This window comes from Arachis hypogaea, chromosome 16 (assembly GCF_003086295.3).
Source record: "Arachis hypogaea cultivar Tifrunner chromosome 16, arahy.Tifrunner.gnm2.J5K5, whole genome shotgun sequence".
NCBI lineage: Eukaryota > Viridiplantae > Streptophyta > Magnoliopsida > Fabales > Fabaceae > Arachis > Arachis hypogaea.
Genome location: NC_092051.1, coordinates 14,863,459 through 15,007,637, shown reverse-complemented (window position 1 = coordinate 15,007,637; position 144,179 = coordinate 14,863,459). Strand labels below are relative to the sequence as shown.

The 144,179-nt window shown below is 33.3% G+C and overlaps 14 protein-coding genes and 1 long non-coding RNA gene across 20 annotated transcripts; 7 read left to right on the top strand and 8 right to left on the bottom strand.

Moving 5' to 3' along the window:
* Window positions 1-32,820: 32,820 nt before the first annotated feature.
* LOC112758545 (pectin acetylesterase 12) lies at window positions 32,821-36,775 on the bottom strand. Of its 3 annotated transcripts, XM_025807250.3 has the most exons (13): window positions 36,540-36,775; window positions 36,131-36,436; window positions 35,982-36,064; window positions 35,784-35,913; window positions 35,631-35,704; window positions 35,460-35,546; window positions 35,078-35,202; window positions 34,945-35,005; window positions 34,738-34,791; window positions 34,031-34,108; window positions 33,743-33,848; window positions 33,512-33,657; window positions 32,821-33,437 (listed from the first exon to the last, which is right to left on the bottom strand). In XM_025807250.3, the coding sequence occupies exons 2-13, from the start codon at window positions 36,333-36,335 to the stop codon at window positions 33,327-33,329; spliced, it is 1,260 nt and encodes a 419-aa protein (XP_025663035.1). In that variant the 5' UTR covers window positions 36,336-36,436; window positions 36,540-36,775; the 3' UTR covers window positions 32,821-33,326. The 3 variants fall into 3 exon arrangements, with proteins under 3 accessions (XP_025663035.1, XP_029149961.1, XP_072075970.1); XM_029294128.2 differs by having other exon boundaries at window positions 36,131-36,775; XM_072219869.1 differs by lacking the exon at window positions 35,982-36,064 and having other exon boundaries at window positions 36,131-36,775.
* A 14,477-nt stretch (window positions 36,776-51,252) lies between these two features.
* Window positions 51,253-54,132, bottom strand: LOC112757963 (protein NRT1/ PTR FAMILY 4.6). The gene is made up of 5 exons (XM_025806508.3): window positions 53,803-54,132; window positions 53,589-53,676; window positions 53,276-53,493; window positions 52,662-53,203; window positions 51,253-52,346 (listed from the first exon to the last, which is right to left on the bottom strand). The coding sequence occupies exons 1-5, from the start codon at window positions 53,803-53,805 to the stop codon at window positions 51,461-51,463; spliced, it is 1,737 nt and encodes a 578-aa protein (XP_025662293.1). The 5' UTR covers window positions 53,806-54,132; the 3' UTR covers window positions 51,253-51,460.
* Window positions 54,133-63,975: 9,843 nt separating this feature from the next.
* On the top strand, window positions 63,976-65,554 carry LOC112757962 (rhicadhesin receptor). Its single transcript, XM_025806507.2, has 2 exons — window positions 63,976-64,481; window positions 64,785-65,554. The coding sequence occupies exons 1-2, from the start codon at window positions 64,370-64,372 to the stop codon at window positions 65,330-65,332; spliced, it is 660 nt and encodes a 219-aa protein (XP_025662292.1). The 5' UTR covers window positions 63,976-64,369; the 3' UTR covers window positions 65,333-65,554.
* A 983-nt stretch (window positions 65,555-66,537) lies between these two features.
* LOC112757961 (phytochrome A) lies at window positions 66,538-70,930 on the bottom strand. Of its 3 annotated transcripts, none has more exons than XM_025806504.3 (5): window positions 70,711-70,930; window positions 68,497-70,556; window positions 67,489-68,305; window positions 67,121-67,411; window positions 66,538-66,984 (listed from the first exon to the last, which is right to left on the bottom strand). In XM_025806504.3, exons 2-5 carry the CDS (start codon window positions 70,553-70,555, stop codon window positions 66,774-66,776), a joined length of 3,378 nt encoding a protein of 1,125 aa, XP_025662289.1. In that variant the 5' UTR covers window position 70,556; window positions 70,711-70,930; the 3' UTR covers window positions 66,538-66,773. The 3 variants fall into 3 exon arrangements, with proteins under 3 accessions (XP_025662289.1, XP_025662290.1, XP_025662291.1); XM_025806505.3 differs by having other exon boundaries at window positions 68,497-70,622; window positions 70,711-70,918; XM_025806506.3 differs by having other exon boundaries at window positions 68,497-70,607; window positions 70,711-70,912.
* A 3,845-nt stretch (window positions 70,931-74,775) lies between these two features.
* On the bottom strand, window positions 74,776-76,216 carry LOC112758301 (uncharacterized). The gene has a single exon (XM_025806927.3). It carries the CDS (start codon window positions 75,924-75,926, stop codon window positions 75,429-75,431), a length of 498 nt encoding a protein of 165 aa, XP_025662712.1. The 5' UTR covers window positions 75,927-76,216; the 3' UTR covers window positions 74,776-75,428.
* A 4,769-nt stretch (window positions 76,217-80,985) lies between these two features.
* On the top strand, window positions 80,986-89,430 carry LOC140180011 (uncharacterized). The gene is made up of 11 exons (XM_072220393.1): window positions 80,986-81,064; window positions 81,155-81,229; window positions 82,162-82,746; window positions 83,245-83,332; window positions 84,086-85,544; window positions 85,972-86,224; window positions 86,654-87,299; window positions 87,432-88,204; window positions 88,358-88,483; window positions 88,547-88,717; window positions 89,150-89,430. Exons 1-11 carry the CDS (start codon window positions 80,986-80,988, stop codon window positions 89,428-89,430), a joined length of 4,536 nt encoding a protein of 1,511 aa, XP_072076494.1.
* Window positions 89,431-90,393: 963 nt separating this feature from the next.
* Window positions 90,394-96,294, bottom strand: LOC112757957 (uncharacterized). Of its 2 annotated transcripts, none has more exons than XM_072219874.1 (8): window positions 95,999-96,294; window positions 95,111-95,154; window positions 94,828-94,948; window positions 94,674-94,737; window positions 93,608-93,932; window positions 91,928-92,968; window positions 91,599-91,748; window positions 90,394-91,507 (listed from the first exon to the last, which is right to left on the bottom strand). In XM_072219874.1, exons 2-8 carry the CDS (start codon window positions 95,135-95,137, stop codon window positions 91,076-91,078), a joined length of 2,160 nt encoding a protein of 719 aa, XP_072075975.1. In that variant the 5' UTR covers window positions 95,138-95,154; window positions 95,999-96,294; the 3' UTR covers window positions 90,394-91,075. The 2 variants fall into 2 exon arrangements, with proteins under 2 accessions (XP_072075975.1, XP_072075976.1); XM_072219875.1 differs by having other exon boundaries at window positions 90,394-91,523; window positions 95,999-96,289.
* Window positions 96,295-103,661: 7,367 nt separating this feature from the next.
* LOC140179705 (uncharacterized) lies at window positions 103,662-104,470 on the bottom strand. The gene is made up of 2 exons (XR_011873510.1): window positions 104,378-104,470; window positions 103,662-104,242 (listed from the first exon to the last, which is right to left on the bottom strand). It is a non-coding gene; the product is annotated as an uncharacterized lncRNA (long non-coding RNA).
* A 2,484-nt stretch (window positions 104,471-106,954) lies between these two features.
* Window positions 106,955-107,335, top strand: LOC140180010 (protein FAR1-RELATED SEQUENCE 5-like). The gene has a single exon (XM_072220392.1). It carries the CDS (start codon window positions 106,955-106,957, stop codon window positions 107,333-107,335), a length of 381 nt encoding a protein of 126 aa, XP_072076493.1.
* Window positions 107,336-107,387: 52 nt separating this feature from the next.
* On the top strand, window positions 107,388-108,509 carry LOC112756730 (protein FAR1-RELATED SEQUENCE 5-like). The gene has a single exon (XM_025805352.2). It carries the CDS (start codon window positions 107,388-107,390, stop codon window positions 108,507-108,509), a length of 1,122 nt encoding a protein of 373 aa, XP_025661137.2.
* A 2,991-nt stretch (window positions 108,510-111,500) lies between these two features.
* On the bottom strand, window positions 111,501-113,447 carry LOC112756729 (uncharacterized). Its single transcript, XM_029293804.1, has one exon. The coding sequence runs from the start codon at window positions 113,445-113,447 to the stop codon at window positions 111,501-111,503; it is 1,947 nt and encodes a 648-aa protein (XP_029149637.1).
* Window positions 113,448-125,263: 11,816 nt separating this feature from the next.
* On the bottom strand, window positions 125,264-129,331 carry LOC112757954 (uncharacterized). Its single transcript, XM_025806496.3, has 6 exons — window positions 128,758-129,331; window positions 128,376-128,449; window positions 127,501-127,650; window positions 126,921-127,206; window positions 126,139-126,372; window positions 125,264-126,005 (listed from the first exon to the last, which is right to left on the bottom strand). The coding sequence occupies exons 1-6, from the start codon at window positions 128,911-128,913 to the stop codon at window positions 125,634-125,636; spliced, it is 1,272 nt and encodes a 423-aa protein (XP_025662281.1). The 5' UTR covers window positions 128,914-129,331; the 3' UTR covers window positions 125,264-125,633.
* A 3,754-nt stretch (window positions 129,332-133,085) lies between these two features.
* Window positions 133,086-133,634, top strand: LOC112756725 (uncharacterized). The gene has a single exon (XM_025805347.1). The coding sequence runs from the start codon at window positions 133,086-133,088 to the stop codon at window positions 133,632-133,634; it is 549 nt and encodes a 182-aa protein (XP_025661132.1).
* A 48-nt stretch (window positions 133,635-133,682) lies between these two features.
* LOC140180009 (uncharacterized) lies at window positions 133,683-134,378 on the top strand. Its single transcript, XM_072220391.1, has one exon. It carries the CDS (start codon window positions 133,683-133,685, stop codon window positions 134,376-134,378), a length of 696 nt encoding a protein of 231 aa, XP_072076492.1.
* A 3,520-nt stretch (window positions 134,379-137,898) lies between these two features.
* Window positions 137,899-142,905, top strand: LOC112757953 (DEAD-box ATP-dependent RNA helicase 3, chloroplastic). The gene is made up of 10 exons (XM_025806495.3): window positions 137,899-138,591; window positions 138,780-138,913; window positions 139,019-139,433; window positions 139,651-139,749; window positions 140,069-140,293; window positions 140,608-140,985; window positions 141,500-141,640; window positions 141,762-141,857; window positions 142,001-142,296; window positions 142,425-142,905. The coding sequence occupies exons 1-10, from the start codon at window positions 138,148-138,150 to the stop codon at window positions 142,507-142,509; spliced, it is 2,313 nt and encodes a 770-aa protein (XP_025662280.1). The 5' UTR covers window positions 137,899-138,147; the 3' UTR covers window positions 142,510-142,905.
* Window positions 142,906-144,179: the final 1,274 nt, after the last annotated feature.

Here is a 144,179-nt window from a genome sequence, read left to right as displayed (position 1 = left end):
AACATCATTCATCACGCCCAGAGCTAACTTTTACTACGTGGTCATGCCATTTGGATTGAAAAATGCAGGGGCCACATATCAGAGGCTGATGAATAAGGTGTTTGCCCCTCACTTAGGGAGCTTAATGGAAGCATACGTCGACGATATGCTGGTAAAGACCAAGAAGGAAGTCGACCTCCTATCTGACCTCTCACAAGTCTTTGACACCATAAGGTTGCACGGGATGAGACTAAATCCTGCAAAGTGCACCTTCGCAGTGGAGGCAGGAAAATTTCTAGGATTCATGCTAACACAAAGAGGGATCGAAGCCAATCCCGACAAGTGTAGAGCTATCCTAGAAATGAAAAGCCCGACTTGTTTGAGAGAGGTCCAACAGCTGAATGGCCGACTAGCAGCTCTCTCCAGATTTTTGGCAGGATCAGCGCTAAGATCCCTTCCACTGTTCTCCCTATTGAGAAAGGGACACCAGTTTGAGTGGACTCCCGAATGCGAGGAGGCGTTCCAGGAGTTCAAAAAGTTTTTGAGCCAACCTCCTATTTTGACCCGACCCATAGCCGGAAAAGACCTCGTCCTATACCTATTCGTGGCAGACAAGGCTGTCTCAGCGGCCTTGATAAGAGAAGACGAGGTTGGTCAACACCCAATCTATTTCATCAGTAAAGTTCTACAGGGCCCTGAGCTAAGGTATCACAAATTAGAAAAGTTTGCCTACTCCTTAGTAATAGCCTCTCGAAGGCTACGGCCTTACTTCCAAGCTCACACAATAAGAGTCCGCACGAACCAACCCATGAAGCAAATCCTCCAAAAGACGGATGTTGCAGGAAGAATGGTTCAATGGGCAATAGAGCTCTCCGAGTTCGACTTGAAGTACGAAACTCGGACGGCGATTAAAGCCCAGTGCCTCGCCGACTTCATTGCAGAATATGCAGGGGATCAAGAGGATAAACCAACTACCTGGGAACTCTACGTGGACGGATCCTCCAATAAAACAGGAAGCGGCGCAAGCATAATATTGGTAGATGAATGGGGAACCCAGATAGAGGTCTCCCTCAAGTTTGAGTTCCCAGCTTCAAATAATCAGGCAGAATATGAAGCCTTGATCGCAGGATTAAAGCTGGCAGAAGAAGTCGGTGCTACCAAGGTAATGGTATACAGTGACTCTCAAGTGGTGACCTCCCAAATAAGTGGAGAATATCAGGCAAAAGACCCAAATATGAAGAAATACTTGGAAAAAACTCTGGAGTACCTCGGGCGTTTTGTAGAAACCGAGGTCACGCACATAACTCGGGACCTAAATAGCAGAGCAGACGCCCTATCCAAGTTAGCAAGTACCAAGCCAGGAGGAAATAACAGAAGCCTGATCCAAGAAACTCTCCAGGAACCTTCAGTGGTAAAAATGGAAGACAAACAAGAAGTCTTTGAAGTGGTCGGATTAAACCTCGGATGGATGAACCCCTTGGTCGAATACCTGAAATTCGACATCCTCCCAAAGGAGGAAAAGGAGGCCAAGAAAATCCGAAGGGAAGCACAACACTATACCTTGGTGAAAAATATTCTCTATAGAAGGGGGATATCAACACCATTGTTAAAATGTGTACCGACCTCAAGAGCCACCGAAGTATTAGAGGAGGTACACAGTGGAATCTGCGGGAACCATCTTGGAGCGAGGTAATTAGCCAGAAAGGTGATTCGAGCTGGATTCTACTGGCCAACCTTGCAGAAAGATGCCACAGACTTTGTGAAAAAATGCCAACCGTGTCAAATGCATGCAAATTTTCACGTGGCCCCCCCAGAGGAGCTCATCAGTGTCACCTCCCCATGGCCCTTTGCAAAATGGGGAATGGATTTGTTAGGTCTTTTTCCCCAGGCGCCAGGACAAGTCAAATACCTAATAGTGGGAATAGATTATTTCACAAAGTGGATAGAAGCAGAACCACTGGCCACCATCACTGCACAAAGAAGTCGGAGGTTCCTCTACAAAAATATAATCACAAGGTATGGGATACCTTATTCCATTACCACAGATAACGGAACCCAGTTCACCGACTCCACCTTTAGAAGCCTAGTAGCCAGTATGAACATCAAACACCAGTTCACCTCGGTGGAACACCCACAAGCCAATGGGCAAGCCGAAGCAGCCAACAAAGTCATACTGGCAGGACTGAAGAAAAGATTACAAGATGCGAAAGGAGCTTGGGCTGAAGAGCTCCAACAAGTACTATGGGCTTACAGAACAACCCCCCAATCCGCCACTGGAGAAACACCCTTCCGACTAGTTTACGGTGTAGAAGCCATGATCCCAATAGAGGTCAATGAGCAAAGCCCAAGAGTGATTTTCCACGACGAGATCAGGAACATACAGGGGCACAAAGAGGAGCTCGACTTACTCCCCGAAATTCGAGAAGAAGCCCAGATAAGAGAAGCAGCGTTGAAGCAAAGGATGACCGCGAGATACAACAAAAAGGTCATTCGAAGGAATTTCACCCCAGATGACTTGGTCCTAATCCGAAACGATATTGGAGTCAACAAATCAGGGGAAGGAAAGCTCGCTGCTAATTGGAAAGGACCATACAAGATCAACGAGGTCTTAGGAAAGGGCTATTATAAGGTAACCGACTTCGACGGCAACGAGTTACCAAGATCATGGCATGCTTGTAATATGAAAAGGTACTACAGCTAAAAGCGAACCCTACTCCCTGATGTACTCTTTTCCCAATTTCATGATTTTTTCCCAAAATCAAAGGGTTTTTTCTGAAAAGGGTTTTTAACAAGGCATCATAGTAGGGGCTAAGGGAAAATAAATAGAAGCCCTTAGTAGCAATAATGTACCTCCTCAATTAATAAAGATCTCTTTCATCTTAAATATCTCTTTTAAATTCCCTTTTTATTCCCTTTCTACGAAACGCGCCGATTTAAAATCGACAAAACGTAAAAATCCCATGAACCGACCTAGATGGTCGTCAGGATAAAACGACGAGGTACAAGTCGGCGTAAAGAGGCTATAGAAGTCGATCATGGTAAACTCGGGAGCCGTCCGACTCATAAGTCGGAATGCGAAACCGAGTAAAATTAAAATGAATCGCAAAAGTAGCCTAAGTCACGAAAAACTCAATAAAACAAAATTGAGTACTAGGAATAACAAAAAGAGATAGGAACAAACTAAGAAAAAGGTTGTAAGGCTACCTTAAGGATCAAAGAGATTCAGAAAAGCAGGCAAGCCCCAAAGAAAAGGTTTTTTCCAGAAAAGATCAAAGAGTCAAAAGAGCCACGAACAGAAAAGCAAGCGCGCATAAGGTAACCCAAAACCCTTATCCAAAAAGGGCATTTATTTAAAACGCTAAATTAAACCCTTATTAAAAAAAGGGGGGCATCTTAAATTGTTTTGTTTACGGCCTTAAAAGGCCAAAAATTGTTCAAACATCAACAAATAAATATAAGAAGTTTAAAAAGGGGGATCCACAGGCCGGACCCCCAATAGCCAAATCACTTCTTTGCAAGAGGAGTAGAAGGATCACCACCACCAGGACCAGGAGTTGGAGAGAAAGTCGGAGGAGCAGCAGAAGAACTCGGAGCGTCCTTAGAGCGAGGAGGGGACTCTATGATCCTCTGCCCCCGAGTCTTCAAATCAGACTCGGACTCCACCACGGGGACAGGAGGATCCACGATGGCACCATCAATAACAACCTTATCAGGGTCCAAAGGAGAAAGGTCCAAGTCAGGAGCAATAACTCCGACTTGCTCCTTGAAAACCCTCCAAGCCTCATCAGCACCATCCGCAATAGAGTCCTCCAACTCGGTATAGGCCTTCCGAGCATTCAGCAAGTCATTCTTTACAGACACAAGATCAGCAAATAAACTGTTGTAGCTGGCTTGCGCTGCTTTCCTCAAATCCACCTCCATGTTGCATTGGGCTTGCAACTTCTGCTCCTTCTCCCGGAGGCTGTCCCTCTCCTCCTTCAGCTTGGCGACTTTCCCCTCCAACTCCCTCTCATGCTCCTGATATATGCGAAGCCTACCCTCCAGCTCCTCGACCCTCGAGGTCGTCCCTAAAGAGCTGATAGGAGTCTTCTCAAATATATCCAAGAGTTTGCCACAAACCCCCGCCGTCTTGAGACTCTCCTCAACCACAGTGGTGAGGTAGTGCCGAACAGAAACATCATCCATACTCATACGAGCATGAGGATAGATGTTCTTTCGGACGAACGCAAGAGCGTCCGCCTCACCAGAAGCGCCAGACTCTAAGGTCTTGCGCTTCTTCGGCTCTGGTTCAGGAGCAGGTCGGACAGAAGGGGGTGGCAGAGAGGAAGCAGAGGAAGAAATTACAATAGGTTGGGAAGGAGTCCCAACGTTCCGAGGAGGAGGAGAAGGAGAGACAATCACCCTAGCACCACCAGGTCTGGCACGAGACTTCGCCTTGGCTTCCTGAACCCTCTGGAAAGACTCTTGAGCGTTTTTCTTTGCCATCTCTGCAAAAACAAATGGATAGCTAAAAGTCAGACAAGTCGGTAAAAGAAATCGCAAGTCGGAAATAAGTGAGAAACGCAAAAAAGCTACCTAGTTGTGACTGGACAAAGGCCGGCGACCCCTGGAGAAATTTTTTAGTATCCAAGTATGGGGCCCTCCCCCACACTTCTCGGAGGAACCCCACAATGGCCGCCTCCACCTCATCCAGGTCGTCAAGACCATATTTTTCACAAGGGGAGGCCTCCAACCAGTATAAAGGAAAGCGGGGGGAAGAATTGTCATCCAGGAAAAAGGGGTGGTGACCCTCTACTGCTTGAACTTTGAAAAAATAGTTTTTGAAATCGTGAAAGGATTCGTCAAAAAGGGTAAAAAGCCTCCGACCTTGAATGGCCCGGAAGGACACCCACTGTTGCTTATTATTTAACCCACTAAAGGGCTTGGTCATATGGAAGAGATAGAAGAAAATCCTCAGAGAAGTCGGGAACTCTAAGGCCTGGCTGATAAATTGGTAAATTTTCAAAAAACCCCAAGAGTTGGGGTGAAGCTGGGTGGGGGCAACCCGGCAATGACGTAATACAGACATTTCAAACTCTGAAAATGGAAGAAAAACGCCCAAACGGGTGACCATGCTCTCATACATAAAAAAGAAATGAGGGGCCGCCTCGTCGGCCCTCCCGAAGCAAACCCGGTCTTCTGGACCCGGGACTACCAACTCGTACTTCGGCTCATCTTCTTCAGAAGTACAAATTCTATAGTGAGTACGAAGGTGGGTGATAAATTCAGTATCGACTGAAGGCTCCTCCCCTAGGACCGTAACATCAACCCACTGGGAGAGAACATCTACGGAAGCCATTTTCTTTTCTTAAAAAGGGTGACAAGAAACCTACAAAAAGAAAAGGAAAATCAACACGCGGTCTCTAAGGGAAGGGGTACGGAACTAAAGCCTACAAACCAATCTACCTACAAGATAAAGGCACGCAAATAGAAAGCATGTTACAGAAGAGGAAAAAGCTAACCTTTAAGTCTGAAATCAAGACTGGAGGAAGTAAAAACCTTCGAAACGCAAGAAATGCAACACGAACGAATGCAGGGAAAATTTGAAAGATCGCAGAAACGAAACAACGAAAGAGAGGGAAAAGTATTTATAAGAACGTTAGGGGCATAATGGTAAAATTGGGGCAATCATTAAAGGTGCACCGTTACCAAGGCCATTAAATCCCTACGCACACCCAACGGACACGACGCTTGATTAGACGTAACCGTCAGAACCGAAAGGTCAAGAAAAATCACGTCGGTTCTTAAACCATCACGTCGGTCCTCTCGCAAATCGGCCAAGACCCCGAGTTGAATACTCGAACCCAACTCTTAAAAAGAAATTGGGCTCGAGTAGGGGCACTGTTCATACCCTGGCCCAATAAATAGGGCCCAGGATCCAAGCAAAGACGCCCAACCCAAAGGGTTGACCCTCCCCCCAGTACCAGCCTTCATCCCAGAAGTCGGTACTGAACACGACCTGTTCCAAAGAAGTCGGATACGAGGGTTAGCTGGCAGATAACACTCATTCGAATGAGTACCTGCCCCTAGAAACCCTCTAACCACTTCATAGAGCCATATCTTAACCTCCCTAAGATATGGGAACGGTTATCCGCCTAAAAAGGTGGCACTACTTCAGCGGTGGTTATTGGTTCACCACTATAAATACACTGACACCATTCAGGTACAAAAAGGTTCCAAGATACTCTCTAACCTGCTCACACTCTTGCTAACTTAGGCATCGGAGTGTCTTTGCAGGTACCACCCCCCCATTCTTTCTCACGTACAAGTCGGACGGAGGAGCACCGAGTACCAGGTCCACTCGAAAGCCACCTCCTTCACCCGTTTGGGCCAACCAACGCCATCCGGCCCATTAATCTCCGGTTACCCACCGTAACAATATCTACATGGTCTAGGTATATAATTAAGAATATATAAGTAATTATTTTAATTTAATTTGGGAGCGGGGGGTTATGAAAGAATATTTCAATTCATTCGTCAGCTAGGATAGTGATACCTCCAATCCTCCTTATACTCTTATTCTTTCTAATTACATGACAAAGGATTCAAATTTTACAACCCATCTAACCAATAGCCACCCAATAATTCCAAGTATAAACTAAGCTTCCTTTCCTTCTTATTACATTATACTTAGTTTATCAGAGAGGTCCCTATCATTCTCATATATTCGAATATTTTAACAAGTTAGAATTTACTTATTATTCATACAAAGTGACAAAATTCTAAAGCCATTGGTACTATCTTATTTCATTATTTCTTCCAAATCAAACACTATTATTTGTTGGTATTCACATTCACGACTTTTTAAATTTTTTGTTTATATGGTTAACTAAAAGTATTCACACCATTTATATAACGTCCATGTGCAGAGAGAGAGAGACATTGAATACAACTTTTCTTAGTCGTTTAAACTTATTTTATTTTTCCTGATCATATAGTCATTGCTTAATTTGTTTAATTAATTTGCGGGCAATATGTTCAGAATCTGCTTGCATGTGAAACTAATTATTGGGGTGGCCCTACAATAATCAGTGTATAGAACAGAACAAAAATCCCCGGTAGGATGTAGAATAGGGTGGTGGCTAAGCAATCCCAAATTTGATCCTCCAAAATTATAAATTAATTAGCATTAGAAAAGTTGCGTGTTTGGAATTCTTTGCTTTCTTATGATTGAGGAATAAAACTACTTATGTTATTGTATATATGTAATATAATATAAGCACAAGCAAGGAGAAGTAAGTGCTAAACAAATGTGGTTGATTGTGATAAAGATGAACATATATAAAATGATTATGATAATGATTGAACTGATAGTAATGAATGACTTTGATAAAGATTTGTCGTGGCTGTAATTTATGCTTAGTTTTAAGAAAGTAAAAGCCAAAGATATATATAATTAATAAGACTATCACTGTATATACTAATATATATAAGGCACATCACAATCATGTTATTTTATTGGAAGCAACTCACAAGTTGCATGCACAGCACAAACGTCAATGTCATACTCGTTATAAAAGTTGACAACTTCTTCCACATACTAAACAGAATACTAACGCTGAATTATATATATGAAGGTTTCGGATTCTAATGGTCTTCCTTCTCCAAGAATAATTGAGAATATGTTAAGATGAATTAATTGGCCTGGTGCTTTCTGATTTTCATATCAAGATCTATAACCCAAGTTAATTTTACTCTCATTTCTTTGATCTCATCAAAAGTTGATAGGACTCAGCCTAGCTATCGCCGAGTTTAATTTTGACCAATTGAATTATGTAATATCATATTTAAAATGGCAAATAAGGTGATAACAACAAGATTGAAATAGATTATCCTTAGACTTATTAATCTAGGCCTAGTGTAACATTTTGTACTTGGTCTTCAAAGTTTAGATAATATTATACACAAGAGGTAGTGCATTCTATATGTCCCCACTAAGAACGGAAATGTTGGGTTCATTGCCATCGATTCGAAAAGGAGTTTGTTTCATTTCATATAAATGCCGGTTAATAAAAATATAAGAAAAAAAATATTAGAGAATGTCATTAAAATTTATTATTTTTGGTCATTAGTTAAGTATTAATGTTTAAAAGTATATGATAAAATATACTATTATATTATCAGACTAAAAAAATTGGACTAAAATTGAGTTAATGACTAAATAATGACTAAAAACAATAAATTTAATAGTATTTGTCAAAAAAAAAAAAATAAACCAGTAAAAAATTGCTATATAAATAATTATATTATTTTAGTCCGTTTTTTATTTTTATTTTTAAATATTATATTATTATTATATAAAAAATTTAAAATAATTTTATAAATAATTATAAAAAGATAAATATATTTTTTGTTTATTTTTGTTAAAAAATAAAATAATATTTTTTATTGTTGTTATAAAAATATTATTTTATAATAAAAAGAGGCAACAGCCAGAAGGGAGAACTGCGTGCGAGCAGCTGCGACTTGTGGCGACTGATGAGCAAAGCCGAGGAGAAGCCCCAGTTGGAGATTATTACGAAGAGATGAACAGTTTGGGATTTATTGTCTCTCTGTGTCTTTTTTTTTTTCATTGCTTTATTTTATTTTATTGTTTTTTATTATTAGATTAAAATGATTTGACTTTAAATTTTTTATCATAAAAATATATTTTTATCAAAACAATAAAAAAGAGTTATTTAATTTTTTAACAAAAATAATCAAAAGAATATATTTTTATAATTATTTATAAGAATATTTTAGTATTTATATGTATAAAGTACGGACATTAGAACAAACACATAACATGCTACACCATATCCGGCAAATAGCAGCGGTTATGCACAAGATTAGCAGCGTTTTTAACCGCTGCTAAACGGATAGCAGCGGTTGATATATCTGCTGAAAGATAGCGTGCGGCTAAACCGTTTGCAGCGGTTAATAGCAACCGCTGGAACAACCGCTGCTAAATGGTATTTTGCAGCGGTATAATTTTGCAGCGGTTCTTTCCGCTACAAAACCGTAAGAATATGATTGCTTGGAGATGTCAGCGGTTAACAACCGCTGCAAAATGCTAGCCGTTGAATTATTCTGTTAAGATATAGCAGCGGATTTAAAACCGCTGCCAAATGTAGAGTTACACTTTTTTTAAAAAAAAAAAACCTAATTTACACTAAAATATGCCAATTCTTTTATTCTTTATACGTTCTTCCACTCAGTTGCTTTAACTTATTAAAATATCTAACAGCCAATCAAACTACAACACACGAAACTTTACAAAAATATATGCAAAAGTGAATCATTATAATAGTTATTTGAATTCAGTGCATCGATGACTGTAAACTACAGATAAAGTCACCAAAATGAAAAACTACAAATAAATATCTCAAAAGTCATTATGACAGTGAAAAATTAAAGAGTATTCAGATTCCAACATTCATAATTCAAATCATTAGCTGCCTGCACATCATCTTGCATGGGATGAGGTTGGTGCACTTCTCAAAGAATCCAAATCTGCAGTTATTTCAGGTGGCAAACTACCTCCTTGTTGCTGGATTATGTATCTTAACAAATTTCTCATAGTCTGCATTTTTGCCTTCTCCTCTGCTGCCTCTGCCTCCATTCTCTGTCTCTTTGCCTTTTCCTCTGCTGCTGCTGACTCCGCCTTAAGTTCTACTGCCTCCGCCTTAAGTTTTACAATCTCCATCTGATACTCCTCAATCTGTACACCGTAGTCAGACTGTTGTGTAATGTTACGAAAATACTGACTGAGACATGGACCAAAACCGAGTCCACGAACTCTTCCTGGGTGCTCCTTTCCAAGCACTTGTGCAAGGGAATCATTATGTGAAAATTCCTTGCTGGAGGGGTCTTGACTCTCAATATGTTCAATTGCTTCCTGCAAACATGTGAGATCCGGATTTACACTAATTTAAATTTAACGGTAGTAATTGCAAAGAGAAATTTTAAAAAGTAAAGAACATGATTTACCCCAACCAGACGCGCATCTTCATTCATATACGAACCATTCTTTTTTTTTTTATGACTCATGGTCCATCCCTCTCCTCTACCAATAGGCCTTCCCTGTCGTAGCTCCTATAACAATCATCAACAGACAATCATTAAACAGACAATACTATATTACTAGAAACACGTCACCATTCTGGAATTGAATTTAAATTAATTACTTCTTCGTGTCTCTTTCTTGCCATCATTTTAGAACCTCCGGTATGTGTGTACAGTTGCTTTGAATGATTAATGGCATTTTTTTTACACTTCTCCTACACACAAAACGACAAACATAAATGTTATCGGGATAAATTACTACACATTTAATGGTTTTATAAATCAGGCATGTACAACTTCAGGAAACACAAAAAAGGATAAGGTGATGAACTTTTTGGTAGTAGTTTTTCCATTATCACAATAAATTCAGCATATTTAGTAGTAATTCATGACGATTTAAAATCGAATACAATGAAATATCAACTAAATATTTGTTACCTGTGTGTCCTCGTTCAACCGATATTCAAGAAATTTTTTTCAATGATTTGCCTCTATTCCTGCTGGCTTACGCTTGAGGTTTTCCTCAAAAGTCAGTTCTTCATCATAAACCTTATGGAACAAATGATTTCTTGCGTTCCTCCAGGAACTTCCTATTCTTTGTACAATTCCCCGCTTTATGATCCATCTTTCATCGTCCTCATAGTGGAAGACTCGCTACAAGTAGTTCAGATCATAAGATAACACAATAAAGATGATAAAGATATTGACATCAGTGCTTTCACACCGTCATTGTAACCATTAACTTTAACTCCAAATCCATTCTACATCACAGAAGAACCTATATACACGATTCATCAACTCAACACACAAACAAATATGATTGAGAACTTTCCACCATGAAAACTTTATCCTAAAGGCTAAGTTCAAAATGCAAGTTTGACAACCAATATAAGCATATAAATAGCAAGAATCACCTCCAATATAAGCATGCCTAATCACCTTCAAAGTATGAACCAAATCCCCCTTGCTGGACCAGCTTAGTAGTGATCAAATATATATCACTTCATTAAATAATGATTCTAGTTACTAATACAATCTGTTAGAACTAAGCAAAGGAACCCTTCAAATCCTATTAAAGGAATTAGGCTGAATCTCTTTTACAATAGCTTTCTACAGGCATGGACTACAATAACAAAGTTGAAATGTGAAGGGGTTTTTGGTCGGGAGGGTTGACAAGGAGCAGACCAATATAGTAAAATAAAGAAAACATATAATAATTAACCACCTCAAACAGACTTACATATTATCAAACGACACATTATTAGACATGATTGATTCTCGGCAACAAAATTCAAAGAAGTGAACAAAAAGAAACCCAACATGCACTATCCTTCTCTAATTTACCAGACTAAAACAAAAAAATAAAAAACCAAAGAAATCCACTTACTAATAGAGAATAGCAGCACATAAAAACAGCAACCCCATAGCTAGGAAATAATTAAATAATCTCTCAACAAATAATTAAAACCACAAAACATTCAAAATTTCAAAGTTAGGAAGGTAACAGAATCAACTACGAGCAAATGAGTTCCATATTTATTTTCCCCTGACATTTTCATTTAACCGAAAATCATAACCTATAGCTACTCACTCTCTAATTGTTTACAATAGGAGCAGATTTAACATTCTCATGAGGTTTATAAGTTTTTTCATTATTATTGTTATTATTATTACTATCACTATTAGTTACATTGCTATACATGAAGGACCGGATTAATTGGGGATTAAGTTATATAATAATGTACTGCAATTTACACTATACAAAAAAGTCATTAGAAATTTATCGATATTCTATAAAAGATCTGTATGGTCGATATCATGTGCGTGCATCTTAATCTTTCCTTGTAGTGTTCATTTAATAGATAAAAAAAAACATTTTACACTAAGCATTGGTAACGCCTTACTTTATAAAAAAAAAACTAAACATTACCTTAAACTGGTCAAAGGCATGCTCCTTGGAAGCCTTGCTCATTGTATTCCAACTTTTTTCACAAATTGGTAACTGTTGAAAATCAGACGCCAATGTCCCTAAGAACCCGCTCAATAGGCCCGCTGCCTGACCAACTTGTTGCAACTCTCTGTTATGATTTAGCACGATCTTCTTTCCAGGAAGAAATGCTAATGCCTCCTTAACAGTCAGCTCTATACAATAAGTCACACCATTTTCTAACAGAGGGAACAAACTTTAAATGTTAGTTTACTAAGCGAATTAGAATGCACGGAGAAGAGTATTCATCTTCTAACACCATTTTCTAAGAAACAAGCATAAAAAAAATACCTATGACATCAACAACCCAATAATCGGTGTCCTTTTTTTTTGCCGTTGGCATTGCCTTGGCGTTCAAGTTCATGTGCAGCAAATAAGTCGTCCACATGGTCATCGAATGACTCGATCTCATCCGCCTCCGGGTCATAGTATTCATCTTCTGAATGGTCATCTGCAACTTCATGTAAATCCAGATGCTTTCTATTTGTCCCAGGAGCTCGAGCATCCCCAATGTCACTTGACGGAGCCAGCCGTGCTTCATTGCGCAGTGGTCTAAATGGTATAGCGTTAACACGGGATTGTCGAGCACCATTGCCGGAATGCGGAGGTGGAGGCGCTCTAGCACGTCGCTGTGCACTAGAAGTATTTGCACTAGTATCATGTGTTCCATCCGTGTGCTAAAAACAAAGTAGTTAGTACATCAACCAATTTTTTTCAGTATTCCCACAAATTATATTGAATAAAAGTTTATCCAAAAAGGCAAATGAACATTTGATCTAAGTTGTGCATTAAATAACTCACCAGAGTAGCGTGTGTTTGACTATCAGGGGCAGCTACAGGTCCGGTTGCAGTACTAACGGTGTACCGAGGTTTCCTTGGCATTTGACTATTCCTTTACACAACACAAGGTCAGTAGACAATTAGTAAGAGAACAACAATGTAAAACACAATAGTGCACAATGATTATATCAATTACATGAATCAAGTTTCAAACAATATAGTACATTATTTAACAATTTTAATGTCTGAATAATAATAAATAAATGAAATTAATTAATCAAGAAAAGTCTGGTATCAACTTTTAAAGGTGCTAATATAGGAGACAAACTTGGTGGTGTTAAAGATGACATGACAAAATTTTTTATCCCCAAAAAATAAGTCTCCAAGCGATGTGAGAAATTAATGAAACTGCGACCTTGATTAAATCAAAGCAAAGTGAGCATTACAATTGTTGGTAATAGAATAATACGACCTTTAAACATCTATCGCATTAAATTTTTCCTAAACAAGTCATGTCCAGTTTTGAGGCCTTAATTCAAAGATTGGGGGTAAGAGTCAGTGAATATTGATAGTTATTCGACCTTTATATAGCGACAATTTTTAGAAGTAAATCTAATTAATTTTGTAAATGTTTGAATGCAAAGTAACTGGGCTATCTTACAAGTAAAGTAGCAGATCATCAAGAATCAAAGGGAGAAAAATTAAGTATCAACACATGTGGGACATTGCAATTTCAGCTTCAGACAACAAAATTACTACAATATTAACTCAAATATATACATGCATGAGATCTCAAATATTTTAGCACTAAAGACACTAAAGCAGGAATGGTGAATGACTCATTATTAATTTCATTACATATTATATATACAGGGATTATTTCTTCCTTCCTGCCCATACTACGTACCTTTATGGCCTGTGAGATAAAGTTCACATTCAGGTTCTAACGAGAGCTCCTAAAATCAACAGCCTTCAAATCAGATAGACACTCAATAATTAATGTGTTTCTATTTTGAATCAATATTTGATAGGTGTTTTAGTAAAATAAAACCCTTTTAGATAAGGATAAATTCGAGAATATATTATTATAAATTAACAAAATAAACTAGTCTTACTTATACTCTGCCTTAGCTTATATATGCATATGCTTGAGTTCCATTCCTCTTGTGATCAAGCTTCTAACGTGTGTATATATATATATATATATATATATATATATATATATTACATTAAACCCAAAACCTTATATCAATATAATATTCTGTTTTATTAAAATAACTCAAGTAAACAAATAATCTCAAGTAAACAAATAAAATTGATTTAGCTGTTCAGGCAGAGCCAAAAAATTTATTGTTTCTTCCGCAATATCAACTGTTATAGAATAGGAAATGTGTACACAGAAAGTGAAACTTGCATTTTTTAATTATAAGAACTTGTAGAATCAAACTGCAGATTCCGCCCCCTCTCCAACTCAAATTTCTGTTTCCATTCAGCGGCCTAGCAGAAACTTTTCCTTTAGCTACTTGCCTTATGGCCTTCGCAACGGCCAGAAGGAGTTTAAGATAAATAAGTGGGGTTGGTTGATGGATACCTGTTGATGGCCGCCGTTGATATAAAGATAGTGAAGATGTAAATGTATGCACAGCCTTAGTAATAAAGTCAGTGAGTATGTAAAAATGTCAAAAACCAAAACCCTATTTGTGGCAGCAGCTTAACTAAAGTGAGTTTAGTTTTGCATAAATTTTATTCGTAAGTTAGAACTTAATAATTTTGAAAGCTGCTTTTTGTTGATATTTTGCATAGTCTACCCCTTTTTAAACCTCAAATAAGATTCAATAAAGAAAAAGAAGTTAATTGTTGAACATAATTTATACATAAATTCAATAATTAAGAAATTTGTGAGAAACTATGTCAAAAAACGGTTGTCATTCACTGCTGAAGATCTTAAATAAAGATTAATTTACACCCTCATAGTCCCTTGCTATTAGGGGTGGGCATGGTTTGGATTTTCAAAAATCCGAACTGCATCCACTTCAGAACCAATTTTATGGTTCATGAAACCAAACTAGAACCGGATTAAAAAGAGAAACCGATTCTAAACCGGTCTGAAAAAATAAAAACTTTTAAATCCAGTTTTTTAATATTCAAATTTAAAATCTGGTTTTAAATCTGGTCTTTTAACCAAAAATCCGGTTTTAAAACAAGTTTTTAGAAATCCATTTCCAAACCAGATTTTTTAACCAAAAATCTAGTTTTAAAACCAGTTTTTAAAAATTTCGATTTTCAAACCATAATTTTTAAAAAGTAAAATTAATACTAAAGCCTTTTTAAACTATTTAAGTCCATTACAACTAGGATTTGGTTCTTTATAAATCTAATGAAAATAGCTAATCTAAATAACATCTAAGCATTCTTACGGCATAGGAACAAGAGGGATAAACCATATACTTTTCTGCACATATGTTGAATTAATTCATGTGTATTTGACTAGGCAAAGGAATCGATTACTACTGTGTATTATATTTTAATATCATATGATAATATATACATTGTGTTAGAGATAAGTTCAAACTAAAAAGAAAAAGCTACTGTATAGAGAAGTACAAATGCAATGATTTGGTTATTGATTTCAAGGGATATATATATATATATATATATTGGCCTTTTTTATTGCATACATCATATTTAATACAGGATCAAAGTCTGATTTTGTTAACCCTCCCTGTCCAAACCAAAGGAACAAGAAAATCCAACAAAAGAAAAACGAAGCTTATAATTAGCTTATAATTTTTATGTCGAGAAAATTTAAAAAATAAAAAAGCAGATCAACATAAACAAAAGGAACAGCAAAATTTCAGAGCTCAAGCTCAACAAAAAGCAGCAAAGGACTTAAACAAAAAAGGAGAAGAAAAGAAACACCAAGAACAATCAAATCATGGAGGCAATGGATGAATGAATAACAATAATAAAATCATATCTTGTTCCTAAATATAAAAACACAATCATAGATTAGTGGTTGGAGACAGAACTAAGTATGAAAATCATTTAATCAAAATGCAACTCAAACTCACAAATCCCAATAGTAATATCTCAATAATATCTCAGATATTCGAACAAATTGCAATTCAAACTCAAGAATAGCATGATAGCATGATGAAAATAATGCAAAACAACAATTCGTACGCACAATCCAATTGCTTCGGTAAGCATATGTCAGCAAAATCAGATACGACATAGTGGATTAATAAGATTAAACAATCTCAATAGTTCCAGCAACAATTTGTAAATTTCCACATAAGAATTTCAGCAATTTTTCAATAAAGTAGTAAATTTTCACACAAGAATTTTAGCAATTTTTCAATAAAGTAGTAAATTTTTCAGCAATTTATTAGTATGACTCAGATTCTCTACCTAATACCTGACTCAACAAAAATAAACAAATAACTAAAATAAAATAAAAAACACTAAGAGATACTTAATAATATGAGTCTAAGTATATGCAATGAAAACTTTGTTATGATTATTCAAAGAACTTGGAAAAGCTAACTGAATTCAATTCATCTTCACATCCAAGTTACATGCTTATTTTTGTTATTTGGAACTATGTTGCAGGAACAACAAAAACAAAATCAAAAAACAAATGTAAAAATAAAAGAAAATCTGTTACATAGGAGAAATCATCATCAACCTAAGCATGAAATGCAGAAAGATAGACACTACAGGAATTAAATACATAAGAATGAACAAAAGGAAAAATGAAGTAAAATACATTGACCTTAGGTGACTGAGCGGAAAATATAGAGCCAAAAACTACTGTTTCAGAATCACTTCAACCCTTTAACTAAATTTAAGAGCCTTCTTCTCAATGATTAAGAAGACATGATTACTGTGCAGAGGAGTAAGCTCAGTATTCGTGAAAAAATTATACGAAATAAGAATTATAAAGTGGCTCGGGGTGAAGGAGGCGCAGAGTATGTTAACAAGACGGGAGAGAGTAACTGCTAAAATATTGGGTGATTTTTTGAAATCCTAACAACTTCATCTCAATCAGATTTTCGCCGTTTACTTAACTACCTTATTTGATTTCAAATTTAAAATTTTAATTTATCGGATTTGAGTAGCCCGTTTCTACTTCTAATAAATTTAACCTTTTATATAATTAATTTATCCTTTTAATTAATTATTTGTATCTGAACAAATGCCTTCTGTTAAAAAAGTGACTGTAAATCTGGTCAATGATGGTAAATTCGATTTTTTTTTTCTTATCTTCAAAACAAATTTGATTATTAGTTATATTTTAAAGGTGTTTGGTCATTTATATAATAACATATTTCATCCCATATAATTATAAACTCAAAAATCTCCACTCTTCTTCTTTTCAAATGTTAGGAGCCAACACTAGTCTTCTGTGAGTTTCATCAATTTTCAACTACACATTCATCCAGGTACCACCATTTTCAGTGTTAGATACTAATCTCTTCTCCAATTTTTAAACTCAAAATTTTGATGTTCTTAATTTTTCAAGTAAGTAAAAATCTCATTAATAGATTTTTTAAACAAATTTTATTCATTCGTATGACTATATTGGTTGTTTTATCCTATTAGCTCCGTTTTCGTTTTTAAAAATATTTGCTATGCTCCAAACTAAATCTTTTAACTTTATCGCGTGAAACTCTTTAGATATTAATTGCTTCACCTAATTTTTTAAAGAGATTTCTGAAAACTCTCCTATACAATAAGAAAACTCTAAATTTTTTAATTTTATCTCATCGTGTCAAAGTTTTTATATTACATCAAACAAAATAAATAAGCATTATATAATGTGCAATTATTTTTGTTATCTCTAACAAATTTAAGTTTTTTATCTCCCACATCAAAATTGGAACAATCAAAGACAATCTCTACAACAAATAAATAAAAAAGATCTTTATGCCTTTTACACACAATCATGTTACCTCTCTAATAGTGTAACTTTTTCCTATAGATTCAAATTTATATTTTAAATATGCAATAATTTACAAAATAAATTGGTTTCAATTTATAAATTAATTACATTCATATTAAATTAGTTGCAAATTTAAATAAGATTTAATAATACTAACAAGTAACAACAACAGTAACAATAAGTCCTCCAAATTTCTTTAATTAAGGCGAGGCATTATTATAAAAGATACTCAAATAAAACACAATAAATTAAATAGGGGACTCAAAATGATTTTCACATATCAAAATAGTTTTACATAATATAAAATTATAACTTTGATTTTAAGCTGATTTTTGAATTATTATCAAAATTTATAGTCATCAATTACAGATACCATAATCATCATCATATGATTTATCTTTGTACATAGCTTCTAGCATTATTAAACTTAAAGCCACCGATTAAGCTTTCATATGTTGTTCATCCAACACATAATAATAATTTTAAGAGACAGTGAACTAATTTATTTATTATGGACTAATTTATCTAATATTATCCATTTAGATATCAGTAAAGAATTCTTGACTGCACAAGCCTAACGGCTTTATTTCTTTTGTTTAATTGAAACCAAATTACAAACATGATATAACAAGAAACCAAACTTAGCATATTACTAAAATAGAGTTACATACACATTAAAACTAAAAATAAAAAAGCATGAATATTGAGTTAAATAAACAAACAAAAATCAGTTAAAAAAAGCATGCATATTCAGTTAAATAAATAGAGAAAAATACCTAGAAGCTCGACCAAATGTCAATGTTGATGGAGGGGAGACAGAGCCACCGAGTGACCAAGGCAAGTAGCAGTATTAGAGCACCTTTAGACCGAAAAACAAACAGAGCTTGCGACAGTTTGGGTGCGCGAGGGAGGCTTCGCGGTGACCACAATGGCTGCTTAATGGAAGGGAAGGAGGGTTGCGACGGAGGGAAAGGGAGCGACCTGAGGACCAACGGCGGCGGCACGCGGATATGGCTGGCCGCAGGTGAAAGGCGACGCGCTGGAGGAGATTCGGCGGAGACCTTCGCGTGAGGGCGGCGCTATGAACTTTAGAAGTTGAATCTCTTCATTTCTGTTGGAGTGGGCTCTAATTAGGGTTAAATGTGAGCTGAAACGGTAACATTGTGATGTTGCTTCAAAAAGCCGACCAGGTCACGATTCGGTTCACCCGAACCGAATCTCGGCCGGTTCATCGGTTTAATTTCAGTTTTTAAAATATCCAATTTTTGCTTAATCAACCGAGTACATTTAAGAAAACAATAAAAAATAAAATAAGTCTGTTTGATTATGCCGAAAGTAATTTTTGGTTAATTAGCTAATGTTTATAAATATGTTATACTAAAAATTTTAATGATGGTTTCAATATATATTTTTTCGATTAATCATGTTCTATATAGGGAAAAACAATAAATTGGTTTTGTGTACCTTTTATATTGTTGATCTCTTTTTTTTTTTCTATTTTTAAGTGTGTTGTACGTGAAATATATTATTTAAGATAAATTATTCCTTAATTATTGGTTTAGAATATAATCATCTTATATTATTTTTTATGATAAAACTTTTTGGAAATGTTTGGATGAAGGGAATAATTTTTTGGACGTAATTTTTTGTTTACTAACTCTTTTACTTCTATTTGATACACATTTCAGGCTATTTTTTTTTTGCATATTTGACCTACAAACATAAGGTGCATAATGAGTTATGTGTATATGTTGTACTATTTGGAGTATCTTGGATTTATTAGTGAATTAAACTATTAAGATAGTAAAATTACATATAAAACTATTAAATTATGTAATATTTTTTTATTCTTAAAATACATATCTCATATATAAGTATAGTTTCTTAAAATTTGAGGGGGGGTCGAGGCCACTACTCACCCCCCTCTAAGAAAGCTAAAAAAAGTAGCTCTAGAAAATACAAAAAAATTAAAACTAATGCTAAATTTTTTTATACACATACCTAAAATAAAACATAAAAATAAACCTTGAATACAAATAAGAGTACAGAAATTTTGAATTCCCTCCTATAAAAAGGTTTATAGGAGGAGTGTTTTACGTACAAAAAATTTTCATAAGGTACTCCATGAATAAACTTATATGAATGACTATTATATGTAAAAATGAATCTTGTTATTTTTTGCCAAAAAGTAATTGGCGTAAATTTTATCGTCGTATTATAACTGTAATTATGTGGCATATTTTTTGTTCTATATTAATTTTATATTCTACCTTTACTGCACATTTTAGTATAAATTTTAATGTTCGTAGTTGCACACGTATTTTACCATACATGTTATGTTTTTAGAACAGTATTTCTTATATCATATGGAATGAATACAGTAAGATACTTAACATTATTTTAGTGATGAAAAAGTTGTATCACATTAATTATTAAACCATATATTTGGTGTATAATAGATATGGACAAAACCTGGATTCTTAAGCCACGAGATAGCATATAATATAGACGAGGACTTAATAAGTTCCTAGACTTTGCATTTGCGAATGCATCATCGGATAACATGATAAAGTGTCCATGCCCTCAATGTGGGTTTCAATTTATGCAAATAAGAGAGGATGCGTACAACCACCTGTTGATAAAGCCCTTTCCCACTGGCTATACTTTGTGGTTGCGTCATGGTAAGAAACCAGCTGAGGAGAGCTCTACTTGCACACCGATAGTTGAGAAACCTACACCCGAGGTGAATCCATATCTTCAAATGGTGCACGAGGCATTTAACTTCACAATACCTCCTGAAAGTGAGGAGACCACAACAGCGGATCCTGTAGAAGATGATGATATAGAGTTGTCGTACTTGTACGATGGTCCAAGTCGTGAGGCACAGGATTTTGCCGATCTTCTTGCGGATGGAGCAGAGGAATTATATCCCGGCTGCTCGAAATACTAAAAATTGTCTTTCCTAGTGAAGCTTTATCACATTAAGTGTATGTGTGGTGTGAGTGACAAGGCTATGTCGATGATTTTGGACTTATTGCGCGATGCATCAAGCCAAATTCCCGTCCACTTTGTATGAAGCTAAGAAAATCATCCAAAAGTTGGGGATTGAGTACAAAAAGGTAAATGCATGCCCGAATGATTGCATGTTGTATCGGGGTGAGGATGAGGACGCGACCAAATGCAAGCAGTGTGGGACTTCACGATGGAAGCAGAAGACGCGAAAGGGTTCCGTTATGAAACTCAAAATACCTGTCAGGAAAAACGGAAAGCCTCTCCCAGCGAATACTCTCCATTACTTTCCTCTTATGCCACGACTGCAACGGTTATTCATGTGTAGCAAAACTTCATCTGACATGTTATGGCATAAAGAGGCAGATAATAACGATGGGTACTTGAGGCATCCAAGGGACGCTGAAGCATGGAAAGACTTTGATGCAAAGTATCCTTTTTTTCTAACGATGCTCGCAGTGTTCGCTTAGCTTTAGCAAGTGACGATTTTAATCCTTTCAGAAATATGAGTACCACATATTCCATTTGGCCTGTGATTCTTATTCCATACAATCTTCCTCCCTGGCTATGCATGAAACAGGCATCTTTTATACTATCTATGATTATTTCCGGTCCTAAAATGCTGGGTAACGACATCGATGTTTATTTGGAGCCCCTGGTGGATGAGTTGAAGCAACTATGGGATGGCGTTGAAATTTATGATGCTAATAAGGGGACCACTTTCAAGATGCGTGCGGCGATAATGTGGACTATTAGCGATTTTTCAGGGTTGAGAAATTTATCTGGGTGGAACACATACAGTGGGTTAGCTTGTCTCATGTGTAACGTGGACGCTAAGGCTCAGCGACTAACATTCAATCGAAAATGGTGTTACACTGGTCATCGCCGTTTCTTGAATTAGGGCCGTAAATATAGAGTAGACCAGATTAGATTTGACGGATAAGTTGAAAGCAGAGATCCACCGAAGAAGTATTATGGAGCAGATGTCTTAAGGCAGCAGTGTAACATGCAAGTATCGTTTGGGAAGAACTCAACTCTAACAGCCAAAAGAAGACGCATTGGTGAAGATGCAGATCAAGATGACTCGTATTGGAAAAAGAGGAGTGTGTTCTTTGAACACCCGTACTGGAAGAATCATATGTTGCGTCATAACCTTGACGTGATGCATATAGAGAAGAACATTTGTGACAATGTGGTCTTCACTATCTTAAACGATAGCGTCAAATCAAAAGATAATCTTAAGGCTCGCAAAGATTTGCAAAGATTTACAAAGCATGGGCATAAGGCCTGAATTGTGGCCGGACGAAGGTGGTAAATATCCTTCAGCAAGCTTCACAATGTCGAATCCACAGAAGGATGTATTCCTGAAGACTCTACAGAACGTGGTCTTTCCAGATGGTTACTTGAGCAATATTGCTCGTTGTGTTGACATCCGACAGCGCAAGTTGTATGGGTTGAAGAGTCACAACTGCCACATTCTAATGGAACAATTACTTCCAATTTTGGTGAAGAATGCATTGCCAAGTCCGGTATCGAATGTGATTGCGAATCTGTCCTCATTTTTCCGAGAACTCTGTGGAAAAGCTATAAATCCTATGCAGCTTGGTGCCCTTCAGAATCATGTTGTGCAAGCTCTGTGTCAGATGAAAATGATTTTTCCTCCATCCTTCTTCACTGTTATGGTTCACCTTACGGTGCACCTCGTTGATGAACTAAAACTTGGTGGCCCGGTACATTATCGGTGGATGTATTCAATAGAAAGGTTAGCTTGCTACTAAACACATTTAAGACATTTTTTTTCAAATTCATTACGTATATACTAAGCGTTATGTCGTATTTATGTAAAAGGTACTTAGGACGATTGAAGCAATACATGCGTAACAGGGCACAAGCAGAAGGCTCAATTGCGGAGGGCTATTTATCGGAGGAGATTTTGACATTCTGCTCCAGATTTTTGACGATTGACCTGTTGATATTACAAAAAATACAGGATGTACTATGTTCCCAGAAATTGGAAAAGCTTCAGGGGCTGTATCACATTTTATACCGACCCCAATGGAAAGAGATCAGGTACATCATCATGTGCTAGTCAATTGCGAGGCCGTCGCTCCATTTATTGAGTAAGTATGCACATGTAATCATTAATCACGATTATAACCAATTTCAAACACTCAGTCGTTGGACTAATTTCTTGTTATGTCGTAAAGTACATTTAGGGCAGAAACAAAGCGAAAATTATGGGATCAAACAAGGTCGCAATCTAAGATAGACTATGTTGTGCATGTAAAATTTTCTCGCCGGTTCAAGCGTGAGGTTTGTAGAAATTTAACCTGACCAACTTATTTGTGCCTTAGAATTATAAATTATAAATTCTAATTTTTTATACGAACAAACTCTAATTTATGGTGCTAGGTTCCAATGGACAGTACTGTACATTCAAACGAAATGAAGTTGCTGGCATGTGGTCCCATGCTAGGCAAGACATTTTGGGGCATACAACGTCAATGGATACAAGTTTAGAACTATCACAAAGAAAGACGGGTTGAAAACACAAAATAGTGGAGAAATTGTGGACATAATTGAACTGAACTACAGCTGCCATTTCACAGTGGTTTTGTTCAAATATATTTGGGCTGATACAACTACGAGCAGAGGAATCAAAAAAGACCATCTGGGCCTTACCAGCGTTAATTTCGCTCGTCCAATTTACACCGGTGATCGAAAAGAGGATGAACCGTACATATTGGTATCAGAAGCTCATCTCGTGTACTATGTACATGATGAAGTAGATCAAGAATGGAGTGTAGTGGTTCATGTAAAACCACGAGACTTGTATGACATGGGAGGAGAGAATGAAGATGTTGAAGCTATTTTTTCTCCTCAGCCCGGGTTGAACATGTCAGCAGCAGGTGACATCAGTGATTTACAGTTGACAAGGGATGATGATATAGAAGACCCAGTAGCAGATGTTTCTCATAACATCGATTATGTGGCATAGTGAAAATATGGCAAAACATGTACATCATTTTTAGAGTATCTGTGTGTGTTTGATAAGTTTAACAGTGTTTATGATGTACGCAGTTTGCTGGTTACATTACTATCTGTGTTTTCGTATTTGAATTAAATTTTCATTTTAAGTTAATTTTCATGAATACCACCAGTTCCTCATTTTTTCCAACGATTTTTGCTTTTAAAAGTTAGTTTTCAAGGCTTTGTTGTTCTCATCATCATTGTTATTGTTCTTAAACTCCAATAAAGAAAATTATGATATCGAGTAAATTATCTTGAATTATGATATTGTTATCATTGACAAATATATTTAATATAAAATGGTGTTGTAATAGGAGTAATGAAAACGGAGGATTTCTCATCATGCTATGCAGGCACAACATTCACTAACGAAATGGCTATGACCTCTCCATTCTCTTCATTGGAACATGCAATTACGGTTGCCAGAGACATATGGTACCGTAAGTTGAATGTTAGATCTTGGTTGGAGGCTATATCAGGACGATTTTGTTCTAATGAATACTTGGAAACAGCGAACGAAGCTACTGTGCAGATCTGTTCATTAGCTGTACCCTTAAACACTTGAGTTAAACATTATTTGATTAATAAGTATTTTACTTTGATATATGTGTACAACATTTAACCAATGATAGTTGTTACGTTCATGCTAAAGTTTGTAGGAACTTCATGAATGGGGATTAAAGTACGAGGAGAAATTTGGCTATGTTTTTGTGACATTTGTAGCTGGTAGGACATTTGAAGACATACTTGCTGAATTAAAGGTTAGAAATAAATTTCTAGCATAGAAAGTGAATTACAGAGACACAATATGATTTACAAAAAAGACCATCAACTATACATTTTATTATGGTGCATATGCGCTTTAATAACTCGCATGGTGTTGAGTTGGAGATTGCTTCAACAGAGGAATTGAAGTATATAGAACGTGCTATTAGAGAGCTTCTTTCTAAGAAATCTGTCCAAACTACCGATGAAAGAGATGATAATAGTTAATTTTGTATTTGTTAATTTTGAAAGTCCTCTTTCCATAATTTCGCAATTTTTTTCCTTAATAACTAGGTAATGACCTGGAAGTTATCAGTATCTTTTAAGTAGATTTATATGTTGTTGGTTGCATGTTCATATATACAGTGTCAACTGAATATTCAAGCGAAATAGTTGCTGACACTCTAGATGGAGCAGACACTAATTCAGAAGACGATTTAGATGCTATCTTCTCCGGTGGATATGACATCTCCAGGGATGTTGAGCTCAATAAGGTTCCAGAAGACAATGAAACTTTAAACACCCAACATAGAGAAGATGTCGTACGTGTTGCAAAAAGGGGTTTCGATCTGAACAAATTGCCATGGTTTGGAGATGACTTATCAGATCCATTATCACGTCACTGCAGCGGATTTCTGACAGAGTATTTCTGGCCAGGTCAATACGATGTTGATGAGAAATTTTGACTCAAAACTTGTTTGTCTACTTTAGTAATTCTGATTTTTATGCTCTATTAAACTTTGTTTTGAGTTTATGAATTCGGACGTTCACTTGATTTTTATGTTAGCATTTATGGTTGAATACAAACTCAAAATGACTAATAGTATAAGAGAAAACCTGATTCGTAAGTTTATTTTTAGTTATTCATTTATAAATATTTTTTTAATTAATGAATTATTTTTTATGTAACAAAAAAATAAAAATTTATTTAATGCATTAAGTTGCAGTATTTGAAACGTTTTTTCAGTAAAATAAATAGCGAGGACTAGAATAGTTTTAAGACGGCAATAATGTTTATACAAAAAAAAATTTCCAAGTTAAAAATAATATTGCAGCGATTAAAAAAAAACCGCTGCAAAACGAGTATCAATGTATTCAACAATTGTACATTTTACGGCGGTTATAGAAAAACCGCTGCAAAATGAGATTATTTGGTAGCGTCCTCTAAAACCGACACAAGAATCGCTACAAAACAGGTACATTTCGCAGCGGTTATCGAAAAACCGCTGTAAAATGAGATCATTTGGTAAACAATAATATAAAGTATCTAAAATAATATTTTTACATTAATAAATAATAATATATTATGTATAAATTTATTTTAAAGATATAAGTTAAAAATGAGATTAAACACAACTAACACATGATAATATTTAAATATATTTAAATATGTAAAAAAATATTTTTTGTTTTTGTTAAGATAAAAAAATACGAGTATTAGCCAAATATTATGTTTAGAATGTATATAATACACAAACACATTAACTTAATAAAGTGTTCGTATTTTATAGGTTATACATAATAATATAATAACTTTGCAAAAAAGATAAAAAATAAATATTGACTAAGATAATATAATTTTTGTGATAATATTTTACTGGTTCATTTTTTTATGGTATCAATACGTATTAATTAGTTAAATAACGAACTAAACACCTCTTAACAAAGTTTTCAATATATTAAAGGGAGCCACTCAGATAAAGACGCCTAAAACATTTTTTTTAAAAGATGTTTTTTAATAATTAAAATTTAATATATATAATCAATTATAAATCATGTTATTTTTGTTAAAATTAGATTAGATAAATTGATTTAATCAAAAAAATGGTGAATAAAATTTGAACTGGTCTATATTAATATTTTTTTTATCTATAACAATATATAATGGGAAAACCCATTTTTGTGTCCAATATTTTTTTTTCATTTTTATCCTTTTTAATAACTTACTTCTAGTTACAGAATTTCACTACTTCATTTTCATTCACCTTCATGTCAATATAACTTCTCCTGTTAATTTCTCTCACATCACGTTACTGCATCAGTTACAGAATTTGCACTACTTAATCTTCATCTTCATCTATAATAACTAATAGGATACCAATTTCTCTTCTTAATCTCTCTCACTTCACTGGTTACTCCATAATAGAAAAAATTTCCTTCATTTCTCCTCCATCTTCTCCTGCATTCTTCTCACTTCGCCTAAATATAAATGTAAAACCTACTGTAATTTATTTTTTGTCATTAAATAAAAGTGTAAAACTATTTTTACATGTTTCTTTGATTAATTACAGTTGACAACATACCAATGGAAGATTCACGTGGAAGTGGTCGACGAACTTGGCAAGACTATGCCAGACAACGAAGACAAAATATGAGTGAAGAACAGAGGCAGCAACACCTTGCCAGAAGGCGTGCCAGTTACCAAGATAGTATTAAACGAGGAAAACAAATCGATACATCAAGTGGACCAACTAACATGGCAACACCATTACAAGATATCACAAATATACCCCCTCAATAATACTCTGTATCAGGTACTCTAAGTTATACTTCCCATTAATAAATTTATGTTGTTAGTTTATCATTTAATATGGATTATTTTTTACGATATATCTATGTTACTGGACTCTTAGTACGTACCAATTATGTATAATTTATTTCTTGAGTGTACCCTTAAATTATCAAATTACATTATTTTCATCTTAATAATGAATTTTTTTACATATACAGATACTCACAATAACACCGGAGCTGGTTCAAGTAATATACCAAATGGTCCAAATATGGGTAGAAATCCTATATATTTATATTTATTTAATTAATAATAATTTATTTTTTCTTAAATTTTGATTCAATAAATCTTTTATTATTAGCCTAAATAATATTATTATAGATATTATTATATTGTCTTAATGTACTTTACATCATTATAATCTCAATTATTAAATAGTTTAATAATCTTTTAATATAATATCATACAAATATAAAATTTTTATAACTGTATTATTCTAAGAAAAATATATATATATATTCAATGTTTAATAATATATTTGTTATTAAACTTTGACTCTGTAACAAAAAAACTTATAATAGATAATTCTGGTATATTTTTTTAAACTTTTTTTTTATAATTTAGTTTTCTATTTAATTTGAATTATTTCTACAATATCTCTATGTTACTGTACTCTTAGTACTATTTATTTGTAATTTATCTACCGAATATACTCTTAAATTCTCAGCATACATTATTTTCATGTTAATTTAATATTTTTTAAATATTTAGATACTTATAATAAAAGCGAAACTGATTCAAGTAATAGATCGAATGGTAATAAATATGGATAGGACTCCTGTATATTTATTTAATTAATAGTAATTTATTTTTTCATAAATTTTGATTCAATAAATCTTCTATTATTGTCCTAAATAATATTATTATAAGAATAAATAAAATGTTCTCGCGCCGTATCATTATAAAAAAAATTGCATTAGATATATGTTTAATAATATAATTAAAACTTAAATTTTTTCACTGTATAACAAAAAAAATTAGTTGATAATTTCGATATTTTTTTATATTTTTCCTTCTAAAAAATAGATATATCAGAAGTGGCAATTTCTTCGCTACATAAATTTAAATTGATAAATTTACTATTTTTATTATAATTATTATACTACCAGTTTAATATAATTTTTATATTCACGAATTACTTATTTCTAAAAAAAATTATCTATAACAATATATAATGCCAATACATGGGTTTGGTATTCAAAATTCTTTTCCAATTTTGCCCTTCCTTCTATCCCACTATATGTATGTCAGTTATTCTACATTAAAAGACTTCCACTACCTCATCTTTTCTCTTATCACATATATTCAATTTCTCTCTTATCTCATTAATTCACAATCACGCAACTTCTATAATTATCTCTTTTCTCTCCTACTATCTATCATCTCATATTACTGTTACTATATAATAGAAAACTTTTTTTCTTTTCTTATTCATCTTTTCTTACACCCTTCTCACTTTATTTAGATATAACATAAAACCTAATATAAGAATAATTGATATCTAAATTTAAGTTCTAATATTGTTTCTAAAAAAAAGTTTATTATTAAAAAATTCTTTCATTAGTTACGTTAAATAAAAAATTTTATATTTATTTTTTTATAGTAATTTAATTAAGATTTTTGTATTGGATGTAAATTATTATTGCAGAATTTTTTTATTTGAATATATTTTTAAAGAATAAAAATAAAATAATTCAATAGGGACAATTTATAAAAAAATAAATTTACACAAAATAATTTTTCTCTTATCATACTCTTCTAATATACTTTAGGTACTTACACAGTATATAAGGTTAATTGGCATCTAAATTAAGTTCTAATATAATCCTAGAGAAATTTATTATTAAAAAAATTTCTCCCATACATCCATCAGTTACGTTGAATAAAAAACACTTTCACACAATTTTTCACACCAACTTTATAAGAGTTTTCTATTGGATGTAAATTATTCATGTGGATTTGTTTTATTATGGATATGCTTTTAAAAGAATAAAAGTAAAATAGTTTATCAGAACAATATTTTTTGAAAAAAATTACACAGAATAATTTTTGTACTAATATATGAGGATTCATTTTACATATAATATTCATTTATCTGAATTTATTAGTGGAGTATTTTATAGAAATTATATTTAAGTAATTTTTTTATCTTATAATCATTTTATATTTTGGAATTCAAAATTTTGTATTTTTATTTTTATTCAAGTTTTGTTTTTATGTTTTATTTTAGTTCTGTTAATAAAAAGGTATTAACATTAGTTTTAATGTTTAACTTTTAGGATAAATAAAAAGATGAGATATTCTTTATAAATTTGATGATTAAAAAATTATTTATTGTAGAATAAGTTAAGTTTATTTCTTGACTATAGGAATATATATAATTCATTCTTGAATATAATAAAAATAAATATATATTTATTTAATTTTTTAAATTTTATATTAATTATTAAAATCATGATATAATGGATGTACTCCTATAAAAAAATGAAAATGACTTCGTAACTATTTTTTTGTTGGAAGAAAACAGCACTTAATGACTATAGAGTATAATTTAAACAATTATAAATAAGTAACATAAGTAATAAAAAATAGACATAAAATTTAATTCTTTTGTTATTTGGTACAAAAATAAATATAATAAAATAAATCACTGTTCTCATACATAACGACATAAAATTTAACATTATCCTTTTCTAGAGTCATCTATTTTTTTATTTTTATCCTTATTTTTGTATTTTATTTTAATTTTATTAAACCCAAAAGTACTAATGTCATTTAACTTTAATTTTTAACTTTTTATCATAAATGAATATGTGACTTTGAATGTATTAGATAATAAAAAAACTCATAATAAAAAAAAGTTAAATTTACTCATTTGTTATATTTATAAGAGTGTAGATGATACAGATAAGAGTTACGCGATTTTTTTTTTAACTTTTATCTTTAAAGTAGTATTCACTTCTTAGTGTAATAATTATGAATTAATATATATTGGTAACTAATTTCGATTGAAGAGAAGATAGAAAGAGAATAAAAACTAAGGAAGGAAGAGAGAACAAACTAATATAAGAGTGGTGGTGAAGTATATGTAGATAGATAAAGATAAGAAAAAAGAGTAATAAAAACAAAAATTAAAAATTCTAAAAGAATAATAAGACTAAAGATAATTTAAAATGTTGAATATAAAATTATAAGAAATAAAAATTTTTTAGTTATTAAAAATATGCGAGAGAAAGAGTTATTTAAATATAAATTTTTATAACTGCTTCAAATTAAATATAATTGAAAAATAAATAAATTTACAAATATTTATAAATTTTTATCTTTATTGTTACACATAGTAACATAATGATTTTAGTATTATACCTAAATTAATTTAAATTCAATTATTTTATATATTAAAAAAATTAAATAATTAATAATTTTTTTTTATTTTTTATTTAATTATTCTATACAAATTTTTAAATGCTTGATATCTTAATTTTTTTTTAAAATGATAAAATATGACTTAACAAGTAAGTATAAAAAATAAGTATCTTTATAATAGTTATACATCTAGATATCTAAATCAAACAAAAAAATAATTCTTTTAACAAATCTTTAACAACTTAAAAGTTAACACAATGGATATGTATGGATCAAAGTGATAAACAAAAATGAGAGATGCGATCATGATAATATGATATGGTGGTAATTGATTGCGATCGGGGTTAATAGAAGAAGAAAACAAAAAAGAAGAATAAAACAAGGCAACATAATAGTGACAGTGAGATAATAATAGTTATACATATAAAAAAATAATAAGAGAAAATAATAGTGTATAATATGATGAGATGATATAATCAAAATAAAAATTAATAATTTTGAAATAATAATAAAATTAAAGATAATTAAAAATGTTCAATATAAGATTAAAGAAATAATTTTTTATCTATTAGAATTATGTATAAAAAAAAGAATGGTTTGAATATGAATATAAATTTTTAAATTTATTTCAAATTAAATAAGAATAAGAAAATAAATAAATTTAATATATAAATAACTAATTTATAACTAATGTTAATAAATTTTTATTTTGACTTTGTTACACATAATAATAACAATTTTTTTATTTTTTAACTTAAATTTATTTATTTTATCTTTTTAATTTATTTTTTAATTATTGATATTAAATTTATAATTTTAAAAATAAAAATATAAAAATATTTTTTTAACTCAATAGAAAAGCGGCTGAACAGGCACGACAATGCCTGTTGAGCCGCTAGTAAAAAAATGACTACAATACCTTTATTATAGAAAATGATTAAAATACTATTATTTTATATATATATATATATATATATATATATATATATTAATTTTAAAAATTCTAAATCCTAACCCTACGATAGAAAAATAAATGACTAAAATTTAGGATTCTAAAAATTAATATATATAATAGAAGTATTTTAGTCATTTTCTATAATAGAATATTGTAATCATTTTCTATAAAAAATAATATTAATTTAGACCAGTTCAAGATTTGATTCATCATTTTTCGGTCAAATCAATTTGTTTAGTCTAATTTTGACAAAAATAACACGATTTAATCGATTATATATGTTAAATTTTAATTATTAAAAAACATCTTTATAAAAAGACGTTTTCAGCGACTTTATCTAAATGTCTCCCTATATTAAAACATAATAAAATTTTTCCCATCTTCTATGGAAGGTTAAGAATACGGAGTATTTCCTCCTCTAGACTCTAGTAATATTTTTTAGTATTACTCTTTTTTAGTATGTCTTTATTTTATACATGGAAAATAATCTCATCTTAAAAAAAAAAAAAAATAAAACTAAACTTGCACTAGCCAGGCTATTTACAGTGATTAAAAACATTCTTCAAATTTTTGCACTATATCAAAACAATCAGAATTTTCCTCAAAAAATGTTCAAGTGAGTTGCTTAGAGAGATATATGGATCCTCTAAAATAAAAAAGTTGCTAAAGTAATAAAATATAGAGTTAATTATCATTAATTTATAATTTTTTAAAAATATATATCTCATTATTTTAATTTTATTTTATCATTTTACTAATTTTTTTTATTTTAGAAGATCCTCATCCATCAATTTATAACTGATTGACTGAAGGGGTGGGAAGACTAGAATTTTAACTCTATCCGGTCATATTATTCTAACTCAATCGGCAACTATTCCTTCTATGTGTTAGGTAATAGAAGAGTAAGTAAGCTAAGGGAGGGTGGAAGTGGATGAACAAAATTGATACAAATTATAAAGGAATTACCATGTTTATCTTAATGTCTACATCTACTAATACAACAAACATAAATACTTCGTTATAAAATATGACAAAGAAAAAAGTGATGATAACTTTACTTAAAACAATCTTGACCAACAATCTTTGTTCAAACTTCTACCACTTGTATATGAAGCCACAATTTGATCATCTTGCTTCTAAATTGATTTGGATTTTCTTCACACTTTTATCATGCATATATATATACTACCAAAATTCTAATTAATGTTTGTGATAAAATTAACAAAATTTGTGGGAATTTTATCTGGAGACATAAACAAGGACAACTCACCTTGTTAGCTGGGACAGAATCTATAAACTCAAAAAAGAAGTTGATCTGATCTTGGCCAATGGAGATACAGAGACATGAATGATATGTGCCTCAAATAATTACTAAATAATATTTAGAATTTTTCATACTACCAACATTTGAAACCCGTACTTACCATTCTTATGAAACAAAATAAAGAAGCCTTATTGACACAAATTCTTTGAAGTACATACAAATGTGAAAATACTCGTTTTTGATCCTGTAGAGTTAGATTCTGAAATTTTCATCAACCTTTGCTTTGAGAAATGAGAACTCACAAGAATTGTATTCCACTGTTCCTCCTACTAATGCCATAAAGAGCTCTTATTGATAATCCCTTACAAGTTTCTCTCGACCATATTTACATGTGGAGATATATATATATATATATATATATATATATATATATATATATATATATATATATATATATAAAGTATTTAGGACTTATTAAAATTGACTTCCAAATAGTGAATGTATCTATCTATATCATGTGGTACATGTTGTTGGCTGATTAATATTTGGGCAAGAATTGAATTGATGTAGATGATGAGAATGAAATTGGGGTCATGATCTGAATACGAGATGGTGACAGGTATTATCACAAGGGTAAGGACAATCAATCACCTTCACACCTGCGCGGTCGAAATACCAATCTCCAACAGCCACAGCAATTACCTGCATCCATGCGTGCTAATTAATTAATTAATTAATGATAAGCTCAATGTATTACTGTTAGATTCGGTTCTCACCTTGTTCTTCACGATTGGAGAATTTTCAGCGAACCATGTGTCCTGCCTCTCAGATTGGCAGTGAGAGAAACATGAATTGATGAACAATCCATTCTTGTATGATCTTGAGAACTCTTTTATAATGTTCAGCATGTGAATCCTGAATCCTGTATACGCACTCAAAACTCTTAATCAAACTCTCAAGTCTCAACCTATCTCTCTCTCTCTCGTAAATATATTTATATCGATCACCTTGAAGAAATTGGATCTGTGATGTAGTACATTTAGCATAGTTTAATCTGCAATCATGCCAATATCCATGTGGATCTGCTGATGGAGGCGCTATACTCGATTGGATCTGATCAAAATATATATACGCATGGATCTTTCTAGAATTAATTTAAGGTAATTACCCATATAAAGATGTTTTTATATTAAGCAGTGGAATCAAATATATCAAACCATCAAACTCAGTTATCATCTTCACATATAAACAAATTCATGAATAGTAACTTTAAAGATAGATATTATATGATTTACCTGCCATGAATCATAAGCAGCATTGAGAATGAATAGCGGGGTTCTAACACTCGCAATCAAGTTCTGGGGGAAGAAGCACTTAAAAAGCAATTGAACACAGACTCAGCATAATCCTTCAAATGAAAAACGAGTTAATATTTAATTTGTTTCTTGAAATTTGAGGTTGGACTCAAATTGAGCCTTAAAATTTCAGTTGCCCCAAATTGGTCCTTCAAAATTTATCATCGTAATTCAAATTAATTGCTGAATTGATCTTTATTAATGGCGTTTGATTTAGTACACTAATTTGCTGTGATTTGAATTTCTCGTCCCGGTTTTATATGATGAGATTTATTAGAGTCCATATAAGCTAGACAGCTACTCCCAAATTTCACAAATTGAACTTGTTATTATTGTTTTCATGAGAATGTTGAGAAGCCAATTAAATTTCTAAGTGCTCTAGTAGGTCTCAATCATATAAAATCTAGGCGAAGAATCTAAATTGTGACAAATTAATGTGTAAAATTAACATGACATTGACAAAGATTAGTTCAAAAACTAACGCGAGTTGCTATTGTAAATTTTAGAATTCAAACGGAATCAATTATAATTTTAGGAGTTATTTTAAATCTAACCTTATATTTGGGAGACTAAATTAAGTATTAACTCAACGAAAACCAATATGTCTAAGTAACTATTGGTAAGAGAAAAAGAAAAACAACAGTTACCGATGTGGGGTCAAGATGATTAGTACATATCTCGGGCAAATTCTTCTGTGCTCCCTGAAAACATTTAACATATCACAATTGTCATTGAAGAAAGGTTTTCCAAGTTGAATTCACAAAAGAACAATGATTAAGATTGTGATTTCTTAACACATTATGCTTTCATGCTATAGTACATATACATTGGTCTCCACATAGCTAATGTGATACCTGCAATCCTACGACACCGGTGTAGAAATTTCTGAGGGTATGGCCACCAGATATATCAATTCTGTAATAAAAAAATAATTAAGCATGGTGGAAACGCCATTAAAAGCAGGAAACTACTACAACAATTACTTACGCATCAAGAAACAATCCGGCATCACTAAGACACTTCACTCTGGTGGTCCTAGGAAAGAGGTTGCGAAATTCGTCGCAGTGTATGATAGTAGCCAAGCCACCAGCAGAGCATCCGGAGAGAAGAGCCTGAACCAAATTAGTTAGTTATAGACTTATAGTGTTACATAACATGGAAAGAAACAATATTTAACTAATAGTGTAAATATTAGCATTTTTGTCCTGGTCAGCAATAATTTGCACTTATATTTACAGAGACACATAAATTAATACAGTTTGCATTTATATTTTTTAGAATTTGTACAAATGAATTATTAAAATTTATTTGTTAAAGACAATTTAGCATTTGTGTTGGTCAATGATTTCTTTCTAATATCAAGTACAACCTGCTCGGCAAAGCGCATTCCCTGGGACATCAAATCTTCTATTGCGGCTGCCCAAATCCTCTGTCCTCTGAATTGTAGGTCTGCTGTCTGAGATAGTACATGAATTTCAAGTGAGCTATTGTTAAATCAAGATAAAGCAAACAAACATGCACTTGGTATATCAAACACTACCTTGTCTTCACTATCACCGGTAAATGATGCTCCATCACAATAACGAATCTTTACTCTGTTCCAATTGAAAAAATCTGCAGCCACGTGCAAGTGCAACAGATTACACTGCTAATACAAAAAAGTTTGAGCGGTTGAGTTGAATTAAATGGTGACCTGGGTTTTCTTCAGCTTTGTTGCTCAGTATTCCCGTAAAAGGAATCTCCTTTTCCATAAATGTGGATGATCCACGCCGTGTTCTCTTGCGATAAACACATGTTCTAATGCTGTTACACCATCCACCTCCCTGCACAAACACAATCGGTAAATTCATGTAACTTAGCAGAAGAATTAGAAAGATGAATGAAGTGAAACCTCTAAATTAATAAGCCAGCTGTTTGCTCCTGATCCATAACCCCGATGCAAATGATAAGCAGGTAAAGATCCATCCAAGCACACTGCCAGACGCAGTTGTTGTATGTGTTAGCATGCATACAAAGAAAGAAAAATTGTGGAAAGTGTACCTGCTCCTTTGGCAGCTGCAGTATGAATAAGGGTGAGTCCCACGAAGAGAGTATTGCTCTGAAACAAAGATGATTCATGAGCCTCCAGCAATGAGGGTTCTGTTTCATTCAAGTGGTGATATTCATATCCTTGAAAGCCATGAACCCAGTTGCTTAAAACAAGTCCTATCGCAATCGCAATGGCAAGCCAGAAAAGTTTCCCCATTGGAGCACCGGACACGTTTGGAATCTAAGAGAGTTTTCTAAGTTAACTCAACGGTTTATATATACCATTCGTGTCACCCAAGCTCTCTACGATCCTTCGCTCTATTATTTAAACAAGTTATGTAACTATATTAGTATTTAATTGAATTCAAACTAAAGAAAGAAACCTATGAGAAAAATAATGTAAATGATGATAGTTACTGACGTGAAGATGTATTCATATATAGATAATACAGTTAAAAACTTGTAGGGTGTGTTTGAGAAGAAATGTGGTGGAATTGGAAAGTGAAATATTAAGGGTTAGGCGGTTGCTACTTTTGGTAAGACACGGGGAAAGCGGTGGCGCTGATCGGTGCTTGAATTGAATAGAATGGCCAAGTCCTCGATCGTACTACCGCATTCAAATCTTGAATTCAACGAGATGGGTCGCTTCTTTTCATTTCACTTGACATCAACCACTAGGTTTAACCTTAATAGGAAGGTGATTATTAATAGTTAAAAGTAATAATCACCTAATAATAATAATGATGATGATATTATTGATTAATATATGAAACAACACGACCCCACCAGCGGCACCGCTGCGAATGTGATGTAGCCAAAAACCCAACGAAGCAGTGAACTACGTTACGTTCAGTATACGCAACAACTATATCTGATATAATTCCCTTGATTATTGATTTGAGTTTCACTTTATTTAGTATGTGTTGTGCCTACACGTAGCTTCTTCACTCATCAACTCAACTGCTTCATTCTCCCAATCATAATTATACTGATTAATTCCATCCCATTTTGCATGGACGCCATTAAACCACATGTTAGTTGCTCTCAACTACCCAAATTGCTCATCGTCACACAGCAAATAAAATGCTTATTGTGGTGCCAAAATGTTGAGGAGGAATTGTAATGACTAGATCAAGACCATGCGATACGCGAAGAGTTAAATTAATTATATTATATAATATAAATTCAAAATATTATATTGTTTAGAGATGAATTAGATAATATATATCTAACATTTTTTAATTGAATTTTATGCTATTTAGAGGTGTTTAATTTTTGTTTAGAAATGTGATTTCTATATTTTTTTTGTGAAATAGATTGTTTTAATATTTTTTTATAGTGTATAGAAAAAAGTTTGAAGATATTATTTTAAAAAGCGATCAAGTGAAAAAAATTAAGAGACTTTGAGTTAAAATTAAAAGACTTGTATTATTTTAATTCAAAAGACAGCAAATCACACAGCTAATGTTATGACTAAAAATGCTATTCTAAATTCAAATATATATATATATATATATATATATATATATATATATATATAATGACTTCAACTTTCGAACGGGCTAAAAAAAAAAAGAGAAAAATACGTGGAGGACACATGTTCCCACTTAAAGGAAAAAAAGAGAACACAATCCTTTTTTTTTCATCTCTTCTTTCATTCTATCTTCCTTATTTCAAGATCTATACCAAATTATAATACACTAGATTTTATTTTATCCTTTTATTTTATTTCTACTTTAATATATAAATCGCTTATATCCAAAAAAAAAAATTATTTTCTCATATAACACTTTCATTATCAAAAAGTCACACTTCTGGCTACACCACTCTAATAACAAAAAATATTACGACGACTTTATATATTTAATAATAAAATAGAATTTTTTTATTCGAAATCATACTGCTGTTTTCTTTGAAAAACCGAAAAAATACTTTATCTCAAAAACAAACAAGCCTATATATATAAACAAAACTTATTACATAAGTAGTTTATAAATATAATATACATACAAAGCATACAACTCTTATCCCTCTTACAAGATTATAATAATAAAGGCGAGAAAAATCTATAACATATGTATACAAATAGAAGTAGCATATCTAAGAATTTAACAAAAACTTCGCAAATTTCTTCGTTCGTTCTGAAAAGAGAAGTCTGTAGTGTAACGACCCAACTTCTAGCATGTCATGACTAATGCTAGCCGTCAAGTGCTACTTCACGATTTTTCTTAGAGACTCTAGACCTTATATTAAATATATATAGCGCTAATCGAGATCGCGTGTCAGATATATAGACATAACAAAATAGGTAATAGTTAAATAGATAATATATATATATATATATATATATATATATATATATATATATATATATATATATATATATATATGAAGCATAGAAAATACATAAAACATAGTAATATTATATATATATGCCCGAAGGCTCATTTAGTACATCATAACTCACACTGGGTTACGTCATTGCTTATTCATGAAAATATTTATAGACTCCATATTTATACTAACATACCTCAACTCACAAGAGTCACCCTAGTCTGGGACCCATTCTAACTTGTTTATATAGGTATTTACAAAAGCACCTAACCCTCTAAAAGTCTATACAAAGTAAGGGCAAAGACAACTACTACTACTGCTACTATTATAACTACTGCTGGTCATCGATCACTGGTAGTTGAAGAAACACAGAAGTGCTGTATGGAAGTAAAAGAAGTCACTCTGACCCTCCGGTAATGCTACTGCTGCTCGCTAGTCACAAGGCTAGAAACTCAAAGAAGATCTCACCGATTTGCATCTGCGCAGTGGGAAAGTAAGGGGTGAGAACCTAAAATTTCCAGTAGGGTACTACACAGAAAAATCTAAGGGGTTCCGCAGCGTAAGTCTAAGACTTCGCGCAGTTAGGTCGGTAAGTCACACAAATAAGTACAAGTACAAGTATATAGCAGAATAGTAACCATGCACAAAATACAAGAAGCAAAGACACAATACAATCACAGGTACAAGTAAGCAATCACAAATATAGATAATGCAGCAACCAAGTATGATGCATGTGGTCCTATGCAGGCCATGAGCTCATGCGTCGGTTGACTACCCGCAACCCGACGTTACCTAGGAGCTAGTCCTAGATATGATTTTCCAATTGCGTCCGTCCGTGTATACGTGTCGATGTGGTTAAACATACCACCAGTCCGTGACAACAGACAATCGTGGCAAAATTTGACGCTATAATATACGCACAAAGGAAAAACATAGTTTTAGCAATTAGTCGGTAAATACCCGCCTCCAAACAACCTCTAGCACCTTGGAGTTTGCAGTTCTTTTTTCGTGACACATCTTAATAAATTTTATCTCTAAGGGACTTCTCTACCCTTCTTTTTAAATAAAATTTGTACCCGGTCCTTTCTTAAAATATCTCATCCTTGTCACATATTTTACCATTTTTGTTCTTGAAATTTTTGTACATTTTTAATTTTACCCTTTTTGTATATAACTTCGTTTTTCTAGTTTTTTTTAGGTTTTTAGTGACGTTTTCACCACTAGTGTTATTACATCACCATTTTACCCCTCATATTTTTTCTAATAGACCTTTTCTCCTTCATTGAATTAATTAATTATTTTTAATTTGACTTTATACCTAAAATTACTAATATGCCCCTAAGTACTCTAATTTTACCGTTTAACCTGATTTACCGTCAAAATGTTATCAGGTTAATCCTAATATTTTCTATGACCAAATTATCCATAATACTTTTAACTAATTTCAATTCTACCCTTAGGGACCTAAAAAATCATTTTACCTTTTATTAATTTATTTACTTATTCTAATTACCACTTTTTGTCGTTTTACTTCTAACTTTTACTAAAACTTTTATTTAGACCAAAAACTTTATCGTAATTATAATCTTGACCAATTAATTTATATAATTACTAATTTATTCTTGATGACACTAAGTTTAGAATTTTACTTATCTTTCTATTAAATTACATTTTTAACCCTCTTTTTACCCAAAAATGACCATAACACCCTTCTTACTTTTACACTTTTATTCCATAGGATTAAAATCAGTTTTCTAACCTCTTTTTAAACCTTATACACATGACTTTCATGATCATTTAGTGGCTAGATTTTCAAGAGTACAGTTTTTTATTTTTATCCACTTTTTATGACTCTTAAGACTTGAAACTTAAACCCCAAGTGTTCCAAATAATTTCAATAGTTTCATACAATTTTCAGAGGCAAATAAGCTTCATATATCACTCAAATAACAGTCCAAAAACAGATAAGCATTACTGAATTTTCAGAATTAAGAATCAAGCACAAAATCACCACAAAGTAGCTCATATGAACACCGAAAACAAGCACAAACATATTCTAACTAATCCTAACCCTTACCTCTTATGTAGTTCAGTTAGTAAACCTTTCTCACACTAGAAAACATGCATACAAGGACAGAAATACAGCTGGTGATGGTGTAGTTTTGTTTTTGACCAAAAGTGTCGCAAAAACGTCAAAATTCAACCACTTTGAACTCGAATCTCTCTAACTTCTTAGGCGTGCCCCATGGATATTTCAAGAGGAGTTCTATAACATGGAAGAGAATAAGAATTCATCATGGCTACTATTTTTTAAAAAAAGAAAAGAAAAGGAGAAAGAATAAGAGTTTACCTAGTCGAAATTTCGATATAAACGCAAGGATTAGCGAAAACGGCAACCGTTTGTGCTTGTATGGTTTGAGTCCTTGAAAAACACATGAAAAATAATAGAAGAAGAGTTAAAATATGGGCTGGGACACAGTGAATAGGTACAAGAATTTTTTCTCTTTCTCTCTCAAGCATTCGGTCAAAAGAGTGTAAACATGTGTAAATATTTTGTAAGTAAATTTTATGGCCACTGCTTCCTTAAATAAAAAATCAAAGTCTTGCTGAATTTATGATGGTAAAAGTGGCTGAAATTTTCGTGGTCAAGGGCTGGGCTTCAATGAATAAGGGACGTGAAAACGAGGAAGTTTGGTCAATGCTTGCGTGTCGAGTTTATCCACAATTAACCACAGTTAGTTAATTGAGGTTAAAAACACAGAAGAGAGGGGTGAAAGGTTGAGATAGTCTCGGCCCAGAGGCTGAGAAGGAGAGACAAATTACTTGGGTAGCAAGTAAGAAGATTTGGGGTCTTTAGAAGTCGTTTACGGAATACTAGTAAGAAATTCAGTTTGGAGTAAATTTTACTGTGTGGTAGATAATTAATGGCTAAGATTTATTCTTAAAGAAATAAATTATGAATGGATGGCTAATATTAATCTTGGAACACAATTACCAAGGTAGAAATTATTTTTACCACTGGTTTTGAAGTTTTTGGTTACAAGAGTTTTTCTTGGCGCACGCAAAACTGTCATTAAAAGTGAATTTTCGGCTCAAAAAGTCTCTAGTGAGAAAAATAAACTAATGGTAAGCTAATATTTATTATTTACTAGTCAAACTTGACTTAGAGGGATTAATTACCCTCATAAAGTCAATTTTAACCTTATTAATGGCCTTTTTTATTTTTTATTTATTTTTATCTTTAATTTTTTTTTTACCATTGAACCAGCCTCACTATTTCTTGTTGGACCGTGGTTCGAAATTTTGCGAAATAAATTTTAAAATAGCCACAAATTTCTATTTACCGAAAATCGGGTTCTTACATGTAGGGGTGAAAACATCATCATCGCTATTTCTCAATAGAAGATTTAAGAATTGTTATAAAAAGATATTTTCAATAAAACTATTTTCAGTCGCAGTGATCGTCAATTCATTATTCAAATTTAAAACTCATTTTTCTTATAAAAATTTCACGTAAAATAACATTCTATATATTTCACCATTTATGTTTGGTTTGCAAATATATTTGACATATGTTGTTGTATGTTGTCTTTAAAAATGGATGTTTATTATTAATATTGAAAGATAATATTTATGCATGTTGGTAAAGTTTTAAAAACAGAAAAAATTCTGTTCATTTTTCAAAAATTTTATCAATTGACTTGCTACGGACTTGTCTCTTAAACTTCAGTCATGACTTGATTCGAATCATAATATTATATGCTTAAATAAGAACCAATCCAATTAATTTGACTTTTTTTTCTCTTTTTTCTTTTATTTTTTTTCATAGGTAAACACACAAAATATTTGGAAGCTAATTTATAAAAAAATATTATAAAATATTCATTTGGTAATATACATGATTTAATATTATTATTCAAAAAAAATATAAAAAATATACTGTTTTAATATAAATAATAATTATGTTTAATTGTTATTTTTTAATCCAATTGAGTAATAATATATATTAAATTTAATTGACTAAGAAGTTTGAAACTTTGTTTAGTGGCTTGTCAAAATTGATTGAAATTTTATACGGTTGATGATAAATAATATTTTAAAATAATAAAAATTAATTCAAAATTTAATAAAAATAAAATGGATAGAATTATACATAAATTGAACTATAAATAAAATTTTAAGGGGTAAGAAATATTTTTTTGTTTTTGAAATTTGACAAAAATTTTAAAAAATATTCTTAATTTTTATTTTATTTTTATTTTGTCCTAAAAATTTTTTATTTGTATTAAATATATTCCTGACCGTTAAATTTTTAAACAATTTAAGATAAATCTAACAATAATACATGATAATTATGTTTGATTTATTTGTGTTAAAAATTGTTCTTATATAATTGTTGTTGGATTGGTTTTAAATTTCTTAAAAAACTAGCTACTAAGGCTATATTTGATGTAAATAAAAAAAATTTTGGACAAAATTAAAACAAAATAAAACTTAAGAGTATTTTAAAATTTTTTGTCAAAATTCGGAGATAAAAAATATAATTTACCCATTTAAAGTTTATTCAACTTATTTCATATAATTATTTTTTTAATTGTTTTAAGTAGTTATTTTTGTTTATCTTTTATTGCTTTTAGGTACTATAATACCATGATAAAATTATTAAATAAAATATAAGTATAAATATAATTAATATTTTAATAATTAAAAATAACATTCAATTTTCTAATTTTAATTTTTATAAATAATAATAACATGTATTTTCAACGATATTAATATCGTTAAATAATATTAAAAAATATAAATTATTGAAAGATAAAAGAAGTAATATACAGGCGACAAAAATATTATATAAATGAATACAATTAGACAATCACGTAATATATATAATTGACTAGTGAAGAACGTAAAAATAAAACTATGATCATCAACCACATTCCTCAAATACTTGTGCAAAAAATAGCAAGAGTAAAGAAGAAAAAAGAAAAAAAGGTATAAAATTATATGATAGAAGATAAAAAAATTGTGTGAAGTAATATTTATTTGTATAGTAAATATAAGAATGAGTGAATATAAAAGGAGATAATGAATTATATTTTAACTTAATTTATACCAATTAAAAAAAATTAATATTAACATTAAAAAATATAAAGTAATTTGTATGGAGATAAAGAATAAAAAAATATATAAAAATTTAAAGTTAAATACTATTTTTTTTAATTGCCTACAGTATCACTCAATCTAAGGTTAAAGACTAATTCATTGTGGATTTAAATTTTATGGAATTCGAATTCTAATACTTATTTAAATGGACAGGTGAGTTGATTATTCGACTAATAGCACACTAATTTTATAATAAAAAATAAAAAACAATAGACTTTATATGAAAAATAAAATAAATTTTATAACTCAATCATAATTATTAAAAAAATAATATTAAAAAATCTTATGATATTATATAAAGATAAAAAATAACAAAAAATAAAAATATAATAAAAATTTTATGGCATAATATAAAGATAAAAGACTAAATCACTTAAAAAGAATTTTCGTGACAAAATAAATATTTAAAAGTAATTGTAGAGTAATCTTAGTTTTTTTTAATAGATTATAAATAAATAGATGTATATTTTTGTCGGTGATATGAGACAGAGAATTGTCATGTTCCGTATCGTATTTAATCAAGAGAAATAATATACACTACATTTTTACAATTTCTTTTCATAATAAAAAATAATTATTTATTTTTTATGTATCACTTTATTATTAAAAATAACAAATGTGCACAACATTCTACTTTAACTAATCACATATCATTGCCATAAAAGAGGAGCCACGTGGTCTAGCTCATGCATCCAGCAATGAAGCAATAGTGCAATACCCCTTGGAGGCTTGGAGCATGTGCAGATGTGCTGCTTCAATATTGGGTCCTTCTCAAAATTAGGTCCATCATAGCCCCATATTCGTATTCCTCTTTTTTTCCCCCTCAACTTTTGGGCTCCATGATCGTTCTTTCCTTCAGTTAGCCACTCTCTGTTTCTTTGTATGACTCCTCAGCCCAACAACAATTGAGTTTTCTGATTAATCACGATATGACAGTGATAGACACCAAATCAGAGATAACTGACTTAGGTTGGTCGAGTAGTCAGCTTATTTATTTGTTTAAGTAAGGGTCAGCCGAAGAGCCTTAGTTCAGGTGGCGTTTCACCCCTCTCCACCACTAAAGTCTAGAGTTCAAACTCTAGAGGATGTATTTAAAGAAGAAAATGTGATAAATACAGGAGGAGTGTGTGGATGTGTTGTGTACCTAGAATTGAGAGTTATCTAATTTATTGAGATACTTAAAATTGGGAGTTGTCCAATTTACTGACCAAAAAAAAAGTAAAGGATCCTGTCGAGTTAGAGAATTAGAGTATATCGTGAATAAGAGTGATGATGGGTGGTACGTAACGTCAATAGGGTTGGGAATTGGGAGGGACCGAAGAAGACGACGAGGAAGATTGTTGACTTGAGAGTCACATTCATAACCATATCCCTTTCGGGTGGAAGAACTTGTCAATGTGAACAGTTAATCAACAAAACTTTGCCCTTCACACCCCACCACCAAACATATATCAAAATTTTAGGGTCACAAAAATCATACATAAAAGTATAAAACCAACATAGTGAACGCAATTAACTGTATATTCTATGAGTTGTTATATTTCCTATGAATCTAACTGATATTCACAGCAATGCCTACCTTAAAAGTAGAATTTAGCTTCGATATAAGGATTTTACGTAATTATTCAACTAAGTTAATACATTAAAATAATTTTTTAATTATTGAATTTAAAAATTAATTTTTTTTGTTATTATAATGTATAATTGGATAAATGTATAGAACTTGACAACTTGTATACATTGTCAATGCATGAACCTAACTTTGAATTTATCAACATTCATTAATTATTAATTGTAAATTTATTTTTCTAATTGTTGATTTCTAAAAAGATTGAAATTAAGATTTATAATTTAAAAATTTAAATTTTAAAAGTTGGTATTTAGAATTTAACATTTAAAATTTAGAGTAATAAATATAACTAATCTAAAGATGATCAGGTAATTTTAAGATATTAACGGATATAAAAAAAGTTTAAGGAACTAATAATTTTAATTTATATTGGTGAACATTTTTAGTTAATAATCCAATATTTGTAGTGTAATAAGTTAACACCATTTGAGCTATAACCCATTGGCTTGTAGTGTAATAAGTTAACACCATATTTTTAGTCAATATTTTAAATATTATTGGCTAACTATTGACAAAAAATAAGAGTTATTCTCTGCATACAAGTTATTTTTTATACAAGTCCTTACAAGTTATTTATATTTACGTGTGTACGTTCTTTTTCGTGTCACTGCTGCACGTTCTTCTTCTTCTTTTTCGTTATCGTTGTCACCAACACCACCTCCTCCTCCTCTTCCACTTTCTTTTTTCATTGGAATTTCTTCTCCTCATTCCTTTCTCTCCTTCTCCTCCATCATCAGTTATCTCGTTGTTAAAGATAATAAATAATTCAAGTTCAGATTGTCAATTGAATTAAAACGAAATTAATTATTGTTTTGAATCCAATCAAATGACTGAGGTGTTGTTCAATTCTAGTTAATTTTTTCGTTAGTAGTTTATGATTCTGTAGGTGAATAATATTTCATCGTTGATGGTTTGAATGGAATGTAATGTAAAAGCTCTGCATTAGAAGAAACATTTTTCTGCATTTGCAGCAAATTTGGGTGTAACACGAAGATATTTGAGTGTATTGTTTAAGAATTTTAGGTGTATGTGTGCTGATAAGTTCTGCATAATTCAAAACTCTTCTTCTCCCTCCTCCTCATCTTCTATTGCTTCTTATTCTTCTTTTTCATCATCATTATCATCTTTTTTTTTTCTTTTTTTATTTTCTCAAGTTTCTTCTTGTTTTACTCTTTTAATAAGAATAAAAACAAAAAAAATTAAACAAGTAAGAAGAAGAAACACACAATGGTACAAAATTACTTGGAAGAGGATGAACTTACATTTATTCAACTAAAAGAAAGAAAGAAATAAGGAAAAGAAGAAGAAGAAAAAAATACAGCATTAGAGAAAATATTTTTCTGTATTTGCAGCAAATTTAGGTGTAACACAAAGATATTCGAGTGTATTATTTAAGAATTTTCAGTGTATGTATGCTGATAAGTTCTGCATAATTCAAAACTCTTCCTCTTTCTCATCTTCTGCTGTTTCTTCTTCTTCTTCTTTTTCATTATCATCACCATCTTCTTCTTTTTTTTTTCTTATTCATCTTTTTCTTTTTGTTTTAACTTTTTAAGTTTCTTCTTATTTTACTCTCTTAACAAGAATAAAAAAAATCAAAAAAAAAAAAAGAAGAAACACATAATGTTACAAAATTACTTGAAAGATGATGAACTTACATTCATTCAACTAAAAGAAAGAAAGAAATAAGAAAAAAAAAGAAGAAAAAAATACAGCATTAGAAGAAATATTTTTCTGTATTTGCAGCAAATTTGGGTGTAACGCAAAGATATTTAGGTGTAACACAAAGATATTCGAGTGTATTATTTAAGAAATTTTGGTGTACATGTGCTGATAAGTTCTGCATAATTTAAAACTATTCCTCTTCCTCCTCCTCATCTTCTGCTACTTCTTCTTCTTCTTCTTTATCTTCTTATTTCATATTCTCATAATTCTTTTTGGGAGAAAAAAATTAAACAAAGAAAAAAATATATAATGTTGCAAAATCAATAGAAAGAGGAGGAGGAAAAAAATGCAGCAACAACAACAGTAATAAAAAAAACGACGATAAAGATGAAACACACGAAGAAAAATGAGAAGAAACGCAAAGAAGGAGGAGGAAGAGGAGAAAGAACGCAAGATACAAAGAGGAACAACATGATTTCACGCACTCATTATGTAAGTGACTTATATGACTTGTATGCCAAAAAGACTTATATGTGTAGTAGTATTCAAAAAATAAATAAATTGTGTTGGCCTTGTAATATTACTAAAAAAATTAAATTTAATTATTTTATTAATTTTTATAATTTTACTAAATTTATAATTAAATTTTTATAATTTTTTTAATTGAGTTTCTAAATCATTTTTTTTAATTAGGTCTCTATTACTACAAAAATATTTGAGTTAATAAATATTCTGTTCCCAAATTAAAATTACCAATATTCGGTTATTAGACATATTCAAATATGTATATATAATTATGATTGATTTTTCTTTTTTATTAGATAAATTTTTTCTTTTGTCAAATAGATTACTTAATATTAAATAATTAAATCGGAGACCTTTAAAATGGAAAGAAAACAAGATGTCGTGTGAACTAAGGTTGATAGACAAAAAAGACACTACTTAAATTGAGTTAAGTGAAGACTGACTAAAATGACCACTACAACTTTACTCGAGTTGGACACTATCCATTATCCAATGATCAAGTATGGTTTACAACTTTGTGCCGCTTAATCGAAGTAGGATATAGAGTCTTATTTCGCTCTGTTTATACCAAATTTAAAGATTGAAATGTTTTAAGCTTGTTTGAAAACCATTTAACATGAGAAAAGAATTCTATTTCCTTTAAAAAAAGAATTCATTTCTATTTGAAACTCAATTCCATAATTTGGAATGACTACAATATATTAATGGAACAGAATTTAAGTTTGAAGAGTGTGAGAGTTGATTTGGAAATCAGACCCTTTTTTGTCTTATTTACAAATGAAGAAAAAATAAAAATTAAAATTCTTAAAGAAATTCAAATCATTCATTTTTAGTTGTTTTAAAGCAGAAAAAAGAATTCAATTCTTGAGTGAAATCTAATTCTTAGTATTTCAAACAAACTCTTTTAGTTATTTTTTATGATGACAATGATATCATACTTGTGCACGGCATAATGTCAAAAATATTGACTGTGGTCACATTAGAATTCATGAGAAAAAGAGTCATACAATAACCCTTTAAGAGAAAGTTAAATTAGACAAAACAATTATCGGAATATAGTTATAAACACCATCTGTCTTTGTTACCACGATAAGAAAAAAAGTATTATATGGTAAAAAAAAAATTGATAATGAATATATTAAATTTACACTATTTAAAAAATTTAAAAATTGATTTAAGGGCTCAATAAAGATAAAGTTTAGGAGCCAATAGATTTTGTAATTTTTAGCCATCAATTAGCTATTAATGATATTTTTAATGGTGTGAGATTGCATCTAATGGTATAGAATCATTCAATTTTTTTTCGATGGTTAAGTGCTGGCCAGAATTTAACAAAAGTGCTGGCCCCTAGTACTCCTCCTCAATAAAAGAATATAAAAGATTAATTATAAATTTAATAAAATTATAAAAAATAAAAAATATATTTTTTAATCAAATAATATTATATATTTTTTTAAAATAAAAAAGATCAACACAATATGATAAAGCAAAAAGATTAACAAAATAACAAAATAAATAAATAAATAATTCAATCCGTAATCATTTTTGATATTATCATTAACAACTATAGGAGTCAACACTATATTATTCTTAATAGCTCTTTATTGTTCTATTTTAATTGTGTTCTTGAAGATCCTACAATTTTTTCAATCCAAACATTTCAAATAACAACAAAAAAATTAATCAACCACTAATTTTGCTTTTTTTTTATCAGATGCTTCTCTTCAACTCTTAAAGTGCTACTTAAGAGTAACTCAAACCGTTTACAGTTTATTTAAGACAAATAGCCAAGTACACCACATTTGTTAAGTATACTCACGACTAAAAAATAAATTCAATCTCTTTTTTACATAGTATACAAACAATGTCATTCTGGACAATAATACTTAGTCTATACAATCTTTTCTTAGTATTAATCCGTTCAACCAAGACAAACCAAACAAATAATTTAACTCTTGGTGGGACAATGTCTTTTTAGATAGTATTAGCGAAACTATAACTTGTTATATTTTTTGGAAGTAGTTCTAACTGCATAACCTGTACAAAAGAGTTAGTAGAATAAACGTTTTTTTTAATCAAATTTCTATATAACTCGATCCTTTCTCTCATATGTTAACCTGACTAACTGTGAGATTCTATAAAGTTGGTTCAGTAGCCCCATCTCCCATTGGAACAACTTTCTTTTTTGTTGAAAATTCCATATCCATTCTACCTCATCTCAAAATCCACAATCTCCTATAACTGATCCTCTTTGGTTTGAGATCGAAAAAATTTTTGAAAAAATATCTTTTAGAGCACCACTTTGTAGCTAGTTGTCTTTTCAGAACCGAATCCTTCTTTCATCTCCTAATTTCATAGACAAACCTCCAATCAACTTCTCCCTTACATGTGGTTATTTGATTTGTAACTGACAAATATCCTTCCAAGAACCTGTATAGGTGTAGGCTGACTAGCAAGCAACTCTGAAGGATTCAAATTATTGCATGAACACAAAATCTTCTTTTATAGCGAACAATCTTCTTTCAAAAACTTCTACCACCACTTAAACAAAAGAGATGTATTCTGAATCACAGCATCCTCAACCCTCAGTCCACCTAATTTTTTCGGAACCTGCACCACTTCCGATTTCACTAAAGGTATCTCTTTTTTTCATCCTCTTTACTCCACAAGGACCTTCTCTACAACGAAATTAATTTTTCTGCCACATATTTTGGTATCATATACAAGCTAAGATAATACACATGAAGGTTATTATGAACATACTTAATAAGAACCAGCTTATTAGCTTTATTAAGGATTTTCACTTTTCACATACTGAACTTCGCTTTCACTTTGTCTATTACTAATTTTCATGTCTTGACAAGTCTTGAATTTATTCCGAAAGATATACCAAGATATTTTACTAATAGTGATGCTTCCTTACAACCCAAGCACATCTTTTGTTTCCAATCTTACTTGCAATTAACTAGAATTAAATTAGACTTGTCAAAATTTTGACATTATTTCAAAACACCGCATAGTCTTTTGTAATTTTTGATAATTTCCTCCTCAAAATGACAAAACAGAATATTATCATTTGCAAACTGAAAAATCAGATAATTCTTTTATCTCTTCTAATAAAATAAAAAATAAAAACACCCATTTTTTACTATGTCTCCAACCATCGATATAGAACATCCACCTCAAATACCAACAAATATTATACACTTATCTTTAATTCTTTTTAGGTCTAATTTTTACACTATATGATACAAATATAAAGAGTGAAGTTCATATTTTCTTCTTCCATCTTTTAAATAAAGAGAAAGTATAGGGAGCCAATGGAGTATTTATACAATGTGTACAATAAGAGTATAGGGATGTTCGATTCACTAGCATATTAGATGTTTATTATCCCTGATACTCGAATGGTTATTTTGGATAGTATGAGTGTATTGTATTTAAGAAATTAGTAGTATTTTATTTTGGATATTCATTTTTTAATTTATATTGGACCCAATAAATAATTTATTGTACACATCGTACAAATACTCCATTGACTCTCTAGCGAGATTCTTAAACAAATTAGACATCAATTCTTGAGCACCATAGAATTTGTTTTTTTTTTTTTTTTCTATGCAATTGTTGCATAGTCATTCTATTCTCTTTTCATTTGAATAAAGTTGTATATGCACGTGGCTCACTAAACAAGCTCTTTAAACGTACATGATAGATACTAGATAGCTACGAACACGAACTTCCCTTCATTTTAGGACCCTTTATTATCCGACTAACTCTCTCAACTCTTGTTAACTAATTAACATCGCTCCAAACCCAATTACAACTCATCTGAACAAGCTTCAATATTAAGAATCTGGAAACTCGAAGACACATAGATAGTGCCGGATCCAACAACATCAAATCAATCATACAAAGCACACATGTTACCATACGAGACATTTCAACCACTAATAGCAACAACCTCTATCATGCACAGCATAATATATATAATAATCACATGAGTCTTAATTAATTAAGCATGCATCCTAATTAATCTCCATTTTTCTGAGGGGAACTTGATCTAAAGGCTTGTTGTGATTTGTGGCAGCAGCAGCAGGAGGAGGAGGAGGGTGTAGTTGATCAGATTTGTACTTGTACCTTGAGGCCCAGAAGATGTAGTTGAAGAAGTTAATGCAGCTAAGAATGGCCAAGAACCAATAAAACAAGTTGAGATTATTGTGATTCAAGTCAAAACCATGCAACCACCCTTGTTTACTAGGACTCACTCTTTTCGTAACACCATTTATGAGATTCACAAACACCGTGCTCAGAAAGTATCCAAGAGACATGGATAGCCACGTCAACGATGTTGACAACGATTTCATCCCCGAAGGAGCTTCTCTGTAGAAGAATTCCAACAGTCCCACAAGCGTGAACATGTCCGCAACACCAAATATAGCGTACTGGAACGAAAGCCAGAACAGGCTTATGGGGTTAGAAGGGTCTTTTCTCCCTCTCTCCCTTCTTTTCACCTCAACAATTGCAGCCACTGCCATTGAGATTGCAGAGAGAACAAGGCCTACGCCAACTCTCTGTAGTTGTGTAATTCCTGAGGGGTGGTTTGTGATCTTGCGTGCGAATGGGACGAAGAATAGTTCGTAAATGGGGACCAAGATGGTTATGAAGACAAGGGGTATAACGGGAATGGAAGGTGCTGGAACTGTTAGAGAACCCAGTTTGAGGTTCATTACATTGCCTTGCTGAACTGAGAATGTTTGAAGCTGTGCCAAGCATGTGTTCATTATGATGGTGCTTCCCACTATTGGTAGCATTCTTATTAGGATCTTCACTTCTTCTACCTGTGTTACTGTGCACACTTTCCATCTATCTGCCTTTGACTTTTCTGAAACAATCGCCGCTTTATCTAGGAACCTGATCATCATCATTAAAAGAAAATAATAAACTAATACTTTAATCAATATCATGGTTTAAAAGATTATTTCCAAAACGAAATATAAGCACGGTCGCTATCATGATTTAAAAGGCATGGAATGAGTGTTCAAAGATTATATAAAAGTTTAGTGGGCCCAACGTGTTGAATGAATCCTAACATGCGCAATTGCTGGACCAAGTTGTGTGTTTGTGTTTGGCTTTATCATTTCCAGAAAATTATTAAGTAAGCTTTTAATTTGTGCATGCAAGTTTGTTAACAAGTTATTAAGCAGCATAAGTGTAAAGCAGAGTCACCTAATCTGGTTGGTGTGTGCAATCTTCTCTACAGCAGCATCTTTGTCACTGATCTCATACAATTCTTGGTGTGATTCTGGCAGTGACAGCTTTCGGTTCTTAAAAGCCACAACAAGAACCTGAAGAATCCTCAAAATGGGGCTATCCCCAGGAGTTTTGATTCTATAGAATGGTTTTCCAATAGCAAGAGTGATGAATCCAATGGAGGAAGCTATGGTTATGATGAAGAATCCCCAGTGCCATGCTTTCTGAGTGCTGACCCAAACAACAGCAGTTACACCAGTGATTGCTCCAAGAGTTGAACTCATTAGAAGCCAGTTGAAGAAGCTTGCAAGAGCTTTTGCTTCACTTGGATCCTTGTCATCAAATTGGTCAGCACCAAATGCAGTCATGGAGCCTCTAACCCCTCCCACTCCCAATGCCAACAAGCACAGTGATGTGTACAACATCACTGCTATACCACCTTTCACACAGCTTGATTTCCCACATGCTTCTGGGTGTAAATGCCTTGAACCAGCTTGAACACTCAGCATTGCCAATGCCTAATTCATAGTTACATGTGAATATGAATGTGACATATCAGGTGTTAATTGTTTACTTTATTAGCTACTTACCATGACTTCAAGGGATCCAAAAAGCAAGCATGTGCTGAATCTGTTTAAGTATGTGTCTGAGATGAAGCCTCCAACAAGGGAAAGCAAGAAAGTTGAACCCATGAAGTTTGTGAGAGTGTTGGCTGAACTTGACAGATCAAAGTGCATCACCCCATAAAAGTAAAGCACTAGGCTCACCATGTTTGCCACAAATCCCATGTTGTCCAATGCTGACAACACTACACAACAACAGGAACAACACAATTAAAAGCCTTCAAGCAAAACAACACAACAGAATTAAAAGTTTTTTTTTTTCTTTTCTTTTCTTGCTTACCAAAGATGAACATGGAAGCCCTGAATCCACCTTTTTTTCTCTTCCATTCTGCTAGGAGCTTCTGTTCTTCTTTTTCCTCTTGGTCTGCCTGCATGACAAGATCAGGATTGGAAGTCATCAACCATATGTATGTACAATGAATCAAAGAAGGTGAAGAGATAGAGATTAGAGAAGCAGCATGGAATGAAGTGAAAGACTACTACACTAGGCTTACCATTCTTGAGATGTGAATGGAGAGTTTTAGAGTTTAGACAAGAATGTATGTGATAGATGTTCAAAGGAAATGGTGCTCTGTGAACATATAATTATAACCCAAAAAGGGAAGCTTCTGAGAAAAGCTCTATTTCAGAAAATGATGGTAAAGAGAGTAACTTTGAGTTCAGAAAAAGTAACTCCTATGGCCTTATTTTCATTGCCTCTTATCATTCACTTATTGTCCTCCATTCTATTTATCATGCTATGTGTCTCTTTTTTCAAATTCAAAAGGCAGAAATTTAGAAAAAGAAAATAAAAATATTGAGCTGTATTATTGATACAGAATCACGTATAAGGAGAAAACAAGTGGGTTTAAGGGGTGATAATTATGGATGCTAAATCAATCAAATTATTTTAATCAAGCCAACATAGTGCCCCACTCCTCCTAATACATATGCTTGTCTTTGTTGAACAATCCATTTCTAGCTACGTTATCAAATGCCTAAACAAGAAGCTTTCAGAAAAGTTGATGGGTCAAATTGAATTTGAAATGAAATATAGAAGAAATTTGCTAAACCTTTTCCCCTGCTTGATTTGATTCATAGCATGCATCATGTGATTAGGTGGTCATATCACACATTATCAAATTCATCAACTATATATAGACTTTAAAGTAGCATCATCATGCATATCTATATCACGTGGATTCTTATCATTTAGCTCTTAATTATTTTTATTCATTGTCATGAGAAAAAGACCTCTAAATAGAATTTGGTAGCTCTAAGAAGTTGAGTGTGTCAGTGTGAATTCTACTACTAATTGCATAGTTAAAGCTGTCAGCAACCTCGTGTGAAAGATTGGACCATTAACTCTCTCATCATACTTTACTTTAAAGTGAGGAATAATGAGGTTGAAACTTGTTCCTGCTATGGTCAAGCACCTTTGTCAGAAGGATACTATGCACATCATATTTTTTTTTCCTTGCCATGGTAATTTTTAAAACATAATATGTACCCTCAAGAAGGAAACACACAATCCATTTTGTCAAAGTTGACTTTTCCTTCCATATCCAAGGTGCAATTAATGTTAAAATTATAAAATGTATCTTAAACTCTAGAGATAAAACATTATAACAAATATTCAAAGTTGAAAGTTGAAAGCATTTGTCACATGGTACAGCTCAGAGTGTGTCTACCATGTTGTTTTTATAGAGCTCCAATGCTTGATAAAAGCCCCATGAATGTCACTTTCTCCCTCATATTATGGATATCTATCTACACTCTACACTCTACACTCTACATACAGGAACTGAGAGTTGTTTGTTTTTCCCTCTCTTTAACTTTACTTTTGCCTTGTGATCTTACTCTAGTGATATAGAGTATCCAATTCATCCGAAGTGTCTCTTTCAAAATAGCAGTCTAACTTGTAGTAGTATCTCAATCATGCTGAATCTTTTTTCGTTTAAGAATCACTGTCAACTGACAACAGAGTAACACCTTTTATTTCTATCTTCCACACTGTTATATGAGGCAAAAACGTGTAAGACTTGGTGTCACCCCCTTCATCTCCATACACCTTTTCTTTCATCTTTCAAGTTAAGCCATGCTCAGTTAAATCCTACCCTCACTGTATATTATTATGTCTTGTCCTTCACTACATTCATTCATGTATAATTAATATATATTTCATACCATGATCAAGATGCATCATTTGTTCCATCAGGGGTAATCATAATAAAATAGTAAAAAAATGGGGAGATAAATTATTAGCACTATTTGTAGCTATTGAAACAGGTAAGAGAAGTTACTAATGCTCTTTGCGTGTGGATGGAAATTTATTTCATGTGCGAATCAGTGACTAGTCTTTCATAGTGGCTGTTGAATGTTGATGCTTCTTCTCTACTTGGGATCAGAGACATAACATCATGGTCCTCACTCCTCACCAATATTCATAAAATAAATTAAATGTTCTTTTAAAAAAGTTTGATATATTAACCCTACCTTCCATGCCATGCATATGCTTTAACACCCGTTATTATCACTTCTTTCCCCACAAATTTGTTAGTGCTTTTTCCAAAGTGATTGAGTTCTCTCAATAAATTTCTGCTTGTAATAAATGTTATCTGATATCTCTTTCTTCCCTTCTCAACATGCATTGTGTTCACTGTATCGCTTGTTTTCAACCTCCACAATTCCATTATTGTTACTTTAATTGGAGGAATGTTTTCTTATTAGTTGGTGGGTGTGCATGTGAATCAATGATTAAGACAAATTTCGCTGGAAGTGACCAAAATATTATTAGGGGGAGAAAGAAAAAAAATTTATAAATGTGATCATTTAAACTTTAAACTCTTTCAAATTCAATGATGGAAAAGTGAGCTTCATCTGCCTTATCAAAGCTATGTTTTCTTTTTCTTTCTTTTTTATTTTTGGGTAGGTGGATAGCTATGTTTTAATTTCTCTACACAATTTTATTTTCCCCACCACACGCACATAATTTTTTAGTGAGACTGAGATTGATTGATTGAATATTGTCATGATTTAAAAATATCTTCCAAGATTTTAAATTCGGTTTTCTATCACCCAAAAAAAAATTTTCGGTTTTGTTTTCAAAGGCACAGGGACATCTAATTGACGCGCTAATTAAATATATCTATACAATTCTATAGCTATAAAAGGAATATGAAGAGTTTAATATTCAATTTTTTTTTTTCATTTTAATCTTATTAATAAAAATAATTGATATAATTATCATAAAAAGATGTCAAAAATATAATTATCAATTAAATTTTTTTTATTCATATTGTAGTTACTTTTTTATTCACATCCAGCATTCTTTTTCCTAAATCTTCATCTACTTTATTATATTCTTTTTTTTTTGTATCTTTCTTTTATTTATTAAATCAATTATATATTAAAACACTTCTAATTATTTTTTGTTTTTAAAAAAAATTACGAGAAGTGAAACTACTCATGATTGAACATGCCAAAAAAAATTATAAATTATCATAAAAAATGTTATTTTTATGAAAATGATAAAAAAAGTTCCAGAAAGATTGAGAGAAAAAAGATGGAGTATATATTTTTTGCAATCATTTAATTTATATGGATAAAAAAGAATAAAGTAATTTAAAAAAAATGTATGCTTTAGTGAATTTTTGAATAAAAATAAATTATTTTATCATTCATAAATTTTAGAAGGAATAAAGATAAAAAAAAAATTAGTCTTAGTTTATATATTTTAGTACTCTGTGAGTACTCATTTTTTGATTTGCTATTTAGTCTCATTTTAATAATAAATACAAATAAAAAATTATTACACGCATATTTATATTTTTTATTTTATTCATCAAAATTATGATGTTATCACTGTTATTTATCCAATCAATCAACTATAAAATACAAATAATTTTTATTTTTTTAAAATCTTGAAAAATATAAATGCAATGACCTTTTGAGTTACATGGCTAAGATTTAAAGATGATTTTTTAAATACATATTAATTGGTGAAATTTTATATTCTTATGAATTATTTTTATAAATTAAAAAAATAAAATTATTAATACTTATCAGAATAATTCTACCTCTCTATCAACATAGATTTAATAAATATATAAAAAATTATATTTTAAAATTTAAAATTTAAATTTAATTTTATTTTAATTTTTTTAAATATTTAAATGAAATATATTTTGAAAAAATGCTTTTATAATTATAAAAAATATATATCTCTTTAAAAAATAATAGAAAAAATGGCTAAATAGATCATGCAGCCGTTAATATTATTCTATTCTCGTACGAGATGCATTAGTTGTAATTTCAAAGCGTGTGTTTTTGTGTTATAATAATCATAATGAATTTGTTAGGTCCTTTAAGCTGGTCCCATTTTTTATTCGAGCCTAAAGTTTTGATTATTTAATGAAAGTTTTTATTCATCATCATTTGATTATCTCCAAATTTTTTATATTGTTGTTGCTGGTACGTTCTTTGTTATATGTTATTTATTATTCAAGAAGAAGGATTATCTGTTTTCTATAATTTTTTCACTTCTACCATTCGTTTTAACTATGTCAATTTCATCTAGTTTGAGATCTTCACGCCTCATGTTTAAGGAACTAAATATGAGAAAAGGAATTTGTGCTTAATCCATTTGCTTCTTATTTGTGCAAATCATATAGCTGTTGGTAATGTTGAGAATACAAATGTTTTATTTGGATAAAATTTCATACTTGCCTTACTCAACAACGATACTATGCAGCTGATGACGGCCTATTATTTTACCGAAGTATTTGCTGATCGGATACTTAATATGGCGCGAATTTTAGAGTCCTCAACTTAACTAAAATTGTTATGGTTTTCTAAGAAATTTTTACTAGAAAGCTCTTCTATAAGATTTTTTTTGAAAGTAGTAATTTTTTTTTTTTTTTGTCACAAATCAAGCTATGATTGAGTCTATAAAAGATGAAAAAATAATTCATATAATTAATCTTAATACTATTAAACCTGTTTAATAAATTATGCTCCTCCAAACTTTGAGTGCACCAAATAGCTCTTACAAAAATTAGGCAAAAAATTATTTAGCTAGAACCTCAAATGTAAATCAGCAGCAAAAAACACAATCCATGTTCTAAACTCTCCGAATTTTTTTTATATGGTTGATATAAATAAAAGAGAATGAAGTAATTTTTAAAGAGAAAAATATATGCTTTAGTGAACTTTTGGCTAAAAATAAATTATTTTATTATTTATAAATTTTAAAAAAGATGAAAATAAAAAAAATAGTTTTGATTTATATAATTTAATACTTTGAGTACTATATTTTTTTATTTATAATTTGGTCTCACTTTTAATAATAAATACAAATAAAAAATTTATTACATGTACATTTATATTTTTTAAATTATATTATAAAATAATAAATTAATTTTTTTATTTATAATATTATTTAAATAATATATACCATTAATTATTTATTTTGTAATTTTTTTAGATAAATATTAATTTTACTATTTATTTTCATATATTATTTAGGTAAAGATAAATTAAATTTGTGCTAGCTAGTTAACATTTAGTACTGATTATTTACTGCACTATTTCTATTTCAATGAACTAACTCTTCAATCCTATCATCCTTCATTTTATTAGGTTATATTCTATTTTATATACTCTTCATTTATAACATTTTTCATTTTATTAGGTCATATTTTATTTTATATGAATCAATTAACCATTTTTAAGTTTTATTTTAAATCTTAGTTTACAATCTTAATTTTGTTTTATTTTATATTTTTTGTTTAATTTATTTTTAATCGAATTTGATTTGTTTGTTTATTCTAAAGTTATATTATTATATTTTTTAAAGTTCTTATCTGCAGTTAATTTTTGCAATAAGATTATGATACTAATATTTGGAAATAAAAATGAAAAAAAAAAAAGAGAGAGAAGGAGTAGAAGTAAAAAATCTAATACCAAGGATCAATATTGGAAGAAGGAAAAAAAAAAGTTGAAATAAAAAATTCAGTATCAAAAATCAATATTGTAGTTGTAATTGCAATTATTGCAATTAAATCTTTATCTTTTTTAATATGTCTTTTTTTCTCTAAAAAAATCAGTTAAAAACTGAAAAAATATAATTTAAATCTTTTTAAATGATTAACCAAGTCTAATATTTTAACTAAAAATTTGCTTCTACTCTTATTTTTTCTTTATAACCTATTTTTTTTTTTAATGCAAGCAAACAACAACATTTGTAAAGTGAAATCATGTAGTATATTTGTATTTATTTTTAAAAAATAATTATTGATTGATTTTGTGTAAATTGTAAATCAAGACATTGCAATATTTAATTATTTTACTAGAATTATTTTAAAATTTTTCTATCAATACTTAATTTTTTATCTGTTAAAATTTAAAATAATATAAATCGTATTACTTCTTTATTTATGTGTAAAATTAATAAATTATTTTTATTTTGAATTCTTTATATTTTCAAATAATAATTCTATTATGTTTATACTCCAGCATATACTTGAGGATAATAACCTAATTCTTCTTGGTAATATAACTTATTTATAAATAAATAAATTTAATTTTAGAAAGTCGTTATTAATTACTTAATTGCATTCCATTTCTTTATTTTTTATTTAATTATCTTTAATATTATTTATTTATTTATTTGTAGATTCTCTTAAAAAATTATCAATTTAGTATCCAAATTATTTTCTAACTTTGTCTTTATATATGTTTTCAAATTACAATTACTGTATTTTTGCGCTCAAATTATCCCCAATTTAGTGTGCATAAATATTTGTTTATTAATTACCAAACTAATTTCAATGGATTTAAAGGGTTGGGCTAACAGTCACCAAAAAAAAAGGGTTGGGCTAACATTAACTGAGTCGAAGCCCGAAGAGCCCAATGTCATTCGAGTAACGCGGTTCTGCTTCTGCAACACCATTGGTTCAACTATAACACTTTTTGTCATGTTTTTCTTCTCGGATTAATAGTCAAATTAGTTTCTAAAAGATAAGACATTTTTTAAATTCATTTCTAAAAGATTTTTTCAATCAAATTGGTCCTTCAAAGATTGTGAATTAATTATATTTGTCCACCAGTCACTCCATTAACAATTTTCTTCAAAGATTTTACTCCATTAACAGTTTTCTTCAAAGATTGATATTGTAAAACATTAATTGATAATATATATAATACTTGATATGTCTAATTGAATATTGACCAAATATATTTATAAAAATTTATTAATTTAGTCATTTTTCTAATTACAAAAATCTTATTCCTAATATGACCTAATGACTAAATTGATAGATTTTCGTAAACATATTTAGTCAACGTCTAATTGAACATGTTATGTGTCATATATGCTACCAATTAATATTTCACATCATCAATTGTTGACAAAAATTGTGAGTGGAGTAACTGAAGAATAGATATAATTAATTTGTAATTTTTGAAGGACCAATTTAATTGAAAAAATCTTTCAAAAAAGAATTTAAAAAATACCTTATCTTTTAGGGACTAATTTGACTATTAATCCTTTCCTTCTCATTATTCCTCTATCTTTTAACTCTCATGAGATGGGCTGGGCTTGATCACAGTCTCAAGTGCTAACAAGTAGTAACTCAAGTTTTTCTACCCAAAAAAAAAAAAAAAACTCAACTTTACTAAATATCTCCTGTCCAAGAAAAACCTATACTAAATATCACAGTACCACCAAAAAAAAAAATTATACTAAATATCATACTAACTTGATTGATGAAACGATCAATTCATTGATCACTTTAAGTAAATATTAGAGTTTAGATTTTGCCTATATGTCAGAGTTGATTTGAGATTTATATTTTATAAATAGGTATTAATTGTCCTGTCATAATTTTTTTTAGGTGGCTATTTTAATAAAGACATTTTTATGTAAAAAAAAAAAATTATAAATCATTATATAATTTGATATATTTGACACAAATATTGTTTTTGATGATTTTTAGGTGATATGTGCCATACAAGTATTAGATTTGTTTTCTGATATTGATGTTATTCATTTCTAGAGAAATTTAGGATGCATCATTCACATTGCTAAGTGAAAAAATTAGAGAATTATACAAGATCGAATTTATATCCTAATTTAACAATGAGGCAACTTTAGAGCAATTCCGAACATCATTTACTGTGTCAGTAAAAAGTGAAGATCTATCATTGGAGCAAATAAAAAATGAATTTTTTCATAAAATTTGGAGCAACAGAAATTTCTCTAAAAAAAAATGATATTTTATTAATAAAATAAATACTTTATATATATATATATATTGAGCTGACCGTTACATATATAGTATACTTCATATACATTATACATATTAACGTTATATATATATATATATATATATATATATATATATATATATATATATATATATATATATATATATATATATACTTTACATAATTAATTAATTATTATAATTATTAATAAATTAAATATGATTTAATTATTTAATATAATTATATTAAATAATTAAATCATATTTAATTTATTAATAATTATAATAATTAATTAATTAAATGATTAAATTTTTATTTATATAATAATTTTTTCATCAATTTTTTCAAAGAAATGCCCAACTTTAAAATAGGCAGCAGCATAGACAATTGAAAGAGGACTTGATTGAACACATATGACAATTTCATAATGTTTGTCGGCAACTATAAAACTTAATTATGTTTTTCTTTGTATTAAGTAATTTTACAAATTAGTGTAACACCGAATTATATATTATGTATTATTATTATATATGAATTTATTTAATATTAAAATCTTTTAATAGTGAATTATTTTTAAAATTAATAAATTTAAATTATATTATTGAAAAAATTAATTACATTAATTTCAAGTATTTTAATTAATTAATTAATTAAGTGGGACCATAACCGGGACTAAAGTTAGTTCCTCCTAATGGAAAAGAGAGAGATGTTTTGAGTTTTTATTTACTGTTTATAACGCAAAAATTGATGTGGAGTTACTTTTTATGACAGATGGATCATAAACAAGGACTGGGATGAGTTTTCTGCTAGAGATGGTCTTAAGATCATAATAATGTGATAATGTGATGAACAGGAGGACGGAGATGAACCATTTTTCATGTGGTTTGGATTGTGATTTTGCAAATTGCAATTATTTGACGCGGTCATGGTTGCCAACGCTGTATGAGGAGAGCAATGACGCAACCGGTTAAAAATTAGAAAGATTATTCAATTGAATTAAATTTAATTAGGCTCGAAAAATAAGGCCTAACCAATTAATTAAGTAGTGTAATTACTATTGTTAGCACGTTGTTGTCATCAAAGAGCTAGGCAGACCTAAAATGTAGAATTTTCATGAGACAATTAATTAAAGGGTGACCGTTTGGGAATAATTCTTGACCATAAATAGCGTTGAAGAAACGACGTTAAGCAAACCAATGGAGTCTTATTTTTCTTTTCTTTTCACGCCTACTCTTGTGTTTTTTTTTTTTATTTATTTATTTAATTTGAGGGACCAAACTGATAAGAAAAAGAACCCATAGCAAGTTAGAAACACATTATAAGTCATAGCCGAAGCGGAGGCACAGCATTTTAGCTCCTTCATTAACTCTTTCTGATGAGTTCAAGATTCTTTGCGTTTTGGATAAGCTTTTTAATATACAACGAGTCAACGACTTCAATAGTCGTACCAATTGTTTGGTTTTAAAAGAAAAAAGAAAAGAAAAGGAAAAAGAAAAAGAAAAAGCTATCTTAACTCAAGGTTTCGTTTGATGGAACATCAACATCTCTATGAATACAATGAGCCTTACATCGTAGAAGACACGATAGACAATCAAGTCGAGGAATAATACTCTTACCTCATAGATAAGCAAAGTTATTAAGGTTACTTATGAATTATGATACAAAATTTGTATATTTTTATTCAATGAATATTTTAATTTCTTTTTCAATTTTTTTTAATAAAAATTGTTTATCTTAAACACTTCAACAAATATTCTAAAGATATTTACGTTATAAGATGGAATATATTAAGAAATTATATTACAATTATGATAAAATAATGAGTATTTTTAATAACTAAAAGAAAGAAAAGAAAAAGAAAAGAATCCCACCAGTCGAATTGTGGTTGGTTTGAAATTTTGAATACAAACATAGAAGGTGACGAAGATGCAAATGCTAGGTTGGTAGAGTAATAAATGAGTTCATGATAGTAATAGTACGAGAAAAACCCAAAATAGCTCCTCACAATTACTTCGAAAGAAAATGAGTTCTTGATAAAAAAAAAAATCTAATTCGGCTTTTGACAATTATTTCGAAAGGACAACGAGATCCTTGTGCAAAAAAAAAAATCAATGTTATTTTTTTTGACATAGGGACTAATCAATCCAAAAAAAAAAATCAGGGGTCAAATTTGGTATTTTTTTTTTCTTGGAGACCTCGTTGTCCTTTTGAGATAATTGTCCGGAGTCACATGGGGTATTCACTCTAGTAGTATTATACTTATTTATTGTTCCTTTTAAATACATGTATATTAATAGAAATTTTTCAAAATTTTTTATGTATTTAATACATTTAAAATGTAAAAAATATATTTTTTAATAACTTTTAATAATTTTTTTTTATAATATTCTTAAAAGTTAAAACATAGACTAACAAGACTCATCATATTATAATCTAAAAATAAGGAAATAGGCAAGGGTGTGGGTCAGGCTATAACAAGGGAAGGGTCATACTCATAACTCATACCTTATACTAAAGCTCCAAAATAAAAAAATAAGCAATGACCCAAATGATTATTATTCTTTAAGAATTGGCATATTGCATGCTTTGATTCCAAACTCATTCAGTATTGAAATTCAACTCATGATCATCCTTTTGTCTCTGTTCTAAGTCTTCTTCTCACCTTTGTGCCTATCTATATAAATACTGAAAACCTCATTAACTCATTCCAACTTGCCCAAAGCATTTAAAGCAATACACATTTTCTTCTTCTCTTTTTTGTTTCCTTTCATCCCACCCAATTTTGTTTCCTCATTCTTGGGTTCATAGTTAACCATGAAGTTCATAGGGTCAGTGTTAGTGGTGACTTTTGCTCTGGTTTTAGCCTCAACCTCAGCATCAGATCCTGATGCTCTTCAAGACCTCTGTGTTGCAGACACTGCATCTGGTATATCTTATATTTCTCTATCTATCTCTTCTCCTTTGATGTTTCTATTCTCTTGTTAATCATTATATTTGATCCTTTGGTTTTCTTTCAATTAACTCCAACTAACTCACTATTAGGCCTACCAACTACTTTAATATTGCTTCCTTTTTCATAATATGGTGCACCCACTTGCATATGACTACTAATTAAGGTTTCTTTGTTAACACAACATAAAAAGTTCATCTTTTTAAGTAAATTAAACATAGCCCAGATCTCAAAAATCATTGGCTGGTTGACATGGGTAGTGTGTGAATGAAAAAACAGGTGTTAAGGTGAATGGATTCACGTGTAAAGACGCTGCAAAAGTGAATGCATCTGATTTCTCATCGAACATATTAGCAAAACCAGGTGTGGCAGCAAACACAACCTTCGGTTCCCTTGTAACAGGAGCCAACGTTGAAAAGATCCCAGGATTGAACACACTTGGTGTGTCTCTGGCACGCATTGACTATGCCCCAGGTGGACTCAACCCACCCCACACACACCCACGTGCCACTGAGATTGTGTTTGTTCTTGAAGGTCAACTTGATGTTGGGTTCATAACAACATCCAATGTTCTCATATCAAAGACCATCTACAAGGGTGAGATCTTTGTCTTCCCAAAAGGGTTGGTTCACTTCCAGAAGAACAATGCCAATGAACCTGCTGCAGTTATTTCAGCCTTCAACAGCCAATTGCCTGGAACACAGTCTATTCCTCTGACTTTGTTTGCTGCCACCCCACCGGTCCCGGATAACGTGTTGACCAAGGCATTCCAGGTTGGTACCAAGGAGATTGAGAAAATCAAGTCTAGGCTTGCTCCCAAGAAGTAATTGTTATAGTAGGAATGATATATACTTGATTGGTATATGTATGCTTTAATAATGTCTCTGTTGTTTTTGTGTATTTGTCTCTCTCATTCAATCTCTCTTTGTTGCCTCACAATTCATCATGTATGTTTGGAAAACTCATAAAAGCAAATAATGGGACATATTCATTTCTTTTATAATTGGAATTTGAAAGGTGCTACCGGCATGCTTTGTTCTTTTTGTTAATCACAATGTGTTTGTGTGTGTGGTGTATTATTCAGTGTTGACTTACTAGTTCTCAATAGTGCTACTCCTTGTTGCTTATCTATCAGTGCCTTATAATAACAAGAATATTGAAGTTATTGCCTCTTATGCCTCATCTTACTCTCTTTCCCTTTCTTCTATAACCTTCCGATTAATCTCATTGAATTTGAACCATGGTGGTATTAAAATAATGTATAATAATATTAATAATTACACTTCCTATCATATTGGTGTGGATAGATGGAAACAAATAACCTAACCCCATCTTCCGTGTATTTAGCAGCACAAAGAAATGTAGCTAGTATGGTCAAAATAGTAGAAAAAACCTGCCTTGATTATTAGAAATTATCATCGTGGCACCATGTAACCCGCTAAAGTCATAGATACTACAGTACAAATAACTATTTTTTATTTATTCACATTAATCAAAACTAGTTATGCAGATTGATTAATTATCATGTCCTGATATATAATATAGTTTTATAAAGTTGCTGCAAATAAAAAGCCATACAGCCAAAGCGGAAGGTGGAATTTCTTTGTCAGTGTCCTAAAGATTGATTCCTAATAGCTTTTGTTCCTGCAATTATATTTAAAAGCAAGGGAGTTGGTAACTAAAGTATGGGCCAATGTTAATTATATGCTACTCAATAGAGGCATAAACTGGCCGTACACATATTCTTCCGGGCTATATGAAATGGTGAATTCACAAAATAAACTAACTAATGGTTAGTGATGTTGGACCACTAACCCAAATTCATCTGTGTATATTCCCCTGGGGGAAAACATCTTAATTTGAGTAGATTTTCGTCTAAGGTAATTCCAATTGAACAATATGCTTCTTTCACATCAGAAAAAGAAACCACACCTCATCATATTACAGCTAAGCATGTAAAGACGGGATAACAGCAATTTCAGAGACTTGTTTAATGTTTGATTACTAAAAATGCTTCTTAAATAATCTAAAATTGCAAGAAGAGTAAGTAATATAAATATATAATAGTTTATGTGAATAGCTAAATAACGTAAAGATTAATACATATATACATCGTACCGTACAAGGAGTTACAGAAGCGTTAAGACTTGAGAGTTGAGACTATGTTACTCTTACTCTTAAGGTATGTTGTACAAGAAAAGTGATTTCTTGCACACTTGCTTTTCTGATGTACAAAAACTGAAAGTATTTCTTTATTTTCCTATAACTTTAAGCAATCAATTTCTGGGAAGCAGCCAGTTCAACTGTTAAGATGAAAGATGATTTGCCAGCTTCCCTCAGATACCGCACGTCTCCATTCATCAGCTTCAGCAACTTTCTGCTGATGAGCAGACTAATACCCTCCTCGGATTCTTGTCCGTCTCGTCCGAACATTTGGTTCAGCAATGTTTCCGGAACACCAACACCATCATGTGTTATGCTGCAAAGATAGCAAAAACAATCAGTGAATCACTTAAGAAGTAGTTAGATGATCACATGTGGGAATGTCACAAGTTTCTTGTTCCCATAAAGTTGAGGTACAACAAAGGAATATATAGTATGCATGGAACAGTTACCTTATCTCCAAGTTAGCCAAATGAACTGATTTGCCTAATTGATCTTTGGTTAAAGAGGCTGCAACAACAACTTGACCTCCGGTTGGCGTAAAATTGATGCAAATCAATAAGAAGTCAGCCAAGACTTGCTGCAGCCTAAGACTATCACCATATAAGGTTTCTGTCATGATGTGCTCCGTGACTTCGTTGATTATATGGATACCCATTGCCTTGCTCTTTGTCATGACCTGACTTAGGCAGGCAACAAAAACTTGATGCAGAGTGAATTCAACCATTTCCAAATCCAAGTAGCTGTTCAGAGTACAAGAAAGAAAGGAATTTAATATTGTCATAAATAACATCATCATAATCATATTCATAAATCATACCCATCAATGATACGGTCAAGATCCGAGTCATCGAGAATTTTGCTAAGCTGGCGTTGGCACTGAGTGCCAGTGTCCAGAAGTTGTTTTTGCTCAATTCCCAACTCAGTATTCTCCAACAATTTTCGAGAGAACACAATCCCACACAAAGGATTCCGAATTTTCCTTTTCATATAAGTTAAAGCTTTGAGTCTCTTCAATGCAGTTTGTTCGGACAAACGCTGAATATGCAATGCTTGTTGAAGCTCAGGGCTAGCTGTCTGTAAGAAGCAGAAGACTCCAGTAACTTCACCCTCTACATCCAATTTCTTGCTCACAGAAAGCAAGCATTCTACATACTTGCCCTTCCGAGTGAAGAAACCAAAAGCAGCTTTCTCTGTTTCCACACCAGTCATGGCATTGTTAAGTACAATTCCAAAATTAACAACAGCTTCTTGATTCTTAAGACGGCAACAAGCCATATGGGTTCCAAAAACCTCCCCTAATAGCATTTTATCCATCACATCCTCTCTCTTCCATCCAGTTAACTTTGTCATGGCTGAATTCCATTCACAACACCAGCCAAATTCATCTGTGCCAAATATTGGGGGGATCAAAGGGTTCGGATTCTGTACAATCGCCCTATAGTCACCTTCAATTCGAGTGAATTTGTCCATGACTGTCTTCTCAGCAGTCATATCATGGGCCACAAAACAAACTCCCACCACGCTGTTTTGGAGATTCCTGCTTGCACAAGCATTAACTACCAAGCTGATAGGACCTGAATCAATCTTCACACCATGTGTTTTGATCTCAAATTGGAAATTCTTCTCTTCTTTACCTAATTACAAAGTAACAAAACAAATAAATAAATGATCTATAGAGAATATGGAAATCTGAGATTGTAAGTATCTTTTTGTTAATTCTTCATCAATGCAACATTCATGGATGGCCAAAGGGAACAACTTATAATCACATTTCTAAAGTTTCTTATGACAAAAGGATAAAACGGTGAATAGAAAAAAGACATACCCTGCAGTGCCATGTCCAGCATCTTCTTGACTCTCTCTACTGAAAAATCCTCAACCAGCGTAAGTAAATCCTTTCCAATGGCTTCCTCAACTGAAAGGCCTGTCAACTCAGCAATCTTCGTGTTCCATCCATTGACCATCCCATCAACATTAACTGCCAAAATTGGCACTGATGCTGTTTCAATTAATCGAACCATCTCACTCGTCACTGCTTCTAGTTCTTGCATCCCTTCAATCTTCAAATCATTTAGTCTTGTATCAATAGCTTGCGTGCTTATATCCATAATCTCATTATCTTTGAACGAATTTCTCAGTATTAGCTGCAATGAATGGATAGCATCCATTTCGTAGTCCTTCCATGGTAAGCTCCTTCCCTTCACAACTTCAAGGAAAGCCTTGAATGATGATCTTGGACTCATCTTTGTAGGATCATCCCTGTCACCAGGTTCATGCTTGGCACCACCCCATCTGATTTCTGCAGCAGTGTGTGATCTAAACCAGAAAACTATGTCCATGGAAGAAATTCTCACAGCTGCCATTCCACAAACAACATCACCAAGAGCAGCAGCTCCTGGGAAGCCTGCATCAGACAAGCTATCTGTACTCAAACCCGTGGAGTCCTTGTGGCACTTAGAGAGCCATAAAGCTAACTCTCTTATGTGAGATTCACTTGGAGCCACACCTAATCTCCATACCTTGTCTCTATACAAGAGTGCTGCTCCATCACATCTCACAAGATCCATTATATTAGGGCTCTGTGATACAATACCAAGGGGTGCATCTCGCATCAGCATATCGCACAAGAGTGTCTGCGTGCGCAGGATATTCTTCTCAACAATCTGATATTCTAACTCTAATTCCTTATTCACATGGATGGCAAATACTTGAGCCAAAAATTCACAAGCATACCTTAGAGGAAAGGGAACAAACCTTGGAGTAGTGTTATGGCAAACTACTAAACCCCAAAGTCTCTTTCTCTTTTGTGGCTGAACAACATCAGAGCCATCCCCATCTTCATCGTTATCATTGACCACAACTGCCAAAACCAGGGAAGCAATTGAATTCATATTCTCCATATATTGCAAGTGGCAACTATGAGCAGCCCTTAAAGTTGAACCGCACAAAGTTAAGTCAATGGAAACTTTGGGGTCTTGAAGCACCTTCACATGCTTTGCACGACAATCAACTATCATTCGGACCTTGTTTTTCATAAACAAGAAGCGCGCAGCCTGGGGGATATCAGTTGCTGGATAGTGCAAACCCAGATATGGCTCAAGGCCTGGTTTTGCAACCTCAGCAATCACTTCCCCATGATCATCCTCATGAAATTTATAAGCCATCACCCTGTCATAACCCGTGAGCTCAAAAACTTCTTGAACCATGGTGTCACAAAGCGTTTCCATGCTCCCACTGGGCAAAGACTGCAATCTAGTTATTGCTTTGGCCGCAAGCTTGTAAGATTGCAGCGCTCCGGCGGCAGTCATGGGAACTTCATGAGGCTTAACAGGCTCAAAATCAATGATCAAACTAGCGGTAATACGATGAACAATTGCATAGAAGGGCTTGCCAGAAGTCTTGCAATGAACTAGAATGGGGTTAAGAAGCGAAACCTCCGGAACTGCAAGGGCCTTTTGCAAAGCAGCAGCACTTGAGGGCGTGAAAATAGTCCGAATGTCGGTGCCAATGGCAAGAGCAGGGTGATCACCAACACTTGGGACAGCATGGCTGACCATGGTAAGCATTTCAGATGCATTGTGACTGTATGCAATGACCCTAAGTGTCTTGTCATCCAAAGCTAGCAAGCACCCAAAGGGCTGGATGAACTTCCCCTTCTGCATTTGATGAAGATAAGCTGCTGTAACTCTGTCACACCTTGCTTGCTTTTCTCCACTGGCTGTACCGGAAGACAACCGCACCGAATTCGAGTAGTCGAATGAACTTCCGGACTCCTCAAAGTTTGCATGCAGCTTTGCATCCACACTTGTCTGAGCAATTACTCTTGCACTCTGTCTTGATCTGCTTGAATTGCTCGATGATTGGCTTCGCCTCGACGACGACATTCTGATGCCGGAACCAATAAATATATCGATTATCAGCCCAATCACATCATAACTAACCAAGAAAACACTGTTCGATTCATATCAAATTAAATAAGTAGCATATCGATGTTCTCACACAACAATTAGCAGAGAAAGAGAAAGGTGAAATCACCGACCTTGGAACTATGAATTATGCAGATGAAGAAGATGAAGCAGAAGCAGCATCTATGTATGGCGTGAAAGTGAAGGCATGAAAAGGCAGAGATGGATATTTATGAGTTAATGAGTTTTTGGTGGCAAGTGAGGATAACTACTCCAAATCCTCACTTCAGATTCAAACACCACCCACTGCCATGTCATATCTAATTTCAATTACCACTAAACACTCAATGCTTTATGTTTATATGTCTTTATGATATTCGTTAAATAAACCGTTTTACAAATATTTAGAATTTAATTTTGATGCATATAAAATAATTTTATCCTATATCAATAAAAATAATTATGTAAATAGTTATTTAAAAAAAATTTATGATGTCCAGATACTAACACGAACACGAGACACGATACGACATGAAATATGTGATACGTAAATTTTAAAATTTTACATGATACGGAGACACACATACATATAAAATATAAAATATTTTTTAAATAAATCGTAATAATATTTTAATATTTTATTAATATTAAAATATAAACCAATTTTTTTAATAAGTGTCCGTCCTTCGTAGAAAAAAATAAACATCGATGTAAAATACTTTACAGCTTAGGTGGATAAAATTAAATTCATATTATAATTATCTCTTTTTTTCGCTCAATAATTTGTCGTTAAAATGGAAAGGGCGGCTTTTTACTTTTTTGTTTTCTTTTGTATACACTGTCTTATCCTGGGCCTAGCCGCACCGTAACTCCTCTCCCTGCCTCCTTCCTTTAATTACCTAATCTTTGACTTTCTATTTTCCTTTCATGTCGGCTACAATTTCAGACGTCAAAGGTAACGATAATCGTTAAATTCATAGTGTGCTGCTATTCCTTCTAAATACTAGTTTAATTTAGAAATAACTAAAGTAACAGATATTGCTAAATTGAAACACTGATTGTAAATATCTTAACATTTAATCTATCACTAAACACATTTAAAACTGACACCATAAATAAGTAGCAACAAGAGAGTGTCATCCTTCATGTGCAGGCTTGTTTGAAGATGGCCCCATAAGTGTTTGTAACAGGGAAGGGAAACAACAAAATGAAAACCACGTGATGTGATTTTCCTTCATTCTATCAACAACGGTTTAAGCATACAGTAATAAACCAATGTAAAAGCACTATCAACAAATTCCTTCTGTTTTTTTTTTATCCTGCTGTAACCATTTCACCACCCTTGTCGTTTTCTCTTGTAACTACAGTAACGGTCACATTTCATTCAGTATATTTTGCACCCCACAATATGAAGTGTATTTTTCCCCTGACCGGATGAGATGTTCGTAATTATCTACTTAGAGCATCCAGATATTCTTTTGGGTTTGAATCATCTATTGGAAATTGGAATATAAAGCTTTTACTTTTGGGATTCCTGTTTGCAACCAAAGCTAAAAGTTTTTTCGGAATAAAGGCTGGGCAAAGGATACCATTTTTTCTTTATCTATTTGTCAAAACACCGTCACATATTTCCTGAGAATCAAACTCATGGTATTTCATGGCTGATTTTCTTCGCAAAAGAAAGCATATATGATAGATGAACTCATCACATCGTTTAGACTCATATGCATGTCTCACACAAATCAATTACAAAATTTATGAAGAATCGGCTGTTTTCTTGTGGCTTGTGGGTGTAAGTACTTGTTAAAGTTACAAAAGTACAAATTTTTAACTTTTCAATAGATTGATAAATTAAACTTTTAATTTTTTTTTTATGAATACTACCATTTTTGTAATGTTGACAAACATACACAAAAAATGAACTATCAAATTAGTTGTGTGTATAGGATGCATATTAAAATACAAATTATATATTTTAAATGAGTTAAATAATATATATATAATGGTTGATTTAGTTACTGAATTTTTGTGTGTATATATCATTTTTAGAGACAAATACCTAATATTCATTAACAAAATTATCGTTTGAAATTTTGAATCATATTAAGAAGAGATCATATATACATGTATTCGTGTAGAGAAAATATTTGTCAAGAGTAAATTATATTTACATGTAGAAGAAAGTTAAGATACCGAAATCAAATTAGTTTCTCAGCTTTTTTGTGATGATCAATGTTCACTCAATTTTTAAATTGATCAAATTAATTATTTAATTTTAAATTGTCAACCAAATTACTCTCTTCTCAGTTAACCAATAAACGACTTTAACAAAAAGCTTGCAACGAATGTTGGCTGTCACGTGGTATGTCATTAGGTAAGCTGGCACAAAAGGGTTTCAATTAAACTGATCCCTCAAGCAATGGATCAATTTGATTATAGATAAAAGAGTAAATTATCGTTTTTGTCCCTGATGTTTAAATCGTCTTATTTGTATCATTAACGTTTATAAAAGTGATTTAATGTTATCCTACTATCAATTATACTAACAAATCAAATTATATTTTTCAATTATTCTCACTTAGATGTATTTATTCTCAATTAGGTCTCACTTGGATGTGTTCGATTTTAATATTATACCCACTATTAGTGTTTAGATTCAATTATGTCCCTAGAAAAGTGAATTATGTAGATGTTGTAAAAATTAGTTTCAACATTTTATGAGCTATTTTTCGGAGTAGATCATTGATCCTATCCCTATCCTAGACATTTGTATTCTAACTTCAAGAAGAGATTTTTAAAACTCAAACTAAAGCTCTCATGATGTGTAATTGACGGCAGGATAACATTGAATCACTTTTACAAATGTTAGGGATACAAATAGGACGATTTAAACGTTAGGACAAAAACAATACTTTAATATAGATAAAAACTAGGATACCGATTTGATTATTAATTTATTATATCTATTTAGCAACTAATTTGAAGAATACTCTGTACTATTAAATTTTAATGTCGTGTTGGGATAACAATCACATTGATCCCCCATTTGACGTTCCACATTAACGCCTGATTGATAAACTAAAGAAGAACTAACTTGATTGACAATGTAAAATTATGGGATTAATTTTATTAATTGAAAAATTAAGCTCATCGAGTAAAAAGTAAGAACCGAGGAACCAAGCTAATTGTTATCTCTACTTACCACACACCTTAACACGCCCATTGTTGCAAAATAAGAAACCACCTTATTCCAAAAGCACCTAAAAGTACTTAATAATAGCATGATTGGTATTCTAATTGAAAATTTAGCAACCATGGTTTTAGAGTTCTCTAATAGAAACCCAGATACTTTTCTGTCTCATCCAAACAAAAGCACGGACAAAAGTTATCAGAACAGAGTACAGAAGGGGACAGTGCAGATGCAGCAAAAGCAACCTGGCCCAACACTGGAAGAATGGGAAATGAAGCAAGCTTATCACATTAATGCTTAAGTTTGAAGAACTTAGAAGAGAAATATAATGTCTTCATTGACCAAGACATACATCATAAAGAGAGAAGCATGGGCACATCTGGGTTAAGCCATAAAATTCACTTGAAAGAATGCAATAAGTCAAGAAACATACGTCTAAAGCAGGACCAAGATGTACAATTAAATGGTCGCCACTATCAAGTTTAAAATCAATAAGATAATCTCTGCTACTTGCTAGACTATAACAATAACTGTTCAACATGCAACTGATGCAAGTGACAAGAGAGATGTTTATTGGGACGTGGCTCCTTTTAAAGTGAGCATGTTATGTGATTAAGCAAGGGCCTAACCATTCTTCGATCAGTAACTTTATGTGGGACCTATTAAATGATCAAATGATCGTTAACACTTAAGACACCATTTTCTCACTTTAGCAATATGTTCACTTTAGAAGACCTAAATCTATTTTATGTTTATCATTTTAGTATGGGAAACTGCCAGCTTATCCATCATATACTAGTAGATGCAATGTACACTCCATTGAAAATTCAATTCAATTTAATAATGGTTGATACATGATTCAATAATGTAGCCGCTACACAATGAAAATGAAAGGGTTTCTACTTTCTATCCTGCTCGATGAAAAGTGACATAAGAGCTGCTGCTTTAAAGGTAGACAATCTATCATAAGATGAAATACAAAACTGATACACTAAGAACTAAAAAGTGATTAGAAATTGCAAGAAAAGCAATTGATTATATAACAAATACATGCAGTTTTGCAAAACAGGATGACTTCTGGTCAAAATCAAACTAATGAGACGAACTAAAGCCAGTGTTTAATTTGACATGTTGAATATTTTTCCACAGTACATGAAACCAATGAAGGAGACCTAAGAGCTAAAAAGACATAATTAAAAATGACTGGGTTCAAAATTCAGTATTACTATGACTATGTACAGCACCATCTCTCTTTTTGAGGAAAAGCACAAGCTTCCAGAATCTCAAAGAATCTAGTTACCAGCAATTTATCAAGCAACCTCTTTTATCTATATAAGTAAATCTTTTCGTTCCCAATGTACACTCACCTGTTCTAAATTAATCTTCAATCTGTAACCACCGAATGATGGCGGCAAGTGCCTTGTGATGCCCACAACTTCTTGGACCACACTGCTCTAAACCTTTCCATCCAAATCCATTCATCATCCAAAAGTGTAGGAACCAAATTCCTTTGATTTCAACCATTTTTGCATAGCAGGGCACCACAACACAGCAAATTAAATATCAAATAATTGATACAACAAACTCAGAGATCACAACAACAATAACAGCAGCATCAACGATCAATGTTTAGGTTCAGAAAGGAACTGAACCTTTCAAGTGTCAATCCATGTGTGGATTGCATTCTTTGGAATGAAAATCATTCTTCTCTATCAAGAGCCTCAACATTGCATTGATGAATTTCGGGTCATTGGGATCACTGGTGACAGAAGATCCACCTTCTTCAGGGGATTCCAACACTCTCGGACGCGAAAAACAAAACTTGCATTTACTTCCGTTATAATAATCATCGGTGCCTCTAACACTAGTTTCCTTACCGGAAAAGCCTCTTCTACTTGCATTCGCAGAAGACGTTGACGATGACGATGATTGAAGCAGAGCCCTCCTGCTTCTGACTCTGCGCAATTGAGTCTTGGCTTTCGTGAATTGATGCATCGCCATCTCTTTTGCCTTCCCAAATCCACCTCTTCTTCTTCTTGCTTTGCTTCCAATAGGTGCAGCAGCGCTGCGTTCTCCTTCGTCGTCGTCGTCGTCGTCTTCATCGTCATCGGCAACACTACCATTAACGAGATTGGATATCTCATCAGCGGGAGCAGACATGAAATCGAAACGTGTTATTGAAGATAGGGGATGGAGATTAAGGAGAAATGGAGCATTTAGGGTTTTCGAATTTCGATTGTGGTAATGATAGCGTGAGGTTGGGTGTGCTCGCGAACCTCGCCACAGTGGTCTGCAACGGCATTGCCCAAATAATAATAATTCATTGAAACGGGAACTGCGTAAATTAACTTAAATACTTAATACTGTAGCGTAACCGAATCAAATTTTATTTTCCTTTTCTAGTTTGTTATGGTGCCTCACTTTCATTTTAATCCCCAAGTAATAGTGAATCTGGTTTTTAAATTTGTACGTGAGTTTTAATTTAATACTAAAATTTAATTATTTTTATTTTATTTTTAAATTTTATAAATCTGACTTATTTAAATTCTTAAATAATTTTTGACGCATAAACGTTTGATAGAAGGCTAATATGAATAATTAAAAGTCATATAAATTCTCTAAAATTTTATTGTTTTAATTTTGATATTTAAATGGTTTAAAAATAATAGAAGTCATTGTATTTATTGAAATATTTTTTTTAAGTGATACGATATTATTTTTGCAGTCGAATTACACATTTAAGTCTTTTTGATAACGAAGTCCAACTAAATTGGCACAAACTTAATAAAAATCACTTTTATTACACTTCACTAATGCAAACTTTTTGCGTTTCTTTTTCTTCTTTTTTGCATTCCTCCTTTTTCGTCTTCACATTCTTCTTCTTCGTGTTCTTCATTCTTCTTCTTCGCGTTTCTAATTCTTCTTCACGTATTTTCTCTCAATCATCGTTCTTTTATCGCTGTTGTTACTGTGTTTTTTCTTTTTCTCCTTTTAATTGATGTTCATTTGGATCCAAAAATGAATTCGATACGTTTTTTGTTGATGATTGAGTCTTTTTGACTGTTTGTTCAAAACTGAACTAGTTTTGGTTCATTTGTGTGTTAATTGAGGTTCACATGATGCTGCTAATAAGTATTGACCAAATTTTTTATTTCTTAAGTAATTTCGATTCATTTTTTAGTTTAGTTGAAGTTCATTTGGATCCAAGAATGAATTGAATGTATTTTTGTTGATGATTGAGTCTTTTTAACTACTTGTTCAAAATTGAACTGAGGTTCACATAATACTGCTGATAAGTATTGACCAAATTTTTTATTCCTTAGGTAATTTCGGTTCATTTCTTAGTTTAATTGAGGTTCATTCGGATATAGGAATGAATTGGATGTGTTTTTGTTGATGATTGAGCCTTTTTGACTACTTGTTCAAAATTGAACTAATTTCGGTTCATTTGTATGTTAATTGAGATTCACTTGATGCTGCTGTTAAGTATTAACCAAGTTTTTTATTTCTTAAGTAATTTCGATTCATTTCTTAGTTTATTTGATGTTCATTTGGATCCACAAATAAATTCAATGTGTTTTTATTGATGATTGAGTCTTTTTGACTGCTTGTTTAAAACTGAACTAATTGAATGGAATAGAGTGGAATCTAATACAATTAAATAAAATGATAATGAATAATTTCATTCTTCTTTGCTAAAAAAATTGGTCAATACTTATCAGTAGCATCAAGTGAACTTCAATTAGCACACAAATAAACCAAAATTAGTTCAAATTTGAAGAAGTAGTTAAAAAGACTCAATCATTAAAAAAAATACATCGAATTCATTTTTAGATCCAAATGAACCTCAATTAAACCAAGAAATGAACAGTAACATCAAGCGAACTTCAATAGAAAAGAAGGGTTTTAGTGTTGGTGGCAAAAAGAATAATAGAAAGGGAGGGAAGAGGAGGAGAAAAGAAATTTTGGGATTGGAACAAAGAGAAGAACTGCGGACAAGGACCGACAGCATTGTAGTAGAAGAACATACAGAGACTGATGGCGACGTGGAACACCTTGCAAAGTGGCGTGGTGGAGCTTCAGGTAGAAGATGAAAAAACTATTGAATGTGGGAAGAAGGAACGCTGTTTTTGGTTGGGTTTAAATTTGGGTTGGATTGAAAGCGGGTATGATCTGGATTTAGTTTGGGTTGGATTATCAAGTTAATTGCTACGTCAATAAATTTAACGTCGTTAGTGACAAAATGGACAAAAGAATTAACGTGATTAATTTTAAATCTTTTGAAAATAATTTTGATTAAATTTATTTTTTAGAAATAAAAATAAAAATCAAAATATTTTTTAAAAACGGTTTTGACTATGAACTTAGAATGACTGTAGGGCATAACTCCTCTTGGTAATATCAGCTGCAGACTTTACAGGGCAGAGGCCACGTGTGGGATATATGGGGTGCTACGTATTTTAAATGCTGTGTTCGATGATTACTGGGACCAATTGATTAATTTAGTATTTGTTTTGTTATGGAGTTAGGCCCCCTGTTGTTTCCTCACCCCATCGAGTAAAACAAGCGTTCACTTTTATTATTAAACTTAATCACATATAAATAAATACAACAAAATTCTTGATTTCGTGTATAATATGTGTAGTGTGCTTAATTCAAGAGTAAGCTACCGTTTTAATAGTGGACAGGTCCAATTCAAATTGAATTGCTTAGTTTAATAGTTCGAAGAAACGAAAGAAAAAACACGTTTTTGACACATGCCAAACGACGAAACAGGAGAAATTATTACTATTATTATAATGCAATAAGGTCGTAGAAGAATAATTCCTTACGCAATTGATTATTCGAATAGAGTAATATTGCCGATATATTGCTGATTGAGTTGGAGGACGTGGACATTTAGCGACTCCTACGGATGAGTGGACAGAGAAAAAAGATGAGCCAAGTTGCAGATACCTACCATGTTCAGCACCGTCGCGATAGATGCATGTCTTATGGACCCGTGTTTACTTTATATTATTATTATTATTATCCAATAATAAATAACAGGCTATATCTTGCAAATGAAGAAAAAGAGAAAAGAGTTTGCACACGAGGGAAAAAATTTATAAACATTACTCGCAACACATTACAAATGTTTATTTTATTTAGAAACAATGGACAAAAAAGTACACTTAAAAATTCACACAATAGTCACTGATTCACTCAATTTTTAATAATCTTAATAAAATATTGAATCGAACTTGTATCAAGATTTCAATTTAGAGAGCAGATACGACTCTTCTGAAAATAATGAGCCCGACTTAGAAAGTATTTAGTATTCGTATTGAAACGAATTACGTCGAACTATTAATGACAAATTGTAACAAATAAAATGAAAGTGTGTGAAATAAATAAAAGAAAACTTTGAATAAATGAAAATGTAAAAGTGAAATGGAAATTAAAAGAAAACAGAATAACAATGAAATATTTAAAACAAAAAAATTAAACGAAAGAAAAACAAAAAATAATAAAATAAAATGAGCTCCTAACACTCATATGTACTTATACTCCATAATCTTTGGTTACATCATTGAGACTGAGAAATTTTACAGAATTTGCATGATAATCTAGTGTTTTTTTTTATTGAAGTCCTCCCCCCCCTTTTTAAGACCTTAAGGGAGGACCTGCTCCTGGTAGTTCCTCCTTTTTTTCAAACCACGATCTTGTTTTGACTCTGAAAAATTTTTATAGTGGACACTCTCACGTTCTGTCTTGCCTTGCTTTTCAATCTCATATTTTTCATCATGCTTGTATTTAACCACATGGTCTCTACGGTTTTAGCTCATTTTTCATCATACAGCCCTTGACTTTGACTATCATCCTTTATCGTAGTCGAAAGTGTTTTTTTTCTATAGCCAAAGGTCTGATCTATCGATCTTTTCCTCAACTTTGATGAATTGTAATTGAATTTATCTATAAGTCGAAATTTGTACCAACAATCACATTTACACCCAAATTATTTAATGAGTCATGCGTACACACTATTTATTTGTTTCGATAGAAACATTTCTTCTTCCAACAATAAACGTATGTCTCTGTTTGTTTTACTGCACATGTATAACATTTTGAGTCCATGATGGAATTATTATTATGAGTGATGTGGCAATTTGTTGCCACGTAAGATAATTATTTTTTAAAATTAATTTATTAAGTGAAATTAATCTAACCCTCTATCTTTTTATTTCAGAAATTATAAAAATTTCTACAACCCTAACAAAGAACAAAGAACATGACTTCGTTTCAGGAAGAGAAAAAGTTTTGAAAAATTAATTAACCAGCCAGAATTTGAAAGAAAAATTTAAGACCTAGCAATAGTATCAAATTTAATCAACTAGAACCCATGAAGTACGGACACTTTGCTGAGTTGTCATGTCTGCATGTTGAACACATTTTGGACACGACACTCATCGACACTCGTTCGACACGCGTGTCCAACTATGTTTTAATAAAAAAGAAAAAAAATTTCTCCGACACGCTTGGACACATCTAAATGCTATCACGTGTTAGCGTGTCCAACCTTATTTTTAGTATGTATTATTGAAATAAATTTAGAAATAGTATATATTATTATTATTATTTATTAAAACTAAAAAAATATTTTAAATACTTTGTATAATTAAAATGAGATATTAAAAATCATTAAAAAATTAATTTATATTTTAATATTAATAAATATCAAAGTATCATTACTATTTTTTTTAAAAAATACATCATATTTTATATATGTGTGTGTTCCCATATCTTATAAGATTTTAAAATTTGTGTGTCGGCATGTCCCATATCGTGTCGTGTCTCATATCCGTGTTAGTATCCGTGCATCATAAACTAGAGCTAAAATTTAAAACAAAAGCAAGAAAAACAATCAACTAGAACAAAAATTTAAAATAACAAAAAAAAATTTAATATCTAACAATAATTTTCTAATCGTAGAAGTAGAAGCAGATATGCAAAAGTAGAACTGTAGAAACATAATGCTAGAACTGTAAAAGCCTACGCGAGAATGAGGAACCATGAGCTGCCAGAATGCGAACGCGAACCTAATGAGAATAGAAAGCAGGAAACCGACAGAACTGAGGCAGTGAGGCGACGTGACTACGATGGACAAGGCGGCGAGGCAACGAGCAGTGATGAATCATGATGAAGGAGGCTATTGAGGAACATCGAGGAAGACAAGAGGATGAGCGCTAGCGACGAACCGTCCGGCTCCGGCCTAGCGGCACAAATGATGGACGGCGATGATGGGCCACTTCTGAGAGGTGAGAGGAGGGAGTGAAGTGAGATTGAGTGTGCTGAAAGAAGAGGAAAATTTTTGGATTTACAGGTTTTAAGGATTGACAAACTTGTAGGTAGTGTTGGAGAAATGACAGAGAAAGAGAGAGAACTAGGAGAACTTGAGATTGAAGAGGAGAGGCTTTTGTTTGGTTGTGGAGAAATCCTAAGTGAACCCATGTTCTTTGTTCTTTGTTAGGGTTCAAGGAATTTATGCAATTTTTGGAGTTAGAGGATTTAGGTTTAATTAATTTAATTTTAAAAGGATTTTATCTTACATGGCAGCGTGACTCATAGTAATAGTGCCATGTTGGACCTAAAACATTACACATGTGCAATTTTGTTAATGGAGGCCCACGCCCATTGCCAGAAGGGTGAATGTATCTAATAGAGATAAAGAATGTAATATAACAGATCAAGATTAAGTCATAATTGTTAAGTGATAGTCAAGTCTAACTTATTTTCAATTCTGTTATTCTATTTTCTGTTTCAACTGAATTGTGGTAGCTTGCTTTATATAATAGAGTTGCTTCATCTAATGTACAGACATCCAATTACTCAATGATAGATCAATAATTCATTTGGTCTCTTTGTTTCATTGAAAACTCTTTCATTGATGAGGTTATTGGCTACTGTTGGATACTTGGATTTTTGCCATTAAAAGACATCCCAATGGCCAAATCATGAAGTATAAGGCTCGTTTGGTGGCCAAAGGCAATCATTAAATAAAAGGAATCGATTATGATCAAACATTTGCTCCTGTGATCAAACCCTCTACAATTCGGGTGGTGCTTTCTTTGGCCCTGAGCTTTCATTGGACAATCAGACAGCTAGATTTCAATAATGCTTTTTTTGAATGAGGATCTTAAGGAACTTGTCTACATGTCTTAACTACCAGGCTTCCAGCAAGGTAATTCATCATATGTATGTAAGTTAAATAAATCTATTTATGGCCTTAAACAAGCTCCTCGAGTTTGGTTTCTGAAATTGGCCTCAACTCTTGCTTTTTTTGGTTTCTATAGAACAAGATCAGATCCTTCCTTATTTGTTAAATCCTCTGGTGATATTATTCTTTACATTTTAGTTTATGTTGATGATCTTCTTATTACACGTAATAATAACAGAGTCATTCAAACCACCATTACTCAATTGAACAATGACTTCTCTTTAAAGGATCTTGAAGAATTTAGCTACTTCTTTGGGATAGAAGCTACTAAATTATCCTCAAATTCTTTCCATTTGTCTCTATCAAAATATATACACTCACTGTTAGAAAAGGCTAACATGCTAAACTCCAAAGGAGTTCCTACTCCTATGGTCACAAATTTAAAACTCACAAATCAGGGAGATGATGAATTTGATAATCCATATCTATATAGGTCTGTAGTAGGATCATTGCAATATGCAATTCTTACTAGGCTTGAGATCTCCTTTTCAGTAAATAAGGTTAGTCAGTATATGCAACAACCGTTTCTCACACATTGGAAATGTGTAAAGAGGATTTTGCGATACTTGGCTGGCACTATTGATCAAGGACTATTGTTTCATGCTTCTACTGATTTAAGGCTATTTGGTTTTACAGATTCCAATTGGGGGTCTAATATTGATGATCGAAGATCTACTTGTGGATATGGAATCTATTTGGGATCGAATCTTGTTTCATGGTCAAGTAAGAAATAATGATACGAGCCCTATGGAACAAACTGAGAACTGTCATATGCCAATTGGTCCAATTACAAGAGCAACAACTAAGAGAATAAAAGAAGGTTTTGCAAACATGGCTAAATCATGTGTTCAGGAGATGCATCAAGAATTGGGCAAGACAATGATTAACGATTATCAAAAGCCACACGTCTTACTATTTTACAAGATGCATTGAAGACTCTCATTAGTCAAGATGAATTAAAAGAGACATCACTTTCTTAGAATTTATTCTATGTTTATTTTATTTTTGTTATTTGTTTGTTTTAGGCCCAATTATGATTTGGCCCATATTTTATTCTAGTGAACTTATGAGTTAGGGATTTAAATTTAAGAGGTATAAAAACCCTCTAAACCCTGGTAGCCATTTTTTTAATTTTTGATGAATGAAATTTTCTTTGAGTTTCTTTGAGAAACTTGGGTGTGAACAGGTGAGGTAGAGTGATTCCCTTAACTGTTGCATCAGGAAATCAAATTGAGGTAGAGGAGTCCCTTTCTTTGATCTTCCATCTTATCCTGGGTTACGTTCCGTATCATTTGGTATCAGATTTCAGGTATTAGATTAATTTTCATTAGTCTACGTTCATCCTTTCTGTGTTCTACATAAACTTTATCCTTCCGTCTGTGTTCATCGTTATTCTTTTTGTCCTTCCCTTGAGTACCAAAAAAAAAAAAAAAAAAAAAATCCAGCCACGCATAGTCACTTTATCCTTCATCGTTATTCTTTTGTCCTTCCCTTGAGTACCAAAAAAAAAAAAAAAAAATTCCAACCACGCATAGTCACTTTATCTTTCCGTCTGTGTTCATCGTTATTCTTTTTGTCATTCCCTTGAGTATCAAAAAAAAAAAAAAAAAAGAGTACATACTTGAGAGTACATACTTTGAAGTTTACACAGTAGCACTCAAGCAAAAAAAAAAAAAAAAACAAAACAAAACAAAAAAACAAAACAAAGCAACAATCTCAAAAAAAAAAAAAATCATTACGTACGTTATTATTATTATTCTTATTCTTATTATTTTTATTTTTTTTAATTATTATTATTCTGATCTTTTGTCTTTTGTGTCTTTGTCCCTTTTATTATTCTATTCATCTTTTCCTCTTATCGTTGCGTCGGATTTTCTCTATCTTTTATTTTTATTTGCTTTCTAAAGTGCAACAGTCAAAGAGATTCAAGAGTGGTAAAAGGCAAGAGTGGTAAGTTCAATAGAGGGTAAAAGCCAATTTTGAGAATAAACACGAGTGTCCATCTTTGAGTGAAACACGGAGTGAGTGCTTGTGAGGTTCTTTTATACTATTTTTGTTACAGGTTCATTGTTATGGCAGCTCATTCTGAAGATACTGTAGTGGACATGGAATTGATGCAAAGGGCCATTCAACACTTAACTAATCGCTTGACTGAATTGGAAGCATGGAAGCAAGAGGTGACACAGACACTATCCAAGATTGCTAAACAAGGACCTTTCCGGAATCGGCGTCAGAATCATGTACCTTCTGATGATGACTCTGATGGGGTTATAACACCTCGACATAAAAGTCAAGATAGCAATATCAACGCCATCAAGATGCAAATACCACCATTCAAAGGGAGAAATGATCCTGAAGTTTATTTGGAGTGGGAACGTAAGGTGGAAAGAATTTTTGCTTGCCATAATTACTCTGAGGAAAAGAAGGTTCGTTTGGCAGCAGTTGCATTCTCTGACTATGCCTTGCTTTGGTGGGATGAACTAGTGAAGACACGACGGCGGAATGATGATCACCCTATAGAGTCTTGGGATCTTATGAAACGCCTCATGAAGAAACGATTTGTGCCTTCGTACTACTACAGGGAAGTGCATCAGAAGTTACATCGACTGACTCAAGGCTCCAAGTCCGTTGAAGACTACCATAAGGAAATGGAAATGCTTATGATTACTGCCAACATAGAAGAGGACACTGAGGTTACTATGGCACGATTTGTGGGTGGTTTGAATAGAGCAATTGCTGATGTGGTGGAGTTACATCATTATGTGGAGATAGATGATTTGGTCAGTATGGCAATGAAGGTGGAGAGGCAACAACAAAGAAGAGCACCAAGAGGATTATCGCATGCTAATCCAAAGTGGGAGTCTCGTAGTGCTGACACAACAAAGACTAAGGGTGTTGAATCCAATGCATTGCTTGATGCTACGAAGAAGAAAGGTAATTCTAACTCTTCTTCTGCTACTTCTAGACATCGAGATATTAAATGCTTCAAGTGTCATGGTATGGGTCATTATGCTAGTGATTGCCCAAATAGGAGATTGATGGTTATTAGAGGAGATGATATTGTGTCTGATTCTGATCGTGGTGATGACTCTGATCATAATAGCATGCCATCTTTGGAGGATTGTTCTGATGGAGATGTTGAGTATGCAGTCCATGGTGAATCTCTTGTTGTTAGACGTGCTTTGAATTTACAGGTGAAAGAAGAAAGTCTAGAGCAACGCCACAATCTTTTTCACACTAGATGTTTGGTGGGTGAAAAAGTGTGTAGTTTAATTATTGATGGTGGGAGTTGGACTAATGTGGCTAGTACACTTATGGTGGAGAAATTGGGTTTGACATGTGTTCGACATCCTAAACCATATACGTTGCAGTGGTTGAATGACAGTGGAGAGATCAAGGTTGACAAACAGGTGACAATTGCATTCTCTGTTGGCAAGTATGTTGATGAGGCCTTGTGTGATGTGGTGCCAATGCAAGCTTGTCATTTATTATTGGGGCGACCTTGGCAGTTCGACCGTCGCGCATTTCATGATGGTTATACAAATCGATTCTCCTTTGATTTTAATGGTCGCAAGATCACTCTTGCTCCTTTATCACCTAAGGAGGTTTACCTTGACCAGTTGAAGCTTCAACAGGATACCAAGGGGAACATGGGATGTGAGATAACAGAAAAATCTGAGAGAAAAGAGGCTATGAGTGAAAAGAATATAGCAAAAGGCCCAAAGGTGAGTGAAAAGAAAGAAAAGAGTCCATGTCCTGAGAGTAGTACAAATACAAAAAAAAATTAAGAAAGTTGAGAGCAAATTGTGTTTCTTTGCAAAAGAGAGAGATTTAAAGAGTGCTTTAATAGGCAAGAAAGCTTTGTTTATGGTTCGATTTAGGGATACTTTATTCTCTGACACTGACCTTAACCCAAATTTGCCAAATAGCTTTGTCTCTTTGTTGCAGGCATTTGCCGATGTCTTCCCTACTGACGTACCACGTGGTTTGCCTCCATTACGTGGGATTGAGCACCAAATCGATTTTATTCCTGGTGCTAGCATTCCTAATAGACCAGCCTATAGGAGTAATCCTGAAGAGACAAAGGAACTTCAAAGGCAAGTAGAGGAGTTATTAGCCAAAGGTCACATCCGGGAGAGTATGAGTCCATGTGCTGTACCAGTTTTGTTGGTTCCAAAGAAGGATGGTACTTGGCGAATGTGTGTCGATTGTCGCGCAGTCAATAAAATTACGGTAAAGTATCGTTATCCTATCCCTAGGTTAGATGACATGCTTGATGAGTTATATGGTGCATGTATATTCACTAAAATTGATTTAAAAAGTGGGTATCATCAAATTCGAATGAACCCAGGGGATGAATGGAAAACTGCATTTAAAACAAAACATGGGTTATATGAGTGGTTAGTAATGCCTTTTGGGTTAACTAATGCCCCTAGTACTTTTATGCGTCTGATGAACCATGTTTTGCGAGACTTTTTGGGTAAATTTGTTGTTGTTTATTTTGATGATATTCTCATTTATAGCACTTGTTTGGATGACCACTTGTCACATGTTTCAGCTGTTTTGGAAGTGCTTCGACAAGAGAAATTATATGCTAATCTTAAAAAGTGCACTTTTTGTATTGATCGAGTTATATTTCTTGGTTTTGTTGTGAGTGCGAGTGGAATTGAAGTTGATGAGGAAAAGGTAAAGGCTATTCGTGAATGGCCAACGCCTAAGAATGCTTCTGAGGTACGAAGTTTTCATGGGTTAGCTGGGTTTTATAGAAGATTTGTGAAAAATTTTTCTACCATTGCTGCGCCTCTCACAGAGGTCATAAAAAAGGATGTTGGATTTAAATGGGAAAGGGAACAAGACATTGCATTTCATACCCTAAAAGACTGTTTGTGTTCTGCTCCTATTCTTGTTTTACCTAACTTTGATAAAACCTTTGAAATTGAATGTGATGCTTCTGGGATTGGTATAGGTGCTGTTTTAATGCAGGAAAAACGAGCCATTGCCTTCTTCAGTGAAAAGTTGAATTTAGCTCAGCGTAAATATTCAACATATGACAAAGAATTATATGCTTTGGTTCGGGCTTTAGAGGTTTGGCAACACTACCTCTTACCTAAGGAGTTTGTGATTCACACGGATCATGAATCTTTGAAGCACTTAAAAGGACAAGGTAAGCTTGCTAAAAGACATGCTAAATGGGTGGAATTTATTGAAACATTTCCCTATGTTATTGCCTTTAAACAAGGTAAAGATAATGTCGTTGCTGATGCTTTATCTCGGAGGTATGCTTTGATTACTACACTTACCTCTAAGTTATTGGGCTTTGAGTTTTTCAAGGAGTTGTATGTCACTGATTCTGACTTTTCTGCTATTTATGCCTCTTGTGAACATAGTGCATTTAACAAATTTTATAGACATGAAGGTTTTCTGTTTCGTGGTAATAGAATTTGTGTGCCTGCTTGTTCTATGCGGGACTTACTTGTTCTTGAATCACATAATGGGGGTTTGATGGGTCATTTTGGTGTGCATAAGACATTGGATGTATTATCTGAACATTTTTACTGGCCCCGCATGCGTAGAGATGTTGAAAAATTTTGTGCTAAATGTGTTGCATGTAAACAGGCTAAATCTAAGTCTTTACCACATGGTTTGTATGCCCCTTTACCTGTTCCTATGCATCCGTGGGTTGATATCTCTATGGATTTTGTTCTTGGTTTGCCTCGAACAAGAAAAGGTCGAGATAGCATTTTTGTTGTGGTAGACAGATTTAGTAAAATGGCTCATTTTATTGCATGCCATAAAACTGATGATGCGACAAATATTGCTGATCTATTCTTTCGAGAGGTTGTGCGTTTGCATGGTGTTCCCCAAACTATTGTTTCTGATCGTGACGTCAAATTTTTGAGTCATTTTTGGAAAGTTTTATGGGGTAAATTAGGCACAAAATTATTATACTCTACTACTTGTCATCCTCAAACTGATGGTCAAACTGAAGTAGTAAATAGAACATTAGGGACCTTATTACGTGCTGTTGTTGGTAAGAATTTGAAAACTTGGGAAGATTGTTTACCTTTTATTGAGTTTGCTTATAATAGAACTACTCATTCTTCTACTGGGTTTTCTCCTTTTGAACTTGTTTATGGTTTTAATCCTTTAACTGTTTTGGACTTATTACCTTTGCCTTTGAGTGATATTGTTAGCTTGGATGCAGAAGGTAAAGCTGAAAAGGTTAAAGCAATGCACTTGAAAGCACGTGAATCGCTTGAACAGAAAAATAAGTTGATAGCCCAACGGGTGAATAAAGGTCGAAGACAACTTATCTTTGAACCTGGTGACTGGGTATGGGTTCATTTGAGAAAAGAGAGATTTCCTACTCAAAGAAAATCCAAGTTAGACCCTAGGGGTGATGGTCCATTTCAAGTGCTTGAAAGGGTCAATGACAATGCTTACAAGATTGACCTTCCAGGTGAGTATAATGTATCAGCTACTTTTAATGTCTCTGACCTATCTCCTTTTGCTTGTGATGCAGATTCGAGGTCGAATCTTTTTCAGGAGGGAGGGAATGATACGAGCCCTATGGAACAAACTGAGAACTGTCATATGCCAATTGGTCCAATTACAAGAGCAACAACTAAGAGAATAAAAGAAGGTTTTGCAAACATGGCTAAATCATGTGTTCAGGAGATGCATCAAGAATTGGGCAAGACAATGATTAACGATTATCAAAAGCCACACGTCTTACTATTTTACAAGATGCATTGAAGACTCTCATTAGTCAAGATGAATTAAAAGAGACATCACTTTCTTAGAATTTATTCTATGTTTATTTTATTTTTGTTATTTGTTTGTTTTAGGCCCAATTATGATTTGGCCCATATTTTATTCTAGTGAACTTATGAGTTAGGGATTTAAATTTAAGAGGTATAAAAACCCTCTAAACCCTGGTAGCCATTTTTTTAATTTTTGATGAATGAAATTTTCTTTGAGTTTCTTTGAGAAACTTGGGTGTGAACAGGTGAGGTAGAGTGATTCCCTTAACTGTTGCATCAGGAAATCAAATTGAGGTAGAGGAGTCCCTTTCTTTGATCTTCCATCTTATCCTGGGTTACGTTCCGTATCAAATAATCTTCAGTTAGCCGGTCTAGCACAGAAGCTGAATATCGCGGGTTAGCTGTAGTAGATTCTAAAATCATCTGGCTACCAAATTTATTGAAGGAACTTCGCATTCCACTCTCTTGTACTCCCACTCTTTTCTGTGACAACATCAATACTGTGTTGCTTGCTGAAAATTCTGTTCTTCATAACAGGACAAAACACTTTGACTTGGATATGCATTTTGTCCATGAGAGGGTTATTCAAAATCACTTGAAGGTTGTTCAGTGTTCACATTCCCTCTACAGAACAGGTTGCTGACATTTTCACTAAGGCCTTATCAGCTCCTACCTTTGAGAAATTTCATTTCAAACTCAAGGTTATTTCCAAAATCACCATGAGTTTGAAGGAGGGTAATAGAGATAAAGAATGTAATATAACAGATCAAGGTCAAGTCATAGTTGTTAAGTGATAGTCAAGTCTATCTTATTTTCAATTCTATTATTCTATTTTCTGTTTTAATAGAATTATGGTTGCTTGCTATATATAGGAGAGTTGCTTCATCTAATAATGTACAGACATTCAATTACTCAATGATAGATCAACAATTCATTTCGTCTCTTTGTTTCATTGAAAACTCTTTTAGTGTCCATTAGAACAAACAAATCGTGTGTACACGTAACTCATTAAATAATTTAGGTGTAATTGTGACCACCATGTAAATTTTCAAGTGTACTTTTGTCTATTCTTTCTTTCATTGGAAGTATTAGGTAAAACCACACATAAGAATAGTTGGTTTTTAGTTTGCGTATGATTTTTTTTATTTACGGTATCTTTCAATTCGAAAGATCAAGGACTAATTTGTCGCAAATCTGAATTTCATTCAAGGATCAATGGATTGCTACATATACATAATAGAATTTGAACCTCCAACGTTTAAACAAATAAGTGAACTAACTATTCGACCAACCTAATTTTGCATATGATTTTGTTTCAAGCGAAATATGGAATAATAGTACAATTTGTTATATTAAAAAAAAAAAAAGATATGGTGTAACTGAAAAAACGAAGAGGACAAATTCCAGCCAAACAAATACGTGGACTGGAAGAAAGCGTTTTAAAAAATTTGAAACAAATTAAAAATGTAATTTGATATTAAAAATTGCTTTTAAAAAAAACTAAAAAAAAGTTAGAAATTCACTCCAGCGATGAGAGAACACCCGAGCGATTAAACCAAAATAAAAAATAAAAAATAAAAAAATAAAAAATCACCTATGATCTCCATATTTGAAATTTCACTTCATTGCAAATGATATTCAAATTTGTTATCCCAGAATGGCAAAAGAATGGCATCACTCTTGCCAATTTTCCCATGCACAGTGGCTTCCTAAAAATCTGAAAGTACAACCTCAGTTGAAGTACTTAGGCATTTAATTCAAGTCAAATTACAAGAACTTAGTTTGCCAAAAAGAAAAAAAGATTACAAAATTATAATTCATTATATCTGGACTCCCCACCATTAGATTGATATCTTTTGTAATCTGCACTGAAAATACTATTTAAGTTTTGAATTTAACTAATATGTGCTCTAAGACCGCATGATAAGCTTATCATTATTGAAAGATTTTAATTTTTTTCTCATTTAATAAATGCAAAACAAATGTATTAAAAACTTAAATTTTTTGTATTTCTAATAAATAAAAACTTTCTCAATTTATAATCTTATCATGTCCACTTAAGAACACAAGATATAGATAAACCCTTAAGTTTTTTTTTTTAGGGTTTGTGGAATGGTACCGTATAACACATTTCGTTCCTAATAGGAATTTTGGTGTCAAAAACCTATTACACTATACCTCTACAGTTAATCACCCTTGTCTTTCTTCTCTATGTGCAACGATAATTAATTACCTTAATGTAAGTGTTTATTGGTGGCTTGGTGTGTAAAATTGAGCACAAGACTGTGTCAGCACTGAATTCGAACAGCACCACTCTCTGACTTAATGAACTTGGGCTTCCTGACGACCTGTTCCAAGCACTGAATAACATCTCCAATCTGGAAATCGTACCAATCACTGATAACTAATCCACACTCATTACCCTTCTTCACAGTATCCACATCCTGCTTCTCCCGCTTAAGAGATGCACAATTTCCTTCGAACACGACTTCCCCGCTTCTCAGGAGCCTCATGGTTCCTGTCCTCACCACAAAACCTTCTACAACCCGACAACCGGCTATCTTAACATCAGGTCCCTTTGACTTGCTCCCTTTCACTTCAAAGATGTTCAGCACCTCTGCCTGCCCAGCCACCTGGGTCTCAAAAGTACCAGGGGCCTTCTCTATTATCAAATTTCCTATGTCCTCCAAAAGATGGTAAATAACACGGTGCAGAATCAACTGCAATTAAGCCAAACTGATATTCATATCAAAACAAATTCAAAGTTGTAATGTCACGGAATCTTAATCTCCATTGCACTAGTTAGAGTACCTTGATACTGGCACGAGTTGCTGCCTGACTAAGAGCAGTGGGTGGATTCTTGATATTGAATCCGACTATGCACGCACCACAAGCTTGTGCTAAGTCCACGTCAGATTGAGAGATGGGCCCAACACCAACATGAACAACATTCACCAGAACCTGACAACAAAATACAACTTGCTTAGCAGCGAATACTAGATATATCCAACTTTTTTCTCTACAAGATAGTTATAGTTTGGAAGCCTGATTATTGGACATTGAAAGTTCATTTATCACTTCTGTCAGTGACATATTTTGTTTAAAGCTCATTTACTTGAAAAAAAGATATCTTTACGTACCTGAGAACTATTTAAAGTTCTCAATGCATCTGTGACAGCTTGAACAGTTCCCTGAACATCTGCCTTTACTATTATTGGCATCTCAACCCTCTGCGGAACCTCCTCTGATGACTCCAATGTAGATGGGATGCCCTCATTCAACTTCCTCCTAAGTCTATCCTCCTCAAATTTCCTTGTCCTACCAGAACTAAGCATTCTGGCTCGCTCCTCAGAATGAACAACAATAACATCATCACCAGCCATTGGCAACCCTCGAAGCCCTTCAATTTCAACAGGCATTGCAGGTGTTGCTCGTTGAGTTAACCTTCCCACCATGTCTTTAATAGCTCTTATTCTTCCCCACTCTGAGCCTACAACCACATACTGACCACAAGTTAAGGTCCCTGCTTTAACTATGGTAGTTATCAATGGACCGCGTCCTTTGTCAAGCCTTGCTTCTACCACATAAGCTTGAGCAGGCCCATCAATTCGTGCCTTCAGATCCATCATTTCGGCTTGAAGGAGTAAAGCTTCCTCTAGGTTATCCAGTCCGGTTTTTTGAAGTGCTGAAACTTCAATGACCTGAATGTCACCACCCATTTCCTCCAACATCAAGCCCTCTGAAGCAAGCTGCAGTTTTACTTTCTCAGGATTTGCACCTGGTTTATCACATTTATTAATTGCAACAACAATTGGTACATTAGCTGCTTTTGCATGGGACATGGCTTCGAGTGTTTGAGGCATCACTCCATCATCTGCAGCAACAACTAGCACTACTATATCTGTGACTGCTGCACCTCTTGCTCGCATTGCACTAAATGCAGCATGACCAGGGGTGTCAAGGAATGTGATTGATGCCCCAGATGGCATGACCACCACAAAAGCACCAAGATGTTGAGTTATGCCACCAGCCTCTCTGGCTGCCACTGATGTTTGTCGCAAGGCATCGAGAAGAGAAGTTTTACCATGATCAACATGGCCCATCACTGTTACAACTGGAGGGCGTGGTACAATTTCAGTACCCTCAACTGAATGTAACCTCTTAACGTTGACTCCAACTTCCTGCAGCAGCAAGAAAATTATATGAACAAAAAATCAAGAAATAGAAACTAAAAAGGAAGTGTATCATATGGCAAATTAAGACAAAATAAGATTGACTATGAAGGCAAAAAAATTAAACGTGTAAAAATATATGTGTAAGGCTACATTGACAATTTAAATTAAAGTAAATTACTCCCTCATTTCTCAAATAAACAAGATATCAAATATGTTTCAATCTTGGCTTAAATATTATGGGGACCAGAACCAAGAAATGGGTATTTTATAGGACCAAAAGCTTATTTAAGCCTTCAATTTTAGAGTAAGTTATTTTACAAAATTACATGGATATTTTCATTCCAACTATTCCCTCTCTTAGTTAATTACTCTTCCAAATTATTAAACAAATAATTGGTACTTGCTAGCTTTTCTAAAAGGGCAGGGAATCGTAAAAAAGTTAAGCCTTGGAGATGTACACTTATGTGAGCATGGAGGGAGCAACATCAAAAACTAACGTATTCATACTTTTGGCCCAGTCTTACCTGTTTCTTCCCTAGGTTTTTTTGAAAAAAAAATAACACGAACTGACAACCCAACTTTGGGATCAATATGGGGCTAGTTTCTAGTCTTCACTAATTTAACATTATCTAAGAAGGGAAATACCATTGCAGCAAGCTCTGCAGTATCCATGCTGAGAGGTTCAAACTCTGATTCAACCTTTTCACCAACATTTGTGAGGATATCCTGCAAAGAAGATACTGATTTTCCAGTACGCTTTGCCAGTTCAACAAGGGTCATGCCTTCAAATACTTCTACTGTTTTATCAGGATTAGATTTGGGTGCTTTGACATTACGAGGGACATATCGAGCTTCAACAGGTGGCTGGTTCCTACCTTCCTTTCTTACATACTTCTCCTTCTTTGGGGCCTTCAACCCAAATGCCTCATCACCTCTTCTTGCCCAAACTTCCGGACTAGCATGGAAGCACCTATATCGTAAACAAACTCATTACCTCTACCCTTTCTAAATATAAGCATTTTCTTTTTGCATATAAGTCAATCATTATAAGTTTACAAGGTTGTAGTTTTCAAATAACGTCACTTTCTTTCTTTCAGGTCTAATCAAATATATATATCATTTGACATTTTCAACCGCAGCTCAAAAATGCTGAACACTTAATATCTAGACTATTTATAATAGGTTTAATTGCATATCTCTAAAGACGGCCTAAGCGGCTAAGCCTAATCTTTCAAAGCCCAAATAACCTTATGGTCTATACTAGACTAAATCTCATTAAAAAGCTACAAGCTACTCATGTGACTACTTATTATATAGGAAATTATTTAATAGAAGTTGAAACAGACTGAAACTAAAACGCAAAAAATAGTGTTTTAAAGAAGCTGCTACCTTGTCCCCTAAGCAAATCAGCTAAACAACTAAACCATGGCTAAAATGGCTTGACAATCACAGAAGGGAGGAGAGATGAAGGCATCTCCAAGTGAATGTTGAATTGTTATCAAAGTTTTCCAAAAAGAACTCTTCAAATCAGCATCTACATCGAACAATGGGAGACCATATCCCATATGCCGTGCAAGCGCACAACTTTACTTAATGTAAGATCATGATTCTCTCAACCAATATTCCATGCAAATGCTATCGTCATTCTACTAGCTAAACTATGATGTTACAAATGTTTCTTCTGAAACTTGAAATTTGAACACTATCTTACCGTATATCACCTTTAGTCCCACTGAAAAAACTAGCCACTCCCACAGATGTGTGGCTGATGAGGTCTGCGTCAAGTAGTTATAAGAATTTGTAAGTTTATAACATACAAGTGCAGGAGATATAATATTAAAAGCATAAAGCATTAATTTAATTACCTGGCATGCATCTTGCTGATGCATAAACAGATTGTGCAGTATAAATAGGTCCACTGCTTGACCCTGCCACACGCCTAAATGAAGATGTATTCAAAGCTCTAGAAATATTCATATAAATTCTCTGCACTCAGGTATTAAACAGTACATTGTCAGTAAATAAAATTATGTCTTTAAATTGTATGGCATAGCATTATTTATGGGAACAGCCTGATCTCCTGCAAGCTGTGTAACCTTTTCTTTTTTTAATGAAAATAATATACTATAAAATTAAAAGATAACTTACCTTCTTTCCAAGCTCCAGCCACGCCATTCATAAGTATAATAGATCTGCAAAATTAAACAAATTGCAATATATTTAAAAAACAATAGACAGGGAAAATGATGGAAGTAATTGGCAGCTCATTAATGGTGGATTTCTTCATTCATCAGGAATAACCACAAAAAAATCACACATTTCATATAGTTAGTGGAATAAGTAAACACAAAAGTGGGTAAAAAGCCAAAATCCAACACACGTTTTTCAAATTTCAGTTTATGCACAATAAATTGGGAAGTTAATAAATTGAGATGGTGCTATGGATAAAGACCAATAGAAGTTGTACAATGAAAATCACTGCATGTTCTGCAACAATCATATCATATTAGATCAAACTTAAATCCCCCCCCCCCCCCTCTCTCTCTCTCTCTTCCAAAAAAAGCTTAGAGAATGAACCCCTTCCGATTACAGGGAAGTCATATGACATAATTTAGCATCCTTTGCAAATTGCAATGGCAAAAGCAATGTGATGTGAATAGAGGACTGTAAGGAAAGGCCCTATTCTTATCTCTTGTAGCTTGTAAGAGACAAGCTGGGCAACAAGGCCAAAAACCAAATGAAGGTGAAGCAGGTTTGAGAACCCAGAAATCCAAAACAAGTGGCATCCATAGAGCGTTGTATACTTGGTTCATAAATAATGGAATAACGTACACAAATTGAAGCATTAACTACTACATTCCATATCTGTATAATGGACTCACGGAAACCAAATCCAAATTCCAAACCACCAACACTTCCGTAGCATAACATATTGGAAACTAGCAATTCAAGCATAGAGTCTGGAACGATAACAGAGCAGTGTAAAAAGAAGAAAGAAAACGGGAATTTGTTGGTTAAACAGAGAGAAGAAAAGACCTGTGTGTGCGCGTGAAGAAGAGAGGATTGCGTTTTAAGGCGGTTGTTGATGATTATGGTGGTGGTGGGCGGTGGGTGTATGGCAGAGCGAGGAACGGCTAAAGGAAGAGTACGTCGAGCAAAGAGGCTACTACCACCGCCAAAGCCACGACCAAGATTTCTTTTTTGGACGAGCCACGACCAAGATCTACTCTATTTTATTTATATACTTTTTTGTAAAGAGACCATTTCTTACTTTAAAGATGTTTTTTGGTCGCTTTACTTTAAAGTTTAAAGTTAAAAGATTAGATCGACTTACATTTAAAATATATATATATATATATATATATATATATATATATATATATTTCAAATAATAAACATGATATGTTAGTTTAAATTAAAAAAAAAATTAAACGATCTCTAACAATTATTTCAAAAGATGAGGTCTTAATAAAAAAATATTTTTTTTAATTTCTGTTTTTTATTTTTATGAGATTAATTAGTTTTTTTATTAATATTTTTTTTATATTAATAGAATAAACCTACATGACATATTAAACTATTGATTTATCCATTAAAAATTAATTAGGATTGACAAAAAAAATTTGTTAGAAGTCTCGTTATCTTGAGATCATTTATTTTTTTATATTTTTATTATTTTTTTTAAATACATTAGTTAAATTTATTATATAAAACTAAAAATATTAATAATTTTTAAACTGTTTTTACTTATAAAAATTAAATGAAGTATATACTAGTGATTAACGTATTATATACATATATTCTGAAAATAAATCATTAATAAAATGGCTAATCAGTTTTACAAAATTAAATATCAATGGGTTGGAATGAGTATTTACTCTTTAAATTAAGATCTTTTATTCTAATCATAGAGACTAATTTAAAAATAGTGTGTTTAGTATTTATATCTACTATCCTATAAAATTTTATGAATCCCGTTAGTTATTTAGTCTAATAAAAATAAATAATAAATTTAAAAACTTTCATTCAATTATTTCACATCAAATTTTAAATTTCAAATTCTCCAATTTCAAATTTTAAATTTTTAAAAAATTCAGTTAGTTATTTCAACAAAATAACCATCTGAAATCTTAATTTACTTCAATTTTGTCAAGTGGATTAGACAACCCTCAATTCTAAGTATCACAACACATCCACACTATATACTCACCCACACAATATTTAAGGGTTCATATTCAACATTTGGTGTACTCACCATAGTTTAAACCCGGGTGCAACATATTAAGAGACACATGGTTTAACTAGTTGAGCTAAGTCTCAGCTGCCATTTGTTACTTTATTTAAGAAAAAACTACAAAAGTACCCTGAAGTTTACGAACAAATAATCAATTAGGTAATGTTTGACCTCTAAACCCAAATTAATAGGCCCAATGGACCCAACAGTAGAAGAAGGCTTGCTATAGCTCTTTGAGGCTTGGTAGCAAAAGGGCACAAAAAAGCTTCTGAATAGCATTATTCTTACTAGTGTGTTAATATTGATTCACTTTTTTGTTTATTCAATATTATAAAAATAATGATTAACAAAAAAATATTATAAAAATAATACAATAAAATTAATTGAGATAATAAGTTGTTTATATTTAAATAAGATATTGTGAATTCAAATCTTAAAAATAAAAATAAAAATTATAAAGGTTGTCCATCATTCCTTCTCATATCCCTATTATATAGCCCATTATCTCTCTCTCTCTCTCTCTATGTATGTTTGTGTGTGTTTTGTTTTTTTGCTAATAATACTAGTTATATACTAAATACTTTTGATAAAAATATAGTTTTTATTAATTAATTATATATTATTTTTAATTAATAGAACAATGAGAATATGCCTTGGTTGTTAAAAAATACACCTAGCGAAATTGATTTTGTTCCTTTTCTTTTTAATTTATTTTTCAAATATTTCATTGAGAATAAATTCCAAGTATATTTTCATTTGTTATGTCTATAGTAATAATCTTGGAAGGGTATTCAAGGTCAAATTTACGGAGTTTGAACTTTGAAGCCACATTCTATCAAATGCACATTGTTCACAACACTCAACAGATTAGTTTACTAAGGACACTAGCATCTTTTGTAGCTCAATTTTTTTTATTAAAAACAATAAAATTTAATTACTCCTCTATTTTTATAGTTTTTATCGAATTTTTAATTAAATTTTTATATTTTTTAATTAATTTTTATACCAGATTAAATTTTATAATTAAATTCTTATTATGATAAAAGCATTGAAAATAATATAATATTTTAATAAATAAAATAAAATATTCAGTAAAAATATTAAGTATATATTTTTTTAATTTTATTAATTTTAATATTTTTTTTATATTAAAAACTTAATTACAAATTCTAATATAATATAGGAACTCAACTAAAAAAAAAAAATAAAAACCTAATAAACTATGAGAACTATAATTAATATAACACATTCTGTCAATGTTTGACTACAAAGAAATGAGACCTCCGAAATCATCGTTGATTACAACTACCAGAGTGTAATTCAATTTTTTTGGCAACTTTTTCCCCTAAAACAAAATATTTGGTAATTTCACTGTTTGTTTATATGCATGAAGCTCTGATAGGATTCACAGAATTCAATTATACTATAAGGACATACATTAGAAGCAAAATAACAGTCAACCATAACATTAGGCCAAAAAAATTATGGGGCCAAAAAGAATTACAATACAAAAGAATGAGTCCCAAACAATGTAAAATACAAACAATATTAGTAATTAATAGCAAATGAGTTTTCTTTCAAAGAACTGATGGATGATGATGATGATGAGAGATTACAGGAAGACCCCATTGTGTGGGAATAACAACAGCAGCATTACCAAACACTTCCTGCAGGTTCATTCTGTTGACAACATCATTGTACATTCTCATGATCTTGCTGATGGTGAAAGCCTTCAGGGAAAGCCTCTTTAACCGTGACAACCTAATACCTCGTAATCTTCCATTCACAGATTTCACCCAACAACGTTGTTTTCCAAGCCTCTCATACCCACTTCTCATGCCTCTTGTGCCCAAATATTGGAACCCCATTTGCACCATTATTCACACTACTCTGCTTCTGATCTAAAGTTCATTCCTTGTGGTGCATTATATAATACATGGATGCCACCGTGCTTCAAAGAACTTAGTCAATTTTGATGCAGATAAAGACAAGATTACCTCTTTTTATTTATTTCTTTCCAAATTCTAACACATGGCTACAAATCACTTACGTTGCCAATACTAGTTGTTGTTTTTGCTAGCAATCCAAATTAGTAGGGTGGTTAAAAGGAATATTGATTGCATGTGCAATGATTGATGCATGAACCTTTCTGAAACCATTAAGCTAATTGAAACCAATCATTAGCTTAACTAGGGCCTAAAATGTATATGGCTAGCTTGATCTAATTTTGTTATATGTATACATTGTTTCTGGTAGAAATTAAATTGCAACTAAATCAAGCTATCAACTGTTTGTGTAATTTGTCATTTTATAGAAGAAATTAAAGATAGTATCTATTATTGCTTGTTTAGTCTAACTCTTTAACTAATCCTTCATATCGTATTCTTTGACTGACTTATTAAGTCTTAACAACTAACCAGCCTTTTCTTTTCCAAATTAATATTAATATTAACACTCTGGTGATTGAATAATAAAATTAGATCTATTATTTTATTCAAAGGCAGGCTAATAAAAAAAAACTTATGATTATTCTAACGAAAAGCTACGATTATTTTAGTGTTTTTCTCTCCAATCCATACGTACTCATTCAGGGAATCATTCTCTCCAAAAGGTGTACCTGTTTGACACACTATGAATGCGTGTCTATATTACTTGCAAACTAAATTTGCATCATATTTCTGGCATTTGCTTCCATTATTCACGCCATCAAGAAAAAAGTCACACGACAATTGGTTTGAGTTTTTGTTTAACTTGCACGCTCTTGGGTGGGGGTTCAGAACTTTATGTTAGTATATCATATTATTAATAATTTTGTTAATATAAGATCTAGAGAATATTATCATAGAAGTATGTGATAAACAACACATAAATAATCTTATATGTTTAAAATATTTAAATTTTAAAATAATATAACTTAAATTTTGTGTTGTATTTTAATAAATAAACTATAAAGTTATATATTTTAAGTTGAATTATGCAATATTATATTATGATATGTTCATTCCTATTAGTATTTTGGTTCTCGCGGTATTTTCTAACCCGACAGGTTAAAGCCTAATTTATCACGAATTTAATTAGGACTTTCAAATGGGCCAAATTCATCGGACTAGCCCGTTTACCAATTTAAATGGCGGACTTTGCCTCTAAAATTAAGCCCGTTTAAATTTTGGGCTAAACGGGTTGAGCTCGATTAACCAAAAAAAAAATAATGGATTAAACGGACTAGCCCGCGGGCTAAATGGGGATTGGGGAGCCCATTTTTTTTACATTCTTACAAAAAAAATAGTACTGTTAGTCGATATTTTTTTCAATCTGACCCGAAAATCTGGCCCATCAACTAAAAAAATACTGTTTGTTTAAGGTTTTTAACCTAAAAGTGATATTTTTTGTCAAATATTTTTCAAAAAATAAAAGGATAAACGGGCAAGTCCGTTTAACCCATCGATCTGACCATAAACGATTCGAGTTAAAAAATTATGGCTTGCGAATGAAGCGAACTTAAACGGGTCAACTCATTTAACCCACGTCCCGCAGGCTTAAACAGGCCGGACCTAAATGGGTAGAACATTTGACAGCCCTAAATCTGATCTCCATTTAAAAGTTTATCGCTGGCCAGCCAATGAATTGATGTATACATAAGGCGGGATTTAAATTTATGACACTTGGTTAAGCGGATGAGTGAACTGATTATTTGATCATTCCAAGTTGGTTCATTTCTATTAGTAGGAGTGGAAAAAGGCCAGACTGGATAGCCTGGCTTGGCTTGAGCTGTTATAAAAGAAGCACAGGCTCATTTAAAAGCCTTAATGTGTTAATAGGTCAGGTCCAGACTCACTAATTAATTTTATTGGCCTGTCAGGCCTATCTAGACCTGCTAAAACATAATTAAATATATAAGTAAGTTTTTATTATTAACAAAATTATGAGATATTTTAAATTTATTATATTTTATTATAAATATTTTTATATATTTTAAATATTTTAAAAGATTAAAATTTTTTATAAATATTAAATGACATATTACATGTAAATATTTTTATTAAAAAAATAATTTTTTAAATAATATTTTTATTTTTGTAAAAAAAAATATCAGGCCTTTTAACAGGTTTCAAGTTAGGCCAGACTGAATAACAGGCCAGACCTAATACTTTATAGTTTATAAAGAGCCTATAGCAAGCTGCGAGTCAGGCTCAGGCCAATTAACTACATGACAGGCCAAGTTTGTTAAAAGCAAAATTTGGCCTGACCTGATCTGTTTTCACCCCTACCTATTAAGCCCGTTTGGAAAATTTTAAAAGTTACTTTTTTAAACTTTTAACTTATAAAAAATAATAGTATTAATGTTTGGTATAATTTTAAAAATTAAATTGTAGCTCTCTAGAAAGTTACTTAAATGTTTGTAGAAAAGTTTAAAAAAATGACTTTTTTATAATAAATTTTTTTATCATAATTTTTTTTAAATAAATATTTTTAAAACTAAAAAATTAAATATAAAATAATTTGTTTATAAACTATTTTAATATAAATATTTATTATTTAAACTATTTTTTTAAAAAAATTTAATTAAGTTATTTATCAAAACTTGACCTTAGCACATGTGACATTGGCATTTTACCCGTTATTTATTAGTAAACGAGCTTCAAGATCAACTAGAATCTCTGAAATTAATTGCATGTATGTGACCGTTGGTGACTCTATGCAAATTGCAAAAGCCGTTGACATTTAACTCTCACTATTATTTTTGTTTAGTTGAGATAATAGTAGAAGTAGAACAGTATTCCTCTTTCCTAAACATTAATCAAGAGTTTTTATATAATATTATCAACTAGGGTACATGATTGTTAATTCTTTAAAAAACAAATGAATTCATCGATGTTCTTACACCACGGATAAGTCAGAGTATATGATAGAGGAAATGATTTGAGATCAGCCAAAAATATAAGCATATGTTCAAGTGTTGTTGACCGTATCCATTCTCTTTTTTCTTTTGACATAGTAATAATCAATTAATCAAATTAATTTTTTGAAGTATACCTTCAAATTCTATAATGCAATAAATTTAAGCCAGATCCCAAAGGTTAAATACAGTAGAATCCCAGAGCCTATCTCGATGAATGATTATGACTCAGTGATTATATCTTCAACTAAACAAAAGTCAAATTTTTATCTTTTGTTCTAGAAAACTTTCACGTGACTTCTAGCTCCATGGTGGAAAAAAAAATATTGTAGTAGAAATCTAATAATTTGTTGGTAGCATTTAATTAATCTTACTATGGTTGATAAATTAGGCCGTTGAAAATTTAATTGCCAATGGTTTCTGGTGGAACTTTATTGTTGCTGGTGTAAATTTTCAATGACAATGAATAAATTAAACTGAGTTAGAAAAAGGAAAGAGAGAAATGGTAGGTGATTCTGACAATTTTAATGGCAGAAGCAGGCATTATATTATAGGCCTATAGGGTGACAAGTAGAAAAAAGAGTCCCCATTCCATTTATTACTCAAAAAGAAAATCATCAAACTTTGAGGCACATGAAGAACTTGTTGAATTCAAACTTTTTAGTGTTGCAAAAGCAAAAGCAAAAAGGGTCCCCACAAATCACAAAGCTTGCAGTAAATAAGGCCTAAAATTTTGCATACTTTCTGGGATTTTGATAAACATTCTCAGTTTCTAATTGTTGCTATTCCTATGTTATTTGGGTTGATTACACCATGTGGTTATAGTGTTTCAAAAAATATTGTTAAAATTAAAGTATTATTTTTTATTATTAAATAAAAATATTATTTAAAAAAATATAATTATGATTTTAACAACAATTGTATAGTGATCATAATTATCTTAACATAATCATACCAAAATATAACATTATTTTAAACAAAAGTGACATTAAAACAACCGAAAAGTTATATATATTGTTAGAAAATACATGTACCTATAAAAAAATCTCTCAAAAATAGCAAAATATTTTAAAAATTGTCAAAATTTATTCATTTCTTTCATCAATTTTATCCTTCCTCGTACATTTTTAAATCGTACAAGACAAAATTTTGAAAGCCAACATTGCACAACTATTGTTTGACATAAAAAAAAAAAATCCAAAATACTTAAAAATAAGAACATTCAAAATTCAATTAGAAAAAGTATCTGATATCTAAACTCAACAAAAAACTCATCTTTAGTATGTTTTGTATTGAACTTATTTAACAACTTATTATAGTGTTGGCTGAAATTGATTGTAATAATATTAGTTCCCTCGTATTATTATTGGTTATAAAATTACTCATATAAATAATTAACTAAAAACTGTTTAACACAGACAATTTCTAATGGTGGTTGTACCATTATTAACATTTTTTTCCTTCATGGAACTACAAGAAACAAGGATCAAAAACAGAAATAGCAAAAGAACAGTTGAAGAAGACAAGACTCAAGTTAAATGAACAGAAAACCAAAACCAGCAAAACAGTATCAAGGGATAATATATCGTACCCTCATTGTAAGATTAATAAAAATTTATAAATAATAATAATTTGTACAATATAGCTAAGGACTGATAGATAGAATCTTACAAGAAAACTGATGAAATAATAGTTAAACAGGTGGCATAGTAGAATGAAGTTTGTGATGATGATGATGATGATGAATAGCTACCACAAACAGGAAGATGATGAAGAATCATGAACTGTGGTGGTGCTTCGGGTGTGGTGGAAATTACTGAGAAGACGAGAGGATCTCTTCCTACGATAATAGAAACCGCATTTGATTCTGATTCTTGAGAAAACCAACTTCCTAAACTTCTTAGCAGACCTAAGCCTGAGGCACACCACCTTCTTGACACGCACCAAAGACCCTTTGATTCTATCACTGAGGTTCTTCTTGCGGCAGAATTGGTAGCTTCTCAGGTAAAGTTGCCTCTTCTCTCTCTGTTCATCAGGGTAAGTGTTGTAATGGCCAAAAGATTCTGTCCTAAACAAAGGGTTAATGCCGCTCATCATCACATTATTCATATGCCTCTCATCACTATGCTTCATGTTCATGGCTCTGAAACTAAGACAGAACAAAATAAAAATGTTATGTTACTTAATTGGCTTAAGCTATGTTTTCATGTTCTCAAAGTGAGTGCCATTTATATCAAAGAAAAAGAGAGAAAGGGGGTCTGTACTATGTGGAAATTCCACGAACCTTAATTTGTGTTTGTTGTTGTTGTTGCTTCGCTTTGCTTGCTTGCTTTTGGTGCGCCGCCACACAGGCTAACATAGAAACAAAAACAAGTCCTTTTTTTTTTATAGGGTGTCTGTCTTAAATATTGGTTACCACTTTACCACGTGGATTGTTGGATAAATCCCTTTCATCACGTGTCTTTTGTGCTTCCCAAATCCCAGTATTAGATTTTGTTCAGATTGATTGATTCGGGTTTAGAATTTAGATGTTATGATTTGGAACTTGAAATTGACAGTTCATAATTTAGGATTTAGAGTAGATTAGCATTTTTCAATGTTAAAATTCTACTGCTTGAGATTATTGCATGCACGAAAATGACTGTTATGTAGTTTTGTAAGTCTTAAGGCACAAGCACAACCCTTGGCGTGTTCCAATAAATTAAATTGTAGAACCAATCTTTGCACACAAGTGACAACAGCAGTTTAGTATTTAACGAAATCCGAGTGATCGATAGATGTACATTACTTATATTATTATACAAATAAAACAAAACAAAACGAGTTTGACATTGATGAAGATCGACGTGTTATGATTGGTTTTGTGAATTGGAAATACGAGCAATTCAAGCAACATAAGCAAATGGAAGCGTGTTTTGAATGCTACTACATACAGTACTACTACTACTAGCAGCACGCAATATGAGAGTTAGATAAGCGATTTGAGCTCACTTAGCTTAGCTTCTATTGGATTTTTAGTTTCTTGCCAATCACGAAGGGGCGTAACTTGGATAGGTGCAACCAACTCAAACTAATATGCATACATTCCTACACATTAATTGCAAGCTTAAACACTCTTACGTGGCCATGTATTTTGCAATTTCTTCCAAATTTTGAACACTTTATTTTCTTCCGTCACTCAAATGTAGTTGAAGGCTTTGCTTTAATTCAGCCTTCAATACATGTATAACATCTAGAAGAAAATAAGCATATAGTTAATAAGGTGATTCTCATAGTTTTATTAAATTTCAAAAGAATAATATTTTGGTATTGAATTTCAAAAAAGATGACACATGGATAAAAAGGCCGATACTTTAGCCAATTACTTTAATATCGATTAGAGAAATATTGTATCTCCACAATTTATTATTTTTTTTTATCATCATTTAGTTATTAATTCAATTCTTTTAATTTAATTTCTTTAGTCTAATAATCTAATAACATACTTTATTTATGGTGATTTCTTCCAAATCCATGCCAATTTTGTGGGTAAATTACCCTTACTTAGGTGTCATCATCACAGCCATTAATCAAGTAAAGTTTTCAACCTTTCATTAATTCATTCATTGGTTATAGCAAAAACTTTTAATGAATCTATACCATAAACATACTACATTAGCTAGTGTATATACATACTTTATAGTGTATTGGGGAACATTTGCAATTATAATTTCTAATCTCTAAATTGTTTTTTTTTTTTTAAATACCCTCCATCCCTTCCTGAAATTCAACATGTATCTCTCAGAACTTGGAAAACGCATAGCCTCCATAGTACCCAGTCCTTTTTCGTTATCTGGCCTTCGTTAATGAAGCCAAGGTCCGTTTAGCAAGCATTATCTCTTTCGAGTTACAGGAGTCGGAACTGGTACTCTGGTTCCGTCGGATAGGCATCGACGTCAACTGAGAAGAGGGCGAATGCTAACCTGATGTGGCTCCAGCAGTGAAATTTGTTATCCATAATACCCACTACCCAACCCTGTTTCGTTTTTTTTGCCTTCGTTGTATGTTATACCACAGATTAATCAACCCAGCGTCCATTTAGCAAGCATGATCTCCTTCGAGTAACAGGAGTCAGAACTGGTACTCTGATTCCGTCGACTAGGCATCGACGTCAACTGGGGAGAGGGCGAATGCTAACCTGATGTGGCTCCAGTAGAGAAATTTGTAGCTGAACTTCTGCTTGTGATGAAACTGTGGCTGGTGGAAGCTGGTTTACCATCCCCATTTTTCTGCTGGCTTCTAATTTGGTGCAGCGGATTAGGTAAGGTCACTTCTCTCCAGGAGTTCATTTTTTAACCGTTCAAGCTCAACCTTTGGTTGTCATCAAGGTATGTCCGATTAAGTTTTTTTGTTAATCCAGATTAGTTTAATTTTGATGATAGTCTATGCCTTTTCAACGGTTCTCTGTTTAGGGTGTTGGGTTGCTATTCTAGAATTTGGAAATTAAGTAACATTATACAGTTCTATGCTGTGGCTAGGTTTGGGGCATTGAAATTAAAACCTTATACTGGGGTCGTAAACAATTGGGTTAGTTTAATTGGGTTTGGTTCGGGTAATTTTACATGCAGCTTAGGTTAGCTTCCTGTAGTTGTTGCCATTGGTTCTGTTTATTCACATTTTGGTCACCCGCTTGGATTTTGGCAGGGGTAAAATTATGTCCAGAAACGAGGATGATGTTAAGAATGATTCTGATAATGATTTGGGTGATGATTTCGATTATTAACTGAATGCAGAAGATGATGCTGAAGACGACGATGTGAATTCGCTGGATTCTACTAGCAAGCGTGAATAAGATTGTGGTGTAAAAAGAATAGCGGATTTAATGGTGGAGGATATTTGGAACCTGGAGTCTAGGACAGAGGATGAGGCTTGCCAATTTTATAACGCTTATGCTTGTTGGCATGGATTTGTAATGAGGAAGGATGACGTGGTTAGGGATAATCAAAGTAGAATCATTAGCAAGCAAATTGTTTGCAATAAGGAGGGCTGGAGGAATATGAGGTATCTTGATCTGGATGATAGATCAAGGGAGGCAAGGTCACTAACGCGAACCAAGTGTCTAGCTCAGCTTAGGGTAAAGCTTGACTACGACTGCGGTAGATGGAAGGTATTATGTTTTGTGGAATCTCACAACCACGATCTGACGCCCCCCCCCCCAATTTGCGCATCTGGTTCCGGCCTATTGTCGTCTCACTGTTACTGATAAAGTCCAAGTGAAAAATCTTCATAATTTTGGTGTCAACACGTGCCATATTATGGGATATATTGCGTTCCAGAAGGGTGGATATCGTCATGCTGGCTTCACATGCAAAGATTTGTACAACCACATTGATCGTTATCGTCGGTCAAAACTTAAAAATGGGGATGCCAATGCAGCAATAAACTATTTGATTGGCAAGTCAAACAACGATCTGCTGTTCTTTGGGAAGTATATATTCACTAGTGACGAAGGGCTCGAGCATATTTTTTGGGCAGATGGGCAGTCAATTATCGACTATCACTGCTTTGGAGATATTGTTGCCTTTGATTCAACGTACAAGAAGAATAAATACAACAAACTTTTGGTCATTTTCTCCGGATGCAATCATCATGGGCAGACTGTTATCTTCGGCTCTGGCCTACTATCCGACGAAACCACAGAAACGTATAAGTGGTTGTTGGAAACGTTTGTTGAAGCGATAGGTGGAAAAAGTCCTAAAGCAGTAATAAATGACAGAGACCTTGCCATGCGAGATGCAATCAAGAATGTTCTTCCTGATGCTACCCATTGGTTATGCGAATGGCATCTTCAGAGAAATGCATGTGAAAATATAAAGAATCCAAATTTTCTACGCGATTTTAAGGGTCTTATATATGACAATAACGACCACATAGACTTTGATCGGAGATGGGTAGCCATTTTGGATAAGCACAACCTTGTTGGGAGTACCTGGATGGAAAAGACGTACGAAACTCGTGCGATGTGGTCCCATTGTTTTCTTCGGGATAAGTTTTTCGGTTACATAAGAACGACGTCACAATGTGAAGGTATAAATTCTCTCATCAGATTTTATATTAATCACAGGAACACCCTCATTGACTTCATGCATAACCTGGATAGGGCCTTAAAGGAGTATAGAAACAATGAATTAATAGCTGACTTTGAGTCTCAGTGCTCTGAGCCAGTGATGATTACCTTGTTGGAGGTATATGAAAGATCTGCATCATGTTATTTCACTCAAAACATTTTTAAGAAAATTCGTAATGAGATTCAGAGGGCAGGGGCTTTGAATATCAAGGTATTAAGCACAACCTTGGACAAGGTAGAGTTCAGTGTGACTCGTGCAAGTTGTTTGAATCACGTGGTATTCCCCGTAGTCATGTTTTCTGTGCCATGAAGTTCAAAAACATCCTTGAGTTTCCAGATTCATTGATCTACAAAAGGTGGACAAAGAATGCAAAGAACGAATTTATTAGCACATAAATGCCTGTGAATGATGACGTTGAAAGGGTCTTAAAGTTTCGAGTTGGAGCATTGGCATCGAATTGCAACAAGCTGTGTGATATTGCTTGCAAGGACCTTGCAGACTTTAACGAAGTCCAGTCTGAACTTGTGAAGTTAGTTATCCACTTGCAGTCACGCAAACAAGGCAAGTCAACTCCTAATGTTAACGTGGAAGGCATCAACGATTCCTTTGTTATCAAAAGCAAAGGAGCCCCTTCCAAGAGGTCTTCTTGGAGGAAGAAGAGAGCATGCTCTAATTGCCACAAGTACGGTCATTACTACAAGCGTTGTCCAAATCTGATGTAGCATAGTGTGCAAGGTAACCCTTGCGAGCGATCAGACGGCAATGCATCAGCCAAGGACTTAGGTTTTAGTCCAGAAAGGTTTTCTAATTCTTCGAGGTCATTTTCAGTTAAGTCCGAAGACCATTCAGGACCTAAGACCAAGGTACGATTTGTTTATTCTAACTAAGCTGATGCTGGGGAAATCTTCTTCGGTGGGTGTCCCTTTCAAAAGCATTAAACTATGTGAATGTATTCCTCTGTTTACGCAGCCTTTTAAAAAGGGTGGATCAAGAAAATTTACGGTGACGGGTATAAGGAACCGGAAGGGTAACGACAACACGTTTGATTAGGTAATTTTTTTGAATCTAAACCTCTAATTTCTGTGACATGAGCTGGGTAAATTAATGCAGATCTCCTTCTTCTTGTTTAAAAAAAAAACAAATATTAAACAGCGGAGCCTCCATGAAAGCAGTGAATCCATTGACATCGCGTCCATGAATGGATTTTTCAACAAAAACCTCTACTCCTTAAAACAGGTGTGTTGCGTTAAACTCCTTTTAACCACTTTGTGATGAATGACCATTATACTTTTATGCATGATTATGGTTTGTGTTTTGCGATAATCATGTCATCACCAGGTGAAGGACTCACAGCAGGACAAAGGACATTCATTCACAAACTATGAATGCGATAATGATGTCATGGATGAAAAATGTGACACACCACATGTGCAGAACGATGTCCAAGATCTGTTACCGTCGTCAATGCCTTATGGAAACAAACAAGGATCGTACATGACATTGTTCGCGTCGATGCATAAGATACGTTGACCAATTGGAAGAATTAGTCTAATGAATTTAGTGCAATGCAAATTTTTAGTTTTATAAGGATGATTTATCCTGATTAACTGACTGCAATGTATTTGCCATTGGTTGGTTTTGCAGAGTTTTAATTTGTAGTAATTTAGGTAACTGTGAACGGAGCATGGTGTACCAGACAACATTGTATTATGTCCATTAGGATGAAAATTATGTTCAATAATATGTATGTGTTTTGCTTACATTGCTGTATTTTAGTTGCAGTTAACTGTGGTTGTATTTGGGTTTAGGAGTTCGTACCATTGTGAATATGCAATACAGTGGATCAATTAGAATTGTGTTAATGGATTTTTTTCCTACTTAGTGCATTTGATTTACCAACCAAATGATTAGATTGAATGGTTAATTTCGTAGTCTCTAGGGTTGAATTTTCCGTTGATGGTTATCTGGTTCTTCGAACAGTGTAAATCTCTTTCGTTAGTTTGACGGTGTAAATCTCTTTTGTTATTTTGACTTTCCAATCGTGTTCCGAATTTTTTTGGATAAGATATGGCGCCCTGTGTATGAAAGCAGTTTTAAATTCTAGCGAGTATTTTCTGTTTCGTTTTAGATGATTCGTTCTATGTCATGAATCTGTTATATATTGGCAAAAACATAAACATAAACACATTTATATTTGATCATATCATAGTTTCGAGTATTAGGAACAAATCTAGTTTGAAGATGTTGATCTTAGATACTGATGGAATTTTTTTTACATATACCGTAAAACTAGTTACAATCTATGTGAAGCCAATAGGTTAGCTGAAACCCAAGGGACATTTCCTTTAACATTAGCCAATCTTTCTCTCTTTTCAGCTATTTGACTACAGCATGACTTTGAGTCATGTAGTACTTCCCGGGATTTCAAAAGTTGAACGTTTTGATGATGTGTTCATCTGGCATCCGTAACATTGTAGATTATTGTTACCTGATATTGAAAATTAAAAAATAATCACTGTAACAAAAGTATATTGTAAACATAGTTCACGAAAGCAAGACTGCAAGTTTATAATTACATGAGTCATCCAACCATTTGAACATGCAACTCATCCATGTAGTCACCCAAAACCCACAATCATCTCTTGCAAAAAAAAATAAAAATTGTTATAATTTATATTAAGCATATGAAGCTCATTAAGGAATTATAAAATCAACAGATATAGTGAATTAAGTAGGGACACTACCAGTGACGGACTCAGAAAATTTATGGTTAGGGGGCAAAAATAATACACATTATTATCAAAATATATATTAATTTAAATTTAAAAATATAAAAGTGCACATTAATTATTCGAATACAAAAAAAAACCAAAAATTACATTAGCTGCTAACTTTCTTCGCTTCAAATCTTGAAGGTACTTCTCTTCTTGTTTTCATATTTTAAAAATGTTGAATAATTGTTTCATTATCAACTTGATTGAATGTCTCTCTTTCTATATATGTAACCAAACAATCATTCAACCACTCATCTCCCATTCGATTACGAAGTCGACTCTTTATGATATTCATAGCAGAAAATATTCTCTCAACTGATGCTGTTGTCACAGGTAGAATCAAAGCTAATTTCAACAGAAGAAATACCAATGGATAAATAATATGCTTTTTTGTCTCAACTAACTTTTGAGATAGTCCACTGATTCCATTTATATTTGAGAATTGATCATCAAGACGTATATCCAATATAAAATTCTCAAGTTGACTATCAAGTGCCAAAAGTTGAGTAGAAGAGAATTCATGTGTTTAAAATTCAGCTAAACGAAGCAACTTCTCCTTATCAAATGCAAAAAATGAGTCACTTGGATTCAAATAAGCTATACAAAGAAGTAGCTCGGTATTTACCTCTGTAAAACGATTGTTAAGCTCTTGAAGTTGTCTATCAATCATTTGATAAAATAATTCAACTTGAAAATGATGCAAGTTTGAGACCTTTTGGATTTTGTGCCTTGATCTTCCTTGTGTTACAAATATATCATTCATATTTGGAGCAAGAATATTGTGACTATCACAAAATAGTAAAACTTCGTTGAGCAAAGAGGACCAACCATCGTCTCTTATACTTTGCAATCGTTGCTTGGACACTTTAACCAATATCATAGCATTTATAATGTCTTGATCACTTCTTTGTAGAGCTTGAGACAACTCATTAGTAACTCCTAATATACTTTTCATCAAATGTAAATTGAATACAAATTCAAAAGATTGAATATGATTCAATAATTGGCATACTTCAGCTCTTTGTTCAGGATTATTTCCATCTTCCTCAATAACTTTAAGAACTTCTACCACGGAAGAAAAAATAGAAATCAAGCTAAGTATTGTACCATAATGTGAGCCCCATCGAGTATCACCTGCCCTTTTTAATGTTGTTTCTTGATTTAAGCCACGCCCACTAGAAACATCTCCATTTTGTAATGCAACAATTGTCTTTTGCATTTGACTTTCACGAAGCATGTCTTTACGTTTACAAGAAGCTCCAACAATATTGCACAAACTAGCAAGCAAATTAAAAAGTAGTGCAATTTCGACCTGTTTCTTTGCAACAACCACAAGTGCTAATTGAAGTTGGTGAGCAAAACAATGAACATAAAAAGCACAAGTATTTTCTTTCAAGATCAAACATTTTAAGCCATTAAATTCTCCCTGCATATTAGTAGCTCCATCGTAACCTTGTCCACGTATTCTTGCTAAACTTAAGTTATGCTTTGTTAATAAAGATTCCAAAGCTACTTTTAACGACAACGCATTTGTGCTAGAAACATGGACAAGGCCAAGAAATCGCTCCATTACAATCCCTTCTTTGTTCACATACCGCAAACAAACAGCCATTTGCTCTTTAACAGAAATGTCTCGAGCTTCATCAACTAAAATAGCAAATAAATCATCTCCAAGATCATCAATAATAACTTTAGTAGTTTCACTTGCAGCAGCTCTAACAATATCTTTTTGAATTTTAGGTGCTACTAGCTTAAGATTTCCACGAGCATTTTTGAAAACACGATCAATCTCTGTATTATGTTGAGCAAGAAAGTCAAGAAGCTCCAAAAAATTACCTTGATTATTTGAATTGTGCGATTCATCATCACCACGAAAGGCCAATCCTTGTCGCAATAAGAACCTAATGCACTCAATTGTTGCTGTTAAGTGAGTTCGGTAATCTCTTTTAGCTTGGTCTGAATGCTTTTGAAAAACAACTTCAATATGTTGCTTTTGCTTCATGAGTGCTTCGCATTTTCTTCGAGCTTGATTATGAGCACTATCATGATTTCCAACATGTGTTTGTAATCGCTCCTTCTTTTTCCAATTTGAAAAGCCCTCTTTTACAAAAGCATCACCACTCGCACCATCAGGTTTCATAAGATAGCAACAGAGACAAAATACAACATTTTTTGAAATACTATATTCCAACCAATTGCCAAATTCATCAAACCAATCAGCATTAAATCTACGGAGAAAAGTTCCAAAATATGTTTGTGGAAAATCATGTTCTCTTGGTTGACAAGGACCTTTTTGCAAATAAGCTCGTCTAACTTCATCTCTGTCATTTGGATCATAATTTGAAATTTTGGGTCGTTGTCCAGGATCAGCTACCAGACTTTCCACATTGAGTTCTAAGAACTTTTTATTAGAAGAGACTAATGGAGTGACTTCAGATTCTAGTGGTAGCTTTCTTTTGAAATATTTTTCCATTACTATTTCTAAAAATAAAAATATATATTCTAAATTAATAAATTGATCAATTCACTTTAAAAATTTATATGCAATCTAATTACATATAATAGAATAGAACGAAAGATAAACAAATAAATAATAAGGATCACTAAATTGAGAATAAAATAAAATATATAAATTCATGAAGAGAATAAAAAATAGATTAATACCTAAACTATAATTGTTTGAATTAAAATTTGCAATTGAAAATATCAAAAAGAGAAACAATGAAATTGAAAGATACATAGAGTCATAGAGAGCTATATAAAATAAAATAGAGAATTTAAAATTTACCTTTTGATGAAGAGAAGATGACCACTAGACAAGGAATAGAAAAAGAAGATTGAAAATATGAAACTAAGAAAAGGGTTTAAGAGAATAAATGAGTGACGGCTAGGATTTAAAAATAGAAGAAGACTAAATTTAATTAGGTTAACTAATAGTCAAAATCATAAAAAGATAAAATGGGCTTAGACTTTTAATAATTGGGCTTAGTTTATTTGTAGTGGGGTCATTTAAAATTTAAAGTGGGGGCATATATATATATATATATATATATATATATATATATATATATATATATATATATATATATATATATATTTTTTTTTTTTTTTGGGTTTAAAAATATCAAATGTCACTGGGGGCAAGTCCCCCCCCCATTCATGAAGGTGGGTCCGTGCCTGGACACTACAACAACAAGCTCTTTCATGTATCCGTAAGTGTTATTAATTGTTTCAGTCGGTTTTGCCCACTCCATTCTTTCTTATTGTGTTCTCTTAAATAGAAACTGGAAAGGGCTATCAAAACCGATGGCTTTGGAGATTCCAGCCGGGGATGGAATGAATGTAAAATGGAGCAAGAAAGAAGATGATAGTATTTGGTTGAATGCACTCCGAAACAGAGTTGTAGAGTTATTAAAATTAAAGCATGTGTACTTTGTGATTCTTAAATACAAAGGAGAAGCTAGATTTAAGTTCGTGGTGATCCGTTTGAGTGCTTCGGAGATTGAATACTCAACTTTGAGAAGTTTCCATAATGCTCATCCCTATATGAATTGGAAAATTATTTCCCACATGGTGATGATCGTCACCATGGAAATTTGTCAAACTCAAATATTCAATTTCCGAATAACTCGAACGCCTCACTAGTATCCTAAATTTAGATTCTCCTTTATATTTAAAAACCACGATATACCCAAGCTTTAATTCTAATAACTACACAACTCTGTAGCAGTATTCACACAACCAAACACTACCATCTCCCTCCTTCCCTCATTTTACGTTTATCCCATACACGACGATTGAAAATTCTTTTGTCTAAAAAGTTTTTGCATTATAGGTTTGAGAAATTTTTTCCTGTTCAGTTGCTAAAATGTAATTTGTAACAAAGGTTATAGACAACTTTTAAATCCGATATCGTTAGAGCTACCAACCGGAGATGAAATAAAAGGGAAATGGAGCATGAAAGAAGATAACAGTGTTTGGTTGAATGAAGGTTGGCACAGAATTCATGAGTTGCAAGGATTAAAGCATCAATATTTTGTGGTTTTTAAGCATAACAGTAATCCAAATTCAAATTCATGTTGAGGACCATTATATTCTTTATAGTCCTATTCCATCTGCTATGATCCTGTACGCTAAAAAATTAACGCGGTTATAGATTATAACAAACAATTTTTAATATGCAAGGAATGATTGTGGAGTTTGGGTAACCACCTGGATGAAGGAGTGCCAATGGAGGGATGACTACATTATAAATGTAATTATAAAATTCCTTTCAAGGTTTCGTATACTATTTAAAAATGTTAATGTTACGTATGCTTACATCAAACTTTTTTGAACTTAGGTAAATGATAGCACAAGGTTGTGGCTGGCTATTGATCTGGTCATGAATCCGTTCAATTTGAAATCACAGGAAGTCCTCGAGGCAGCAAAGACATACTACAATGAAATATCTAAAAAGGAAGAGCGATTGGTTAACGGAAAAGGAAATATGCTCTGAGTTATACCTATGCCCGTCAAATAATTGTGTTAATTGCTTAGATTTTTGATACTTTAATGGTTGCAATTATATGTTATTTGCAGTAATTTACGTTAGTTTTTTATTTAGGTTTTCTGTTGCGCTTATTGATTGAGAAAAAACTACTACGGGGTCATAACACATATCGAACTAGTCAGCCCGAACCCGCTCTAAAAAACAAAAAAAATTTATTAAGTAGGATTTTGATAATGGAATACATTAGTATGAATTTTTGAGTCCATTAAAATATGTGTGCCTAAAAATGGAATACCGAATTTTGTTATATAAAAAAGAGAATCGGTTGAAATATTTCCATATTTTGTAAAGCAATTAACTAAAAGTGATTTGAATACTTTACCTAATGACAAACACAAGACTATACTTCTTTATGTTTTGTACGTTATATGTAGTAAGTCATACCAAGTAAGGGTTATTAAACTTCATTTACCTTTTCGAAACCAAAGGATTACCAAGGAAAGAGAGTTTATTATTGGTTTTATTAATCAATTTAAATTTTTGAAACGGTTTGATTACTAATGGGTGGCTTTATTAATGAATTTACATTTTTGAAATGGTTTGATTACTAATGGGTGGCTTTGAAATATCCCTTCGACTTCCAATGCAACGACGTTTGAGTCTATCCTCATTAAAAGTTAAACATGAATCCCTCCCAACATTACTTGATAATGTTTATAATTTACACCTTCTTCTAATTCACTCTCGTCGCCTATCCCTCGAGCAACTGCAGCAACTAGTTACTACATTTAGCAAACAACTATGGAGCCAGAATTCCGGTAAGCATCTTAGTGTTATCTAATTTGATCAAGTTTTTTTCCACACACCTTACCCTATGTCTTTCATGGTTTATTCTTTTTAAGATTGATGAACTTTCATTTTTTTGCTTCCGTTTGGCTAGTTATGTTAATGCATTTGGGAACGTATGGAGATTCTCTGACCAGACTTTCGTGTTAAACCTGTTCGCAATAGATGTAATTTTATGCCCTACGCCACATATGTTTCTTCTTTTTCTTTTCTGAAACCAATGTTTCAACATGTGTCTAACATGTTAGTTTGTTTTTGCTTACTATAGGAAGATATCCAGTTTCCACCACACATTGTAAGGCACTTATCTTTCTTCACAATCACTGATCTCTACTTCATAGACCGTCAAGACAACTGCCTCCATATCTACCCAAAGAGAGAGGATGATAACTACTGGATTAAAGGATCAGACATAGGGAGGATAAGATCTCTCTATCGACCATCTCCGCTGCTTAATGTGGAACTGAGTTACGTTGGTTGGGGTATCTTCTACATGCTTGCATGGGACAATACTCATAAGGAGGAAAAGCCCAGAGCGGTTGACGAGATATATGCGTCCAAAGTATTTCCTGACCAAATCATACAGTGACTGGCGGACCGATGCAATGCACACTTCAACAAGGAAGCACAGCTGAGTGCGTTCGAGACCGACCGGTTATTACGTTTGCAGCGTCGGAGGCAACAAGGTTCACCACTGCGTTCTCAGGAGTCAAGGTAACAATAATTCATGTACTTAGCGAGTTAAATTAACAGTTTTTTTCTATTCATTCATGTAGAATAATTTTTTCTGAAATTATTACAGGATCAACCTCCATCAACAAGGGGAGGGGCAGTGGCAGGACCTAGTAGGAGGTACCGAAGAACTTCCTCGTCGGACTCTTCCAAGTCGTCTGTGAACCAGTGAAGACCATTATCGTTGGGCATAACAGCATTAAGTTATTTGTGTTTGGTATTATGCACTTATGTTTTGTAAGAATGTTTCGGTGGCCATTTTTGAACAATTATATGTACATATTTAGTTTTGTGAACATGTTGGATTAGTATTGTGTCTTTTAACTTTGGTTATATTAATGTAAATTATCGCGTTGAAAAGTGTGATTTTGTTAATGTATATATGGGTCATATATAATCCGCATTCTAGTGGTTTTGGTTTGATTAACAAAAGATTTTTCATGTGCAAGAATTGATTGTGGTATTTTGTTTGGCTACATGGATGAGGATATTGCTGTGGTAACATCTTAATTAAGGAATGCAAAAATTTTTTATACATTAAACAGAATCTACAGAAATGAGTATTGACATGGTGTTCTTTAGGATGACGGGCACTAATTGTGTGATAATTGATTTGGGAAAAAATATAGGAATTCAAGTTGATAAGCACAAACGATTAGTGACTCATTTAGCAAGATAACGTAAATACACATGTAGGACCCATAGATTAAGTTAGCACGCATTTCCATTGTACAAGGCAAAATTGGAGGCAGCTTTTAATTTCAAATTAAATAAAGAAAAGATCAGAGAAAATTTAAACAAGAATGTTGGAACTCCCACATAATTTATATTTGCTAGCACGGGCAAGAACACTTTGGTAGACGAGACAATTTTAATTTTTATGGTAAAATGGTAACACCGGTAACACAATATTCTGCCATATCAATTTTGATTGGATGCAACATCTCACACAATTAATTAGTTAGAGAAATTTAAGTTCATTTCTTATAAGCCAACCAGAGACTTCAAGCAAATAAACTACATCAAACATTAACCTACCGAAAGCTAAGACTACCAAACGTGCCTCAAGAAAAATGAGTGAATTCCAACTAATTTATGTTCCGTTACCGGTTATTCTGGATGAACTGCTGCAAGAAATCTTCTTGCGAAGCAGTGCCAAAGTTGTAGGGAGATGTATATGCTTGAATAAATTCTGGCTCAGACGCTTACGCCAACCAGAGATATGCATACAACACATGCGAAGGCAGAATGTGGTAGATCAACATGTCTTGTTTCATGTTGGATACTCACTACTGTTAATGGATTCAAATTCAATATTTATAGTGAATGCTGCTTTGGGAGAACAAGTGCATGTTCAGCAACCTTTCGGAGTTGGCATCCATGGGTGGTTTCGTATTGTGGGAGTATCAAACGGAAACATATGTTTCAAGTTCTCCCATGACCAAGACGATACAAGACTTCTGGTATGGAATCCAACAACACAACGCTCTAGAGAAATTTTCGACCCCGCAGGGACCACGGTAGATCATATTTTCCAGTATATGGTTTCGGATATGTCCCAAACACATATGCATACAACATCATACATATGTGCAAAAGGGACATAGTTGATGCCTATGTTTTTTCTCTAGATATTGTTCAAGGCGTTCTACATGGTTTCACTGTGTTAATTGTCTTCCTGGTGTCGAAAAAATTGACTCTAACTCTATTTTTCATAATGGTCATGTTTGTTGGGTTACTGGTATAGGAGATAGTTATGCTACACCCAAGTCTATTTTATTTTACAGTGTCGAAGATGAATCTTTTAGCGAAGTGTTTATTCCAGTAGGTGCAATATATACCGTTCACAATTTACTAACCCACAACGACAAACTTGCACTCCTCGCTCATACACACAATGAATTTGGTTATGTCGCATCAATTTGACACTTGAATGAGGACGCCGATAGAAACAAAATATTAGAGCAATACTACAGGTTTGGGAGTCGAAGCATTAGAGAAAATTCAATATTATTCGTGGATGATAACCTAATTCTGTTGGTGAACAATTCAAAGGAAAGAGAGTTACTCGTCAATTCCAGGTACAAAGAGCTTGTGTTGACAGAATATGACATTGAACATGGCACTAGAAATCTATTGGTGAGGAGAGCATGGCGAGACCCAAGAATGCCACACCCGATAACAGTTAGGTTTACACTCAAGTATTTTGAAGGGATGTTTCTGGTTTAGAAATAATTCACATTTAAATCTACTCCGACTAAATGTATTGTGGAACTTTGTTGAACGTCTATGTTTAGTATTCCAGTTGTTGTTCTTTATGGTTTTTTTTTTTGGGTAATGAAATCTCCTGTTAATTGTTATAACATTGGTTACATAACAACTTTATTTTATCTAATTCGTTGTGTCATGTAGTTTTCCTCGTGTATATGAGATTTATAATGGTGTTATTCTATTTCTAACCATCCTAGTATATAGATTATGACAAATATCAGCTAACCAAATAACATTTTACGCAAATATTCAACCAAAATATGCTATTCAAACAAAGATTGAGCAGGGTAAGTGTAGACAGACAGATGAATGGAATAAATAGTTTCCTGGAGAAACTTGGTTTGACTTAAAATTTCGGAAAAAGTTGAGCTTAACCGGTTTCAAGCCACTTGCTGCATTAATCCTCAGCTAAATTTTCTACTTATGTATTGTTTTTGTAGCTGGCCCAATTTGATAGCTAGCCCACTTTACTTTTAGAGAGACTTGAACTACCAAAAAATAAATATTTTTCCAGGTTAGTTCACCGAGCCCAATTCCAAGTATGTCAAAAAGACTAAATATTCACTTAATTAAAGTAACTAACACTGGAGAAAAAAATATCGATCACCTTTGGTCATCTACTATGTTACACCTTAATTCCTAACAAGAACTCAACGGGGATGATCATGAATCCACACATGCATACAAAATTTGACCTATTTTTTCTATGTAACACGATTCCACCAAAAAAGACGACATATAAACGGACATTTAAGAAACTAATTGAAATAAGTTAGAAGACAAAGTTACATGATGGCCACAGATTTCAAGACCACAATTGTAGACACCACTACTGTCTTGGACGATAGCCCAACCTAACCCATTGCACGGTAAGACCTGCAATAAGCCATACACTCATTGAATTTTACTATATAAGAAGAAAAATAAATCGTGTCAATTATCTATTGTGGTGGCTGCATGATTTGTCATGGGAGTCACCAAATCATTAGTCTATATTGTCATGCCCTTCTCATTCCTACTCTTACAGAATTGCCAAACATTGAGTTATAACATGAATGCAATGTTAAGTATTCATATCACTAAAAAAAAGGTTGTTATTTTCTGGTATTCGGACGACTTACTACAACATATTAGCCTTCATATGCTATTGAAATTAGCAGGGAACTTCGAAAACTAACTCACAAAAATATATACCATAAAACATATACGTATCTATAGGTAAAACAAGAACACGTCACTAGAAACATAATCAAATTCCAACTATGTTGCCCATATCAAAGAAACGGCATCGACAATTTTTCCTTTAAAAGCTTCAAGCAATTGTGTGTCTACATTCTAGTAGAAAAATTCACAAAGAAGGAAATTATTCTTAAGTTTCTGAACCTAATAAAGGTGCTTCAGGTTTTGGTTTTGATCTAATCATTAGACTTTGTTGATGAAGCCTCTTTCTCTCTTGCAGCTGCTTCTCTAGTCTTCTTCCTCAACTCTGCTTCTCTACTTTTCTTGTTCAGCAGCTTCTCTAGGTTTACTATTCTTTCCTCTACATGGGCTATCAAGTTATCCATTCCCAAATGTTCTTCAACATGATTCTTCTTTCCGTCACCTGATCCCCTTGTAGCCTCCCCCGCTCTGACCCTTACAATGTGGTCATCAACCCAGAAAAAGAATTTGCAATGTGTTTCTGTCACCTAAATCGAATAGAACACAATGAATGTATGGTGGTACAAAACACTCCAATTCAATCTAATCCACATATGTCACTGTAATTAATCCCTAAACTCTAAATCTAAAAAATTCTTTCAAATTTTTAAGCCATTTTTTATATCAGATCAGCTTCCATGTCAATTCATGTCACAATCAACATTTTTAATATAGGTAGATCTATTTTCAATAAATAAACTTTTTTCCAATTCTCAATCATTCTTTAAAATTAACCAGCACCAATATCAAATCATATACAAAATCAACCCAATTTAACAGCAAATCGCTTACAAAATTAAATCATTTTCATAACCAATAGGCATACCATTCCCAACAATTCAAAATCACATCTACAACAACTTGAGCAAGGAAAAATAACCAAAATCTATATTCTAAACCTCCATTCCAAAAATTCAAATTTATCCAATTTTAGCATAAACTTAGTAATCATACATGAAGAATTGCATGCTTACCTTTAACAATGGGCATCCAAAAAATAGCCTATTCGGGTTGGTGTCTGTCTTCGACATGTAACAGATGGCATATTTTCCGCAGAAGCATTTTGGGACCACACCATCTTTTACATCCCCAGGTTGCAGCGAACTTGAGGTTGCATATCCAACTATCAGTTCCTGTTGTCTGCCGGCTCCCACTCTGCCTCGTCTTGTGTTTGAGGAGCATGCATCACTGGCCATCAATCTGATTAACATTTAACACCACCATGAACAACTATGATCAACTATTGCATTCAAAATTGAAACAATCTGCTTCGATCAATGGTGATTAAAGAAAGTGAGTAACAGAACAAATCACGCAAAATTGGTTGTGAAAATCGACAAAAAAAAACAAACAAAAAAACAAACGAATGAGCTAGAAGAAGAAGAAGTAGGCCTTACAAGGGTTTTCTGAGAGGGTTTTGCACGTGGGTCGCCGGAACCTTGCCAGCAAGGGGATGAGTTACGTTGTTCAACGATGAGTCACAGAAAAGGACAACCGTGTAATCCTAGACGAAGAAGCAGTAGGCAGGATCTTCGACGAGATTCAGAAAATTCTGGCCCTGCCGATGAGTCACCAAAGAAATCGGAGGAATGAGGTAGAAGAAGAAGCTGTGAACTCTGCCAGTGAGTCACAAAAAAGGACAACCGTGTAACCCTAGACAAAGAAGCAGTAGGCAGGGTCTTCGACGGGGTTCAGAAAAATCTGGCCCTGCCGATGAGTGACCGGAGAAATAAGAGAAGTGAGGTAAAAGAAGAAGCTGTGGACTCTGCCGGTGAGTCACAAAACCACGTAACCCTAGACAAAGAAGCAGTAGGCAGGCTCTTCAACGGGGTTCGGAAAAATTTGGCCCTGCCGATGAATCACCGGAGAAATCAGAGGAATGAGGTAGAAGAAGAAGCTGTGCACATTTGAATAGTATTTAGGGAAGATTTTGATTTGAATGGTATTTGGGGAGGGATTTGGAAAAATCAACTATTTGCACATTGCACCCATTCATATTACAGTACATATATGTTATGTGGTATAATGTAAATAATATAGAATACAATGTAGTGTGAAAACATTTAATGAATCAATTAATGAAAGGTTGAAAAATTTTTTGATCAATGGTTGTGATGATGACACATAAGCAAGGGTAACTTACCCACAAAATTGGCATGAGTTTGGAAGAAATCACCTTTATTTTATATTTTTAAATATTAATTGTTAATTGATGACAAAAAATTTTTTTTTGATGATTTTCTAATATTTTTTTATTGCTTATCCATTTTTTTTTTTTGTTAAGATCCATTTTTTTATTTTGAACAAATTTGACAACTCACATACTAAAGCCCACATGTAAAAAAGAAAAATAAAAATTCTTGATTGACAAAACAAAATAGATCAAAATTTATTAGTCATCTTCCACTTCTCTCTTCTTCCCTATTTTTATGTCTATTCTCAACAGAGCTAAAAATCAGAAGAGTAAACTATCATTTATACCCACAAAAGTTGAAAACGTTGACATATCTACCCATAAAAGAAGGAAATTACTATTTGTACCCAGGAAATATGGATTTCGCACAACAAAATTATCCAAACACTAACAAATCACCTAAAATTCTGAAATTACCCTTATCTTCACCACCACTTTTCTAATCTCAAATCCCACCACTACTCAAACTCTTCTTCACCACCACCACCATCACCACCTCTACTACTCTCAGACCGGTTCCCAACCTTTATCTATAAGCTCAAAACTTCACCCCATCATGAAACACCCAGTTCATCCAACTTAAGCACATGCCAGAGTTTGAATACACAAAATCTAGAGACCAGAGTTAGAATTCACAGCCTCAATTGGTGTAACAATGGTGGAGATATCCAATTTTCCATTAAACCCAGAGCCCACAGAAAAAGAAACTATGCAATCTCAGATGTATAAATCTATTCCCAACCCTAAAACCGTACGAACAACCAAACCCGATTTCAAGTGCCTCATCCTCAACCTCACAGTTCTCTTTTCATTTATTCTAGGTTTTCCCGTTCCTATGAAAATCTATCGAAATCTACCGCGCTCCACTCCCCTTCGACCGAATCGAATTCTTCTCCTTGCAACTAGGGTCCAATCCTTTACTTCCCCTGCTGATTTCGAGCCATATTCGTCGGCGTCAAGATTTTGTCGGATCCTGGCAGCAAACATGGGAGCAAACAGCAAAGCGACAGAGAGAACCCCAGCGCGGCAGAGAGGACAGCTTGTGTGGGAACGAAGCCAAGCATCGATGTAATCAACATGGAAGGTTTGTGAGCAAAGAGGCAAGGTTCGAACATAATCATCTTCTTCGAATTCGAAGCAGCAAATGGCACCGTCGCGGCGTGAAGATGAACGGTGAGAAATGTCGTTGAGTTCGCTGGTGTATAGGGCAGCATAAAAAGAGAAAGGGATGGTTTTGATGGTGATAATGTTAGTGGTGGTGGTGGTTGGGGATGAGAGTGGCGGTGAGGGAGGATTTGGGTGAAAATGGTACTGTGGAGTAAAAAGAGAAGTTAGAGTTAGGTTATATTAGAGGGTATTTTGGAAATTTCAAATAATTTTTTAGGATTCGGGTAGTTTTGTTAGTAAAAATCCATCTTTCATGGATAGAAATAATAGTTTTATTTATTTGTAGGTAGATTTATCAGCGTTCTAAACTTTCATGGATAGAAATAGTTTACTCAAACCAGAATATTCACAAATGCAAAGTTCAGAAATTAGAGCACATGTATAACAATAATTATACTGCATCAGTCTTTTCCCTCGTATATCTTTTTTTATTTTTTGGTATAAGTCTTTTCCCTCACATTAATCACCACTCGTATCCTTTATTTTTAATTGAAAGGACCATTTTATCCTTGTGGTAAAACTCTGGAGTAATCACAATTAATTAAGCCTCAATATAATCAAGTAAATTCAAAAATACCAATTACATAAATTACTAAGCCATGTAGCATGCGTCACTTTTATATTGCTAGGTCAATGTGTAGGTACTATAACTACCACATTGATAGCTACTCTTGGCCTTATGTTTAGTAAAATTTTTTCCCCAACCCTTCCTCAGATAATGTGAAGTGTGACACTTATAATTTGTGAAATTAAATTTTCCCGTCTTAATAGCTCCTTTTTGCACATTAACACTGTAAAAGCCCTTAACAAATCATACATGAACAAATTGCAACACCAACATTTTCGAATTAGAGGCTAGATAACGATAACAGGAATGCTGCACTATTTTAAGTTATTGTCTCAACTTCGCCATTAATTTAACTTTGAAAATAGAATAAGACAAAATACTGAAAATAAAACACAAAAAATAAAAATATAAAAATTAATATTTTTGTATTTTATTTGATAATAAACTGAATATAAAATAATACAAACAATGAAAAATCCAATTTAATTTTTTTATACAAAATTTAGAATAAAATATAAAAAGATAAAAAATATAATTATAAAAACTTGATAGTGATAATAAAAAAAATAAATAAGTTATATCTCAGCCTGATATCTCCGTGTCTTTTTTGACAAGAATAACACAAAATAGACTAATTTAATGTTTCAAACCACAATGTCTTTATTTATGTTTCACTAACAAACACAATTTTATATCTCTATGTCCATATCTCAATGTCTTTATTCATGTTTCACCTAATATCTATAAATTATCAAACATAAGTACACAGAAAACTACAGCAATGGAACTTTACAAACCCAACAGGAATTAGTATGCGTGTGAGAAAAGAATCAATCAATTCTAATTCAAATTGAATGTGTATCATGTTTGATATATGTCAATAAGCTCTCTTCTGTCTGTATCTACAATGTGCACCAAGACACGGCACACAACCATTAAATACAATTACAGTAAGACCAAGGTCATCACCAAGGACAATTTTCTTGGGTTTGGAAGTGGGGCTGATTAAGGACTTATAAGGTATATAGACACAATTGCTCGCACAGGATCAGCTTAAATCCCTCCCCAGAATTTAAGCAACCATACTTGAATCATAGTTCTCTCAAGAACAGAAAGAACGTTAGATGCCCCTCCCAGTTTCATCTCTCTAGCAAAATGTTTTTCCCACCAACCTAGATTCTAATGTTCCTCATTTTTCCTGAGTACCAACTTTATCAGCAGCAGGTACATTTTCAGGGAAAGTGGATACATCCAAGTCAATAACCGTCAAATCATACGGTACAGATGCAGAACTGGATATATCCACAAGCAAGGAAGAATTTGTTGCCTCAGAACTACGAGCATCAGAAACGGGACCAGAATTTGAGGGAGTGCTACTGGTAGAAGAAGAAAAACTCGATAGCTGTATGTCATCTAACTTGTTTTCGTAAATATGCTTATTTTTTCTCACAGTATCCATTTCTGGGCCCATTGGAACAAAAGTTCGTGATCTGTACTTCCGTGCTCCCTCTTCACCTTCACTGTGGTTATACAGCACATAATCATGATACGTTGGTGCAAACTGCCACAAGTTTAAGGTGTATCAAAAAATCAGCTAATAAATGAAAAGCAAAGGGAGGGCGGATATTTCAACAAGACACATGCACGCCATATGCTGACAATGTTGAAATGCGTGAATACAAAGCGAGACTCACCTGGTGGACAGTATCATGGTAAAAGTCATTCAACTTCACGGCATGCCCAAGACTAGCTGTGAAACCACGAGATCCACCGATGTTAGCACCAGCATATTCTTTGTATGGAAATGCATAAAAGTGGCCCACAGCAGCAACAAGCATCTCAACACAAATGATAAAATTTTGAAGTAGAGCAGCTTCATCTGCATTCTTGATGATTCCCGACTTGGCAGCAAGGAAGAATAAGACACCCTAGGAAGCAAACAACATAATAAACTACTTCAAAAATCTATAGTTGTAATGATAAACACACGTACAACAAGCCATGACATAGAAAACTGTGCATTCAACCCAAAATTAACACTGGGAAAAAAATTGTATTGGGAGGTCAGAAAAAAGTGCCCAAAACAAAGTACCGATCATATGAAAATCAAATAAAGCATCCTTATAGAGTATTACTAGTGGGTTTCAAGGCACTTTGTGCCTAATGGATGGAAATGAGAAGAAATCATAACCAAATAACTGTAATATCAAGTAGTTATTTTGGGTATTTCATTCTATTCAAATTGTGACCAAAGTGCAGTTATTGTTGCTCAACAGCATTATGTAGGATTGAAGATTATTCCTATTTTGCATAACATTTACATCCTTTACCATGGTCTTGAAAACTAATAAAATTGCCAACCACCCCCACCCCCCAAAAAAAAAAAATTACTGCATGACTGAAGGAGTTGAAATTTGAAAATAGGAAAGAACGTATCATATTTCATAAAAAGAAAAGCAGCATGAAAAGTAAGTACCTGCCAATAAGTCAAGAATACAACAGATTTTATTATGATGAACTTTGGAACTGGATTGAATGGCTGGAGGAGATCCTTACAGGCCATATAAAATAAGGCAAGAGCATACAAAGCCATCGTATACGAGAGTGTATATATAATAGTCAGGTACAAGTATGACTGCTTTGGATTGAAATTTCCATCCTTATATTTCCCCTTCGCATAAAGTATGAGAGTAACTACCACTAAAATGGGCTTCAAAATCACAAACTGCAAACACCCTTGCTTGCATTTACGTATGAAACGCCTGCACTAGAAGTTCCAAGAGTGAGAGAAGAACCATAAATTTGCAATAAAGATCATGCTGGCATGTTACAAGTCCTTTTTCATTGGCACAAATTTTTATTTTCCAAAAGCCCTCAAAAACAAATTTCCATACAATATATGTACCATAACCACACACACTACCAACTGACAAAGATCCTGATTCCAGGGAAAAAAATGGAATTCCATAGAAGGGATCGGTTTGCAGGGAGAATATAGATATATTCTGGCACGTAAACTTTTAATACAAAAATTTATAAATCAGGCACAAACTCACCCATCCAGCGGTATAGGAGGAAAGCAGCAAGTCATCAAACACACTGACGGCTTCAGAACTCGACCACTCAAACTTATTACAACTGCTCCAGGACCACCAACCCAAGCCAGACATAGTGATAGGAAATTATAAATGACCCATGCCTCGTAACTAAAACAGTAGAAAAGATACAAATTAACAAACGGCTCCAGGATAATACAAATATATCTGTGAATCTCATTATAATTTAAGAGCAGACAACAGAATGCTGGATGAATATAAATCACATAGCTGAAAATTAGCTCTACGTATGAAAAGAAATGGTATATTGCCTTTCCTCTCTTTTGACTGCAAATGTTAGGACGTCTGCTTTTGCAGCAAACCTCTACAGTACACTGCCTAAGTCTCATCTTATACGGAAGAATATTACTTATGTTGAGCAATTTTCAGAAGTTACTGGCTAACAGGGTAAAATCACTTGAGCTAGACAGATAATAGATAAATCAATCTATTTGAAGGATCCAAGACTATTTGATATCCAATGAATTTAGACTCCATGTAAAGTAGGGTTATTAATTCATTATGGTATCAGAGAGCTCTGGGTAGCAACATAGAGGGGGTTTCCGAACACTCCATCTAAGAAAGCCATACATAACTACTTCTGAGTCTTCATTAACTCAGGAATGGAGTAGAGTAGAAATATATATAATTCAGAAATATATAGTTTTCATATTCATATAAGCTGGTAATTGCAAACTAATCACCCAAAACATGCAGACCAAGAAGAGAAAGCATGTGAAACATGAAATAGGAATGAACAAAAATGTAATCAGATTTAATATCAGCAACAACCGAATAAGAGAAGAAATAGGGGAAAACAACGCATACGAACTTACACTTCCCGTATGGAATTAAAATAGATCGAACTGTCAGGTAGAACAAGGGACAAGAATGACATAAGCGCATAAACCTGCGAGAGAATAATAATTACATTAAAAAGTTTAAAATAAATCATAAAGATCAAATGTTCAATATTGCCAATGGAACTTCAAGATTAAGTCAATGGCTTTTCTGCTTCCAATTTAACACTGGAAGTTAAAAAATCAAATCCATTTATCTGAAGTTGAAAGGTACCGTGATGTGCATCTGATTTGATAATGTCAACTCTGGTAGATAAGCGAACTCTAATTATTCTAGTTCTATCCACTAAAAACTAGTTCATGCAATTAACAAAGCAGGATAATAGGGATCGAGAATAGAAAGAGCGAAAGAACTCACAGGGACCATGAAGACGATGCGTACGATGAATCGCTGGTAGGTAGGCTCAGTGTAATTGAGGAGATGCCTGTAGATATGAATAATAGCCAAAGCGATAGCTCCAAGGGTGCATATGAAAGCGGTGATGTAGAGGAAAGCAGGAACCAGCACCCCCATTGATGAAGAATTGGGGATGGAAGTTTAACTCTAAAACCCTAGTGTGTGCGTATGTAAGGGAAAGGGGAGAAAAGGGAGCAGATCTGAGAGGAAGAGGGAAGAATTGCAGAGAGGAGAAGAAGGTGAATGGTGCGGTGGCAAGTCGAAACTCGAACAATAATGGCGGCTGTTGGCTTTGCCAAGAAGGAACAGAGAAAAAGGAAATACAGTGCCGAAAAGCACAACCACCTGTATCCAGAATGGAAGTAATTAATGAATTAATATTCGTATAATTGGTATAATTAATGTAATTAAGTTATCGGTTATCACTGCTTTTGCTTTAGGTTCGGACCTATTATACCGAAACGCGCTAGCATGCTTATTATTCCAAATTTCCAACACGCCCAAGCGCGTACGTTTCACGAGAAATAGGAGAAACAAAACCAAGAGGGGATTACTTCACTACTATTAATCTATTATTAGGAAAATGCATGGATTTTGATAATTTGATAAGTATTATCTATAATAACTCCCACGACCATGGTAGTGTAATCTGTTGGATAAGTACCTGTAATTTTTTAAATTTGTTAGAGATGAGATTATAGAGAGCACTACAGATTTTTTCTCCTGCAAACAACTTGTTAGTATAACATTTAACTGAATGGTAGACATTGTAACAAATCTCAAACAAAATGATTTGCCCCTGAAACCAAAATATGATGATTTGTTAGTTTTTTTGGTGACTGAAATAAACTAAATAAAGAAAAACAAAACAAACAAAATAAGAAACTGCTTAAATAGAAGGACAGTCTCGTTTAAGACTACTCTTAAATTTCTCCCAAGGTGAAAGAAGCTCCACATGTGAAAGTTGTAACTTCATCGCCATCTTTGCCATAGTATCTACCATCGTATTTGCATCTCTCATAATCAAACGAAAGTCAACACGCCAATTCCAATGCATGATATCTCTTATTTTGAGCACCAATGGATCAATAAGCCCAAAATCATCTTGAGTAACAAGATTAAATGCTTTCACATAATCTGTCTCACAAATAACATCTCGTTGACCCACATCCCAAGCTAAGAGATATCCTCTCCAAATGGCAAACAATTCTCCTTGAAGAATACTATTACTCTCAATCATTCCCAAACACCACATTTGCCAACTCCCATTACAATCTCTAATAACACAAGCAAAACCAACACTATCACCCGAACCAAAATAACTAGCATCACAATTAATCTTAAAAGTACCAATGGATGAGGATTCCAAAAACCATTTAGAGTAGAGGGAATGGACATACGTTGTAATTCAAAAATATTCCTAAGCTCCTTTTCTGAAGATAATGCCAGACAAATCACTTTTTTCGGAGGCCAAGTTTCATGAGGATTAAAGATATCATTATTCCTTACTCGCCATATCCATCAAAGTCCCGAAAAGAATTTGAACGGATGCTCTCTGCTATGATACAAGAACCAGTTCTTCAAATCCAAAGGATGACAAGAAATATCCAACCTATGCCAGACAAGCTGAGCTTTTGGATAATCCCAAATATAATGTAAAACTGATTCCTGGCTAGAAAGACATCTTGGACACCTATCTGATGATGACATCCCTCTTCTAAAGCGAAAACTTGCAGTAGGAAGAGCCTCCTTAAGACACAACCAAGCCAAAAACTTATGCTTTTCTGGAACAAGCTGACGCCAAAGCCAAAGCCAATTCTCCCGCTCCTCCCAACCAAATAGCTTTTAGATTTTGAGATAAAGGGGAATAAAGAGTATCCAAATGCCACCTACCAACCGACCAAATATCCTGTATCCGGAGATTCGAATCAGAAATGTGAACATAATCCATCTCATTAGATAACCGTCCTTCTCTCCTCCAGCTAGAAAACCAAAAATTCTGGTTCAAATCTCCAATACACCAAGCGATGATGATTTGTTAGTTATTACCTCTAAAAGATTTTCTAAACTAACTATATTTGTAAATTATTGATTGAAAGCTCAAAAAATTGAGCCATCAAATCCTTTCATGGGCCTCTCCTTGAACAATACAAGAGCCTATATACTAACGGAAGAGTTTCAAGTATAACAAGAAGCAACACTTCTGGAGATTTATTTACACTGACTCTAGGGATTGGAGGAACGGAGATGAGAGGGGGTTTTGTGAGGGGAGGGGCAGCTCGCCCACACAGCCCAAGAGAAGAACAAAGAATTGAAGGGGCACTAGTCCACTGAACGTCAAAAAAAGTGAAGAAAGCCACTGACGGAACTGATTTTACAGGGGAGGAAGCAAACCCGCCGAGATACGAAGAATGGATGGAGGAAGAATCAACGAAGGATATGGCAGTATCTGCAGAGATGGATATGAGACCCAAACAGGTGGAAGGGCCTTCAGAGGGAAGAAAAGAAGCAGCTCCGAAATCCTTTGCCCAAGCGGTCAAGAAGGGTACAAACAGAGGAGAGCCCAGAACTGAGAACAGCGACAGAGTAGCGACCGACCACCTAGGAAGCTCAGATGACGAGAATGAGGAATTGGGAATAAAAATAGAGAAAACACCCAACGGCCTATACAACCTGGTGATAAGCGAATCAATTAAATATGACTTGAGAAAACACTGGTGGGAGTCGCTCATAGTAAAAGTTTTGGGAAGAAAAGTCTCGCTGGCAGTGATTAAGAGAAGACTAGAAGCTATGTGGAGCAGAATGGGAAGCTTGGATGTCATAGACATTGGAAATGACTATTTTCTTGTTCGTTTTTACAATGCAGAGGATCTAGATTATGCACTCATGGAGGGACCATGGAAGATACTAGATCACTATCTCACTATTCAACTCTGGAAACTTGATTTCAACCCAAGTAAAGCCACTATAGACAACATTGCAGCTTGGATCAGATTGCCATGTTTGGCTATTGAATATTATAATAGGATTGTTTTGGAGAAAATAGGAAATATTTTGGGGAGAACCATCAAAGTTGATACCAACACTTCACAAATATCCAGAGGCAAATTTTCCAGGATATGTGTTGAAATAGACTTAACTAAGCCGTTAGTCTCATAATACCTCATCAATGGAAATATACACATAATGGAGTACGAGGGACTACATCAGGTTTGCTTCCATTGTGGACGTGTTAGGCATGAAAAAAGTGAATGTCCAAATCTGAAGAACCAGACACAAGTTAGGAATGACCAGAAGCAAACGGAGACAAGGGAGGAAGAAAATGGGGGAATAAGTGGAACTAAAGCAAAAACAAAGGGTAAAGAAGTTATTGAGGCTAGTCCAGAAGAATATGAAGGGGCCTATGGTCCCTGGATGATCGTTCAAAGGCCGTTGCGTGGAAAGAAATCCACTACAGCAGGAGAAGGTACAAGTAATGGGGTGAATAATGTAAAAGAAAAGATACAGGCCGACAACATCAACGTACAGCAGAGGTCACGTTTTTCCGTTCTGCACGCTGAGGAAGAACCACACAATGATACTAATGACAATGACAAAGGAGCAAGAGAGAGGAATGTAACGCAAAAAGATATATCCGCCTTTAGTGACACTCAAAATGCGGTCCAAAAGGAAAGCAATGGGAAAAAAATTCAGAAATCAAAGATACTCAAAACAAAAAAATCAGCCCAAAAATCCTTGCAAACCAAAGAGCCCATCCACAATAGAAAACTATTATTGAAACCACCAGTCCAAATCAAAGCCCCAAACGGAATCACAAATCCCTGACCCCTAGCTCTGACAATCAAAGCAAAAACTCACAAATTGAACAAATTATGCTCTCTAAATCTGAAAACAAGTTGAACCACCTACCAAACCATAACAGAACACAACCCACACAGCAACAACCTCTGCAAGAAGACATGCACACCGAGAACAACCCCCATCATTTTCAGGAGAACTGGGTGACCCTTACTCAACCCTCAACAGATCAATCAATTCTAGTCGAAAACACTGGAAGGGAGGACATGAAGTTTGATAATCCACCTGACCCGAAACCACCGGATGTTGTCTCGGTAGAGTCTGAAATGCTTGTTGAAGCCATGATACAGTATGAAAAGGGAAATGAAGCCAGGGAAGATGCCCCACCAAGGGAGGAAGAGATTATGTTGGATGCTTGTTGATTGTGCTTGGAGGCCCAGGTTCTGTACAGCTTATTTGCTTGTCTATTCCTTTCCTTTTGTTCTTTTTCCATGGATCTGTTATCTTGGAATATTAGAGGGTGTGTGAACAAGGCATCTATACGCACCGTAAAAGAACTCTGCAAACAGTATCGACCTGATATGGTAATTTTATTGGAGACAAAGTGTAGTGGTGACACAACAGATAAGGTGATTAGAGAAATGAGTTTTAATTATTGTATTAGGGAGGAGGCTAAGGGGTTTGCAGGAGGCATTTGGGTTTTGTGGAATAATCCTAACCTGAATGTACAGGTGTTGAGAAACCATCAGCAGTTCCTTCATTTACAAATTGTTGATTTTAAGAGAAGAGTTTGGTGCCTAACAATAGTGTATGCTAGCCCACATGCTCACTTGAGATCTAAACTTTGGGAAGAAATGAAGAAAATTGCGCCTGATATGAAATTGCCATGGCTTTTGATTGGAGACTTCAATGATATTAGTAAGGCAGATGAGAAAAAAGGAGGTGCTACTCTAGACATGCATGCTGTGAATCGTTTTAAGAGATGGATAGAGGAATGTGGTTTAATTGACATGGGATATATTGGCTCAAAGTTTACATGAGTTGGGAGAGTTAGAGGAGGGTTGAACAGAGTCTATAAGAGACTGGATATGGCTCTTTCAAACTCTGATGGGAGAATTGCATTTCCAAATGCTAATATAAACATACTTCCAAGAGTTAACTCAGATCACCATCCTCTCCTAGCTTCACTAGAACCAGAAAGAGTGGATAAAGGTGAAAAACCCTTCAGATATGAGGCCATGTGGAAGACACACAGTGATTTTACAAGAGCTGTAAAGGAGTTATGGAATAAGGATGTTGATGTTCCCAGAGCACTAAGCATCATGACAGAGGGTTTGAGAAAGTGGAATATAGAAGATTTTGGCCATGTTTTTAAGAAGAAAAGAAGACTCTTAAATAGATTGAATGGTTTTCTGAAGTCACCTACTTATGGAAGGAACCCATTTTTAGTGGAACTTGAAAAGAATTTACAGGAGGAGCTTAATGTGATTCTTGACCAAGAGAAAATTTTTTGGCTTCAAAAGTCACGACAACAATGGATTGTAGAGGGTGATAGGAATACGAAGTACTATCACACCAAAACAATCATTAGAAGAAGACGGAACCGCATCTTAAAATTAAGAAAGGAGGATGGTTCATGGTGCGAGAATGTTGAAGAGTTAAAGCTCATAGCACTCAATTTTTTCAAAAAGTTTTATCAAGATGAGATGATAAGAAGACCAATCCTTGTTACTGAAAATACCTTCCCAAGATCAGAAGAGGAACAATATGAAGACTTGTGTTGACTACCTTCCGCAGAGGATGTTAAAAATGCCATGTTCAACATAGGATCGTTAAAAGCTCCTGGAGAGGACGGGTACCCAGCCCTCTTTTTCAAAGATAATTGGAAGACTTTGGGTGAATCGATTACAAAATATGTAGCAGATATTTGGAGAAACCCAAGAGAGATAGAGAACATCAACAATACCCTTTTGGCTCTGATCCCTAAGGTAAATCAGCCGGAGTTCATCACACAATTCAGACCAATCTCATTATGTAATGTTATATACAAATGCATCACAAAAATTCTGGTTGAGAAGTTAAAACCTACCATTCAAGATCGTATATCTCCCTGCCAATCAAGCTTCGTACCGGGTAGAAATATACATGATAATATTATCATAGCACAAGAGATGACCCATGATATGAAGAGGATGAAAGGGAAGAAGAAATTCATGGCTCTCAAGATAGATTTTGAGAAGGCGTATGATAGATTAAATTGGAACTTCCTGGAAGCCACTTTGAGGGAGTTTGGCATAAAAAAGCAGGAGCTGGAGATTATTATGGCCTGTGTAAAGTCGGTGAAATACAAGGTACTCTGGAATGGGTGTAAAACGGAGACGTTCCAACCAAATCGGGGACTTAGACAGGGAGACCCCATATCTCCATACTTGTTTGTCATAGCCATGGAGAAATTATCTCATGCCATAGAGGATGATATTGGGAAGGGACTATGGAAGCCGATGAGGGTAGGAAGAGATGGACTTCCAATTTCACATCTACAATTTGCAGATGATCTTTTACTTTTTGCAGAGGCATCTCTATCCCAAATAAAGCAAATCAAGAAAACTTTCAAAGGATTTAAAGAGGCATCAGGAATGAAAAATAAATGTGGCAAAGTCATCTATTCTTTTTTTCAAAAAATGTGGAACATAATATTAGAGAAAGTATAAAGGGAGCATGCAATTTTCAAGAAGTCTCTTGTTTGGGGAGATATTTAGGAGCCTTGTTAACTAATGGTCAAAAAAGTAAAAAAAAAAATACAAAAATATCCTGGATAGAGTTAAAGAAAAATTCAAGGGTTGGAAAGTCAATTGTCTATCAATGGCGGGACGCATCACTTTGGCTAAATCAGTTGTGAGTCCGTATTTAAATTTTGACATGCCTTTTTCCCTCATACCAAAAGGGATAGGAGCCAAAGTTGAGAAGCTTCAACGAAAATTCATCTGGAGAGAAGATCAAAATAACAAGAAAATTCATGCAATCAGCTGGGAACAAATTTGTAAACCAAAGGAGCTGGGAGGTTTAGGATTTCGAAGGATTCATGTGATGAATCAAGCATTTCTAATGAAGACACTATGGAGATTGTTCACAAAAAAGGAGGCGCTTTGGGTCAGAGTGATGTATAGCAAGTACGGGAGGGGAAGAAACCCCCTACAAGGTATGGAAACCTATAAAACCGATTTTCCTTTGTGGAAAAATCTGGCTGCTCAATGGAGTAAACTGATAAAACATATAGAGTTCACGGTGGGTGACGGAAAGACTATAAACTTTTGGACTGACCCCTGGGTTAGAAATGAAGGGCAACTTTGTTTGAAAGTGACAAAATCTCTAGAAGAAGAGCTTCTCAGCCTCAAGGTGAGAGAGATTAGACTAGAAACTAGAGAGTGGAACCTACATTTTCTTGCTCGCTATCTCCCACACGAAGCTATCCAAAAGATAAGAGCAACTCCTCCTCCAATTGATGAAGGAGGTGAGGACATAATCCTTTGGAATCTTTCGAAAGATGGGGAGTTTACCATAGCAAGCGCTTACAAGTGCTTAAGTAATAATAATAATGAAGTTGAAGATAGAATTTGGAAAATCCTGTGGAGCTGGCAAGGACCACAAAGAATAAAATGTTTCGGATGGCTGATGATTCACAAAAGACTCTTAACAGCAGAGAGAAGAGCAAGGCTTTTCGGTAGTAATCCGAACTGTCACATCTGCCAAGGCCAATAAGAAACAATTCTACAAGTACTAAGGGACTGCCCCCCAGCTGCTAAGGTTTGGCATCAATTAATTCATCCGCAGCACTTTAACATGTTCTTTAGAGCTCCTTTTAATCTTTGAGTGAGGTGGAACTTGATAACAGAAATTGGTAGAATTAATCAGGAAAAATGGAAGACATACTTCCTGGTAACTTGTTGGTGGTTGTGGCGTTGGCGTAATAAAGAAATATTTACCCAAGCTACAACAAGACCAGCGGAAGCTAAAACCTCCATCATGGCTTACGTCCAAAACATAAAGGAAGCTTTTAAAAAAGAGCCTCTTATCAATTATCTCAAGCGAAAAAGAGAGATACAAGTCTCGTGGAAGCCGCCCCCTATTGGATGAATTAAAATTAACTCAGATGGAACCTCCTTGGACAACCCTGGAAAAGCGGGATGCGGTGGCATAATTAAGAATGAACACGATAAATGGTTAGCTGGATATATGGTGAATATAGGAAATTGTACAGCTTTTCAGGCAGAATTATGGGGACTGCTACATGGATTGAGAACAGCTTGGGAGCTTGGACTAAGAAGAATCGTGTTTGAAATTGATGCTAGAGTGGTGTACAACCTAATGATCAAACCCAAGCGATGCATGAATCATCACGAGCCACTAGTTAGACAAATTCACCAAATGACGATAAGGGAATGGAAAATTGAATTCAGACATACATACAGGGAAGGAAACAGAGGAGCAGACTTCTTATCCCGTAAAAACTTGATGGCAGCACCGGGATTTCATTTTGTTGACTTACCATCTGCAGAGCTTAGGAACATTGTCTTAGATGATGCGAGAGGGGTTGTACTACCCCGAACTATTTCTATAATGTAATTTTGGGCTTCCAGCCCCGTTTAGTATACCAAAAAAAAAAAGTATAACAAGAATATGGGTGTTTTAGTTATTTTAACCGTTGATCTGAATTATAAAAAATATATATTAATTAAAATTAATGGTTAAAATAACTGGAACACCAATGTAGCCGATACACTTAAAATTTTTTTTATACTATATTCAACTTAGTTTTTTTTAATATTATTTAAAGTAAATACTCAAATTAGTTTCAACAAAATTTTATTATTCTATAAATTTTCAAGAACTATTCATATAAAATAGATTAATTTTTTATTATTTTCAATCAAATTTTTTAATACAATTTATTATAAAATAATTAATTTTATAAAAATATTATTGTAAAATAAATTAATCTTTTTCAAAAGACAAAAATACCAATTCAAGAACAAAGTATTCTATCTAAAATTTTTTGAAAACCAATTTCAGTGTTAACTCTATTATTTAATTTTGAAATTAAAAATATAACTAACTTTGTAAAAAATATTTGGACAATGAACCAATCAAATACATTATTTTAAAATAAAAATATTTTAAGTCAATAAAAAATTAATCACTAAATACTTCCACTGTAAATAATAAAAAAAACTAGTGCACAAAAAACCATTCTTACCTAATAATTACATTGAGATGATACAAAAGGGGTAAAATATTTGAGATGATAAGGAGGTAATATCCCATAATTTGTCAGTGTGTGGAAATATCTGAAGCCAAATTATCCAGACATCGAGTTGAGAGAGAAACAGAGAGAGGCGGTCGTGGATATTGGAAAGGCCATACATTCCCAAATAGCTTCGTGGCCTTATCATTTTCTCATTCTTCGTTCCTCCTTTTCCCCCCCATAAACCCACCCTTCTCTGTGAGAACTTTCAACAAACACCTGGAGACCCTGGAGCTACTCAAATTCCCAATATGGCTTCTTTGATTGGAGTTTCTTCCATATACCAAACTCCCTCTACAACTCTCGACCTACACAAACGACCACCGCTTACTACTACTACTTCTTCTTCCTCTCTTTCCTTGCAATGCTTGGACAGCAAGTCCCACTTCAACAACGTTCGCAGAGCACACCTTTCTACTAACAATGGCAAGGGAGGTTTTAAGCCCACTGTTAGTTTTGTTACTTCTGCCATTGCCACTCCAAATTCTTCGGTCCTCAGCGAAGAAGCATTCAAGGGGATAGGCAGCGGTGATGACTTCCCCGACGACGATGACTTTGCCGGCTTTGGCTCTGAAACCGACGAGGGATCTTCTGCTGTTAGCTCTGAAGAACTCGACGTTTCCAAGCTTGGCCTTCCTTCGCGCCTCGTTGATTCCCTCCTCAAGCGTGGGATTTCGCATCTTTTCCCCATTCAGGTTTGAATTTTAGCGACCAATGATTGTTTGCGTTCGGTTTATTATTTGAGAAATTTTCCTGGGCAAGATTGATTAGCTTGCCGCAATTTTGTACAGCGATAATAATGTCTGACACAGAAAACACTAATTAAGGAATGATAGTTAGCAATGTGATGACTTACTTTTTCTGGTTTGTATTTTGCGATTAGAGAGCGGTGTTGGTACCGGCATTGGAAGGTAGGGATATCATTGCTCGGGCAAAGACTGGGACTGGCAAGACACTAGCATTTGGGATTCCCATTATTAAAGGCCTTACTGAAGATGAACATTCAAGTTCTCTCAGGTAATCATTCTTTCTACTCTATGCAATACACTTCTTTTTATTTCATCTTTTGCTTGATGTATGTATAACTAACCATCATATGCTTTTGTTTCTTCTTTCTTTCAGGCGGTCTGGTCGCCTCCCCAGAGTGTTGGTTCTTGCACCTACCAGGGAGTTAGCAAAGCAAGTAGAGAAGGAGATAAAGGAATCTGCACCTTATCTGAGCACAGTTTGTGTTTACGGGGGTGTTTCCTATGTTACTCAACAAAGTGCGCTTTCACGTGGAGTTGATGTAGTTGTTGGGACGCCTGGTAGAATAATTGACCTAATCAATGGGAACAGCCTTAGACTGAATGAAGTTCAGTACCTGGTCCTCGATGAAGCGGATCAGATGCTTGCTGTTGGGTTTGAGGAGGATGTGGAAGTAATATTGGAAAAGCTCCCATCAGAGAGGCAGAGCATGCTTTTTTCTGCAACTATGCCAAGTTGGGTAAAGAAATTGGCTCGAAAGTATTTGGACAATCCATTGACAATAGATCTGGTATTTTCTTCTTACCTGGAATGAGTCCTAATCCAAATGTATTCGTTGTTGCTTCTTTTTTCTTCAGATTTTCTTGTTGCAGCATAACCTTAATTACTTGTGAATTTCATTTCCATATCAGCAAATAATTCAGGCAATATTGTGTTACATGATTTTGATGCATTTAAAGCTAAATAAGGAAAAACGATAAATGTGCTTTTCTTTTTCTTTAATCAAGGTTGGCGATGAAGAAGAAAAGCTCGCAGAAGGGATAAAACTTTTTGCTATATCAGCAACTGCCACTTCAAAGCGAACAATTCTTTCCGATCTTATAAGTGTAAGTAACCGATTGTTGACCTTTTTCTATTTTAGTTTGGTAGTCTCTATATACACATGCACATATCTGTATGCGAACTTATGGTATCATTCAGAACTAGGAAATTTGATTAAGTTTATCCGGTCTCCTACTAGTAATCCTAGTCCTAATTACCTAGTTTCGGACTGGTTGTGTTAGCTGTTGCAAGTTGTTAATTGTTGAGTCCGTTATTTTTTATTTATTTATGATATATTTTACAAGCAAGATTTTGTGTCAGTGTAAATTCCTATCTTTATGGTGGTGGTTCAATAATTTTACTGAATGTTATTATGTTTTTTAGGTTTATGCTAAGGGTGGGAAGACTATAGTTTTTACGCAGACAAAAAGAGATGCTGATGAAGTATCATTGGCATTAACAAATAGTATAATGTCTGAAGCATTACATGGTGATATATCTCAGCATCAAAGAGAGAGAACATTGAATGGTTTTCGACAAGGAAAATTTACAGTTCTTGTTGCCACTGATGTTGCAGCCCGTGGACTTGATATTCCTAATGTTGATTTGGTATGTTGTCCACATATAACTATCCGATCTCCAGTGTTATGTGCAAATCTGTTAAAATTCCAGCAATATTTGTTCTTGTTTTCTTCATTTAGATCTAATGCAACTGATGCTGAATAAACCAAAGAACTTGAAAAACCTATAATTTGGGGATTAGGTTTAATAGTTCGAGTTTTGGGATATTACCTAGATTTAACTAAGCCTTCATTGTCTCAAATTTATTTACCAACAGAAATTTATGATCCATATTTGACTTAGAAGCTTCTTATCAATACTGCGATCAGTACTAAACCTTGTTGATCACCTGTTTCCTTCAGATTATTCATTATGAGCTTCCCAATGATCCGGAGACTTTTGTGCATCGCTCTGGTCGTACTGGGCGTGCAGGGAAACAAGGTACTGCTATTCTTATGTACACCAGTAGCCAGAGGAGAACAGTTAGATCTCTAGAGCGTGATGTAGGCTGCAAATTTGAATTCATCAGTCCACCCGGTATACAAGAGATTTTGGAGGCATCTGCTGAGCAAGTTGTTGCCACGCTCAATAGGGTTCATCCCGAGTCTGTTGAGTTTTTTACACCAACTGCACAAAAATTGATTGAAGAACAGGGAACAAGTGCCCTTGCAGCTGCACTAGCACAAATGAGTGGATTCTCTCGTCCTCCATCGTCCCGATCTTTAATCAACCATGAACAGGTATCGGGAATCATATATTTCTAAGAATGATGTCATCTATTAAATGATTTCTACCCTGCCTTTGTTTTATGTAATTAGGTTCCTTTTTTTGGTGGGGGCAGGGGGGTGGGGGTTGTTTAAAATATATGGGATTAGCTTTATTGTTTCAACAAACTGCTCGTTGTGTTTTAACAATCAGCTTGTAGACATCCTGTAATGACTTTCCAGTGATAATGATCTTAGTTCGTGGTTCATTCCCAACTGCTGCTGTGACTTGTGAGTTTATCTTAGTGCATGGAAAGCTAGTGTAGGTTTGTCACTCATTCAATAGTCTATCGAGGTTTTCATGCATGGTCTCTAGGAATTTGATGTTAATGTTGTCTTCTCCCAACTAGATCTCCACAAAATTTTTGTGGGTGATCTGGACCAGTGTGGTGTATAATATTTAAGTGGAAATTAAAATTTAAAATACGTATTTTGTTTTTCGGAGCCTTATGTTATCTGATTGGTTCGTTAAAAAACTTTGGTATTCTAGGGATGGGTTACATTGCAGTTGATCCGAGATTCAGATAGTAGAAGATACTTCTCCGCAAGATCAGTCACTGGGTTTCTGGCTGAGGTTTATTCTCCAGCTGCTGATGAAGTTGGAAAAATACATTTAATTGCAGATGAAAGGGTTTGTATCTGAATTATATTGAGTTATTTTTTGTGCTCATTTTGATTGGAATTACAGTGCTAGTCAGAATGCACCCACATTATCCAAGTTGTTTGATCATGTTACCAATTCCTAATATCAGGTTCAAGGGGCTGTTTTCGATCTTCCAGAGGAAATTGCTAAAGAGTTACTTAACAGGGAGATACCACCTGGAAACACTATAACCAAGGTTACCAAGGTAAATACATCTTTATTCCGTAGTCATACAAGGATTATGATTATCTTCTGCTTTTGCCCAACCAGAACATCATATTTTCTTTTGTATGATTTATCGCATCACTGATTGTGTAAACATAAATGTTTATGCTGCTTTGTTGGCAGTTGCCTGCCTTGCAAGATGATGGGCCACCAGGTGATTTCTATGGGAAGTTCTCTGACAGAGATCGTAGTAGCCGAAGAGGTTCAGGTTCTGGTTCTAGGGATCGGAGAGGCGGTTTTAGAAGCTCACGGGGATATGGAGGCCGAGACTCTGATGATGATTTTGGTGATTCATATAGGAGAGGCAGTAGAAGTAATAATAAAACTGGCAGTAGCTGGTCTCGAGCTGGAAGATCCAGTGGTGATGATTGGCCAATTGGCGGTAGACGATCATCAGGCAGATCTTCATCGTCAGACAGGTTAGTGTACAAATGACTACTTTTAACACTTGTTTGTAATTTTTCTTCCTAGACAACAAGTCAGGACATGTTTCATCTGTGTGACACTTCTGTGCATAACTGATCTGACATCCCAATGTGCTCTGCAGAGGTGGTTTTGGAGGGTCCTGTTTTAATTGTGGGGAGTCTGGGCATCGAGCATCAGATTGTCCAAACAAGCGCAGCTTCTTTTAGGTTCTTCACGTCATTTATTTTTGGGCACTGCCTTGTCCAAAACGCAAGTGCCACCTTGGATGTTGGCCTAATGGATTCTGAAAAGTTGAAACAGAATCAACATTTATACGTATCCCTGTTGTTGGTCCTCTCCTGGGTGGGGGCTCTGTGTTTCTGGCCCTTCTTTTCATCCTGATGAAAAATTTATCACTCATTTGTTTTGGGGTTTTGGGCAGTGGTTTATTAACTAGAACAGTTAACTATATGGTTTTGTTTCTGTTTTTTTCCCTTTTTTTTTTTTTAAATCTGGGTGATGTATGGTCCTGTATTGTTAGCCACTTTTAGACTTTAGTATGTGTTTGAACCTTAATAGTATACAGAGAGATAAAAATATCTGAAAAAGATTTTTACTCGGAAGATGCATTGAAGCATTAATTGAGGTCTAAGGCCTTAATCTAGGTGAATCTATCTTCGTCACTTGCTTCTCGTCTACTCCAGAATGGCTCTTAATAAGTTAAAACATTAATTTCTTTTGCCAATGTGATTCTAAACTCCAACGGTGTTATTCAATTGAAAGGGATTTGCCAAGATTTCATCAATCCCTGCTGGGTGGCTAGTGATTATGAACAACTAAAAACAATGATGCAGATATAAACACGCACTCGCATTTATTCAGTCCTCAAATTTCACATCGAACTCGTAACATAACATCCTACTACTACTACAAATATGATAGAGAAAGTACCTCACAGAAAGCAACAAAGAGAAATTGAAATCATCAAGAAAGACACAGTCCAAAACCAAAGAAGAATATTATATATTATGGAAATGAGATCTTTATAACTAGTAACAGCTTACGTTATTTTATGTTTTCTACGCTATATTATTGAGGTGTAGGCCTTTTTTTTATACTCTATGTAAAGTAAATAATTTGTACCAAACTATATTTTTTTAACCCAAAATTTTATTTCCGACTAATATTTTATAAATTAGCATTCACAATTTACTAATTTATAACGTAAGTAAAAATAATTCACTTTTTTGCACCTCTTAAAGTATATATATATTATTAACTTTTTTCATATTTAAATGATTTAATTTGTTATTAATAGAGTTCTAACTCATCTTATTCTTAATTTTATGCTCAAGATTTTATGAACGGAATAATTTAAGAGTGAACCGTGATAAACGATGACATAGTCATTATTAGTCCACTTATGTATATTGAAAGAAAGATTTTTAAAAGATAAATTGTTATATATATATATATATATATAACAAGAGTGGGGATACTTTTCTGCTTGAGAACAATTTTTCATGGATTGCATATAGTATTTGATTGACGCGAACTGAAAAGTTCGTTCGAAAATATGTATTCGTTGACCGAATTGATTGTATAATTCGAGAATGTAATGATCAATTGTCTTGAGAGAATTTTTCCAACCCACAACAACTTATTGACGAGTTTCTTGCCCAAAACAATTAATTATTGAATATTGAGTGAATAATAAAGATTTGTAATATAAATAAAATGGATTGAAACTAAACATGCATAAATTATTGTAAAATAGAAAAACAAATTGAGATAATTGCTAATTGAGTTTTTTTTTGATTGGTAAAAAATCTTTTTTTTTTTCCGGATTGATTAATAGCCAATTTTATTTTCCGATGGATGGATTGATTGATTTTGA

Excerpts from the sequence above, each read along its gene's own strand:
- LOC112758545 (XM_029294128.2), bottom strand. The coding sequence starts at position 36,335 with ATGGGGAAACTTTTCTGGCTTGCCATTGCGATTGCGATAGGACTTGTT. Across the intron at positions 36,065-36,130 it reads TGCAGCTGCCAAAGGAGCAG|TGTGCTTGGATGGATCTTTA; the intron begins GTACACTTTCCA and ends TGCGTCTGGCAG. Across the intron at positions 34,792-34,944 it reads CCGGTGTCGTAGGATTGCAG|GGAGCACAGAAGAATTTGCC; the intron begins GTATCACATTAG and ends AAATGTTTTCAG.
- LOC112757963 (XM_025806508.3), bottom strand. Across the intron at positions 53,494-53,588 it reads GGCTTCCATGTTCATCTTTG|TGTTGTCAGCATTGGACAAC; the intron begins GTAAGCAAGAAA and ends GTTGTTGTGTAG. Across the intron at positions 52,347-52,661 it reads GCACACACCAACCAGATTAG|GTTCCTAGATAAAGCGGCGA; the intron begins GTGACTCTGCTT and ends GATGATGATCAG.
- LOC112757962 (XM_025806507.2), top strand. The coding sequence starts at position 64,370 with ATGAAGTTCATAGGGTCAGTGTTAGTGGTGACTTTTGCTCTGGTTTTA. Across the intron at positions 64,482-64,784 it reads TGTTGCAGACACTGCATCTG|GTGTTAAGGTGAATGGATTC; the intron begins GTATATCTTATA and ends ATGAAAAAACAG.
- LOC112757961 (XM_025806504.3), bottom strand. The coding sequence starts at position 70,555 with ATGTCGTCGTCGAGGCGAAGCCAATCATCGAGCAATTCAAGCAGATCA. Across the intron at positions 68,306-68,496 it reads GCTGGACATGGCACTGCAGG|GTAAAGAAGAGAAGAATTTC; the intron begins GTATGTCTTTTT and ends CTTTGTAATTAG. Across the intron at positions 67,412-67,488 it reads CTTGACCGTATCATTGATGG|CTACTTGGATTTGGAAATGG; the intron begins GTATGATTTATG and ends TACTCTGAACAG.
- LOC112758301 (XM_025806927.3), bottom strand. The coding sequence starts at position 75,926 with ATGTCTGCTCCCGCTGATGAGATATCCAATCTCGTTAATGGTAGTGTT.
- LOC140180011 (XM_072220393.1), top strand. The coding sequence starts at position 80,986 with ATGAGCGCTAGCGACGAACCGTCCGGCTCCGGCCTAGCGGCACAAATG. Across the intron at positions 88,205-88,357 it reads CTTATTACCTTTGCCTTTGA|TATGGGTTCATTTGAGAAAA; the intron begins GTGATATTGTTA and ends CTGGTGACTGGG. Across the intron at positions 88,484-88,546 it reads TTACAAGATTGACCTTCCAG|ATTCGAGGTCGAATCTTTTT; the intron begins GTGAGTATAATG and ends CTTGTGATGCAG.
- LOC112757957 (XM_072219874.1), bottom strand. The coding sequence starts at position 95,137 with ATGGCGTGGCTGGAGCTTGGAAAGAAG. Across the intron at positions 91,749-91,927 it reads GAACTTTAAATAGTTCTCAG|GTTCTGGTGAATGTTGTTCA; the intron begins GTACGTAAAGAT and ends TTTTGTTGTCAG. Across the intron at positions 91,508-91,598 it reads CAACTCGTGCCAGTATCAAG|TTGATTCTGCACCGTGTTAT; the intron begins GTACTCTAACTA and ends GCTTAATTGCAG.
- LOC140180010 (XM_072220392.1), top strand. The coding sequence starts at position 106,955 with ATGGTGGAGGATATTTGGAACCTGGAGTCTAGGACAGAGGATGAGGCT.
- LOC112756730 (XM_025805352.2), top strand. The coding sequence starts at position 107,388 with ATGGGATATATTGCGTTCCAGAAGGGTGGATATCGTCATGCTGGCTTC.
- LOC112756729 (XM_029293804.1), bottom strand. The coding sequence starts at position 113,447 with ATGGAAAAATATTTCAAAAGAAAGCTACCACTAGAATCTGAAGTCACT.
- LOC112757954 (XM_025806496.3), bottom strand. The coding sequence starts at position 128,913 with ATGGGGGTGCTGGTTCCTGCTTTCCTCTACATCACCGCTTTCATATGC. Across the intron at positions 128,450-128,757 it reads GCATCGTCTTCATGGTCCCT|GTTTATGCGCTTATGTCATT; the intron begins GTGAGTTCTTTC and ends ATTCTCTCGCAG. Across the intron at positions 126,006-126,138 it reads ACCATGATACTGTCCACCAG|TTTGCACCAACGTATCATGA; the intron begins GTGAGTCTCGCT and ends AACTTGTGGCAG.
- LOC112756725 (XM_025805347.1), top strand. The coding sequence starts at position 133,086 with ATGGATCTGTTATCTTGGAATATTAGAGGGTGTGTGAACAAGGCATCT.
- LOC140180009 (XM_072220391.1), top strand. The coding sequence starts at position 133,683 with ATGGCTCTTTCAAACTCTGATGGGAGAATTGCATTTCCAAATGCTAAT.
- LOC112757953 (XM_025806495.3), top strand. The coding sequence starts at position 138,148 with ATGGCTTCTTTGATTGGAGTTTCTTCCATATACCAAACTCCCTCTACA. Across the intron at positions 138,592-138,779 it reads CGCATCTTTTCCCCATTCAG|AGAGCGGTGTTGGTACCGGC; the intron begins GTTTGAATTTTA and ends TTTTGCGATTAG. Across the intron at positions 140,986-141,499 it reads CTTTAATCAACCATGAACAG|GGATGGGTTACATTGCAGTT; the intron begins GTATCGGGAATC and ends TTGGTATTCTAG.